General features: G+C 35.1%; 1 protein-coding gene and 1 pseudogene across 4 annotated transcripts; both read left to right on the top strand.

Annotated features, from left to right (window-relative positions):
* The first annotated feature begins 27,530 nt into the window (after window positions 1–27,530).
* Window positions 27,531–29,162, top strand: LOC141562062 (putative E3 ubiquitin-protein ligase TRIML1 pseudogene; annotated as a pseudogene).
* Window positions 29,163–42,030: 12,868 nt separating this feature from the next.
* KPNA1 (karyopherin subunit alpha 1) lies at window positions 42,031–117,310 on the top strand. 4 transcript variants are annotated; one of them, XM_074301379.1, is made up of 14 exons: window positions 42,031–42,241; window positions 68,566–68,699; window positions 82,445–82,552; window positions 92,428–92,527; window positions 93,950–94,044; window positions 102,776–102,907; window positions 105,076–105,164; window positions 105,690–105,789; window positions 106,425–106,588; window positions 109,408–109,486; window positions 111,070–111,195; window positions 113,431–113,558; window positions 115,766–115,944; window positions 117,005–117,310. In XM_074301379.1, the coding sequence occupies exons 2-14, from the start codon at window positions 68,571–68,573 to the stop codon at window positions 117,190–117,192; spliced, it is 1,617 nt and encodes a 538-aa protein (XP_074157480.1). In that variant the 5' UTR covers window positions 42,031–42,241; window positions 68,566–68,570; the 3' UTR covers window positions 117,193–117,310. The 4 variants fall into 4 exon arrangements, with proteins under 4 accessions (XP_074157480.1, XP_074157482.1, XP_074157483.1 ...); XM_074301381.1 differs by having other exon boundaries at window positions 42,069–42,241; window positions 68,525–68,699; XM_074301382.1 differs by lacking the exon at window positions 42,031–42,241 and adding an exon at window positions 42,473–42,614.
* The last annotated feature ends 26,869 nt before the right edge of the window (window positions 117,311–144,179 follow it).

Raw genomic sequence — 144,179 nt, 5'->3', positions numbered from 1 at the left:
AGGAGAAAGAACAGAATGGACAATGAAGGAGACAACTCTTCAATGGGACAGGTGTTGACTCAATGTCCTATGTCAATAGCTAAGGCTTTAATCACAGTTATGCTGAGGAAAATGGTAAACAGAGTCAGAAAATATCTTTCAAATTATTGTTGTTGTTTATCTTTCATTCTCTGGAAGGGCCATGGCATCAGCGAGTGATGCCCTGACATTTAAGTGACTTGGATTTACATGTGGGTGGGTTAATCTTACAGGTAGGTAGCATAATGAATACTTGTATTTGGAATCAGAAGAAATGTTTGAATTTTGCCTCTATCATTTATTTGTTGTCTCACCAGTGCAAATCACTAAGTCTTTCAGCCTTTCAGTCATCTATATAAAAGTTTAAAAAAAAAAGACCTTTGCAAAAGTGCAAAAAAAGCACTTTGCAAACTTTAAAGCTATATAAGCTATAATACAGTTTGTGGTGATTGTTTACTTTAAATAGAGATTAGGTAAAATGTACTTCTCCCATCATAACAATTTAAGAACCAAGTTAAGAACGATTTAAGAACCATGATTTTAAATCTTCCTAAGAGATTTATACCTATTACATTTATTCCCAAATCATATGTTTGACTTAATTTTTGATCTGCATTTTCTAAATGTCCAGCAAAGCAACATTATTCCAAATTGAATAGGCAGTTCCATAAAATCTTCTTTATCCATCAGAGTACAAATACTTATTGTAACTGCAATCTATGGCTAGTCAAGCCTCTACATTCTATAATTGGACAAGCATCAAACTGAATTGTTTGTGGGTTGTCTGAGTGATTACAATGTCATCTGAAGCAGTTAGATTGCACAGTGTATAAGATTCAGAAAGAGCTGAATTCAGCTATGATCTCTAACTATGTAATCCTAGGCAATTCATTTAATTTCTGTCTCTCTCAGGTTCTTCAGTTTCAAAATGTAGATTAAGCCCATTGTACCTCCCAGGGTTATTATTGGATAAAAAAAAATGATAAAGCAATTAGCACAGTACCTGGCATATAATTGGTGCTTAACAAAAGCCCTTCCCTGTTCACAAATAACATTCATCAGCACACATGTCTTAGATAAGCACTGTTAATTGACAATGTACTAAGCCCAAAACTGAAGAGAAGGAGGATGAGTGGGTTGGGAATTGCATTTGAGAAATAGTACAATACTCCTAATGATCTCCAGCTGTTTCATGAGAAAGAAATTCTTTTTTTACCTCAAAATTCTTCTAGTAATTCTCGATGGCTATAAATCCCAAACACCTTCATCTACAAAAAGCTGGGAAATGCCAAAATCTCCAAAGACACATAGTAGACATAAATAAGGTGCTCCTAACAATAAAAATACCATTAAAAAGATACCCTGGCAGAACTTCCTGACCAGGTCAAAGAATGAGAGTAAAACACAATATGTTTGAAAGACCTAGATAAAAACCTCAAATATGTTGGGTATACAAAGGGATATAAAACTGCATACTTTTTGATCTAACAGGGCCCCTACTTGGATCTCTATCCCATAGAAAACATAAAAGAGGAAAAATCTTTGTAGCAGCTTTTTGTGGTGTCAAGGAATTGAAAAATGAGCAGATGCCTATCAATTGGGGAATAACTAAATAAGTTATGATATGTGAATTAATGGAATATTATTGCTCTATAAGAAATGATGAACAGGTTGATTTTAGAAAGGCCTGGAAAAATTTACATGAACTGATGCTGAGTGAAGCATGCAGATCCAGATAAACAGCAACAGCAGGATTGTGTGATGATTAGCTATGATAGATAGAGTTGGCTCTTCCCTGCAGTTCAGTGATCCAAGGCAATCCCAATAAACCTTGGATGGAAAATGTCATCTGTATCCAGAGAGAAAACTATGAAGACTGAATACGAATCAACACATACTATTTTCACCTTTTGTTTTGATTTTTCTCTCCCAACATGATTCACATGGAAATATATTAAAAAAAATGAATGTACATGTAAAACAAAAAATGTTTTTACATGTCACTGGGAAAAATAAAAACAACAAAGAAAAAAGAAAAAATATCTAGGTATATCTCTCATGAAATATTTATGGTTCATCAAGAATAGATTACCTCATCAAGAATAGAAAATGATGAGAAGGTTTAGATGTGTTGGGGAAAGTACATTAGAAGGAATTCTGACCTCAGTGGATCCACTAAAGTGTGGATGACTACTAAGCTCTAGCCAATGGCCTAAACTACACAGTTCTACTCTAAAGGGGGCAAAATTTTGGTACAAGCTTGCATGACATTTTTGTCTCCTTTTTTCTTCCCTGAGCATAAATTATAATTTTCTCTAGCAAATATATAAGTAGCCATTTCTAAAACTGAATTTTAAAATTTAAATTTATTGGTAATTCTTAGGATTTTTACAAGATACTTATGTACTTAGTTCACACCTTTAAAGGAGTTCATATTTAAAGGAGTTCGCTCATTGGTCCACTCATTAGACTTCATATCTTTAGAGAGCATATAAAAGGACAATGCCACTCTCTGGAAGGAGATTCAGAGTCAGGATTTAGTCAAGGAGAGAACTTCAGGAGAGAGCCAAGGAGAAGCTCCAGGAGATTCAGAGTGAAAATTCATTCCCATTCCCACGTCTATCTTTATGCTGGCTGGAGAGATTTGGACAAGAGCTCTCAGGGAACCAAGGAGAGAGACAGGCCTCTATTAAAGCTAACTGGGCCCTTCAGGATTTTGAAGGGCACAATAAAGAATCTGGACTTTAACTCCTGGCTGCATTTTGGGATTATTGAACTGAAACTAAAACTAAGGCTGCCTCCAGAAGCTCCCCAAGAAACCTACTCCCAGAGAATGATTTTACAATTTAGAGAAACAGAACATGACAGGTAATTTTCTTTTAATACAATAGACACTTGCCAACACATACTAGAATACATTTTCTGAAGAACAAATTTTCAGTTATTAACAGAAATGTGAGTTCTATTCTTTAACCTTGGCAATATGATGCCACCTTTGACCATTGTGTTTGACCAGAGTTTTATGCCTTTCAGTGCCAATTTTATTTGTTGTAATTACTGTGTACAATAAGTTTGGGATTTGTTGTTTATTTTGACTCTGCCTTTTTTGCTTGACAGCAGTAAAGTGATTTTTAGAGAAGTTGTAAAGAGACATTTACAAATGTCTCCAAATCCAATTCAACAGACATTTATTTTAAAGGCAGACCCAATATAGCAGAATAATAGGAAAAAATGCAGTGAACAAAACACATACACACACACACACACACACACACACACACACACACACACACACTTCCTTTAAACAAAACAAGAAAATGCACTAGACCAAATCCTGTCGGAAAAATGCAAGCAAAAGTCACACTGAGTCCTTTTTCAAGCCCAGGTTAGCATAAGGAGACAGAGGGGTCAGCCGACAGTAAGACCACTGGAGCACTGCAGCATTCAGGGAAAGACTGTGCATCAGAAAAAGAAGAGATCCCAGACAACATCTGGGCACCCCCAGACCCACACTGTTGGGTGGTAACCTCCTGTAGATGAAAGAATAGAAGCTGACTCATAGCTTTGTCATTCATTACTAAGTTGTAGGTCACAGATGGGGGGATGACTAAAGAAGGGTAAGAAGCAGTTGCAGATTCTAGCCTTGTATTAGAAAGGGAAAAGTTCAGAAGCTCTACTCAGACCCCAGGAACAGAGCTGGGTTTCATTTCCTGCTTTGAGTCCAGAAAAATAACCAAAGAAGGAACCTCAGACTGAAGGGGAACCTGTAGTTCTGTTCATCTGAATCAATAGAGTTTCCTGGCTAGATGATAAGAGCTGAAAACAGCAGTAGTCTGCTGTTGCTCAAACACAAATCCAGGTCAGGAACTCAGACAGGAGTGAATTTTTCAACCACTTTAGGAATACTGAAAGCTTGCAGGTGCACAGCCTATGATATCACTGCAATTCTGGACTAACACAGCACTCAATAATCCAAGAAAGCAGCAATGGGACTAGCCTAGATCTTCCAAAGTCCCAGAATCCAACTCTAACATTGAGTTTGAAGTTTGGAAGTAAGCTGGAAGAATGAAGAAACAGAAACAGAAACCAACCACAAAGAACTATTGTGTTATCAAGGACCCTAAAGACACAAATTTGGAAGAAAATAGTGACTCTAAAAACATATAAAAGCAAAGCCTCAGATAAAAAACAATTTAGACCCAAACTCAACCAAAATTTTGGAAGATATGAAAGAAGATATTTTGTTTTTTTTCAGTTTAAAAATGTTTCTAATCAATGAAATGAGTTCTAAAGGAAAAAAAATCAGAAAAGACATGAGAAATGAAAGAAAGAATTGGAAAGGGAATTAACAGCTTGGCACAAGTAACAAACTTCATGAAAATTAGAATGGAACAAATAGAAGCTAAAGAGTTCATGAGCAACAACAAATATTAAAACAAAGTGAAAGATAGATTTTTTAAAAAAGCAATTGGCTTAGAAAACAGAGTGAGAAAAAATATTAAAGAATAGTTGGACTATCTGAACACTATGACAAAAAAGCCTAGAAATAGAAAAATCAAAATGGTTGTTGACCTTCATTTTCAAAGAGGATTGAAATGACCTTGTTATGTTGGAATCAAAGTACAGTGTGTCTGACTGTGGTTGATCAGATCAATATGAACTCAGAATGCTTTTTCACAGTTCAAACATAAGTAGTACATAAGGACATTTTAGGTGGAGATGTCTGTAAATTTTCACATCTGATTTTTCTTTTGAGCTAAAAATTCTTCAGAAAGACTTCAAGAACAAATTTATATCCTCTTTTCTGGCCATTATGTATCTCCTTTCTTGAGTCTTATGATGCACAAGTTATTTCATTCAACTCTTAGCTCATGATGGAATTCTACTACAACATCTTGGACCTCCAACCTCTATGGAGAAACTCATTATTTCCATAACACAGTCTACTCTATTTTGGGACAGTTCCTATTATTAGAAGTTCTACCTATTATATTATTTAGCCTAATTCTGCCCCCTTGTGACCTCACATACACTCATTTGTGCTAATCTGAACTTTGGAATTACTCAGAATAAATCTATTGCCTCTTCCATATGGCAGCATTTCAAACATGAAGACAACTAATTGTTTCCCCCACTTTCCTGGCTTATGAGAGTTGGCCTTCAGGACAGTTACAAAGGGTACATTTTCACAAAAGATTAAAAAAAATCAAGGGAATTAATGGGGAAAAAAATGTAAAGATGGCCTACGTATATAAAATAAAAGCAGCAATCATTAAAGCTTTTTGGTACTGGCTAAGAAATAGAATGATAGATTAAGTATACAAGACATAGCAGTAAATGATGATACAATATACTATTTGATAAACCCGAAGACACCAGCTTTTGGAACACAAACTTACTATTTGATAAAAACTGCTGGGAAAACTGGAAAATAGTATTGTCAGAAACTAAGCATAGTCCAACTTCTCATATCCTATACCAAAATAATTGGTCAAAATGGGTACATGATTTAGACATAAAAAGGGAAACATTTCTAAAATATATGAAGAACTGAGTCAAATTTATAAGAATACAAGTCATTCCCCAATTGATGATATTGATATGAAAAATGTTCTAAATCATTATTGATTAGAGAAATGCAAAGTAAAAAAACTCTCAAGTACCACTTAATACTTATCAGATTGGTTAAAGTAACAGGCAAAAATAATGATAAATGTTGATAAGGATGTGGGAAAATTGGGCTATTAATGCATTGTTGATGGATTTGTGAATTGATCTAACCACTCTAGAGAATAGATCAGAACTGTGATCAAAGGTCTATAAAAGTGTGCATACTCTTCAATCTATTAATGCCACTACTACATTTGTTTCTCAAAGAGTTCATTAAAGAGGGAAAAGACCTACATGTACAAAAATATTTGTAGCAGCTCTTTTTGTGGTAGCAAAGAATTTGAAATTGAAGGAATGATCATTAATTGGGGAAAAACTGAACAAGTTATGGTATAGGATAACATACTATAATAGCATAATAATATTATACTATAATACTATAATAGTATAATAAAATACTATTGTGCTCTAAGAAATGATAAGCAATTGGATTTTAGGGAAAACCTGGATTTACATGAACTGAAGTTGAGTGAAGTGAGCAGAACCAGGAGAGCATTGTATACAGTAACAGCAACAGTATGTGATGATTAAATATGATGGACTTAGCTCTTCTCAGCAATAAAATGATCTGAGACAATTCTGAAACACTCAAGGTAGAAAATGCTACCCACATCCAAAGAAGCAGACTGAGCATGCTATTTTTACTTGGGTGGAGGATGTTGCTTTTTGTTTTTACTTCTAATATATTGTACACATTTGATGGAGGGTTGATTCCTTATACAGACAGAAATGAGGGAAAAGTAGGTATGGGTATTGTCTCACCAACCAACATTCTCATCTCTTGCAACAACCACCTGCTAAAATCCAGGAGGCAGAGGAGAGAGGAATAGTGGGTGTTCACTTGTTTGTGCAATGGATGAACCACTCAATCTTATCTGCTGTTCTTCCTCTTTCCTGTGTGATCCAGGATGCATAAATTTCTCTTCCCAAAAGCCTCCAAAAACCAAATTCAACAAGTTAATACCAAAAAAATTACAATCTGGGGCAGAATTTATTTTCCATTTCTGGAATCTGAAATCTCCATAACAATGTTCTCTAGGTAGATCAGGGTCACATTTACAAATATTCATACAAATTTCATATGACTTGGATAGTGAATCTTGATAAGATAAAATTGTGTGGAAGATATTTTAACTACTTCTTTTCTTATTCTAGCTTCAATTATAATCTTCATGTAATATTTCCTTTAGAATCGACTGCTACAGATGGTGGAGACCAGACATGACTCTCTGTAACCTCCTCTAACCTCTCAAATCAACAGCAGATCAAGCTTCTAAACTGCTTTTGAAGTCAACTAATTCACAAATATTCACAACACATTTCTAGAAGAAGATACCTTGGAAGAACTTCAGAACAGGTCTGTTTCAAACGGGCAGGTTGATTATTGGGTTATGCAGCATAGGAAGCCACAAGAAACTGGGGCTAGGAGTGAGAGCATTGTAGCTTCCCCATACCTGGTAATCTTCTGTGAGCTTCTTAGGCCATACTGTCCTTGTTACAAGCAGGTGGTTTGGCAGATTTGCCTTTTGTAAGAGACAATTTAAACCACTGAGCCCAGGAAGAATGCTGGACCTGGCTGCCATTACCCAGCCCTGGAAATCAATCAGCAAAATTGCCCCAGGGCAAATTAAAGCAGCAGTCACTCCTTTGCATTGAACAGACTTCAAGCATTAAAAAGTTTAATAAACAGCCAACAAAGAACTCTCACCATAGACAGCTTTTATGGAGATAGAGAAAAACAAATCTCAAATCCTGAGATTCCTAAAGTCAAAGGAATTCCAGAAGAAGCCTCAGAGAGAGACATGAGCTAGTACTCTTTTCACAAGGCTTTCTTCAAAGATTGCATAAAGGATCTTAAAAGAGAATTAGAAGAAAAATTGGGAAATGAAATGAGATCATTGCAAGAAGGAATGGAAAAAATGGAAAAAGAATGCAATGAACAAAAAACTTTAATTGGCCAATTGCAAAAGAAACTAAAAAAGGTAACTGAAGAAATAATACACTAAAAAATAGAATTGAACAAATGGAAGTGAAAGTCAATAAGCTGAAGTTAAAGTCCGTAAGACTTCAAGAATCAATCAAACAAAAAAAAGAAAAGAAAAATAGAAGAAAATATGAAATATCTCCTAGGAAAAACAACTAACCTGGAAAATAGATCTAGGAGAGACAATCTAAGGATTATTGGGCTTCCTGAAAGCCATGATGAAAAAAAGAATTTAGAAATTATCTTACAGGAAATTATAAAAGAAAACTACTCTGCTATTTTTGAATCAGAAGGTAAAATAGCCATTGAAAGAATCCATTGATCACCTCCTGAAAGAGACTCCAAAATTAAATCCCCAAGGAATATTGTGGCTAAATTTCAGAACTATAGAATCAACTGCTACTATATTTTACACCCACTGGAGAAGATGCAGGGGAAGCTCCAGTTCTGTGGTTGATAAACCACTCTCCCTTCAGAGGAGAGGTATAACTCTCATTCTTCCCTTTAGCAATGCTCCTTAATTATAAAAGGTTGTAAATGTGAGAATCTGCTTTCTTTTCTAAACTCTCTTCTTATGACTAACTTTTCTTCTATGAAGTTATTTATAGAGCTTAACATATCTTTATTTTTAATGTTTATGGTTACCTTTTGTTTTGGAATCACCTTCATTACAAATATATCCTTCCCCTTTTCTTCTCCCCCACACAGTAAACTACACTTTGTGGCAAAAGATAAAAAAATAAAGGAAGAATGAAGTATAATAACTCTAACCACATAAACTGAACAGACAGTATAATCAATGAAGATCATAATTGCTAATAAGTTGTTCAAGCATAAATGATAATAAACCACAGGAAGAATGGCGAAAATGACCGTGGGAGGCTACAGTGCAACTTAGCTTTTTCCTGAAATAATTCTAGCAGAGACAGAAGGGGACTAGACCAAGATGACCAGGAAAACCAAGCAGAAATTAAATGGGCCATCTTTCTAGTTTCATAAAAGAAGAGCTAAAGATTTGTGAATAGTAGGGAGATTATCCAAACAGAAAAGCTTCCAAAATAAGTTTCTAGCTTGGAATGTGGTCAAGGCCCACTGCTAGATGACCTATCAAGGAACCAGATCATGGATCCAACAGGCATTAGGCCTGAAGCAGTATTCCATTTGGGAGAGCAAGTACAAAGGTGATGGAAGTTTTATTTTTCTGATAATACTGTAGATCTAGCACAGGCCAAAACTGAGATTTGCAGAGGTAAGGAACAGAGTCAGAATCTGAGTATAGATATCAGGCAGGGAAGTAGAAATAGGAATAGGAGTAGAATTCTCAGTATGACCACAGAGCAAAGTAGTAGTTTACATTCAACCAACAAATTCAGGCTGATGTCAGCAGTTGAATGACCAGAGCTGGGAACTTGGACCAAGTACAATCTTGAAGTTCTGTTGCTGAACTCACAAGCCAACAGGAGTCAGGGTCAGCATCTTTCATGTGTAAACCCACAATTATGTCACACATTCCTAAAATATGGGCTAAAAATCTAAAAAACTCAGAACAAGAGGACAGCAATAAGACTTCACCCTAGATCAACTTTTTAGAGCACACTGAAAGCTTTAAGCTTCTTCACCTAACTGTTCCTAACATAATTAAAATACAAAGCAACCAAAACCCAAGCAAAAAATAAGCAAAACACTATGGAATTTTGATCAGGAGAAAACAAAGCTCTAATATTCTCTTCAGAAGTGAACAGAACTAACATCAACACAAAAGTCCCAATTCAGGAGATAAAGCTGGAAGAATGAGAAAACAAGCCAACAAACAAGACACTTTAAAAATGTTATTATGGAGCCAGGGAAATGTAAACATAAATATGGAAGAGATTAACTACAATGTCTGTAAGTCAAAGCCTCAGAAAAAAGCACAAATGGGCACAAGTTCAGCTAGAAGAGATGAAACAATTGTTTTTAAAATTGTATTACAGAGAAGGCAGAGCCAAAATGGCAGAGGAAATGCAGTACCATATGTCCTCCTTAAGACCTGTATAACACCAGACCCAATTCTGGTCAGGCAATTCAAGGAAAAAAAAAATCACAGAGTCATTTTTCTAGCCCAGGTCAATGTAGAGAGATAGAGAGCTGTAACCAGTAAGGATAGGCACCAGTCATGAAAAGAGAAAATTTTGTTTAAATCAGAAAGTAAGTCAAAAGTAAATAAAATTTAAATTGGAAGAATATTTTGTGTTACCACTGTATTTTTTCCTGTGGAAGATATCACAGAATTTAAGGTGTTTGAAAAGGAAAATTTGATGGACTGAAGATTAATACAAAATCTGGGATATGATCAGAAAATCAAGATTAGAGAAATCAGGCACACAGGAAAAAAGTGAGAGAAGTAAGAGAATATGGAAAGAAAAAAGAAAAGGGCAATTTTGGAAGGAGGGAAGGGAAGAAGGGAGGAAGGAAGGAAGGGAGGGAGGGAGAGAGGAAGGAAGGAAGGAAGGAAGGAAGGAAGGAAGGAAGGAAGGAAGGAAGGAAGGAAGGAAGGAAGGAAGGAAGGAAGGAAGGAAGGAAGAAAGGAAGGATGAGTGTAATGCATACAGAGAAACATGCGAAGATATGCATGAAATGATGCAGAGTGATATTGCAGTTGTTGTTCAGTGATTTCAGTTGTATTTGACTCTCAGTGATCCTATGTGAGATTTTCTTTAAAAAGAAAAAAGATACTGTGGTGGTTTGTCATTTTCTTCTCCAGTTCATTTTATAATGGAGAAAGGATTTAGCCCAGACTCATTCAGGCAATAAGTATCTAAGGCCAAATTTCAGTTTTGGTCTTCTTGATTCCAGGCCTGGCTTTGTGCACTATCTCTTCACTTATTTGATCCTCCCCTCCCCCCCAAAAAAAAAGAAAAAAAAAAGAAAAAACAATGGCTACAGCATAATGGCCTCAACAATGCAAAAGAAAGGAAGAGCACATATAAACATATTAAAAATGGATGTCACAAAATGAGAAAGCTCTAAAATAACTACAGAGTAAAGAAAAAAAAGAAGATATTCCTACTTTGAAGAAGTGGGAGGTCTATAGATACTGCATATTACACATGTACTGAGATTTTTTAGAGTATTTTTCTGGTTTTTTTCTTTGGAAAATATTATTTGTTGAATCACATGGTTCTCTGAAAGGATGAGAGGCAAACTGTGAGGAAATTGTGGTGATATAAAAAAGGTTTTAATTTTTAAAAAAGTGGATCCTCACATTTATATAATACTTTACTATTTTTAAAAATATCCCTCATAAAATTTTTGCAAATTAAGTGGTGTAAGTATTAGGAGCTCCATTTTACAGATGAGGGATCATCTCAAGTCAAAAAGTTTAAGTAACTTAGCATTAGCCACAAAGCTAGTCAGTGCCAGACTTGGATTCACACATAGATCTCCTGACTTTTTGACCTGTATTATTTCTTTTCAGTGCCTTCTGCTGTCTACAAATATAATCTAGCAACCTTTAGGCTAAGGATCCCCTGCTAAGCACTTAATTTGTTCTTGAGAACCAAATATTTTTCAAGTAAATATTTCAGTGTTGTTATCAATTAGTTCCCAATGTTGTTGTAACAAACTGCCTCTAGTTTGGCAATGAACATATTTGGAAGGAAATTATAAGTTCAAGTGACAGAAAAAATGTAAAGTTACTGACAATTAACTTTGATATATAGCTAAAGTTGGGTTTTCCCCATCTCGGGGGCTGTGGAGTACTGACTTAGTTTCATATTTTTTTCTTTCTATAGTTTTGAGAGTCAGTTCTGGGGATCTACAAGTTTTCAGTGTTTTCAAGGTGTTATAATCTGGAAAGAAGTGTGATTACTCCTCTATTTGTCTGAGCGCTAATTGAACTCAGGAAAAGTCTCTGATCCCCTGCAGCCATAAGTAGTGCTTCTCTTTGCTTTTGTATTGATCCTGCTTCACTGATTGTGTCCATTCAAGCACTCTCCACTCTCCAATTTCAACCCAGAACTGCATGTAGGCAATAGAGTTGTCCATCAGTTCCAGCTACTCTCCATGACAGCAAAGGATCCACTGTAATCTCTTTCTGACTAGTCAACTTCTTAATGACTCACTCTAACATTTTCTTGACTTTGCCACTTCAAAACTTGATTAAAGGTATTATTTATAAAGTTGTTTGGAGAAGAATGTTGGGAAAGTTAAGCAGAAAGGCTTCTCCTAATTTGCCAATATGGCTTTGCTTCCTCTATCTAATAATATTGACTCATTTTCAAAGTCAGGCTACTGTGGATTTTTAAAGTTCCTTCCCTTTTTAGTACCATTGTCATATACAGTGTTTAAGTAAATATGGAAAGAAAAAGTTATATTATAAACTGAAAATCTTTGCAGTTTCAGATGTTCTTCTAGCTCTGTTGTTTATAGGATCAAAATCATAAGATTTGAGCTGGTTTTCACCATATGAATTCATTATTGGAAAATAAAATTTAGGAGATTTCTCTAAAATATATTGTTACTGGAAAATTTTAGCAGATTTATCTAACAATCTATGCGAGTGACTTGGAAAAAGAAAAGGAGATCTATTAAGTGGATTCCCCTTAAGAGATGTCCTGAGAATGAGACCTAATAGTCAAAGGAATCCAGGGCACCTATAGGCCTCAATGAAATATGATGGTTAAATGCACATTGGGTCTGGTTACTAGGTTACAAATAGACAATTATTTAATATTGATGATCATAATTGCATTGCTCCACTTCATTCTATACACTACTACCAAGTGCAGATCTGGTCACATGACTCCCCTACTCAAACAACTTTAATGGCTTTCTATTACCTCTAGAATAAAATACAAATTCCTATGTTTATCTTTTTAAATTATATACAATCTGGCCCCAACCTATCTTTCATTAGATATTATTCCTCTTTCTACACTCTACAATCCATCCAAAGTATTCTATTCTTAGTCTTTTACTCATAACACTCTACTTTCATTTCTTTGCCTTTGTGCTAGACAACCCCAAGTCTGTAATGCACTCCCTTCTTCTTACTCTGCCTTCCAGATTCCCTCTCTTCCTTTTAAGATGCAACTGAGGCACCATCTTCTGTATGAAACCTTTCCTAATTCTCAACTGCTACTGCCCTCCCTCCCAAGCTATCTTACATTTAGCATCTTTGTAAACAATTGTGCTTATTACATTTATATTCATGATGTATATTTTTATATGTATTTATTTCTGTATATTACAAAAGCTTAGAGAAAACAAGTATCAGAGAGGGAGAGGATTGTAAAGGGCTGAAACTTTGAGTTGATTTACTGGAATCAGACAACTAAGCACTTAAGGCTAATTACTTATTGGACAATACTCTATTAGCATATGCTTGGAAAATTGGCCCTTCTCACTATTCTGTGCTGCCTGGATCTTTTGGTGTATACAGAGAATTGTAGTAGGGATTAGGGGATGGAGTAAGACAAGCTAGAGTCACTTTGGTGGTAGACGAGGAGAAGGGAGGTCGTGGAGAGCTTGTGTCCATTCCCTTCACTTCTACCCCTAAAGACCAGGAATAAAGGCCAAGGACTTTCACTTATCCTGACTCTGGCCAATTCTAAGGTATCCAGGGAGCTAACTTAGTCTTCACATTTGGTGCCCAACGTGGGGACCAAGGACCCTAATTTCACTGAAGAAGTCCCCGGTGACTAGGAAATAGGGTGAGTATTTTATAGACAAACAGGGAACTTACTTTGTTAAGGGCTAAACTAGGAACCTTTTCCAGCTGAAATGGGTATTAGGAAAAGATTCTCTCCCGTTCCCGCCACCACCCCAAAGGGTCCCTACAGAAAGCATGCTTAAGCTGATCAAGGGACAAGGCTTAATTGTAACTTGGGAGCAGATCAGTGAACTCTTGGATACATTAGAACACATGTCCCCTTGATTCTTAAAGGAAGAAGATATAAGGATAGATAATTGGAAACTTGTAGGAGATCAACTATGTGAATACTACAATGACAAAGGTCCTCATTCAATTTCTAAGGAAACATTCTATATATACAGCATAATACAATTGGCTTTAAAGAATCCTGCAAGTTATAGAAAAAGAAAAGTTTAAAGAACAGCCAGATGAGGAAGTGTGAGGAAAAAGAGGAGGCCAAAGAAAAGATTAATAGCGATATCACCAGAGGACATGAGGAGTTAAGTAAGGTTCAAGGGCATGGTGATTCTCACTTCCACAAGGCAGTTTCAACCCCGACTATAGAGCAGGTCATTGACACGCCCCCATCAACTTCACCCTCCAGGATGGAGGGAGGAGGAGTAGTGGGAGGGGCAGTGATACCACCAGCACCTCCCCCCCAGCAATCACCCTCTCCTATGAGTAGATTGCAAAAGGCACTACTAAAAGCCACAAAAGAAGGGCAGGATTTAGCTGATCTGAAAATCAATATGTATCCTGTGATTCAACAGTTTCACTCTTCAGGTCAAGAAAGTAGAAGATACAGTCCTTTTGATCTAGAAATCCTCAAAGACTTGAAAAAGGCTTGCTCTCTTTATGGGGCCAAATCAGCTTATGTCAAGATGTTATTATAGAATCTGGCTTATGAAGTTTTAGCCCCTAGTGACTGGTAATCTATAGCAAGGGTATGCTTGGAATCTGGACAAAACTTGTTATGGCTTTCTTAATATAGTGAGCTCTGTAGGATACAAGCCCAACAAAATAGTCAAAGTGGAGTTAATCCTCCAATCACCTGTGACCAACTAACTGGTGTAGGTTTGTATGCAGAAATTTCAGTACAGATTAATTACCCCTTAGCAGCATATGAGTAAATTGCTGCTGCTGCTATCAGAGCATGGGTTTTTCTCCCCAGTAAAAATGACAAGGGAGAGGCAAAAAAATTAACACAAGGGCCAAATGAACTCTTTACTGATTTTGTGGGACGTTTGTAGACAGCTATCATATGGTCTAATGGTGAAAATGCAGTAACAGACATTATGATAAGGCAACTTGCTAAAGAAAATGCTAATGAGGTTTGTAGAAGACTACACAACGACTCCTTTAGCAGGCACAAATACCTTTTATAGCCAGGCTGTGATGCAGAACATAGGAATTCAGGGTCTCTTTTGGCAAGGGACTTCCAGAGAGACTTGTCAATGCTTTCATTGTGGTAAAGTAGAGCATTTGAAAGCTCTATGTTGGCAGAGAGACAGAGTGAGAAAACAGGATGGGAGAACAAGACCCAATATCCCATGTCCAAAATGCAACAGAGGGTTCCATTGGGCATCAGAATGTAGACTGATTCAGGGAAATGGGATGAGGGGCCCAGCCCCAGGGCCCAAGGCAAAAAGTACTTGGGACATGATGGCAGCTGATGCCACACCCAGAGAGTGCCTAGAAGTCCAGTACATGACCAATGACATAACCAATCAGCCAGGAAGCAACCTGATGGGAGAAAGGGATTACAATTGGGAAGAATAGAGTTGTATGCAGCTGGGACTACTGAGATAACCCCTGGAGAGGAGAAATCTGTTCCTCTCCAGCCTATGGATCCCTTGCCTCCAGGGATAGTAGGCTTGACCATTTCACCTCCTGAGAGTACTTACAAAACAGTGTTCATCTAAACACTGATGTGGGAAACTGGGGAATGTGTAGATAATATCCTAGTCACTAATACAGGTAGACAATGTGTGACTTATCAACCATGAGAAGTAGTAGCATCAGGTTTATTGATATTGATTCCTAATAGGCAATCTGATGATAGTCACCCAGATTCTGACTCCAAGCAACAAAATCCAGGAATATACTGACCAACCTATGCTCACTATCTATATATTTGGCATACCATTAGAGGGATTGGTAGACACAGGTGCAGATCATATAGTCATTACAGGTGCCAACTGGCCCAGTCACTGGCCAAAAATTAAGGCAGACACCTACATGTCTGCGGTAGGAGGATCAATAGCAGCTGGAGTTAGTGCTACCCTTTGAGATGGATATTTGAAGGTGAAACAGGAGTTTTTACTCCTTTTATAGTTGAAAAAAATCCCCATCAATCTGTGGCAAAGAGACATTTACAACAATTAGGATTACAAATGAGTACTTCGGTTTTTTAGGCAGGGCTGCTGTTGAAGGCCGGCCACCACTTTCACCTGATCCTATCCAATGGAAAATTGATACACCAGTGTGGATAGAACAGTGGTCCTTAGGTAGCGATAAAATTCAGGCCTTATTAGATATAGTATAGGAGCAACTTGACTAAGGACACTTACAACCTTCTCTAAGTCCTTAGCATTCCTCAGGACTTGTTGTAAGAAAGAAATCTAGAAAATGGAGGATGTTGATTGATTTAAGAGAGGTAAATGAACAGATGTGGGAACTCTTCAAACTGGACTTCCATCTCCTACTCAATTGCCTAGAGAATGGCCTCTTTGGGTTATAGACATTAAGGATTGCTTCTATTCTATCCCTCTAGCTAAGGAGGATATGAAAAGATCTGCCTTTTCAGTGCCCAGTATTAACTTAGCCAAGCCTTATAAAAAGTATGAATGGACAGTTTTGCCACAGTGAATGAAAAATAGCCCTACTATGTGTCAAATATGTGTTGCTGTTATTCTTACTCCAGTAAGAAAAGCATTTCCAAAAGTAATGTTATTACATTACATGGATGACATATAGGGATGTGCACCTGAGGAATAAATGTTAGAAGCATGTCTACAAAAGACCATAGAAACACTAAGGAACTACAAATTGCACATAGCTCCAGAAAAAAATTCAAAGTCATGCTCCTTTTCAATATTTAGGATATGAGATATACCCTAGGATGCTTAGAGTACAAAAACTTTCCTTAAGAACAGAGAAGCTAAACACCTTAAATGACTTCCAGAAATTGATAGAATATCCAATGGATATATCCAGTGTTAGGCTTGACTACCTATCAATTGCAACCATTATATGACATTTTAAGAGGAGACTGCTTTAAACTCACCACACCAGCTTACAAAAGAAGTTCAAGAGGCTTTGAGAGAAGTTGAACTGGCTTTATCCAATGTGGTTGAAAAGGTCACTCAAAAACTCTTGGAAATATCAGTTTTTGCTACACAAGAGGCAACCACAGCAGTCCTTCATCAAGAAGACAGTGTGATAGAGTGGGTGAACCTCCCAACACAACCAGAACAAAGCCTTACTCCTTTCCCAGGAGTGCTTGTGGCTAGAATTTTATTAAAGGACATTAAGCAAGCAGTACAATTATCTGGGATAAGACCTGACAAGACATACACCTTTTATACTAACACACAAACTAATGTATGCTGTGAAACTATTCCAGAGTGGCAAATTTTATTGGGCACAGCTCCAAATTTTACATACAGGTCTCCATTAAAGACAACCAGACTATTACATAATTGGTGATGGATTCTTGAAGAAAAAGTTTCCAAAGTTCCTCTTAAAGGACCAACTATCTTTGCAGATGCATCAAAACATAATATTTGTGCTGCATACTCTCGTGACTTAACTATAAAGAGAGTAGTCAGAACTCCTTTTCAGTCTACTCAGCAGAATGAATTATATGCAATCATGCTAGCTCTTACTTATTATCCAGAAGATATAAATATAATATCTAATTCAGCCTATTCAGTAGGTGTAGTACAAAGAATTGCCACAGCCAAGATAAAATTTGTAGCCTCTAATATATAAGGAACTTCAAGAGCAAGAGAGAAAGCATCCAGGTAAGATTTATATCTTGCATGTCCACTCTCATAATGGATTTCCAGGTCCTATTTTTGGTGATAATTCAAAGGTAGATAGCCTTCTAACCATGTTGGCCAATACTCCTTTATTTCAGGAAGCCCAAGAATCTCATTTTAAATATCATCAGGCTGCTTGAGCTTTACATTTACAATTTGGAATAATGAGAGGAAGCTAGGAGCATAGTAAAAGCCTGCCTTCCTTACCACGCTCCTCCACTCCCTCCAGGGAAGAACCCTCATGGTTTCAGATCTAATGAAATTTGGCAAATGCATGTGACCCATTATAAATCTTTTGGTCATCTTTCTTTTATTCATGTTATGGAAGACACTTTTTTCAGGATTCACTTTTGCAATACCAGCAGCAAAAGAGACAGCCTGAGTGGTCACTGAATTCCTTATACAAGCATTTGCAATTATGGGTTGCCACAAGCAATAAAAACAGACAATGGGTCTGCATATACTTCTAAATATTTTGCATACTTTGGTGCACAGTATCAGATTTTACATACCGCTGGCATACCCTTTAATCCTCAAGGGCAGGCAATAGTAGAGAGGAGAAACAGAGATATTAAGATGCTCCTCCAAAAAGAAAAGAAAGGGGGAGCTACAGGTAACCCTAGAGAACTTCTAAATCTAGCCCTTTATACTATTAACTTCTTGATTTTTGACAAAGATGCACTGGCTTCGGCAGACAGTTTTATAACCTACAGGAAGGACAGTGTCCAGTGTGAGCAGCTCAACTCTCTTTAGACAATTGCCAGGTGATGTGGAAAGACCCAGAAAGTGGTCAATGGAAGGGTCCAGATAGGTTAACTTCTGGGGGGAGAGGGTTTGCCAGATGGAGAAGGAATCAGATGGGTGCCAACGAGCCATATTCACCTTGTCCATCAGAAAGCGATGGAGCAGACCTTGAAACAAAGGAGAAGACCCAAGAAACATTGGGTAGTTCCATTGCTGACTGTGCCCACCACTGAAAGAGCATAGCAATTATGGCATTTGACTCATGGACATCAAAAATTGTTGTACTTGTAAACCCTCAGGAATCACTGGATTCTCTGAGACATAAGATTGTTGTAGGATTTGAAAACCCTCAGGAATCATTGGATTCTCTGAGATATAAGATTATTGTAGGACTTGAAAACCCTCAGGAATCATTGGATTTTCTAAGACATGATAAGACTGTTGCAGGACTTCAAAAACTTGCGGGGATCATTGGATTCCCTGACATGTGAAGCAATGGACAATAGATTGGTTTTGGATTATCTCTCGGCTGCTGAAGAAAGCATATGTGTGACTGTTATTTACATACTCTCTTTCTAGGATTTCTGGAAATCTTTTACAACACCATGGTAATTAAAATTATTTGTTATATCACTACTTGCATGTACAATTCATGTTTGTTACACCACATTGAGCCTGCATCGTCTGTGAGGAGAGTCATCACTAATAGGCTGTGCATTATTGCTATGTGCTTGTGTAATACCTCCCATGCTGATGGGTTTGTGTGTACCTGTTTCTAGTAAGACCTTTCAGCCCAGAAACCCACCAGCAATCCCCACTTCCCTTTAGTGCTTTTCACCTCCCTTCCTGAGAAGTCAGGGTGGAGCGTGATCACCTCCTTTTTTGGTGTTTTCACCTCCCTGAGAAGTCAGGGATGGTGTGACCACCTGTGTTCTAAAATAAAAGAAAGCGGGAGATGTAAAGAGCTGAAACTCTGAGTTGATGCACTGGAATCAGACAACTGAGAACTTAAGGCTAATTACCAATTGGGCAATACTCTATTAGCATATGCTTGGAAAATAGCCCTTCCCACTATTCTGTGCTGGCCCAATCGTTTGTTGTATACAGAGAATTGTGGGAGGGACTAGGAGGTGGAGTAAGACAAGCCAGGGTCACTTTGATGGTAGATGAGAAGAAAGAAGGTTGTGGAGATCCTGTCCATCCCCTTTACTTTTACCCCTAAAGACCAAGGACTTTTGCTTATCCTGATTCTGGCTGGTTCCAAGGCATCCAGGGTGCTAACTCCGTCTTCACAGAGTGTGACCAAATGTCAAAGACTCCAGGGAGGTCAAGAAAGATAGGAATTGATAAAAGTCCATTGGATTTGGGGAATTATAAGAACATCAATAACTTTGTAGAGAACTATTTCAGTAGAATGATGAGATCAGAAGGAAAATTGTGGAGGGTTAAAAAGAAAACGAGAGTACAGAAAATGAAGACACGGCTTCTTACAGATGCTTAAAATTAGCTATGTGTATGTTTTTAAAATAAAAAAAACTTTAATAAGAATTCTATGGATGTGTTCTGCCCATCTCTCCTGGATCATGTTCTTATCACTGATCAGTGTGGCTCCCTCAACACTGAATAGTTGAGATGCTCCAGAGGTCTTTGACCCATAACCTTCAGGGCATCATAGAAGTGCTTTGGATTGTTGCTGTCAGCATAAAACTGAATGTCATTTGCTTTTTTTACTGAGCCAAGAACCCTGAAATCTCTAACCTTACTTTTAAAATGGAACTAAGCACTTCCCTGCATGGAGACTGTGAACCCTGTGGAGTTCTAGGGGAGTTTTTGTTTGTTTCTTTAGCAGCTTCTGAATTTCCCCATCATTTTTGTCAAGCCAATCCTGATATTTTCAAATCAGCAAATGCAATACTATACACAAAGTCTCTGAAAGCTACCCATTCTTTTTCTGCTCTACTATTGCTGTGGCTAATTCAGCTTTTCCTCTAGGTCATAAATAAAACGTTCACACTGGGAGAAGCACTCTAATCTGTTTAAACAAATCTCATTATAGTCATTTTGCTTTGGGGGCACTACTTTTTTAAATGTAAATGTTTAGCTAAAGAAGATAAGTCTTTGATTAGCCTGGTACTCTGGGCCACACATCACCTTGGTCACTCTCACATCCTGCCAGTCTCTTGTCCTTGCAATGATGTAGTTCATTAAATGTCAGAACTTGCTGCAAGAGTGCATCCACAAATTTTTGTGGCATTTCAGTGAGTGGAAGATGGTACTAGTGATGAGAAGGCCTTAAACCCATATGTTTTCATTGGTAAGTGATAATTCAAAATTACTAGCTTATCATCTTTTTGACACATTGATGATGAGGGTCTTCAGGTCTTAATAAAATTTTTCTTTGACCTCATCAGAGTTCATCATGGTGGGAGCATATATGCTGATGATGTTGGTGTGGTATTTTCCTTCAAGTGGCAATTGCATCATCATGAACCTTTCATCCAGTCCTTTTGGAAACTAGGTTAGCTCTGATTTTGATTATACCAGCTTCACAGGGCTCTATCACAGTGGCCACTTCAGAAAACCGTGTATCCGACTCTGACTTCAGTAAACTGATCTTTATTTGCCAGCCTTGTTTCATTCAGGACTGCTTTTTGAATGAAATACTTCTGAGTTCCTTGACAACAAGAGCTGCTTGTCTTTCAGGTCTGGATTTCTTGTTGTCTATGACCATATTCCACATACCAATCATGAGTGGAACTTCAACATTTTTTACTTTTTTTTTTTTTTTTTTTGGTATTTCAACAGGGTAGGATTCCTACTTGCCATCGTAAACAGACTAGGATTGGATGAAGCTGACAATTTTAGGGCATCTTTTCTAGCCCTTTCCTCACACCAGGAGGAAAGTAGTGTGGTCCCTTAAAAAAAGCTGTTCAGCAGCTCTTTTTGCAGTGGCAGAGAATTGGAAAACAAGTAGATGCCTATCATTGGGGGATGACCAAATAAGTTATGGTATATGAAAGCAATTGAATATTATTGTTCTATAAAAATCATGAACAAACCTAGAAAGTCCTAGAAAAATTTATATGATTTCATGTTAACCAAAACAAGCAGAACCAGGAAAACACTATATCCAGCAACAGCAAGATTTTGCAATGATCAACTATAACAGATTTGATTCTTCTCCGTGTTTCAGTCCCAACAAAATTTGGATGGAAAATGTCATCTGCATCCAAAGAGAGAACTATGGAAACTGAATATACATCAACACATGCTATGTTCATTTTTTTCCTTTTTCTTCAGTTTTTTCTTTTTGTTCTGATTTTTCTCTCCCAACATGATTCATAAGGAAATATGTTTTTTTAAAAAAAGAATGTATACCTATAATTAAAATTAAAATGTTGGGTTTTTTACATGTAATTGGAAAAAAATTAAAAAGAAAAAAAAAAGAGCAAAAAAAAAAAAAAAAAAAAAAAAAAAAAAAAAAAAAAAGCTCAGACATTCAGGAGGCTGCTTAATCTCACTGCTACTTTGGCCCAGCTAGAAGATGATTCTATGCTGTGGGCCACTATTGCAAGATTGTGACTTCAATTCTCAGTGTATCTGCACATGCTACTTCATCACTCATTTTTTGCCAAAGGACTTCAACATAGGTTAAAAAAAAAAGTAAAGTAATAAAGTAGTGAGTGATAGGTAATGTCTTGACTTGCACATGATTTCGATTTAAGTGAGAATTTGGCAAAGTCATTAGCTTTACTCTCTCTTCCAGAGACATCAAAGTCCATTATTGAGAAAAACATCAAGATGACTGGTAATGACATGGGATGTAATGTCTTTGATATCTGACCAAGTTCTGAGTACTCCACAAAGTTTATTTTAATCATCTTTATAGCCCATTGGAAATAATTGCTCTTATCTCCCCACTCTGCCAGAAGAAGTGTTCATATACTTGTGTTAAACATCCTCCTAATTCACCAATGGATTGGAGGTTCATCACATACCCTCAACCTGGTTTAGCCCATCTGCCAAGATGATTTTACTCTGGTGTGGTCAGTACACATGCTACAGCTTCTTGCAGTCACAGGTGAAAGTTGGATGATAGGTAAAATGAAGTAAATGACTATTGATCAGAAAAATGAAAATTAAGACAACTTTGAGGTACTACTATATACCTCTCAAATTGCCTAAAGATGATGACAAATGTTGGAGGGGATGTGGGAAAACTGGGATACTAATACATTGTTGGTGGAGTTATGAATGCATCCAACCATTCTGGAGAGCAATTTGGAACTATGCCCAAAGGGCTATTAAACTGTGCATACCCTTTAATCCATCAGTGTCTCTATTGGACTTGTATCCCAAAGAGATCATAAAAAAGGGAAAAGGACCCACATGAGCAAAAATGTTTGTGGCAGCCCTTTTTGTAGTGGCAAGAAACTGAGTGGATGCCCATCAATTGGAGAATGGCTGAATAAGTTGGTATATAAATGTTATGGAATATTATTGTTCTGTAAGAAACAATAAGTAGGATGATTTTAGAGAGGCTTGGAGAGACTTATATGAACTGATACTAAGTTAAGTCAGTAGAATCAAAACATTGTACCCAGCAACAGCAAGATTATATGATGATCAATTCTGATGGACATGGCTCTTTTCTAAAGTGTGGTGATTTAGGCCAGTTTCCAATGAGCTTGTGATGGAGAGAGCCATCTGCACTCAGACAGAGGAATTGGAGACTGTGGATTACAACATAGTATTTTTATTCTAGTTGTTATTTACTTACATTTTGCTTTCTTTTTCATTTTTCTCCTTTTTTGATCTAATTTTTCTTGTGCACCATGATAATTGTGGAAACATATATAGAAGTATTGCACATGTTTAACATATATTGGATTACCTGCCCTCTAGGGGAGGAGGGAGAGGAAGGGAGGAAAAAAAATTTCCCTCAAAACACAAAGGTTTCAAAAACACAAGGTTTGGCAAGGATGTATGTTGAAAATTATCTCTGCATATGTTTTGAAAATAAAAATCTTTACCATTCTCCAAATGATAACTGCTCAAAGGATATGAACAGACAATTCTCAGATGATGAAATTGAAATTATATCCACTCATATGAAAGAGTGTTCCAAATTACTATTGATCAGAGAAACACAAATTAAGACAACTCTGAGATACCACTACACACTTGTCAGATTGGCTAAGATGACAGGAACAAATAATGATGAATGTTGGAGGGGATGTGGAAAAACTGGGACACTGATACATTGTTGGTGGACTTGTGACTGAATCCAACCATTCTGGAGAGCAGTTTGGAACTATGCTCAAAAAGTTATCAAACCATGCATACCCTTTGATCCAGCAGTGTTATTACTGGGCTTATATCCCTTTTTTTTTTTTTTTTTTTTTTTGAGGCTGGGGTTAAGTGACTTGCCCAGGGTCACACAGCTGGGAAGTGTTAAGTGTCTGAGACTAGATTTGAACTCGGGTCCTCCTGAATTCAAGGCTGGTGCTCTATCCACTGCGCCACCTAGCTGCCCCCTGGGCTTATATCCCAAAGAAATATTAAAGGAGGGAAAGGGACCTATATGTGCAAAAATGTTTGTGGCAGCCTTCTTTGTGTGGCAAGAAACTGGAAACTAAGTGGATGCCCATCAACTGGAAAATGGCTGAATAAGTTATAGTATATGAATGTTATGGAGTATTATTATTCTGTAAGAAATGATCAGCAGGATGATTTCAGAAAGGCCTAGAGAGACTTACATGAATTGATGCTGAATGAAATGTACAGAACCAGGACCTCATTATACACGGCAACAAGAAGACTATATGATGATCAATTCTGATGGACATGGCTCTCTTCAATAATGAGATGATTCAAATCAGTTCCAATTGTTCAGTAATGAAGAGAGCCATCTACATCCAGAGAGAGGACTATGGGAACTGAGTGCCTTTTCACTCTTTCTGTTATTTGCTTGTATTTTTGTTTTCCTTCTTAGGTTTTTTCTTTCTAGATTGGATTTTTTTTTGTACAGCAAGATAATTATAAATATGTATACATATATTGGATTTAAGATATACTTTAACTTATTTAACATATATTGGACTACCTGCCATCTAGGGGAGAGGGTAGGGGGAAAGGGGGCAAAATTTGGAACAGAAGATTTTGCAAGAGTCAATATTGGAAAAATTAACCATGCATATGTTTTGTAAATAAAAAGCTATAATAAAATAAATTTTAAAAAAAGAAAATAAAAAGCTTTAATAAAAATTAGGTAAGATAGGATGACAGTAAAGGTAGGCGAGCAGTCTTGCAAAAGATTCAGCAAACCGTCATGTGAGAGATGCTCATATATCTCCTAGAGGGTAAAGTTGGGGAACAGAAGAATTCAAAAAGCCTAGATGAGAACTGAAGGGTTGAGAGACCTGTTGTGTTTGCCAGTCTGATCCTTTCTTCCTGAGGAGATCAGAGTGACAAGCATAATAGGAGATAGAAGTTGCCCTATAGTGGTGGAAATGGAAATTGTACCATACCCCTTGTTGTTTTCCATAAACTGCAAATGATGGAAGCCTCAGTCATTTAGAAGGTTTCTTCTCTCCTTGAAGGTGATGACCAGGATCTGGGTTCAAATTCCTTTTCAACCAAATATGTTCATGGACAAGTCATTTAACTTCATATGTAAAACGGGATGATAAATCCTAAGGTATTGATCAGTCTTAATAGCATTTTTGTGTGGCTCAGATAAGTAAATGCACATAAAGTTATAGACACATCATCATCAACAACAACAATGGACATTTAACAAGTAATTGCTATTGATGAGAATTAGGTAAGGGGTACCTAAATGAAATTAGGATTAATTGAGGTCTGGCAGGTTCGGGGTACAGGAAGTCAAATACAGCTCTCTTGCACCCCCTTTGGATTCGGCGCAAGGATACAGAGTTAAATGAGGTCTAGTAATGGCGCAAGAGTCCTCTGTAAAGGAATTTACAGACTCGAAAACCTAGATTAATAAAACAGGTTTATTATGGGGTTTGGAAGTAAGATTGGAAGGTAGACGACACCAGGGCCAGGGCTGGCACTGGTGGGCAGTAAGCCTTGACATAGCCAGCGTAAGGATGCCATGTTTGGGGCTCCTGCAAAGAGTGGGCTCCAGAGTTCTCCTTTTTATAATGAGGGCTTTGGTAATCTTGAAGATGGGTTAGAATTTGAATATAGAATAATAGAATAGAATTCAATGGGTTTTTAGATAAGGAACTGTTTGTGCTGGGGGTGGGAGGTTGGGGAAACTTGAGCAGATCATTAGAATGGGGGCTGGGACAGCCCAAGTTAGCTCAGATCCGATGGAGGCTGGGAGAGTCTGGATATCTCCCATTGGGATTCATGGGAGCTGGGAATTAGAAAGGAATCTTAACCCACATCATTTTCCCCTCTCAAACAGTTAAAACTTAAATTCATTTTAAAAAGATTTGGGGCAGTGTCCTCATTTGAGGCAGGATTGAAGATTTTCTCCAAGGATCTTCAGAGTAGTGAGGTCCCCTCTTCACTATGAGCCTAGTACTGTGCTAAAAGGCTAGAGATTACATATTATGAATAATCCACAAGGAGAGAAAATCCCACTAAAGATGAAAACCAGGTTTGGCAAAATAAAGAAATTAGCTAGAGAAAATAGAAAGAAAATGGAGTTCTGAGACTGAACTTTAGCATCACCCCCAGTTCCAATGCTGAGAAACAATACCCTCCACTCTATCTGGAGGCTCTTCTGGTCCCTAAGCAAAGAAGCTCACTGTTCCCTAGAGCAAAAGCAAATTCAACCTGATTTCTCTCAAATCCTGGTGTTTGGAAGAACAGAGTGGTTAATTTAGAACGGTTTTAAATGATCCCTAGTGGGGGTGGAGGAGGAACATTTTGGAGGTGGAAGTCATTTGGAATTGAGTACAAGAGCTTTGAATATATGATCCAACTCTATTTGCCTGGGTTTTCTGTTTCTCTAAATGTCTTTGCTTTGAAATCATAATCATCTGGTTTAGTCTTGTAAAATAAGCATAGATGGAAACTGATGAGCTATGTATTTCAATGGATCTGAATGTAAAGGAAAAGTTGGCCACATTGAGGTGCACAGAGTGTTACATATCTATTGAAAAATAGAATCATGATTTTTATCAGATGAATTCCTCTTTGAATAACTTGCAGGGCAAATAAGGATGTGGATATAAGGGATCCAGCTGATATAGTCTATTTAGATTTTGGGAAAGTTCTGAGGTTTTATTTTGAATCTATTGAAACTTAAATAAATGTTTACATAGTACCTACGAATTCATAGTACTATATAAGGTCCCTATCTTTTTTTGGGAAGAGTAGGGAGTGCTGATTTCTTCTGGGTACATCTACCAGTGTAAACTGATAACTGTTGTGGCATTCATAGTATTAGAGAACTGGCTGAGTACACCGATAGGTTAAATTACTTGCTTCAGGTCTCAGATAGCCAAAAAGCATTAGGCTAAGATTTTAATCTAGTTCTTTCTTACTCCAAGCCTAGAACTCTCTTCACTATATTACATTGCTTCTAAGTCTTTAATATTTTTATTAAAATGCTTAATTAATATAATATGTTACATTGTTGAGTTTGAGATCATTGATTTTTGATTTTTTACAAGTACTGCAATTAAAAGAAAAAAATCACAAAAAAAAAGAAAGAAAAAAGAAATGAGCAACTGGGTAACTCTTAATTGGTTCTTTGGTCCCTCTGATGAAGATTGGAGGAAGAATCAATAGGAATCTTCTGTTTCTGTAGGCTATAAGAAGAAAAAGGCTTCAAGTCTGTCTTTGAGATATTTAAGACTCTGCCAACTTTCCCTTAGACATAAGTAAAGGAGGAAAATAAATCCTCTCCTTTCTCCTACTCCTACCAATCATGGCAATATGAATAGGTTCAGATAACCAGCATAATTGACAGTATTTAATGGTGTCTGAAATCCTATGGACAGTCAGCAATGGCCTGGGGTTTTCCTTTGGTTAAAGTGCCAAACTGGAGAAAACAGTTCTGTGCTGCATGGCCTAGGGGTGAGCACCATGGTGAGTCCCCAGCCCCAGGAATACAATGAAATCCAGAAGTGAAAACTCACCCAGGTGAGAACTCTCACTAGGGAGAAACTAGGGTCTTTATCAGGCCAGAGGTTGACACCTTGGTGATAGATGAGGGGAGGGGCTAAGAGGGAAGGCCTATAAAAGAGCCCACTAGATGGACTCCTGTCATTTTCCTGGCTGCCAGAGCTCAGGGGAAGAACTAGTTGCACATCCTGGGTTGACTCTCTCTGAAAACAGAAGAGCTCAGGGAAAGAACTAGTTCCCTAGCCTTAGTGGATTATCTCTGGAAAAAAGGACTAGAAAACCTAGGAACATGGAAGCCAAAATCTGCTTTGAAAGCCTCAGAGTGGGGGCCTCCTGTCCCCTGTGCTTGGGCCACTTCATGGACCCAGTGACTCTCGAGTGTGGCCACACCTTCTGCACAGAGTGTCTTGCCAGCTCCTGGAAGGAGATCTGCCCTCCAACAGCCTGCCCGGTGTGCAGCACAGCCACTGCCTTGGAAGACACGGTCCCCGACAGGGGGCTGCAGGATCTGGCTAACCCTGGCAAGATGCAGAGAGCTCCCCTACTGCAGAGCCTCGGGGACCTGCCCACCTGTGACAAGCACGGCCTACAGCACACCTTGTTCTGTGAGGAGGAGCAGAGACCCTTGTGCGGACCCTGCTTTTTAAGCCCAGAGCACCAGAAGCACAGAGTTCTGCTCCTGGATGCGGCCGTCACTCAGTGCATGGAGAAGCTCGAGGCCACAGGCAAGAGTTTAAGGACCCAGAAGAAGAGATTTCAGATGGAATTGGGATTTGAGGAAATCCGAGAGGCGCAGTGGGAGAAGGACGGCCGCCTTCTCAAAGCCTTGCTTGTGTCTGAATATGAGAAAATGCACCAGTTCTTGGGGGAGGAAGAAGAGATTCAACTGCAGACATTAGACCAGGAAGCAAGAGACAATTTGGAGAACAAGAAAAGCCCCTTCCGAAAGAACCTTGGACTGCTAATGAAGCCAAAGAAGCAGCCCCTGCAGGGGCTCGAGGCTCACAAGCAGGCTGTGAAGTCTGAATGGGAGCAAAAGCTCCACTTCTTGTCAGAGGAAAAGAAGCGACACCTGCAGATGCTGGACCAAGAAGTCACAGACAACCTGGCAAAGTTTGAGGAGAGCAAGACCAGAATGAAGCAAGAGATCCACAAGCTGGACATGCTGATAGCAGACATAGAGAAGAATTCTGTTCAGCTTCCTCTTGAAATGCTCCAGGAGGCAAAAGGCACATTGGGAAGGAGTGAGGAGCTACTTCTTCAGAAGCCAGTGGTGGCTTCCCCGACATGGACCATGCGCCCCGTCTCCGGAATGGCAGAAACGCTGCTGACTTTCCACAGGCGTCTGTGTCTGGACCCTCAAACAGCCAATCCCCATCTGGCCCTGTCTGAAGATCTGCAGAGGGTGGAATACCGTGCTGTCCCACGGGATGTCCCCGACAACCCAGAGAGATTCGATTCTGCCCTCTGGGTCTTGGCTAAGCAGAAGTTCACTTCAGGGAGACACTACTGGGAAGTGGTGGTGGGGGAGCAGAGGGAGTGGGAGGTGGGCGTCTGTGAGGAATGGATCAGAAGGAAGGGGGATGATGGCCAGAAGGTTCTGGGAGACAGGCTGACCCTGGCGGCCTTCACCTTTGGCAGGGACTTTCACTTGTGGCATTCAAAGCAAATTGTTCCTTCCTGCAAACCAGTTCAGAAGGTGGGCGTTTTCCTTGATTATGAAAGAGGGCACGTAGCTTTTTACAATGCTGCAGAGGGAACTCTAATCTACAGTCCCCCAAATAAGGCTTTTCAAGGTCCCCTTCTCCCTTGTTTCTCTCCTTGCTTTCCAAAGGGGAAAAACACCTCTGGATGTCTGCATATCTGTCCCAGGAGGGACAATGCTCAAGAAGATGATCGTTCCCAAAATGAGATTTTCTAATCCAAGCAACCAAATCAACCTCTGCAATGACTCCATTCATGAGAACCCTTGTTGAATATGTCAATAAAGTTATATTAAAATTATGTTATAGAGTTTATTATGTATTAATATGTTAATATTAATTATTATTTATTGTCAAAAGCCAAAAAGAAAAAAATCTTTCAAATAAAAAGTTCATCCTCTAAAAATTACTTTTTGCACCAAGGTGTTGTAATTAAGAAGTTGTCTTATTTTTATAGAAAATAGTCCTTACCTTTACTCTGAATTTACATTCAACTTAATTGTCAATCACTATATTTTTTCTGAAACTTATTTTCTTCCAAATATGTTCATTGCCAAACTAGAGGCAGTTTGTTACTACAGCATTGGGAACTAATTCATAATAACAGTGAACTATCTACTTTAAAAATATTGGGTTCTCAAGAACTAAGTGCTTAGCAGGGGATCCCTAGCCAAAAGGTTGCTAGAATATATTGGCAGACAGCAGAAGGCACTGCAGAGAAATAAAAGGTCATAAAGTCCGGAGATCTGGTTGTGAATCCAAGTCTGGCACTGACTAGCAGTGTGGCTTTTGGTAAGTCACTTATCTTTTTTGATTTGAGATGGTCCCTCATTTGCAAAATGGAGCTTCTAATAATTGTACCACTTACTTTTCCACATTTTTATGAGGGCCATTTTTCAAAATGGCAAAGTATTACATAAATATGAGGATCTACATTTTTTATTAAAATCTTTTGGTTTTTTCACATCATCACAGTTTCTCACAGTTTTCCTCTCATCCTTTCAGAGAATCATGTAATCCAACAAATAGTAATTTTCAAAGGAAAAAAAAACAGAAAAATACTCTAAAAAATCTCAATGCATGTGTAATATGCAATATCTATTGACCTCCCACTTCTTCAAAGGGATGGAGTAGGTGTATCTTCTTGTTTTTCTCTATTATGTAATCATTTTAGAGCTTTCTAATTTTGTGACATTCATTTTTGGTATTTTTGTATGAGCTCTTCTTTTCATTCGCATTGTTGAGGTCATTATGTTGTAGCCACTGTTTTGAGGAGGAGAAGGGCAAAATAGGTGGAGAGAAATGCACAAAGCCAGGCCTGGAATCAAGAAGACCAAAACTGAAATTTGGCCTTAGATACTTATTGCCTGAATGAGTCTGGGCTGAAACCATTTGCCTTTGTAAAATGAACTGGAGAAGGGTCATGAGGAGTCAAATACAACTGAAATCACTGAATAACAACTGCAACAACTTCATTCTGCATCATTTCATGTATATCTTCCCATATTTCTCAACACACTCATCTTTCCTTTCTTCCTCCCTTTCTCCTTTCCTTCCCCCCTTTTTCTTTCCTCCCTCCCTCTTTCTTTCTTCTTTCCTTTCTTCCTTTCTTCCTTCTTTCCTTTCTTCCTTTCTTTCTTCCTTCCTTCCTTCCTTCCTTCCTTCCTTCCTTCCTTCCTTCCTTCCTTCCTTCCTTCCTTCCTTCCTTCCTTCCTTCCTTCCTTCCTTCCTTCCTTCCTTCCTTCCTTCCTTCCTTCCTTCCTTCCTTCCTTCCTTCTTTCATTTTTTAGTTTCCTTTTGCCCAGGGTCACACCCTAAGCAAATATTTGAGGCCATATTTGAATTCAGGTTTTCTTATTCCTGGGCCAGTGTTCTATTGACTGTCACCTAACAACTTTATAATCATTACTTCTTAAAACATTTTTCTTAAAGTATAGTTATATCCTCCTACATTAATAGTCCATAGTTTGTTTACACATTCCACAATCTATAAGCTTCTATTTTAATTCTAATTCTTTATAATAAGAAAAAAGATCACTGTAAATATTTTGTTCTTTATGGGAACTTTACTTTTATTTTTTCTTCCTTTATAAGCCCTATAATGGAGTCTCTGGTTCAAAGGATATTGAAAATTTAGTCACTTAACTTGGATAATTCCAAATTGCTTTCCCAAATGGTTGTAGCATTTCACAGTTCCACCAACAATAAAATTAGTATCATCCCACAACTCCTCCACCATTAACTATTGACATTTTTTGGTCCTCTTAAAAAATTTTTATTTTTGAAATGAAACATAAAGTTTTTTTTTTCTTTTCTCCTATGACTAGTTATTTGATTAGGAATATTCTTCAGGGGGCAGCTAGGTGGTGCAGTAGATACAGAACCAGCCCTGAATTCAGGAGGACCTGAGTTCAAATCTAGTCTCAGACACTTAACACTTCCTAGCTGTGTGACCCTGAGCAAGTCACTTAACCCCAGCCACAGGGGAAAAAAAAGAAAAAGGAAAAGCTTTAATAAAGAAAAAAATTTTAAAATACTTTTTAAAAATTGTTTTTACAAACAAAAAATATAATTTATTATATATTTATATTTATGTTAATATATAGTTTTATTGTTGTATTTATATTTATATATAAAATATATATAATATTTAATATATTAATATATGTTTTATATAAATATATAATATAATATAATATAATACATATAATATATACACTATATATTATATAATAATATATTGATATATATTATATATCATATAATAATATTAATATATTATATATTAATAATTTAAATATAAATATTTATTTAAAAAATAAACTTTTAACTTTTCTGAACTCAATATATAGTATTTACTTTATAAGCTTTCTTAAAATGGCAATTTATTGTGCCATATTTTGAATCTCCCCTTATGTTTGGCTGGGCACATGATAAAATATTTTTCTTTTTTCTATTTCTATTTTTTATGTTTTTTCCATTTTTTAATTGTTATTTTCCCCAGTTACATGTTTCAAAAAAAACATTTTTTGGAATTCAGTTTTTACATATTTCCATTTGAATCATATTGGGAGACAAAAATCAGAACTAAAGGGAAAAACCACAAGAAAAAAAAAACAGAAGGGAAAAAATGAGCATAGCATGAGTTAATTTAGTCTCCATTGTACTCTTTCTGGATGCAGATGGAGTTTTTCATGACTGCCCGGATCACTGAACCACTGAGAAGAACCAAGTCTATCATAATTGATCTTCACACAATCTTGCTTTTGCTCATCTATCTAAAACCAGCAGCAGGCATTATTTGTAATGAGGAAGCTAGACACATTCCCATTAAGATCAGGGGTGAAACAAGAATGCCCATTATCACCACTATTATTCAATATTGTACTAGAAATGTTGGGTTTAGCAATAAGAAAAGAAAAAGAAATTATAGCAATTACAGTAGGCAACGAGGAAATAAAATTATCATTCTTTGAAGATGATATGATGGTATATATAGAGAGAATCTGAGAGAATCATCCAAAAATCTACTTGAAACAATTAACAATTTTATCAAAGTTCCAGGATATAAAATAAACCACACAAATCATCACCATTTCTATATGTTACTAACAATGCCTAGCAGCAAGAGACAGAAAGAGGCATTCCATTAAAAATAAACTATAAACAAAATAAAATATTTGGGTATCTATCTGCCAAGAGAAACCCAGTAAGTATCTAAACCCAATTACAAAACACTTTTCATACAAATAAAGTCAGGTTTAAACAATTAGAACAATATCTTTTGTATTTAAATTTTAAATAAATATATTTTTAAAAATGAGAATGGAAAAGTAGGAACTAGTGACTTAATGAAACAAAAAGAAATATTAAAACAAAATCAAAAGATTGAAAAAGTGAAACCAAATGGAAGTTTTCTCATAACAAAAACAACTAACTTGTGTTAAGAGACAGATCAAATCTCCAAGAGCCTCCACAACTGTGATGCATAACATCTGAAGGAGGCAGCCTTTGGTGACACAGGTGTTTCGGACTGGGAATGAGATAAATTGGAGGCAGAGGGAAAGAGGAGAGATGTCAGACAATGCAACAACCTCTTAGTCAAAGAGGTCAGAGAACAGCAACTGCCTCTCAGTCTCCTTGTAACATCCTCTCACAAGAGAAAATTCATTCTGGGTTGGATTTCCAGCAGCCACTGTCAGGTGGCTCCTGTGTATTTCAATAGCTCTCCCTTGTATTCCAGTAAACTTGGAAAATAGATCAAGGAGACAAAATTTAAGAATCATTGTATTATTTGAAATCTGTGATCAAAAATAAAAGAACCTAGACAACATAGTTCAATTTTGTTAAAAGGGAGGAAATGATCCATGATCTTTATTTTTAATAATATTTTATTTTTCCATATTTATATAGAGCAATTTTTAATATTCATTTAAATTTTTTTTGAATTCTAAATTTTCTTTCTCTTTTTTCCTCACTAGCTTCCTCTCCTTGATATAGTAAGCGGTTTGATATAGGCTATATGTGTTCAATCATGAAAACATATTATATTAGTTATGTTGTGAGAGAAGACATAGACTCAAAGGAAAAGAAAAACACACCAAAAAAAAAAAAGAAGAGTGAAAAGTGAAAAAGAGTATCTTCAATCTGTCTTCATGAGTTCTTTTCCTGGAGGTGGCTAGTACTTTTTTGGAATTGCTAGACAACATATTTTAAGAAACTACAAAGTAAACTATCCAGATCTCTTAAGAATCGGAGTTACTACACACCTCTCAGATTGGCTAAGATGTTAGGAAAAGATAATGATGACTGTTGGAGGAGATGTGGGAAAACTGGGACACTGATACATTGTTGGTGGAATTGTGAATGCATACAACCATTCTGGAGAGCAACTTGGAACTATGCTATCAATTTTGAACTATGTTATCAAACTATGCATATCCTTTGATCCAGCAGTGTTACTATTGGGCTTATATCCCAAAGAGATCTTAAAGAAGGGAAAGGGACCTGTATGTGCAAGAATGTTTGTGGCAGCCCTTTTTGTACTGGCTAGAAACTGGAAATTCAATGGATGCCCATCAATTGGAGAATGGTTGGGTAAATTGTGGTATATGAATGTTATTGAATATTATTGTTCTGTAAGAAATGGCCAGCAGGATGATTTCCAGAAAGGCCTGGAGTAACTTACATGAACTGATGCTGAGTGAAATGAGCAGGACCAGGAGATCATTATATACTTCAACAACAATACTATTTGATGCTCAATTCTGATAGATGTGGCCCTCTTCAACAATGAGATGATCCAAATCCAAATGAAGAGAACCAGCTCCACCCAGTGAAAGAATTATGGGAAATGAGTGTGGACCACAACATAGCATTTCCACTCCTTCTATTATTTTCCGCTTGAATTTTTGTTTTCCTTCTGAGGTTATTTTTACCTTATTTCTAAATCCAATTTTTTCTTCTGCATCAAGATAACTGTATAAATATGTATACATATATTGTATTTAACATATATTTTAACATATTAACATGTATTGGACTACTTGCCATCTAGGAGAGAGGGTGGGGGAAGGAGGGGAAAAGTTGGAACAGAAGGTTTTAGAAGGGTCAATGCTGAAAAATTATCCATGCATATGTCTTGTAAATAAAAAGCTATAATAAAAATAAAAAATAAAAACCCTAAACAACCATGCCATAAATAGATCAATTGTATGTTAGATCAGATTACTGATCTGAGCTCTTTTAAAATATTCTTTATTTATTTTAATAATAAAAAATATTTTCCAATTCTCAAAAAAAAAAAAAAAAAAAAAGGTACCTATTGGAATAGCTAGATGACATAGTGGATAGAGCATTAAACTTTAAGTCAGGTGGACCTGAGTTCAAATTTGGCCTCAGACATTTAACACTTACTGTGTGACCCTAGGCAAGTCACTTAACCTCAACTGCCTCACCAAAAAAAAAAAAAAAAAAAGAATAGTAGTTGTTAAATCTTTTGTTACCCTGACAGTGGCTCCATCATATTTGAATTCTTTCTTTCTGGATGCTCACAGTATTTTTTCCTTGACCTAGGAGTTCTAGATTTTAGCTATAAGATTTGTTAGTGTTTTCATTTTGAGGATTTCTTTCAGGAAGTAACCTGAAGATTCTTTCAATGTCTATTTTGCCCCCTAGTTCTAAGATTTCTGGACAATTTTCCTTTATAATTTCTTAAAATATAATGCATTTCAAGTCATCCAATGATTCTTAAATTAACTCTCTTAAATCTATTTCCCAGGTCAGATTTTATATTTCATATTTACCCCCTATTTTTTCAACCCTTTGACTTTGTTTTATTATTTCTTAATGTCTGTCATTAGCTCCCAAGTGGCCAATTAAAATTTTTAAGGAGTTATTTTCTTCAGTGAGGTTTTGTACCTTATTTACCATTAGGCCAGGGTGTTTTTTTAAGGTTTTATTTTTTGTTTTTGTTTTTTTCATTTTTGTATCTATTTTAAAAGCTGTTAATTCTCTTTTCATAATTTTCTTTCATACACTTAATTTCTTTCCCCAATTTATCCTCTACCACTCTTGTTTGATTTTGAAAACCTTTCTTGCTATTTTTCAAAAATCTCTTTATTCTAAGGAATTTTGTTGGCCTTGTTTCTAATTTTCATTTTTATTTAAGGCTTTGTTCATAGATATTTCAAGTAAATATCTTCTGTTTTTGTGTCTTGAGCTTCGGATATCACAGTAGCTCTTTATGATTGAATTGTTTTGTGTTGTTATTGTTTTTCATGTTTCCAAACTTTTTGACTTTAGACTTTGTTAGTGTTAGGCTCTTCTCACTTGTAGGAGTATGCCTGGTCTGAATTTCTTTTATGTCTCCCTGCACTGATGTTGTTCAATCTGGCAGCTTGTAAGTTTTTAGTGCTTCCAAAGTGTTCTATTCCAGGGAGACATTTGTTCATTGCCTTCCTGGTCTGCAACTTTCTGATCTGGTTTGGATCTGTTCACTTGTGTGTGGTTGAGTTTCCATGATCTGCCACTGGACTCTAACACTTTAGTGTGCTGGGAGGTTCTACCGTTTTTAGAGTGGCTGAATTTCTAGTTCCCCCTTTTGATTTCCTTCTCTGCTTTAGTCTATGTCAGGCTTAGGTAAAGGCATAAAGATTAGAACTGAATCCTCATTCTGTTCTTAAGACTCAAGAGACACTGCAACTTGTTTCTCCCTTCTTAACCAGATAAGATCTTTGCTCCCTCTTGACAGAGACTGCTCATCTCTGGATTAGTTGTGTCCCTATAACTGTTATACAAAAACTAAGTAAAGGGCAACATTGCAGCCTGCAAGCATAGAAATCCTCTAGGATTTCCTTTTGATCAGGCTCAGTCCCTTTACCATCTCTGGGTTCTAGGTTACTCCTCACCAGTATTGTCATTACCTAAACCTCTGCTGTTTCAGCCATTCCCTTCATTGCTGCTGCTACTGTACTTTACTCCTGCCTAGACCCCATTACCTCAGTCTTTTCTTTTTCTTTTTAAGCTGCCCTGACCTAGAAAAATGACTATGATTTTTTCTTGTTTTTTTCCAATGAGAATGGCACTCTCTGATGGCTTTGTAGTAAGTCAAAGCTGGTGCCTTTCTACCATCTTGACTCTGCATCCCTGGGAAGACTTATATGAATGATTCAGAGTGAAGTGAACAGAACTAGGACAATTTTTTAACACTGACAATAATATTATAAAGACAAAACAGTTACAAGAGCCTTAGCATAATAAGAGCTTTTAGCTTTTAGCATAATAAATAACTATGATTTCAGAGTACTAATGATGAAATATAAAATCACTACTTATAAAGGTATAAATTCAAAGTGCAGACTAAGGCCTAATGGACATGGCCAATGCAGAAATTTGTTCTGCTTCACTATACATATTTGTAGTTTGGGTTTTGTTTTTCTTTCTTATTTACAGCAGGGGTGGGATAAGGGGGGGGGGAGTGCATTTTTGCTGATTGCAAAAAATAAAAATACATTGTTTAGGAGATCCTTGACTTAGAGGTAATGGAACACCTCTAATATTTAGTAGACTAGAAGGAATATGGGAACAAGTAAACCAATGCATAATAACAAATTGATAGTTTTCTAACATTCTATTAAGTTACAGTCCTCATTTTGGAGAAAGTAATGAAGTCTGAGCTCAAGATATGACTGGCATATAATTTACTCAGGAGTGAGCATGGTAAATCCAGTCCTGAGTCATGCTATCTCAGCTAAGCAGAGTTAGGGATATAAGCAACTGCAATAAAACATACACACATATACCTTAGCTTTGGAGAATTGAGTCAGTCAAAGCATTGGTACATCCAATATGTCCTCTTTGTCTTATTTCTGAATTCAGTATCTGTCTCTTAGGCTCAATTTCATCTCAGTTCCTTTAATTATAGAGACCTTGATATCAGCTCAGCTGCATTTTCCCTTTTGTGGATTCCATTTTGGCTCTTTCTCTTCTTCCAAAGATTAAATGTCCCTTTCCTTGCCCTAGGATTTGTCTGTTTTCTGGCACCTTGACAAGTTTTCCTCAGGAAGGATGTCAATGGTGTTAAGGATGTAGCTGTTGTTGACCTTGTGAGGAAGAATCATTATCACTCAAACCTTCAAGTCGGCCTCAATCTCAGGCAATTTATAGCATGGCCCAATGTGTAAAACTTCCTCAGAATACATATTACGAAGGAAATATTTAGTAGGCATACAGGGAAAGAACCAAACTCCCCAGAGCCACCTGCTCTGCTACAAAGTTTCACCTGACTTTCTTGTTTCAGCCTTAACACCAGTCCACTGGTTTGGCTTTTTATGCCTTCAATCAACTGCCTTAGAATAGACTAGTGCTTCCTGCCTTGTTTGTCGTAATGCAACCATCCTGAAAAATCTTAGCCTTAATAATAATAACCTCAACACCAATAACCTCAACATCAATAACCTCAACACCATCCCCTGTCCCTCAAAGTGCAAGACAGAGCCAGAACTGCTTAAAACCTCCATTTAGGAGAGAGCTTAGCTCAGAATATTCATTTTCATCTGCCTACTACTTGGGACTTAAGGATTTTTCCATCATGTCCTGGGTCAAGTATCTTCCTCATTGCTGTCCCTACCCTCCTTTTCTCAAGCTCCGTTTACCTTTTCTATGTTGTCTTTCTCCATTAGATTTTAAATTCCTTGAAGGCAGGGACCCTTTTCCTTACTGGCGCATGTTACTGACAAAGGATACAGGTATTTCTCCCATTTTATAGATGAAAAAATTGAGTATCTTGAGTTGGCCACACAGCAAATAATGAAGTTCAGACTAGATACCAACCATATGAGTTGGTTGGATATTAGTGTCATTTTCTTTTTAGAGCAGTTGTATCAAACTCAAATAAAAACCTGTATGAGTGTCTTTGTTTTTGTATGTGGAATAAAGCATTTTCGTAGTATTTTTTCTTAGTACATGTAAAGATAACGTTTAACATTTTTAGAATAAAATTTTGAGCTCCAAATTTCCCCCTTTCTTCTCTTCTTCCAACATCCTCCCTAAAATAGCAAGCAACTTGATATAGGTTTCATGTGTGCAATCATGTAAAACCTATTTCCATATTAGTCATGTTGTGAAAAAAGAAACAGTTTGAAAAAAAATAGGAGTTTGCAAGTGGAAAAACTATTAAAAAAAAAAGTAAAGGAAGCAAAAAGTATGCTTTGATCCACATTTAGACTCTGATTCTTTGGGTGTAGATGGTATTTTACATCATGAGTCTTTTGGAATTGTCTTGGATCATTGAGAAGAATTAAATCTATCATTCATAGCATAATTTTGCTATCACTATGTACAATGTTCTCTTGGTTCTGCTAACTTCACTTTGCATCAATTTATATAAATCTTTCTAGGTTTTTTTTTTCTGGAGTCTACCTGCTCCTCATTTTTTATATTCCATTATATTCATATATTGCAACTTGTTCAGCCATTCCCCAACTAATGGATTTCTCCACAGTTTCAATTCTTTGCCACCACAAAAAGAGCTGCTGTATTTTTGTACATGTAAGTCCTTTTGCCTTTTTTATGATCTTTTTGGGATAAAGAGATAGTAATGGTCTTACTGGATCAAAAGCTATGCCATTGATTCATAGTTCCAAATTGTTCTCCAGAATAGTTGGATCAATTCACAACTCTACTAATAGTTCGTTAATGTTCCAATTTTCCCACATCCTCTATAACATTTATCATTTTCATTTTCTGTTATATTAGCCAATCTGATAAATGTGAGTAGTACCTCAGAGCTGTTTTAATTTGCATTTCTCTAATATTTAGGCATTTTTTTCCTATAACTATAGATAGTTTTGGTTTCTTCTGGATGAATGTCTTAACACCTTGGCCTTAAGAGAGCTCTTTCCCTGCCCAGGCTACCAGTATTAGGGGAATCAGTGTTGAAAGGAAAAGACCTTGTTGCAGACATTACTATAAAACAGAGTCCAACTTAATTTCTGTGTGAGAATGTGTTGCCACTAAATAATGGTACAATTAAGTCTGCAAAAGAACACTATTTCAAAGCACCTTTACATTTATTATCATATCTTATCCTCATTCAGCAAGAAAAATTATTTTGGTCTTATTTTGCAGAATACAAAAAAAATGGGAAATTGTGCGCTAAATGATTTTTTCCCAGTAAATCAGATTTAGGGCTCAAACCTGATTCTTTGGGTTTCCAGCCCCAGGATCTTTCCTATATGGCACTTCCCTTGGCGGTCCAAGGATCAATTTTCAACTTGACTGAACAAAAGAGAAAGGTATGGGCCAAAGTCTTTTTAACCTCCATCATCCTAGGCTTATGACATATTTCTTATTCAATTACTATTTGTTTTCTGCATATTTGTAGTAGGTGATATTGTGGGAGAAAAGTATAAAACAAATGCAAATTATTGTCATTGAAAATGTCTTCCTCTGAGCTGAAATCTTTCCTGGACAGTGGACTTGAGATTACTGGAAGCTGCTGGGCCTACATGTGTCCTCATCTACTGCTCTGAACCGAAGGGGGGAAGTAGTTCAGGTGGCAGGAGCCATCTCAGTGACAGTGAAGGGCCAATGAAGCATCCGAGGCCCTCCGATGCTGGACCTAGATTCATTGGGTTTGAATTCTGCCTTTTATCTTAGAGATGGGTAATTGTGGCCAGAGGATGACGTATTATTATTACTTATTCTCTCAGCCACAGTTTTCTTATCTGTAAAGTAGGAATAATCACATTCTCTCCAGTGGTTGTGAGGAATGTGCTTTACAAACCATAAGACATTACATTAAAATAAAAGAGGGTTTTAGATTAAACCTTTAGTGTGGTCTTTCCTACTCTCTAAGAGATGAAGTCCTGATGCTCATTTCCGGATGCTCAGGTTCTTATTTAAACAGGCATTTTATCCCCCAGATTTGTAGAACAGAGATTATTACCTTTATTTGGCTTGGCCTTAGAGAGCAGAAGTAAGAGGGAGTGGGAGTTCCAGAGGCAGACCATGCCTTGACAGTCAGTGAAAACTTTTTAGTGAATAGAACAATCCAAAAATGAGATGGAGGTAGTGAGCTCCTTCAAGTAGAGTTCTTCAGAAAGATGTTGGACGACTACTCGTTTTAATAGTTTTTATTTACCAGATATATGCATGGGTAATTTTACAGCATTGACAATTGCCTTTTTGTTCTAATTTTTCCCCTCCCCCCCATGATGGCAGGTTGACCAATACATGTTAAATATGTTAGAGTATATTAAATACAATATAGACTACTTGTTTTAAATGTCATGGGGGGGAATAGGTTATTTTTTCAGTTACAACAATTTTCAAAAAATGCCAGGTGTCAGGCTGAGAATGGGCTGGATGAAATGAATTCCTGCTTAATATCAGAAGTCGCTCCTCTGAAGCCCTACTTCTCAGATTCGGTGATTCTAAGAGTCCTTGAGACGGTACATGAGAGAAAGGCCGGTAGTAGAGAGAAATCAAGGTGACTGCTCAGAACAGGCCTCCTAGGTTGGCTCTAATTCGGAGAGATGGGCATTGGATCCCCACTTTGCAAGGTGAGGAAATCACAAATTCATTCCCAGGGTGCTCATCTCTGGGGATTTATTCATTTATATTAATAAAACTCATAAGCAGCTAACTGATTAACCAGAGACTACACTTATTCATTTACATAACTGCCAAACTGCATAGGAATGATCTCGGCCGATCTGCCAGCTGCTGGAGTGGCTGCGGAGCTGGCCTCCAGAAGGTTTGGATTCCAGGGCCAAACCAGGATTTAAGCTCCCTCCGCGCCTCAGGCAGCCATAGATTACAAACTAACGTACAGATCTGAAGAGGTAACGGGAGTTGCTTCTAGTACCAAAAAGAAACAAAAGGGCAAAGTCCGCTCTGGAAAACAAAAATGGACTGCAGGTCCACAAATGTTTATCAAGATCCGGCGGTGTGCAGAATATTTGGCTGTGGAAGAGGATATTCCTGTCCTCGTGAGCATCATGGGATTGCACAGGTAGCAGTCATGCAAAAAGAAATGTTGATTAGTACAGTCAGCGCAAAAGGTGTCTGTCGCATGATCTTAAAGAGACAGTCGCCAAGCCATAATTCAAAATGCACACTTTTCCACAGTAGGGAAATGTCTGTTACGAGAGGTAAAACGCCCTCGTAGGCTGATCTCAGCGCCCCTCCCCTCTTCCCTGGAGTGACAGGGCCCAGGCTTCCGAACGTCTCCGGTTGCAATTGCGGGGCCTGCTCCTTTCTCTTCCTTAGTACTCCAACACTAGTTGCTCCTTCCTCCTTTTCACTCTTCCTAATCCCCAGACCCTTCAACCCCCACATAAATCAACGATTGCTGACTTCATCCCCAACCCATCCCTTTTTTTAAGCTAGCCTGACTCTGGCTTTTCTTCTTTCTAACAGAAGTAGATGGGGGAGGGTCTGTTGATCAGAGGCCAATTACGGTAGCTGGAACTACAACTCCCAGCAACCACTCCTGGACCCTGGGCACAGAAAGGGAACGCGCAGGCGTAGAAATCGACTTTCTCCTTCCCTCTTGTCCCTCCCTCCCACCTCCCCACCTTCGACGTCTGTGGGTGTTATCACGCAGGCGCGCTCCGAACGCCGGCTTCTCTGGTCTCGCTGCTCGCTCGATACGCGGCGGCGGCGGAGAGCGAGCGAGGCCTTGTGAACGCCGCTGAAGCCGCAAGCCTGTTGTGCGATCGAGAGAACCGGTGATCGCTTGACGTCCCCACTTAACCCATCTTGCGCTCGAGATCGGCTGCCACGGAACCAGGTGTGTGCGCGGGTGTCGGCTGTTGGGAAGGAGAAGGCGTCCGCAGGGATCCTCCCTCTTTTTCTTTCTCCCTCCCCCTCTGCTCTTTCTCTAACCCCCCCTTCCCCCCCATTCCGGACTATCCTCCCGCGGGGAATAGAGAGGCCCCGGGCGGGGGCGGGGGCGGGGGCTGGGAGGACGCGAGCTCGGATCCCTGGGCCCTGTCAGCTCGCGCCTTCTCCTCTCGTAGCCGCGCAGCTAACGGCAGCGCTGCGGAGGCCCGGCCGGCCTGGGGCTGGGCCCTGAAGTGCTCGTCACAGTCAGGAACGCCGGCTGCGGCGGATCAGCTGCGGCGGCGACGAGAGGAGGAGAAGGGGGAGGAAAGGAGGAGGAGGTGTGTGGGGGGAGGGGAGCTAGAACTGGGCACCCGCTGGGGCGTCGGCATCGGGGAGGGCGAGGACGGACGCGGTGTCTGCGTGGTAGATTGGGGGACGGGAGGGGGGGACGCCAGAGGAGGCTGTCATAGGCAGGAGACCAAGGGCGGTGTGTGAGTGTGGTGTGTGTGTGTGTGTGTGTGTGTGTGTGTGTGTGTGTGTGTGTGTGTGTGTGTGTGTGTGTGTGTGTGTGTGTGTGTGTGTGTGTGTGTGTGTGTGTGTGTGTGTGTGTGTGCGTGTGTGTGCGTGCGCGCGCGAGATCCTGTTAATCTGGACAGGAAGGGACAGTCTGAGTGGGAATTCACAAGTTCGAGCGCCCCCACCCACCCCCCTCCCAGAACTGGGGCGAATGGATCTTTTTTGGGGTGGCTGGCCGAAGGAGGGAGCTGCGCCATGGGGGTGGGGCGCGGCCACGGCGACAGATGTCATAACAACCCCGGCCTGGAAAGGCTGATGGGGGTGTGGTAATTATAGGCATGACAGAAGCACTTGTGACTAGAGAGCGGATAAATGGCGATTCGCGTGCCGGCATGGCTGTGAACGTCAAGGTTGGGAGGTGTGACGTGCGAAGGGAACTGGAGGATGGAAGCCCGGTGGAGGGGAGGAGGTAGAGCTCGGTGGGAGGGGCTGGGGCGTGGGGATCCGAGGAAAGTCCTGATTGCAGCTTCCACGTTAAAGCTGGAGAATTTCAGAAAACATTAATCCTTTAAAAATTATCTTTAAGCTACTTAGGATACTTAATGGCAAAATACCTCCTTCTCCATACTGTCTTTAGAGTAGGATTTACTGAGGATCCTTATATACCTAGACGCTTTCTTGTGACTTAATTATATAAAACAGGGCAAATCTAGATTTTGATTTTTTTTTGTTTTGTTTTTGCTCTCGTCTTATTTACCACCCCCTCCCTTATTTTTTCTTGTTTTTGCTGTTTTTATTTTTGAAAATGATCAAGAGATTGTTTTCTAGATCCTTTTGAGTAGTGATTAAAGCATTTTCTCTGGCAGAAATCAAATTGCCTCACGTGCTTATTGAATTAAATTGTTATGTTTGAAGCACATGGAGAGGAGGAATGTTTTGGGATAAGAACGGGTGAAGAAGTAGAAGTAGTAGAGTAGTTGGGCAGGCTGAAGGAAACGCTTAAGACTTGAGACAGCTCAGAAGAATTTGGGGCAGAAGCTGATTATCTTCTTAGTTTAATTTCAAGAAAGCATTCTGGAAGCGTCGGTGTTTGGTGTAAGAAGACTACATTTGGATATATTCCTTAAAGGGTACAGATCACAACCCATCCTAACCTTGGAAGTATGTGCGACTCCTACCCCATGAACTACCCTAAATACGACACACAGAACCTTGTGAAATGTTAAGGACTTTTCCTTCCTTTCCCTTGTTATAATGAGGATACCAAAAGAGCGTGTGGGATGTCAAATCACCTATATCTCACTTCTGCCCAACTTATCTTTTTCTTTAGTATATTTCTCCTCAAATTCCATATTCCTTTTGCAACATGTCAAAAATAGTCCAAATTCTCTTGTCCATTTGATGTATATGAACAAGATTTATGCTAATAAACTATATAGATTTTTATTCAGTTATATGTCATTGTGAGGGCAATAGACTTTTCCACCTGTTTTTTATGCAGGTGGTTTGTCCAGATTTTTGAGTAATTATATTTGGCTCCAAAATGATCTGTGCTGTACCAAGCTAAAATCCAGTTTTACCTCACATATCTTTCCAAAGAATTATGGGTTTGGATGCTGTTTGTCTTTCCCTTTTATACTTGTTGCCAGTACTGTTCCTTTTAAATAGTACAGGGGCCAAGATAACCTTAATATTTGACCTGAAATATTACTTTAAAATAATATGTGTTTGTGGGAAACACAGTAATTGTTAAGTAATCTAGTGCAGTATTTTTATCAATTACATATTTGAGAACCAATTTTATGAAGAACACTTATACTAAATATTCTAGGAGTACTTAGGAAAGGATAAAATATGATCCTTGAGATTACCATCTAGAGAGGAGACAAAAATATACAGGCCTCAAAACACATAGATCAAAGTTCGAATAAATATCCATTAAAACTTGTATTATTTATTCTGATGGAGTAGACCAACTTGCTTAAGGTTACTAAGCCCTTGAATTAAACTCACCTGATCATTCGTTATTAAAATCTCAAGCTTCCTTGAAGAAATCAACTTAGGTGCCGGTTTCTGCTAGAACCTTTCTTGATCACCAAAGTTGTTAGTGTTTATTGAAAAAAGAAATTATGTTGTATTTACTTATCATAAACTTTAATGTTTTATTTCTCCTCTAGAATGTAATTTGGAGGGCAGGAACATTTTTGTATTTCTAGTACCTTGCTCATTAAGTACTTAGTAGGTGCTTAATAAATTCCTGTTTGAATTGAAAATATGTATTTTCAATGACGAATTCAGCCAGGATAGTGGAAGTGAATGCTTTTAGGCAGAATTGAAGGAAATACTCTTCATTAATCCAATTTCAGTGGTTAATCAGTAGAAAGCAGGGAGGTGGCCTTGATCCAGTTGGAGGCAGATTGTAAATAGGAGAAAAATTTGCAGTCCCTCCAAAGGATAATTGGAGCTGCCCTAGTGGTGGTGGTGGTGGAAAGCTGATTACAAATGCAACTAACAGAAAAGGTAACTGAAATGAAAAAGTTTATCTGAAGTAGCTGAATGACAAATGGTTAGGTGCTAGCTTCTCAGGGCTTTAAACCTTACGGAATGTGGTTACTATACCTAAAGATAATCTCTATTTCAAACAAGTATAATGATGCTATCCTTTGAATAGAAATATAAAGTTATTGACTTACCACGAGTTGTTTTCCAACAGTAATGATTAGGAATCCACTTATGACTTAAAAGGGATAGGAAAAACCAACTTGAAGTTTTCTTTGAGGTTGTTTCTCAGTAATTATTAAACTACGAAAGGACTTGAAATAAGGGCAGTTTATGTTTTGGCTTGTACATAATTGTGTATAAATTATTTGTTACTAGCAGGTATTTTGGTATGATTTCATTTTGGGAGGCAGTATTTTGAAATTGTTAGGCCTGAAAGCCCGAAAAACCTATATTCAAATCATTTAACCTCTCATTACACAAGTATTTTAAGTGGAGAGGGTGATAATTTGAATTAATAAAGGAGGTATCCTCATCTTAGGGTTCACTATAACAAAATTACAATTCTAATCATTATTCCAGGCTTTGATCTTGTGACAGCAAAGGTCATTTATATGTGCTTCTGCAGACATTGTGATGGCTCAGAATGCCTTAACCTTGACCAGATAAAACTAGATTTAGTTGATTTTTTGCCCATTTTCACCTTTAATTCTGTCACTTGATTTGGTAGCATGCATAAATGTTGCTCTCTTTGTGTTTTCTCTAGTTATTAAGAATGAACATTGTTCTAAGGAAACAATGCAAAAGTTGTAGCTTTTAAAGAGCACACTTTGATAATATTAGAGATATTGTAGTGACTTCTTGGCCTGGAGATCAAGTCAGTTCCCATAAGGATCAGTCAGACTGAAATGGAAAGAAAAATGTGGTACAAAATACAAAAAACAATGTCAGGAATTGATATTTAGCTGCAAAACATTCTAATATCAAGAAAGCAAAGACCTTCAAAAAGACCTGGTAACCAAAGAACTTGCTATAGATGTTTCCGTTGTGTGAAATTGGAAGAAGAGAGATATCACCTGTTTAAAAAATAAAAATTTCTGACTTGCTCTGAAAGAAAAAATGCCTAAAACAGGCAAGACTATACAAAGACTTAAGTGCTGGAAATTTGAAAAAGGCTATTTTTACTGATGAGATTCATTTTTTAATTCAAATCTATGCCAAAATTGTTATTTTAGAAATCTTAATAACAGCTGTAACAATTATAAAAAACAACTTCATCAAATTGTAAAACACACACAAAAATCACACCAGATTTTTTTTTTCATTCTGTGAGCCTATAATTCTTATTCCCCACTGAAAGAATAATGAACAATTGATCAATGATCTAGAGCATAATTGCTCAAGAATTATGGAAATTCCAATATAGAAATAGAATACCTTAACATAAACTTAACACCTTGCCACATGTCAATTGAGGATTAAGAAATTAATCTTTGAATGGCCTGGGAACTTGCTTGATTTAAAATCTTGAAGAAAAAAAAAACTGTACTTTTTAAAGGCTGGACTTTGAAAAATGAACTGTTTGTCAGTCTTAACATTCAGTGTCATGATGAAGAATTAAAAAACTTTGTCAAAGTCTTCTGAATTCATTACCAAGTGATTTTTGACAAATGGAAGACTTATTATATAATAAATTGTTTTTAATGTGTTTAACTTAATAAATTAGTTTACTTTGTTCCAGTCAATTACCATACCTCTGTAACAAAATTTGCTCATTCATGTCATCTTCTGAACTTTTCATTTTCTTCTGTATAGTTTTAAAATAGTTTATTGATGCTCTTTTTTGGCAACTATCTTTTCCCTTTTTTGTGTATTTTTGTCACAATTAATCTTCCCCTCCCCAAATCAAACCATCTTCCCTTGTAATGGGTATAGTTAAGAGAAAGAAATTTGTACATACATCATTTCAGAAAATTTCTGTCTTGTCCTGCCATTCAATTTTTTCCAATAAACATTTTAAATAAGAGACTATTGTGTGATCCAGCTCATTCTTAGGTGTTGAAACAAAATAATCAGAAAATAAAACCAAATTATCAAATTTGGGAAAGAAGATATGAGACACTGGAAACCTTGAATAATGAATGCAGAAAAAACTAAATGCTAAGCCAGTATATTCCCAGCACTGCTACTACCTGAGGCAGCTAGTAGCTCAGTGGAAAAAGCACTAACTTAGAGCTAGGAAGACTTGATTTCCAGGCTGACCTTATAGGCTTTATTAACCATGTGTGATTGGGAAGTTACTTATTCTCAGTCAGCCTCAAGTATAAAATAGGGAAATAATAGCATCATCCTCACAGGGTTGTTGTGAGAATCAGATTTGATATTAGTGATTTAAAAACCCATAGTGCCTGGCATGTAGTAGATTCTATATAAATGCTTGTTCCCTTTCCCCTAATTACTAACTGTATGACATTGATCTCTGTGCCTCAGTTTCCTCATGTCCAAAATGAAGTTCTTACCCAATTGTAAATTTATGATTCTGGGAACAAGAGAATAATTCTAAGGGTATTTCCAAGCTTTGAGAAAATTAATAGTTGCATTTGTGAAGGAAAGTAGGCCTTTAACTGTGCTTTTAAGATAGATTAACTTCTGTTGTAATAACATTACTGTTTGATTTATATAGTCCTTAATGGTTATTGCTTTCATATAATTTCATTTGATCTTCACAAAACAGAAGTGGTAGTAAAGTTATAGATAAGGAAATAGGTTATTTGCTTAAAGTTGCAGTGTATAGTTTGGTAAGGGCTTAGTAAGTATTTGTTGAATTTTTTCATTTGACATTTTACGGAATTCAAAGCATTTAGAGACCTTTTTTACACTTCTACTGATACCTTGATGTTTTTCTCTGCATTCCTTTGGCCATCTCCATTATTTTTCTCTGCCTCTCAATAAATATTGTCATTCTGGTACCTTTTTTCCTTCACTTTTTGGTCAACCTCTAAAATTTTTCATTTTCCCTTGGCCAACTCTTACCTCCTATTTCCATACTTCTCTTAATTAATCTCAGTAATTCACTTAACCTGTTTAACTGCTCTAATATCCTCCCCAACTTCTTTTTCCATGTACTGAGGTTTGAATTACATGTTTAGATATTCTAATAAGTCAGCAGTGAGAAAAATTAAGAGATGGAGGAGAGTAATTTTTTTAGAAATACTATAGGGCTTTCAGTCCTTCATATCACCACCATTGAGGTGAACATTCCACCTATGATAGTTTCTTAATGTTTAATAATTAATTGCCAAAATCATAAATTATTTGGGTAAGGATATAAAAAAAGTTTGATAGAAATTAGCCCAACATCTTACATATTACATTAAGCTCAAAATAGAGATGCAGTGTTCTTATAAGCAATCACATAAAAAATATTAGGAGATAATCAGATCAATTACTTTTTCAAATTATGACTAGGGGAACAATTCTCAACCAAATAAAAGAGGTGGTCACAAAAAATAAAATAGTTTCAACTACATGAAACTGAAAAGCTTTTGCAAGAACAAAATTATTGTATTTAGGATAAGGACAAACATGGAGAGTAGGGTGGGGTAGGGAATCTGTCAAAAATGTCTGAAAAGGAATTGGTATCCAAGATATAGAGATAGTTAATTAATAAAGATATATAAGACCAAGACTATGTTTAGTCAACAAGCATTTGAGCAGGAAAGGGAACAAGTATTGAGTTCCTATCATCCACTAGATATACTTTCAAGCAGTAGATATAAAAAGAGAAGTGAAGCTGTTCCTGTCTTTGAGCTAACAGTATATAACAAGAGAAGATAACATGCCTATAGGTATATCTATGCCTACACAGCTATATCCCTGTATCCCTGTGATATAATATACACATACACATATAAAAGGTTGGTGATAAAAGCTTAGTGAAAAATTCAAGGGGAAAACATACCATTCCAGGTTTTTTGTGTGTTTATCTTCCAGAAAAAAAGAGAAATGAACATGTGAAAGGTTAAAGAAAAATAGTCATTCAAAATGGCCATTGTCTTGAGAAACTAGTGAGATAGTACTTGGGGCTTTCAAATGAAGGAAGCTAGAGAACTTACCAGTTTAGTTAGTTTTCAGTTGTGTCCAAATGTGACTCCTTTTGAGGTTTTCTTTGGCATTCCCAGTTTCCTTCTCTAGTTCATTTTATAGAGGGAGGAAATTGAGACAGAGTTAAATGACTTGCCCAGAGTCATGAAGTGTCTGAGGCCACTTTTGGATTTAGTTCTTCCTGATTCCAAAACCTGACCCTGTGTGCATTGTGCCTCTAGCCACCCTCCGTAACCTTTTATTTTTTCTCAGGTAATGACTAGCCAGGACAAGGGTGAGACTGTGGGCTTCTGGGATCATAAACACAATGCATATTGTCTCTGCATATTCTGACAGTAATAATAGCCTGAGTTAAATTACTTTTTATAGTTACAAAATAACTTTCACATACATTATTTGATCTTCACAAAAGTGCTATAAAGTAGGCAGTAAACTATATTACCCTACCCATTTTATAGCCAGGACTAAGACTTAAGAGTTTAACTGATGGATCCAAGGTCATGTAGCTAGTTAAGTAGCAGAATAAGGGCCCAAATCCCACTTCTGATTCTTAAGTCCAAAGCGGGATGGTTTTGCTGCCTTTGCCAGCAAAGAAGTCCTAGTATCAACCTTTTTGTTTCTGTTTCTTGAAATAAAGGAAAGGAGGATCTAATATAGATATAATTATTTTTTTAGATAAAAATATTATACTAATTGTTAAAAATAGCTCATGAGTACATATGTTTTGTTGCTGTTGTTTGTACTTCGGTTTTTTTTTTCTTTTTCGTTTTTTTTTATTATAGCTTTTATTGACAAAGCATATGCATGGGGAATTTTTCAACATTGACCCTTGCAAAAACTTCTGTTCGAATTTTTCCCCTCCTTCCCTCCACTCCCTCCCCTAGATAAGTAGTCCCATACATGTTAAAGCATATGTGAAATATAATATATGTATACTTATTTATACAGTTATCTTGCTACACAAAGAAAGTTGGATTTAGAAAGGAGGTAAAAATAACCTGGGAAGAAAAATAAAAATGCAAGCAAACAACAGAAAGAGTGTAAATGCTATGTTGTGGTCCACACTCATTTCCTAGTGTTCTTTTGCTACTTGTAGCTGGTTCTGTTCATTACTGGTCAATTGGAACTGATTTGGATCCTCTCATCGTTGAAAATAGCCACTTCCATCAGAATTGGGTCCTTATGTAGTATTGTTGAAATATATAATGATCTCCTGGTTCTGCTCATTTCAGTTGGCATCAGCTCATGTAAGTCTCTCCAAGCCTCTCTGTATTCATCCTGTTGGTCATTTCTTACAGAACAATAATATTCCATAACATTCATATTTCATAATTTACTCAGCCATTTTCCAAATGATGGGCATCCATTTAGTTTCTAGCTACTACAAAAAGGGCTGGCACAAACATTTTTGCACATAGGCGTGCCTTTCCCTTCTCTAATGAGATAATTTATTTTAAAATCTTTACTATGCATGGCTATTATTGTAGAGAGGTGAGAGCTGATCAGAAGCCTTTCTAATCAGTTCCAGCTAAGGAATTGGATGGTGAGGACATATATTCTACATCTTAGTATATGATTAGTACTTACTGATAGACCACAGAGTAATTGTTGACTTCTTGTTTCAGGTCATATTAGGGATCAGTCCACTTTTTCAAATTATACTCATAAATTATACTTTTAAAAGTGACAGTCCATTTTTATTTCATAACCCTTAAAACCTTCATTCCTAACTACATTATTTTTTGTATAGTTGCTTAATAAATATTTGTTGATTAATCTACTGGCTCACATCTTGTTTGTTTATATAAAGACTATAGTGGAATTTTATTTTCTCTGGACTTTTAAATCAATTATATAATGATGTATCCTGATGATCAGAGTATCGTTTCCAAGTCTGTTGTTTCTCTTTCCATATTTTTATCAAGTATATTCTATATATGTAAGTTTCTCTTAAATTTTGTAGTGATTGAAAGTAGCCATGTGAGTCAATAGTTGATAACTTTTACATATCTTGTTTTTAGTAGTAAAAAAAGTACTTTTTTTTTTTTTTTTTACCAACCATGTGTTAATCTTCAAGAAACATCATGGCCTAGTAGTTAGAAGACTGTCCTTGAAATGGTTCAGCATCTGACATATAATAGATGTGTGATCATGAACAAATCACTTTATCTTTTTGTGTTCCTAGTCATTTCTCTTACAAACTTTGACTAAATTATAGAGAGTTTACATATCTGCATTAGTGAAAGGAACTCATTTGGATATCTCTGTTGAGAGGGCAGGCTGGCTTTAGGTATTTGTAAGAGTTCATGTAGGATCTCTTCTCTCTACTTTTAGTAGTTTCCAGCCTCAGCATAGTTTATTCTTTTTTATCTTAATTGAACTTTATTCTCTTGACCTCAGTGGCTTCCACTTTTCTTGAGTTGATGTAGGCTATTCCAATTTGTTAACTCTACTACTTCCACCATATTCTGACTATCCTCATTCTTTGCATAAAATGCTAATGATTGAGGTATATTTATCTTCTTGGTAGCCTTTTTTGTAATGATAGATCTAAAAGTGGAGGCCCTTAATGTGAGGAAAGTCTAGGTTAACTGACTTGTCCCAAGACAATAATCAGAGGTACATTAAACTTAATTCTTCTTAGCTCTTCTGACTAGTGTTTATTCCACTGTACCATATTAAGCATCTCATGTTATATTCCTTTTTGCTTTTTAGGACCCATGAAAACCCTAATTATGTCATGGTAACACTAATCATCTCCAAAACAACCTCTGAGTCTCTTGTTACTATATCACTCCCCTTCATACTCGTAGTGGTCTTTCCAAACCTACCTTCTCTTCCTCATGTTACACTTCATTATCTCCTCTCCATGCCGTGGGTTGAGTGTTCCCCATGCCAAGAATGTACTCCCACCCCTTAGAATAGCTCGGTTCTTTGCTCAAGTACCATCTTTTATATATCAACTTCAAATTTACTTTGTATTTTTTGTATAAATTTTACATATACTTATGTATACTGTTGTTTTCCCTGATTGAATATAAACTCCTTGGAAATAGGGACTGTTTTATTCTTGTCTTTATGTGTTCATGGCATGATGCCAAACAGTATGTGCTTAATAAAATTTTGTTAATTAAATTTTTTTATTTCAACTTAACTATATTTTTTGGCTTCATTTATAGCAAGAATGTCACTATTGAGATAATTCAATTCTCAACACATCAACTGGTTATTAGCAGATATTAGCACACTGATATTTAGAATTACCAGTGCTTTAAGTTGTTATTGAAAGCTTAAAAAGTTGAGAATTTTAGCAACTTTTTTTCTAAAAGCCTAAATAGCTTTTATACTGTCATTTCAGAATAAGAAGAGGGTTATTAATATAGCACAGTGAAGATCAGTTTGTATTTTTTTTTGTTTCTGTATAATGTGTTTCTTAATCAGGCATTGCCTTATTATTGTTTTCAACATTAAGTAATTTATAATTGACTTTTCATCCTCTTTTGTCTTTTTCATACAATTAAACTATTTTCAAGGTGTAGGGACTATTTTATATTATTTTGTGTTTTGTATACCGTCATAGTGTTAATTCAGCAAAGATATGCTAGAACTAGTAGTATGGAAGCAAAATAACAAAACGTTCCTGCCTTTAATGTTCTTTAAATTCTTTTGGAGAGGAGAGAAAGTATGACAAATAGAACATGAACAACTTGGGAAATTAGGGGAAGATGTTAAGGAGAAAGTGGTACCTGTGCTGAATCCTAAGGAAGCTGAGGATTCTGTCAAGATTGTGAAGGATGTGAATTCTAGGCATGAGGAAGGGTGGCACGTGAAGTACACAGAGAAAGGTAGAATATCAGTGAAATATAGAATGCATAAAATGAAAACCTATCAGATTGGCAAAAATGTTGCAGGGGATGTGGGAAAACTGGGACACTATTGCATTTTTGGTGGAGTTGTGAAATAATACAACCATTCTGGAGAGCAATTTAGAACTATTCCTAAAGGACTATAAAACTGTGCATACACCCTTTGAACTAGCAGTGTCACTATTGGATCTATATTCCAAAGAGATCATAAAAGAGTAAAAGGACCCACATGTGCAAGTGTTTATAGCAGCTTTTTTTGTGTGGTGGCAAGGAATTAGAAATTTAGTAGATGCCCATCAATTGCGGTGTAGTTAAATTATGGTATATGAATGTGATGGAATATTACTTTTCTATAAGAAATGATGAGCAAGTTTATTTCAGAAAAGCCTAGAAAGACTTACTGAACTGATACTGATTGAAATGAGCAAAACCCTGGAGAACATTGTACATAGTAATAGCAAGACTGTGTGATGATCACCTATGATAGACTTACCTGTTCTCAGCAGTTCAGTGATCCAAGACAATTCCAAAAGACCTGGGATGGAAAATGCTATCTGCATCTAGGGAGAGAATTATGGAGACTGAATGCAGATCAAAGCATAGTATTTTCACCTTTTTGGTTGGTTGCTTGCTTTTTCTTTCTTGTGGCTTTTCCCTTTTCTGATTTTTCTTTCATAACATAACTAATACGAAAATTTACTGTGATTGTACATGTATAATCTATATCAGATTGCTTGCTGTCTTGGGAGGGAAAGTAAGGGAGGGAGGGAGAAAAAAATTTGGAACTCAACATTTTAAAAAAATAAATGTTTACCTTGTAATCGGACAAATAAAATACTGTTGAGAAAAAAAAAATTTTTTTAAACCTGAACTATAAAATGTATGAAGGGGAATAATAAATTTGCAGTGGTAGACTGGGAGCCAGATTATAAGGATTTTAAGCACCAGGCTGGGGAATTTGCATTTATGCTACTGACAGGAGGCATCTTGAGTGGCATAGTCAGATATATACTTTAGTGACTATTTTGGCAACTATGAGGAGTGGATTATAGAGAAGAGGGATTGGAGGCAAGCAGATGGATTAGGAAACTATTGAAATAATCCATAAAAGGTGGTGAGGGTTTGACACTTTAATGCAGAGAAAGGGACAGATTGTGAAATCTTTTTTAACTGAAGAAGTAATAGGAATTGGCAATTATTTGAAGAAATAATAAGGGAAAGTAAAGTCAAGAGTAACTTCACAGTTAACACATTTGAGTAACTGGGGAAATGATGCTACCCTCATCAGAAATAGGGAAGTTTGGAGAAGCAGTATTAGGAGGAAATTATTTTTAAGCCATGCATGCCTAATTTGTGATTCCAGTGGATATCCAGGTAAAGAAGTACAGCAGTTAGTTGATGATGGAGGATTGAAATTAGGGGAAAAAATGAGATCTGAATGTATAGATTTGGGAATCACCTGCATTAACATGATATCAAATTCATGAAAACAGGTAAATCAAGGACAACAATACTTAAGAAATGTGAACTGGCTAATAATCTGGCAAAGGAACATTGGAACAGATAGAGGAGAACTTGGAGAGATCACTATTATAGAATCTCTTAAGAAAAGAAAGGATACAGGAAAAAAGAGATGATCAATAATTACATAGGCTACAGAAAATTTAAAAAGATGAATTCCAAGAAAAGTCCATTAGAATTAGTAGTTAAGATAGTTGGTAACTTTATAAAGAAAAGTTGCAGTTGAAGGCAAGATTATATAATGATCAATTCTAATGGATGTGACTCTTCTCAACAATGAGACGATTCAGGCTATATCCAATGATTTTATGATGATGAGAGCCATCTACACCCAGAGAGAGGACAGTGCGAATTGATTGTAGATCACAACATAGCGTTTTCTCTTTTTATTGTTGTTTGCTTGAATTTCATTTTCTTTCTCCTTTTCTTTTCTTTTTGATCTGATTCTTCTTGTGCAGCAAGATAATTGTTTGAATACATATGCCAATATTGGATTTACATATATTTTTATCATGTTTAACATATATTGGATCACTTGCCATCTAGGAGAGTGAGTGGGGCGAAAGGGGGAAATTGGAACATAAGGTTTTGCAAAGGTCAGTAGTGAAAAATTATCCTTGTTTATGTTTTGAAAATAAAAAGCTTCAATAAAAAATGTTTAAGAAAAAGAAAAATTACTTGGGGGAAAAAAAAGAGAGGGAGAAGAGTTGTAGTTGAATGGAATGGGAAGCCAGATTGGTAGGGTTTTGAGAAGTGAGTCAGTGGGAAGGAATGGAGTGGGGATGAAGAGGTAGTAGAAAAATGTTCTTAGAGATGAAACATTGGGTGATAGTTTAAAAGTGGATTTTGTGTGTGTGTGTGTATTTGTTTTTTAAGGCAGGGGATATTTATAGGCAGAAAGGGAGCCAATAGATAGGAAGAGACTGAAAAAATGGGGGGGTAACTACTTGGAGATAGAATGAGATAATTTTAGGGGTCTTGAAGAATAGAGAAGCTTGAGAATAGAGCTGTAGGGAAATACTGATAGGAAATCAATCAGTGAAGAGTTTAAAGGATTTCTCCTGAGTGAGTAATCAATTGAACTTATTATTAAGAGTTTGCAAAATAATGCAAAATAATTGAGTTATCATGATTGCCTTTAGCTGTAGTAGAGGCAAAAAGAATATTTATGATGGAATTAACTCAAAATAAAGGATCATTAGAGCATGAATGATGGAAACACAAGGAAACAAGAGATTAAAAGATGGAGGAAAGTGATCAGATGTTCAGTCATTTACTCTCCTTGTGTTCTGTGATTTCCCCCTGCTGTTGGTGCTGCCATTGCCAACTTCAAGGCAAACAGTCAATGATGCTTCAGCTGAGCTCTTAGCTCAGTTTTATTTCTCAACTCCAAAATTAACGTTAGAGACCGAAGGGAGAAAAATGAAGCCAGATCAGTGATGATTTGGAGAACAAAGGTCTGTGTGGACAGGATATTTAACAAGATGCTTGGATGTTGGAGAAGTAAACTTAAGAATATGTGACAGTTGATTGTACATTAGGAATGAAAGGGAGTAACAAGTCAAGGATACTCACTAAGGTGGTGAAACCTGAAGGATTAAAACACAGACAAATTCTATTTTAAATGTTTGGAGTTTGAAATGCTTATGAGACATCTAAATAGAGAAGTCTAGAAGGTAGTTGGAAATTTTGATGGGAAGTTTAGAAAAAGATAAGATAATTGAATACATGTGAGTAGTTAAGGTTATTGAGAGTATAGAGATAGAGGAGAGGACACAGAACATGAGAAATAATTTAGCAAAGGAAGACAGAAGTATAAATCAGATAAGAAGAGAACAAAGAGAGAACAGTGTCATAAAAATTCAGATTATTCTGAAAGAGGAAGAGGGAATAGTCAATAGTATCAAATACTCCAGCTTGGTCAAGAAAGATGAGAAATGAAAAAAGATAATTGAATTCAGCAATTAAAAGATCATTGATCACCTTCAAAAGGGAAATTTGAGTGAAGTAATATGGTTAGAAATTAGACTGTCAAGAATTGCAAAGTGATTAGGAAGTGGAGGCATTGTTATAATAAGTTTAGACTATTTTTCCCTAGATATTTTTATTGTGCCCAGAAGGAGCAAAAAATTTGATAGCTTGAGATGAGTGAATTTTTTTGTTTTTTTTTAAGATTAGGGAAAGATCATGTGTTTATTGCCAGGAACATATTAATGGATAAGAACTTGCAAATGATAGAGAAAAGACAAAAGTTTAAAGGGGTTGGAACCAGCAGAAAGAAGGGCTACTTAATCTTCATTCTTTAAAACATAGGTAGGAAAAAGGGGGCGGGGGGAGGTTGATCACTGCGATTTTAAGTGTGGAATTAGGAAGGAGAGGGAGCTTAGGATGGAGATCTTAATTTTTTTCAATGTTTTATATATAATGTGAACTCTTTGCTGAGGGAAAAGCATTGGCTATTTAACAGGAGAAAAAGATCTCAAGGGAACATCATCTTCAGGGATGAATAAGCTGTGTGCAGCAATGAGGACCCAATTGAGATGAAGGGAAAAGAGGAGGTAAAGAGAAAGTCAAGATGGTGAGAGGAAAGATCACTGTTACCAAACTTCCTCAGAACTTTTCCTACAAAGTGCCTGAATAGAATTAAAATTATAAAAGCGAACAAAAAGTCAGAATAAGTCATTGTTGCAGCCCGGTTCAATTTAGCAGTTAAAGTCTGTAGATATGGGATAGGAGCTAGCTAAGAGCTCAGCTGAAGCAACATTGACTGTTTGCCTTGAAGTTGGCAATGGCAGCACCAAGAGCAGGGGGAATCACAGAACACAAGAATAATAAAATGACTGAACAATTGATAAGAGAAAGATTCCAGGAGACAAACCACTGGGTTAGTATTGTATTATCCAATGTCATTGCATTTCCAAGGAGGAGAGGAGCAATTGTAGTCCCAAGGGACTAGGGACCCTACCAAGGTGAGGATTACAATGTAGAACAGGAGGGGCAGGGATCAGACCTTGTCTCAGATTACACCACCTCTGAAGCACTAAAAGTCTACAGGGCCCCATAACAAGCCACGGAAACTCAGGCTGGCCATCCCCTACCAGAGGTGAGCACAGCTTAATTCTAACAAAATCCAAAGTTTAAAAAAATAGGCTGGAAAAAACAACAAAGAACCTGATCATAAAAAGTTCTCAGGTGATAGAGAAACTCAAAGACAAACTCAGAAGGAAACAACTTGAAACTATAGAAGCAAAGCGACAGAGGAAAATGTAGATTGTACACAGTTCTAACAAGAATTCCTAGAAGAGTCAAAGAAATTTGTTTATAATAATGTCAAAAAAATTTTTTTAATCAAGTAATAAAGGTAAAGGAAAAATTAGGAAAAGAAATGAGTGCATCACAGATTAGCTCCTGAAAGAGATCCCAAAATGAAAACTCTCCTAATTCTGGGAGCATCCAGGCCAAAGAAAACATATAAGTATACACAAATACCATGAAACCACCAGATTTAGTAACTGCCACTATAATTGAGCAGAGGATGTGGAAATATTTCCAGAAGGCAAAAGGAGCTAAAAATTAGCAACCTGACAAAAGTGAATATAATCCTAGGGAAGAAATAAAGGATATTTAATGAAATAAAGGACTTGCAAGCATTCCTCATGAAAGGACCAAAGCTAAATAGAAAATTGACATTCATATAAGACCCCAGAGAAGGATTAAAAAGGTCAACGTTAATAAGAAATCATAGATGATTTAAGATTAATCTATTTCATCCCTATGTGGGATGTGGATATATCACTTTGTGGGGGCAGAAGGAATACTTGGAGTTAAGTGACTTCCCAGAGTCAAAGCTAATAAATGTCTGAGAGCTGAATTTGAACTCCTCATCTTAAGTCCAGGGCTGGTGTCACCTAGCTTCCCTCTTGTAACTATTAATAATTTTATCATCAAGGCAATTGGGTGCAATTGGGTATCTATTTAGAAGATAGGTATGAGTATTGAGTTATAATGATCCTTTTTTAAAAAATTGAAGGTTGAGAAAGAATGGGGGAATTTTATCTTCTACAAGAGAGTTAACATAAGGAAGAGTTTTTGCAGTAGAGGAGAAAACAAGGGGTACAGGTAATACTTGAACCTTCTCTTCTGCACTAGTTCAAAAAAGTGGCAATATGTACACATATAGAATTGGGAATAGGAATTTTTATCCAGCAAGGAAGTAGGAAGGCAGTGGGTTAAAAGAAAAGGGGTAGAGTGATAAGAGGATAGATTAAAGGAAGCAGTGATCAAAGACTACAAGGGGCAGAATCAAAAAAAGGGGGGGGAGATAAACAAAGAGAATGGGTTGAGGGAAATACATAATATTCATAATTGTGAGTGTAAGTGGATCACTTATAAAGTGGAGCCAAGATAAGTTTAGAAATTGTCGGTCTCTAGGAGTTAGAAAATATTATAGGATTCTGACACAACCTTAGGAAGAGCTTTTGTAAGACTGGCTAGGAATCCAGAAAACAAGGTAGGACCGGGCACAGAATCATTCAACCATTAGCAAACAAGCATCTACTCTGTGCAATCTCTGGGGGTTAAAAAAGGTGGTAAAAGATGGTACCTGTCCTCAAGGAGCTTACAACCAAATGAGGAAGACAATATACAAATATACACACACACACACACACACACACACATACACACACACACACACACAAAGAAACTATATATAGAGGTAAGTAGAAATTAACAAATAAGCACTAGAATTAAGAGGGATTGAAAAAGGTTTTCTCTAAAAGATGGGATTTTAGTTAGGACTTAGCAGTCAGTAGTTGGAGTGGAAAAGGGAAAGCATTCCAGGCATGATGGACAGCCAGTGAAAATAACTGGAGCTGAGAAAGTATCTTGTTTGTGGAGTAGCCAGGAATCCATATATATACATAGTGGGGAGAGTACAGTATAAGAAGACTGAAAAAGTAGAAAGGGATTTGGATATGAAGGACTTTAAAAGGCAGAGTGTTTTGTATTTACTTCTGGAGACTATAAGGAGCCACTGGATTTAATTTTAAAATATATTGGAAAATTTTCCATTCCCTGCGCCCAGAGAATAATCATGCATCTAATAACTTTGAGGATAAAAAGTCAAGATCGTTAATCAATACATCAAAAAAACCATTATTTGAAATATTCCATATATCTGGGACACGTCTGCAAAGGTGTATGAAGAGTTTTGGGGTGTTTTTTTTCCATATCTCTTCTTTAGGGCCAGCTTTGTTCATTGGACTTTTGCATCATTCATTTGAAATTTTGTGATTGAAACTGTTAAAGCCCTTTACAGCCTTATACTAGCTTATCTTTTCATTTTCACTGAATATTACTATTACTCCTATGTTCTTCTTGCCCAGCCAACTAGCTTTTTCACCGTTACACATAAATAACATAATAAAACTGTATTTACTTTCTCTTGGGGCCCTTGTACTGGTCACTCCTCACCTCTTTTGTAAAACATGTATTCTTCATCTTAGTAAATAATTTGTTAGTTGATTGATCAGATTGTTTTGATGCTAAGCCAGAGTTTTATTTTCTCAGAATCACAATGGAAAGTCATTATGGGGCCCGCAGAAAGTAGTTAGCAGATAGAGTTAACTGCTCAAAAGTAAAGAGTATGGAGCATAAGAGTAAAATAGACTTGGCTGAAATAAGATAATATTTGTAAAAAGTGTTTTTAGTATAGTGCTGGAACATAGTAGGGGCTATATACTTAACCCATTCTCCTTTTCTCCCCTACTTCCACATAGTTTTCTGTCATGATTCAAATTTGTTGTTTCTTATTTTGGTATTCTCTCAGTCAGGACTCATATCCTGAATTTTAGTCTTGGACATTACCTTCTAGATATTGTCCCAGATCTACTACTTTGTTTAATCCCCAACTTTTTCTTGATTTTCCTCGTCATGCCTTTTTTCCTGCCTCTGAACTTTAGAGACCTCGTGTTGACATTGTAATTTACTTTTGTGGTGTACATGAACTTAGCTTACGGTATTAGAAGCAAAAATAATTACAACCCAATATAATTTTATAGAAGAGAAGGTATGTGATTTCATCAGTGTGTGGAATTTTTCCCACTAGATCACATTTGTGACTTAGTAGCTTACACTTAGGAAGTTGTCTAAATCACATGGAGGAAAATTGCTAATGGTCAGTCATCAAATTGTATTTGCCTCAGACAGATTGTCCTGTCTCTGCATGTTTTTTAAACTATATTGAATTGAAAAGTCATTCAATTCCATCAAATTTCAGAGTAAAAGTAAAACTTCAGGATTTCAGAGATAGAAATTGGCAATTATATTTGGTCATTTTAGTAAAGTTGCGTCCAAGGTCAAATATTTGCAAAACTGGAATCTAAGGTCCCTTTTCCTAACATATATTCAACAAATAATGTCACAAAGAGATGAGCATGACTGAAAAAATGACTGAACAAAAAAATATAACGTGACAGAATGAGAATGAAAAAGGACAAATAATCTCTTAGATTTATTATAAAAAATAGTTTGGGCTTCAAAACTCTCCGAAAGGAACTTGGAGAACTATTCCCCAAGACCACACTTTGAGAGCAATTACTCTTACTTTCTTGATATAGAGAAATTTGGAAGAGAGGGGTGGTTTTGAGCAGAAAGATGAATTGTTTAAGTTATATTGAGTATGAAATTCTTGTGAGTATTCATGGATATGAATAAACAGGCAGTTGATGATGTGGTTCTGGAGCTTAGGAGAATGGTGTAGAGCAGCACCTATAGATCTTTGAGTCATCTTAAAAGTTGATAATTAAACCTCCTGGATGGTTTTTAGTTCACTTTTTGCAGAGAATAGAAAAGATGGCCTAGGACCTCAAAGCACCTCATGGGATACTCATATAATTAAGGCTTGTAATACCAATAATGATACCTATGTGAACTCATTGTCATCATTGTAGCAGTTAGTATTTTCATAGCACCCACTATATGCCAAGCGTTGTGCTAAGTGCTTTACAAATATTATCTCATTTAATCTTTACAACTATGCTGGGAGGTAGGTGCTATTTATTAAGCCCATTTTGTAGTTGAGGAAATTGAAGAAAACTGAGATTAATTCATTTACCTAATATGATGTAACCAGGAAATGTCTGAGTTGAATTCCTTTATTCCATGGCCCTTCAAAGTATAGAAATGCTCTTACTTCCCAAACATTTAAGAGGTTTATTATAAATCTATTATAAAAAGAGCATTGACATGGTTATGATATACAACCTATATATCAGCTATCTTCTAGGAACCTGACTTGTCTGTGGGATTTAGGAGAGTGAGCCTAATGAGAAAACCCTACATGTACAAGAAAATTCAAAAAGAGTCCCTTAAAAATTTATTATTCAGCAATTAGGTTTATATAAACATGTATTCAAAATCAATTTGTAAAGGAACAATGTGCAAGAAAATTGTGAAATATAAGACTTAATAACCATTTTGTACATGTTATATGTTTTTATGTAATGATTGAATAATTCCTTTTTATGGTTATGCATATGCATATGGAATCACACTTTTTTAAAGAGTGCAGTTCTTTTTAAAATCACTCTTCATACACAGAACCAGTTCTCTTTTTCATTATTCTGTTTTTCCTGTTCTACATATTAACCTATGATATTCTCATGATCTCCAAGTTTAGTAACTATCAAAAAAAACTCTTCATTTATCTTGGACTTCAACTACCTATTAGATATTTTTACTCTACCCTTTGAAGTCTAAAGAAAAACAAATCATCATGTTAAAAGAGTTCCACCTACTCTCCATTTTTGGTTATCATTCCCTTCTCTTCAGCAATTTCCTATTCCTTCTGAAGTACCTCCCAGTGGTTTTATCCTCCTTAGCTCACATTCTTATTTATGAGTTGGTTTCCTTATGTGGGAAGGCTGCTATCAAGGTTCAAGATGCTTTGTAGGTCCCCACTTCTTTTAAACTCTATAGTTCAAGTGTTTCCATCAATATACACTTAACTTTAATAGCCCTAGACCCAATTATCTTAAAAAAGGAAACACTAAGATAGCATAGTAAGAACAGTAGATACATACCATCTCTCCGCCCCCCCCTCCACCAAACCTTGGACACACTGTCCCACCAATATACTTAGCATTAATGGAAAAGTAACTATGTCTACAACTCATACACTGCTTGTACAGAGCCCTTTGTTCTTTTTCCTTGGGTCTTCATGCTTCTTCCTTCTGGGCATATTATCTCTGATGGGTTGATTCCCCAATAGAACTCTCTAGACCTACTCCTTCTTAGAATTCAACTGCCAGAAATAGTTCTCTCTTGAATTCAATTTGTTCACTTCTGTCACCAGGGTCCACATTCCTCAAAGCTATTTTCATTTACTTTGTTACCTTTGTTGACTCAGGGTATAATACACTTTACAAGGAGTTCTTTAGCAGGATGTCATTGTCAATGCCAGGGGAAAGAAGAGTTTTTAACCCTTTTTCTTTTATCCCCAAGAAGGGGAAAGGAAGGGAAAAACAAAACAAAACAAAGCTGCCTCCTCAGAAACTGTTTATTCTATAAGTGGCTTTCTTCTAGCTTTCTAAGGATCATATTCTGTTTCGTGCCCCAATTTTGTCCCTAGAACTGGCAAGCTAACTTTTAAAGGCCACACATTGGATTTGGTAGGCTACCCTTCTAATTCAATTAAGTTTTAGTGAATACTTCATACTTTTTCACATCTAATAAAAGGGTAATAGTATAAACCTTTTAATTTTTTAAAAGTGTAACTCATTTTCTTGTTATCTCCTATATTTCTTTGATTATATGAAGAGAGTTGGGATGTTGGGGGGTGGTTATTAGTAAATGATCTGCCCTGCCCTTTTTTTTTTTTTTTTTTTTTTTTTTCTTTTTGGTGGTTTTTTTTTTTTTATGCAGAAATGCTTCAAATACATCTTTTTTTTTTTTTTTTTTCATTGATTAGATTCAGATTTTTACACCTTGAATAGCTTTGCTTCAAATATATTATTTCATTGCTTTTGGTGGTTTCTGATTATATAATATAATCAATATATGGTAGCTTTGTATCTTTATATCTGAAGGTTTTCTAATCCCTTGCATAATATATTATTTATCATTGGAATCATTAAATTTATGTATCTTGGAGTTTTGAAATAAGTTTGTGTTTTTGTTTTTCTTTCCTGGATGTGATTTGTAATTCTTTTGATTAGTGTTTTGTTTTCTTTACTCAAGAGATTCTGGTTCAGAAGTTTTTTTCTATTTATTGCATTTTAGTGTTGAAGTTTTTGACTTGTCATGGTTGGCCTATGATCCTTTCTAGACATTCTAGGTTTCTAGGCATCATCCTATCTTAGAGATTAATGTATTTTGCTTTTGTATAGAAATCATATGTTCTTTTTAATTTACCGAATTTTAAAGAGATCTACTGTAGTAGTTTTGAGTTTTTTCTCTTATACTAATTATTTCTGTTACCCAGGCCATAAACCTATCATTTATTCCTGGGTTTTTTTTTTTGTTTGTTTGTTTTTTCCCCTCTTAAGATTCTGATTTTCTCTCTTGAATCATTCTGGAAAATCCTGTAACATTTTTTTCTTTTGACTAGTAGATACTCTATACATTCTGGTTGTTCTTGTTAGAATTTTTTTTTTTTTTTCCCCATCAGTGGGATAATTAAAATCATTACAATCTTAAGAGATTCCATCCCTCCTGGACTGGCTTACGGGGCTATGGTAATTAGGGGTCCTATCTGAGCTCTTCAGAATCTTTTTTTCTCAAATCTAGGATATGTATCAGATTATGCTCACTTTTCCTTCCTAATTTCAGTACTTTGATACTAAATGTTGCCAAGCAAAAAAAAATATAAACCTGACGCCAATCTAATGGTAATCCCCTTTGAATTTTAGCAAACCTTATTCTTAACGATAAACATAAAATTTGTCATCATTAATTTCCTTTCTGGTTAGTATAGAATGTATTAGAACTTAAGCTCTGATGACACAGGTTTTAAGAAATCTGTCATTTCTGTGCCATGATGAGCTGTCATAATGATTCTTGGTTGTTGGATTTTTGTTTTCTTATATATTTTGTTTGGGCTAGGACCTAAAGCCTTTTTTTCTAGTTGAGATCATTTAATAACTTGCTGATATTAAGTTCTAGCATTGAGACTGTGTTTTGCAGTTGACTAACTTAGCTTAATTTTAATTGCATATACTAATGAATATTTTAATATCAGATAACCAAAGTTGAATTAAATATAAAAGTTGGAATTAGCTATTATTACCTACTTCTACATTTTATTAGAAAGGATTTAAAGAAAACTTTTTTAAGTGATTCAGAAAAAGATGATAGGGAACCTAAGGAAATGACATTTGCATGCAACTTAACTTCTTCCAAGCTCTGTTCAGTAGGGAATCACCTTGTTATTTGGTACAGCCTCTTAAAATTTCCTGTTAAGATTCCTATAATTTGTCTTTCAACCATTAATTTTTTCTTTTTTTTTTTAAATTTAATTTATGGGCTAAACATTTCCTTAACACAGTATCATTTAAAAACATAATTGTACAAGAAACTATACATCTTATGTATAACTTGCTCTTCCTTTTAAATATATAATAAAGTTATAGCTTATAAATTTCTTTTTTTCCTTTTTTTTCTCCTCCTCTCTCTCTCTCCCCCGAGATGGCCAACCATCAGTTTCTTATAGTCAGAATGAATTCCAAAATATCAGCTTTTCTTCAGTGGAATGGGTTAGGTTCACAGGACAAAATAGTCAATGACTATAGTAATCTAGTGTTTAATAAACCCAAAGAGAAGAGTCCAGTTTCTGGGGTTAGAATTTGACAAAAATTTATGGGCAAATTGGAAAATAGTGTGGCAGAAACTAGTCATTGATGCACATCTGACACCCACCCTATACTACGAGTAGGTTAAAATGGGTTCGTGATTTAGACATAGAGTGATATTATAAGCAAATTAGAAGAACAAAGGATAGTTTATATCTCAGATCTATGAAGAAGGAAGGATTTGTGGCCAAAGAAGAAATAGAGTACATTATTGAACACAAATTGGATAATTTGATTATTTATATTAAGTTTAAAATTTTTTTGTACAAACAAAATCAATGCAGACAAGATTAGAAGGGAAGCAATAAACTGGGAAACCATTTTTTAAAATTCAAGGGTTCTGATAAAGGCCTCATTTCTAAAATATATAGAAAATTGACTCAAATTTATAGGAATTCAAGCCATTCTTCAGTTGATAAATGGTCGAAGGATATGAACAGACAATTTTCAGATGAAGACATTAAATCATTTCTACTTCTACGAAAAGGTGCTTTAGATCACTATTGATCAGAGAAATGCAAATTAAGACAACTCTGATTTACCACTACACACCTTAGATTGGATAAGATGAAAGGAAAAATAATGATGAATGTTGGAGGGATGGGGGGAAAAAATTGGGACACTAATACATTGTTGGTAGAATTGTGACCCGATTCAGCCATTCTGGAGAGCAATCTGGAACTATGCCTAAAGGGCTATCAAACTGTTTATGTCCATTGATCTAGCAGTGTTTCTGCTGGGCCTGTATCCCAAAGAGATCATAAACATGTGCAAAAATGTTTATAGCAGCTCTTTTTGTAATGACAAGGAACTGGAAACTTGAGTATGTGCCCTTCAGTTGGAGGACAGCTGAAAAGGTTATGGTATATGAATAGAAGAATTGCACGTGTTTAATATAGGTTGGATGACTTACCATCTAGGGGAGGGATGGGGGGAAGGAAGGGAAAATTTTTGGAACACAAGGTATTAAAAGGATGTATGCTGAAAATTATCCATGCATATGGTTTGAAAATGAGAAGCTTTAATTAAAAAAAAAAGTGTAAAAAACTTAACAAGCAATAACAACTTTCCATATTACCATCTTCTTCTCTTCTTACACTTTAGGAAACTGAGTCTCACAATTAAGACTCTCACAAATAGATTAAACAACTTGACCAAAGTTACATTTATGATAAGAATCATTAAGACAAGTGAAGAATTTATCATGTTCTCTACTTTTGAAAGAAAAAAAAGATCTAGCCAATGTCTAGATTGTTTGAGTACCCTATCTCTACATGCATATATGTATATACACAAACACATATGCATATGTGTATGTGCTGTGTTTGTAAAAAATTTGAAAAAAATATCGAAGTTTTTCCTTTTGACTGTGTTTTAGTGGATTCTAGCCACAATATCTTTTCTCTTTTCTACCACATTTCTGCTCTGTTTTATGAATTTCCTCTTGTGAATATATTTTATACTTTGTACAAATCTGTTGCTGTTTGAACTTATGTAATTGTTAATACTGATTTAGATTTGCCACTTTGAAATGCCTCAGACCCTAATGTTGCCCACATCAGGAAATCCCAATAATGTAATTAATATAACATCTTAACTTGATTTATTTTGAATGTCTTACTCTATCATGGTATTCATAATCTTTATCAGATATAGGTTTACTCATGAAGTCATGAAGAAAGCTGCCTTTTTATTTCCTGCCAGATCCTCTCCAGATAGGTACATCATTAATTTGGTTAACCTATTAGAAAATGATTTTTATCTGAATGTAATAATTCTGGAGAACAGACACTGAGTCACTAGAAAATAAATCTTGGAAAATTAACTGATTTAATTCTAAGGCTTAGGGTTTGTTTTGTGTTTTTTTTTTGTTTTGTTTTTGTTTTTTTCCTTTAAATGCTTGATGATTTAACAGTGAAAGAGTTCCTGTATTTATAGCTGTTAGAGTGTTGGTGTGTCTTTATCTTCTATATTCTTAAAAGTGTTAATAGCAAGGTAATGTTAGCCAATTTTCTTCAATCAAAATTGTGGGTGTAGGAGTTATATAAAGGTACCTGGAACATCGAGATAGGAAATTACAAGTGCAAAGAAGCAAATGCAGAAGTGTGCTTAAACAGTGTGTACCTTGTACAGATCTTTTTTTTTTTTTTCTCCTTTCCCAAGAAGTAGTTTTTTGTTTTTTTTTTTTCTCCTAGTTTGCAACACTACTATCCCAGTAAACCCCCTAGTTGAAAGAGCCTTCTGGTTTCTTTTGATCCCCAGTTCTTGTGAGTTCATACTTTTTTTTACTTTGGGCTCCCTTCACTTTTGTTTCATGCTCTAATTATCTAATTTTTAGTGTCTTCTGCCTCATTCCCAAGAGTATATTTTCTTTTTCTTTTTAAAAAGCCTTTTGTTAGGTCTAGAACCTAAACAGACCTAAAAGCATTTTCTTTCCTAATGATAATTACTTACTAATCTATTGATAATCAGTTCTAGTATTAAAATATCTATACTTGCTTACATTAGCTTAAGTAGACTAAATAAATATATGTTGATATCAGATAAAGGTGAATAACATTTAAAAATTGGAGGTTACCTGCTTCTACCTTTACTGGAAATGGTTGAGGAAAACTGCTCTAAGGGGTTCAGAAAAAAAGTAGGGCATTTGGGAAAAATAATACAATTATTTCTGCCATGTATACTCATTTTAGAAATCTCAGAATCCCTTGAAACTGATTTCCAAGAAATCTTGGAAACTTAGTTTGCCTGTCCTTTTGTTGGAAATAACACCTTTAAGGATAAAATAAACCTTAGTTTTAGACTCAGTTTTTGGCACAGAGCCATTACAGTACAGTATAGAAAACAGATTTCAAAGCAGTTTTTTTTTTTTTTTTTTTTTTTTCCCCCAAGGAAACTTCTGTGCTGAACTCACTCTCAATGTAATATTGCAGAAATCATGACCACCTCAGGAAAAGAGAACTTCCGCCTGAAGAGTTACAAGAACAAGTCCCTGAATCCTGATGAGATGCGCCGTAGGAGGGAAGAAGAAGGACTTCAGTTACGTAAGCAAAAAAGAGAAGAACAGGTAAATATTTTGTCTTTATTAATTTGTTATAGTTTACAATACCAGGATAAGGCTAAAAGAAAGCAAAGTCATTTTGTGGCTTTGTTCATGGTTTTACATACTTGATTTATGTACTCTTAGGCCAGCTGTTTGTGAAGGCATTTTTCATACTGTGAGCTCCCAAAATCACTGAATTATAGATCCATCTTACTCCCTTTATGACCTAAAATACCTATTAGAAAAAAAATGCTACTCTGTTTTTTTTTGTTTGTTTGTTTGTTTTTCCTATCAAAACTTCTAGAAGTTTCTTTTTAGAATAGTTGGTTCTTTTTAGAGCAGCTGGAACTTTTGGGACAGAATTCTAAGGTTCACAAGCCTATGAGAGAGAAGGAATGAAGGCTAAAAAGAGACAGATTGATTTTACTTTATGCCAATTGTGGGCAGATCTAAAAAGGTTCTAAGCAGGATAGTGGCATCTGAGACTTGGCTTATGACATAACATGTGGTATAACATACTTTTTTTTTTTTTAATATAATAGTTTTATTTTCCCAATAATATATAAAGATAACTTTTAATATTCATTTTTGTAAGATTTTGAGTTTTGAATTCTTTTCTTTATTCTTCACTTAACTTGCCCCTTCTCTAAGACAGCAAAGTCTTATATAAGTTATACTTATACAGTCATTTTCCATATCAATCATGCTTTCAAAAAAAGGTATTTTATTTCATTAAGTATTTCTCAATTGCATGTAGAAAATAATTTTGATGATCAATTTTTTTTTTTTTTTTTTATGCTTTTTTTTTTTTTTTTTTTTTTTAATTTTTTTTATTATATATATATATATTTTATAATATTATCCCTTGTATTCATTTTTCCAAATTACCCCCCCTCCCTTATTCCCTCCCCCCGACGACAGGCAATACCATACATTTTACATGTGTTACAATATAGTCTAAGTACAATACATGTGTGTGAATATCATTTTCTTGTTGCACAATAAACATTAGAATCCGAAGGTACATGCAACCTGGGCAGACAGATATTAGTGCTAACAATTTACATTCCCCTCCCAGTGTTTCTTCTCTGGGTGTATCTACCTCTGTCCATCATTGATCAACTGGAAGTGAGTTGGATCTTCTTTATGTTGAAGATTTCCACTTCCATCAGAATACATCCCCATACAGTATCGTTGTTGAAGTATACAGTGATCTTCTGGTTCTGCTCATTTCACTCAGCATCAGTTGATTTAAGTCTCTCCAACCCTCTCTGTATTCCTCCTGCTGGTCATTTCTTACTGAGCAATAATATTCCATAACTTTCATATACCACAATTTACCCAACCATTCTCCAACTGATGGACATCCATTCATCTTCCAGTTTCTAGCTACAACAAAAAGAGCTGCCACAAACATTTTGGCACATATATGTCTCTTTCTGCTCTTTAGTATTTCTTTGGGATATAATCCCAGTAGTAGCGCTGCTGGGTCAAAGGGTATGCACAGTTTGATAACTTTTTGAAGATTGTGAGTTATAAATTTTCTCAGTCCCCTTCCAGAGAAGACAAGCTGTTATTATTTGTCCTTTATTCTCAAAGACCATGACATCAGACAGGACTATGCAAAGTCAATAGAGCCATCTAAAGCCAATGGCAAGATATAGATTAGGATGACTGGAGATGGTGCTGGATGTGATGACAAGCAATTTGATAGGGATTATATGTGTGAAGTCATGTAAAATGTATTTCCATATTATCCATGTTGCCAAAGAAAACGTGCAAAAAAAAAAGAAGGTTTTTGTTTTGTTTTGTTTTGTTTTTTATTTGTATGCTTAAGTATTCATCCAGAGTTCATCAGTTCTCTCTCTGGATTTAGATCCTGTTTTTCTTCATGCATCCTTTGGAATTGTCTTGGATCACAGTCTTCATTAGATTAGTGAAATCTTTCACAGTTGGTTATTTTTACAATGTTGCTGTTGCAGTATACAATATAACCAGCTTTTTTTTTTTTTTTTTTTTTTTTTAATCTACATGTGTCAGCCATACTTAGTAGATTCTTTGTAGAGAAGCTTTTTTTTTTTTTTTACCAAGTTTATATTCATTAATATTAAATTGCAATTTGTAAACAAAATGCAAAGTTGGCTACTGTGTGCCAAAAAAAATTTTTTTATGTGCTTGGTTGCCCATTTATTTGATTTCTTTCATAATAATGGATAATAATAATCATATGTATTTACCTTGACTTTCTAGGAAACAGCATTTTCCTATTAATTATTACTTTCATGAGAATAATTACCTTTCTCTTCACCGTTTTTTTTTTTTTTTTATTGTTGCTCTCTTAGCCATCTCACATCTTCATAAAAATCACCTTCAGATTACTTTATATGATTGTTATTGGATGTATACACATTTAGACAAGGAGTCTTATCATGATAATCCTTTTGACATCTAGTCCTCAGTGCATAAATCTTTATAGATATTGACTGGAATTCATTGTACCTGTATCATGCAAATTTAGGACTAATTTCAAGTGAATGGCACACAACTCTTAATATGTGTTAGAATGGTTTTTTAATAGAGATTTTTTTAGACAAAAGTCTTGCTGTGATGGCAGTCATGTTGCTAGTGGGCCAAGCAGAATGAACCAGTAGCAAAAGGAGAGAGAGTTTCTAATACAGAAGCCCTACTTAGGACGAGGAAGATAAAATAACTTTGCTACATCCACAAGATTGCTAGAGAGTTTCAACAGTCAGCTCTAATTGTGCGGTTTGAACCTTAAGTGTATCAGAATTGTGTAATAGGAGATAGTCCTAGGAAAGTAGAACTTTAGATTCCTCTAGCTATTCACTTGGTCACTGCTAGTTTCATGTGGTGCTATATTAATAATTAGGGGTGTAATTTTGATGCTACAAATTCAACGTTTGGTATGTAGAATGGAGTAGCATGTTTTGCATGCTTTATATTAGAAAACTGCCAAAAACAATTCTTTTTTGAATGGGTAACACCATTGATTTGTGAGAAATGACTTGACTGTTAAAACTACTAATAGTATGGTGTACCCTTATTAAGGCTAGAATTCTATTTCAAATTTTAACTTATTTTGTTTGCATTATCTTTACAGACACAGCTTATTCAATTGTCTAGGTCTTCTAATATGTCTGCAATAGAGTAGCATATGATTTTTTTTCCAGTCTCATAACAAAAGTGGTGAACATCATAGCATAATATAAGTTCATTTTGGAACTTAGCTTAGTCAATGATATTTTCAGACAGATGATATGAAGTAACTGGAAGGATCATGGAATTAAGTTCCAAAATAAACTTATCTCATCCTTTTTTTTTCCTTCCTTGTTGAGAGTCTTATGAAAGATGATGTTTCAGAGTTGGCAGAGGTTGTTTCAGTGATCAGCCATTTGGCTGAATATCACTGGAAAGGAAAACTTCTCAGACCAAAGTAAAATTTTGGTAAATGATTCTGACGTGCATTGTATTGTTTATTATTCAAAATATACAATATTATAATATAGAAGATGGAATAATCACTGTCTTTTTGTAAATAGGCTGATATTTAAATGAGTCTTTGAAAGTAATGTAGTATTGTTGAAAAGTAGATAATAAGCCATTATACAAAATTATAGGCTTGTTTGATTCACAGTAATTCTTTCTTGCAGTCAGTAAATATTTACAGATACCTGTTTCCCTTTCCTATCAGTTGTTTTGATCAGTTCAATTTTTGACATAAATCCTTATCTAGTGCTTTATTATGGAATAGAAGTGACATTGATTGAATTCTAGAAAGCTTTGCCAATGAAACACAAACTCTAGTGAGTTGTGTTTTTTTTTTTAAATAGTGAGTTCTATTAAGCTGAAACAGTTTTAAAGGCAGTCTTCCTTGTAGCCTGCATCAGCTTATTCAAGAGTTATATTAGTTAGACTAGACTAAATATAGAGAATGATTTATTATTTCTAGGGTTGTCAAAGCTTAACAGAAATATAAAGAAGCCGTCAGTTGTATTTTTACCTTTGAACATCGACAGTGACAGAAAATATTCAGAATCACAATTTTTAAACAATTTATTTAATTAATTTAATTTATAATGTTATTTAACTAATGAAACTCTAAATGTGAAGTCCTCGTGTGATCTTACATGATGTTTCTAAGTAGTATATGATATAAAGAAGATCCAACTCACTTCCAGTGGATCAATGATGGACAGAAACAACTATACCCAGAGAAGGAACAGTGGGAATTGAATGTAAACTGTTAGCACTACTGTCTATCTACCCAGGTTACTTATACCTTCGGAATCCAATACTTAACCTGCAACAAGAAAATTGGATTTACACACATATATTGTATCTAGGTTATACTGTAACACATGTTAAATGTATGGGATTGCCTGTCATCTAAGAGAGGGAGTAGAGGGAGGGAGGAGAAAATTTGGATATTATCAAGGGATGATGTTATTTAAAAAAAATTACTCATGCATATATACTGTCAAAAAAATTATAATTATAAAATTAATTTTTAAAAAGTAGTATATGATAGATTACTGGACTTGGGAAGACATAAATTGAAATCTACTTTCAGACAGTTCTGAGTTTTATGACTCTGGACAAGTCACTTAATCTTTCTTAGTCACAGAATTTTTTATTTGTAAAATAGAGATATTAAATAGCACCTACTTTTCAGGTTATTGTGAAGATAAATTGTGTGTATGGGGGAAATATATATAAATACACAATGCATATATATTATATTTATATAATCTTAAATATCATATACTGATTGTGTTGAGGAAAGTCTGAAAGAAGATATGTGTATACATACATGCATGTCTTTCTCCTTTCCCCCTTCCCCACCATCTAGTCTCTGTCTCAGATACTTAATAGTTTTATAACTCTACACAAGTCACTTAACTTTTCTTAGTACCTACTTCTCAGTATTTTTGTGAAAATTGAGATTTCCTTGTATACTTGTTAATGTACACATTTAGATTTTATTTATATGTGATTAATAGATAAATACATATTAATAGTATTATAAAATATGCTTTTATACTATATAATATAATACTACATAAGATAGAAAAGTATTTATATAATTTTTATTTACATATAATTTTATGTATAGCTATAAATAAATTATATACATGTATATACACACATACACATAAATAAAAATTTCATTTGATCTTCACAGTAATCCTGTAAAGAGGGTGTTTGAGGGGGGAAAAAAAAAAACTGTGACTGAGAAAGTTTGATTTATCCAGGGTCAAAAACTATTAAGTATCAAATTTTGGTGTTCCTGACTCCACACATGCATGCATACCCTTTTGAAAACCTTGAAATGTGTTAATTATTATGTGAACAAATGGATTCCTGGAGAAATTGAACATACCAAAATTGACATTGTTGAGAATCATAAAATTTCAGAGTTAGAAGGAATCTCAGTGGCCAACTAGTCTCATTCTTGAAAAAGAATTCCTATTCCAATTTAACCTGACAATGAGATCTAACATTTGCTACTAAGACTTTTATTGTGTGAGAATTCACTACTTCCCATTAATTCATTCTACTTTTGAATATCTCTAATTCTTAATATAAACAAAACCAGGAGGAACAAAAACATTCTAGTTAAGTGAAAGGATGTCTCATAGACTGACCTTGTAAATAAAAAAAAGAGTTCTTTTTGATCAACTAGTATTAAAGACATCATTATATATCATACTTGCTCCACCATGAAGGTGATGACAGTTTAAGGCCAATGGTCCCCAAACTTTTTAAATAGGGGGCTAGTTCATTGTTCCTCAGACTGTTGGAGCGCCTCACACTCTTCTCTGCCTCCTCAGCCAAATGCTGGAAGTGTGCGTTGCTAACACGAGTTTAGGTCGAACTTCTGGTCTGATTTTGCTATAACCTGGCGGGCCGAATAAACGTCCTCAGTGGGCCTCATCTGGCCTGCAGGCTGTAGTTTGAGGACTCCTGGTTTAAGCAATGAAATCTGTTGCTGAGGTTGACGTAGAGAAGTTTTGAAGATTCTTTATACTAAGTCAATCGTGTGCTTTAATAATCAGTGCCTTTGGTGTAAAGATTTAAAATAGAGGAAAAATGGTGATGAAAAATGTTTGAAAATTTGGTTTATAGTTAAGAAAAAAGTGCCTCATACCTATATGTCAAGAATACTTCTTGCCAGAAGAAAGTTCAAAGAATAATTTATAGAAGGTTTCTTAAGGACACCAGCTAGCTTAAAACACCCATTTCCAGATGAGGAAACTGATGTTCTGAGAGTTTGTCACATACAGTAATAAATATCAGTATTGAATTTAAACCCAGATCCTTTTGACTTCAGAATCAATGATTTGTTTCCACTGTGCCATACTGCTTCTTAAGACAGCAAAATAAAAAAGACTATATTTAACTACCTTGCCCAGTGTGAAATATAGTAGTTATTCACAGTCATGATCTCACTACTGAGTGGGAATACTGACCTCTTTCATTTCTTACACAGGCTAATTTATTCTTAGACAACCTAATCTCCTGTTCCCAGGGTTTACCATAGTGGCATCAACATTGCTTCTTGGAGCTCAGAACCCCTCCAGCCTCTGGCCCCCTAAGTAGCCAGGACTGTGTAATGATGTAAATGCCATCCTGCAGGTTGGAAGGTACTATACATGTCATTCATTCAGGCATTTAAATACTTGCTATACCAGTCATAGTGAAAAGCACCAGGGATATTATAGAAAGATAAAAATGTTGCCCTTTATGAGCTCAAATTTTACTAAGGGGAGTTATACAAACTAACTATGGACATGGGAAGACCCTCGTGTGGGGTCAGAATGGAGTTGGAAAGGCATCTTGAAGAAGGAAGTCAAAAGGCAGATATGAAGAAAGAAATATTCCAAATATAGGTCACAAGTCAGTGCCATGGAAGGGAGATGGAAGTGTTCTGCATAGAGAACAACAGCATGTCCAGTGTTCCTGAATCATACAATATGAGAAGGGAAATAAATCAGGTTCTGAAGGACTTTAAAAGTTAAATAGGTTTTTATATTTGATTTTGAAGATAAGAATTCTCTGGAGTAAATGGGAGAGAAGGTAACACGGGCACAACTGCTTCACAAAGATTACTTTGGCACCTCAATGGGGCATGTAGAGAGGTATGAAGGTAGAAATGATGAGACTTGGCAACAGGTGGATATTTGGAATATGTGTAAGGAATCAAGAATGACACTGAAGGTGTCTGGCAGGATGGTTTTCTAGTAGGTTAGTGCTTCTTGACAGTAATAGGACATTTAGAAGATAGAAAGATTTTGGGGAAAAGATAATAAATTCTCCATTGGATGTGTTGAGTTTGATACTTGTAGTATATCCATTTTGAAATGTCAAGGAGGCAATTGGTAATAATCTTTGGTGAGTAGGTGAGTGTGTGTATGTGTGTGTATATGTATGTATTAGCTACAATGAGATGATAATGGGACCTGATGAGATCACCAAATGAGATAATATAGAGTGAAAAGAGAAATGGACCAGGCACAAAACTTTAGGGAATACCTGCTATTAATGGACAAGCAAAGGAGACTAAAAAGGAACACTCAACCAGGTAGGAGGGGAAAACCAAGAGAGAGTAGTATCCTGAAAACTTCAAGTGAAGAAAGTATCCCAAAGAGAGGGAGATAGTGTCTAAGACTGCAAAGAGTTTAAGGAGACTGAGCATTGAGGAAATGTGACAATTAAGAGATCATTATCCGGTTCAATTGAAAGATGAATTTTATAAGTCATACTGTAGACAGTGAGAGGAAAAAGGGGAGACCCCCAGTAGTAAGATAGACTTCTTAAGTACTTTAGTTTTTAAAAAAAAAAAAAAAAAAAAAAAAAGGAAAGGAAAGTGATAGAATGGTAATGATCAAGTGAAAGTTTTTTGAAGATACTAGAGAATTAGGCATTAGAGAAGCAGTCAGTAAAGTGGAAAAGAATAAAGGTTAATTAGAAAATAGGGATGATAAGGGATGTTGGAGAAGATGGGATGAAAAGAACAATTAAAACTGAATCGGAATTGAGACATATTGTTTTCATCTCCCTTTCTCTCTCTCTCTTTTTTTTCTTTCCCACAGTTTTTCCCTTTTGTTTTGGTTTTTCTTTTACAACTTGACAACATGGAAATATGTTTAAAATGATTGTACATATATAACCTGTATCAGATTACTTGCTGTTTTGGGGAAAGAGCAAAAACAAATTTAGAACTCGAAATCTTACATGTTGAAAAATTATCTTTAAATGTAATTGGAAAAAATAAAATATTTTTGAATGAAGAGGGGAAAAAATGTGATAGAATGGGATGACATGTGTGAAGAAGAGTTTTCCTTGGTAAGGAAAAGCATTGCTTTAACATTCTTTGCTCACCGTTCCACTATTACTACACACTCATGGACTCCACTGTCTGAAAATAAATGGTATGGTTCTTGGGTGACATGAAATCTTGTTCTAAATTTTCTTGAAGTTTTTAGAGATCGTGATGCTGTGTTTCAGTTGAATACATTACCTAGCTTTTGGGATCACAGGATATATTCCTGCTATAAGAAAAGTAAACTTGTTAATAAATACGTCATTCAGAACTAATAGTGTATGTCTATTATTTTAAAATTATTTTATTTAAGCTTTTTGAAGTTGTGATTATTACTTAGCTAACTCTTAAAATTTTTCTTCATCTCTTTTCACTGTGTTCCAACAGTAGTGTTAGAATTATCTTATTCAGGAGGAACTTTTAATGTTTTATACTTGGCATTTTTTAAATGTTAAAATTGTCTTTTTATACCCACACTTTTAGCATTTTGAAACAATTGTCATCTTACTGTCATAAACGAATCATAAGACCAAATCAGTGCTTTATAGTAATTTGTGGTAATTAAATATCACAAAGATCAAGCTGCTGCTTTTCTGATATTGTTATAATTATAAAGTCAAGCTGTCCATCCATATAATGGAAGTGGTGTGCTGTTTAATTTTTCATTACTGTACATGAGATAACAAGTTAAGCCAAATAATTTTACAAATACTAGTCACCAAAAATGAAAACCTTTAGTGTATGCCATATCATTTTCTTTTTCACTTGGGGAATGTCTTTCCTTTGTTTAGTTGTTGAAATCTTAGTTTTTAAATTGCCAATTTTGGAGAGATATATCTTTTTAAAAAATCACTTTTATTACCAACCATATCTCTACAGCCTGTCTCCCCCAAATTAAAAATGAACAAGAAAAAATTATGGCAATTTTTTAAAAAGAAAATTAGAAGAAAAATGAAAAGAACTCTGAAGTTTTACTTCTTTCATCAGATTAGCTTTTTTTTTTTTTTTTTTTTTTTTTTTTTTTTTTTTTTTAAGGAAAATTACATGTTTTAAGGAACAGTAGGAAAAAATAAACACATTAATCCACTGTTGATTGAGTTCTGAATTGATCAAGTCATTCTGGAAAGCAGTTTGGAATTATGACCAAAAAGTTAATAAATTATACATATTCTTTGTCTTAGACCCTCTTGTACCTGAAAGAGACCAACAAAATATTAAAAGACATGTATGTTCAAAAATATTTGTGAGAGCTCTTTTTAGAGTGACAAAAAATTGGAAACTAGGGGAAAGTGCCCATCTATTGGGAAATGACAAAAACAAATTATGGGATGTGAATATAATGGAATATAATTATATTATTAGAAATAACCTATATACTGTAACACATTTAATATGTATGGGATTACCTGTCATCTAGGGGAGGGAGTAGAGGGAGGGAGAGGAAAATTTGGAAAATTGAATACAAGGGATAATGTTGTAAAAAAAAAAAAAATTACCCATGCACATGTACTGTCAAAAGAATTATAATTATAAAATTAATTTTTAAAAAATGTTTAAAAAAATAACCTATTGGACTATTTCAGAGAAACCTTGAGAATACTTATATGAAATGATGAAATGGTGAAATGGTGAAGTGAGTAAAGCAAGAACAGTTTATACAATTGACAACAATATGAAGAAAAATAATTTTGCAAGACTTGAGAGCCCTCATTAATGCAATGACAAGCTATAGTTCAGAGGATTACAGGATTAAATGTTATTTGTCTCTTGACAGAGAGATGATAGATTCAACATGCAGAATGAGGCATGCATTTTTGGTTTTACCATTGTAGGAATATATTTTTCCTAACTAAAGTTCAGTAAAATTAACCAACATATCAAATGAGTCTAACAATAAGTGTTCTTTTCTTTTTTGGGGGAAATTTTTTTAATTTTTATTTTCAGTTCCAAATTTTCTTCTTTTCTATACCCCTTTCCATATTCATTGAGAAGACAAGAAATTTAATACTCATTTTATTTATATATTGCATATACACATACACATGTGAAGCTATACAAACCATATTTCCATATTAGCCACGTTGTGAGGAAAAAAGCAAGAAAAATCCAATCTTTTTCCATTGAAAGTAGGGAAACACATTTTTTTTTAATCCCTTCTTTGAGGCCAGGTTTGGTGTGATTATAATTAGTTTTTAGTTGTTTTTTTTTCATTCATTAGTTTATTTGCATTTTCATTGTAGTCATTGTGCTTGTTTTCTGTTTATTTCATTTTGTATCATTTCATAAGACTTCTCAAGCTCCTCTGTATTTTTGACATTCACCATTTCTTTTAATACAATAATTATATATTATTATATTCACATACCACAATTAAGCCATTTCTCTAATCACTGGGCATAATCTTTACTACTACAAATTGTGATGTTCATGCACTGATTCTCTTTTCCCTCCTGCACACATTCCCACCCCTACCATTTTGTCATTTACTTCCTTAGGATATATCTTTAGTAATGGAATCCTTGGGTCAAAAGGATATGGTCACTTTAGTAACTTTTAAAATCAATCCCAAATTGCTTTCTGGAATGATTAGACTTAAGTCAGCTATAATATTCTTGGGAGTTTTCATCTTGCAATTTCAAGAGATGATCAGTGGATTCTTTCAGTTTCTACTCTACCCTTTGGTTCTATATCAGGACAGTTTTCCTTGATAATTTCTTGAAAGATATTGTCCAGGCTCTTTTTTTGATCATGATTTTCTGATAGACTGATAATTTTAAAATTATCTCTTCTGGATCCATTTTCCAATGTTTTTTCAATGAGAAGTTTCACTTTTTTTCTTTTTTTCATTGTGCTTATTGGATCTTGATTTCTTATAAAGCCATTTGCTTCCATATGCTCAATTCTAATTTTTAAGGAATTCTTTTCCTCATTGAGTTTTTGTTTTCCTTTCCCAATTGGCTAATTTTGCCTCAATAGCTTTTTGGGTTTCTTTTGCATCACTGTCAATTATTTTCCTAATTTTTTCTCTGTGTCTCACTTGATTTTCAAAATCCCTTTTGAGCTCTTCCATAGCCTGAGACCAATTCTTAACTTTCTTGGAGACTTTGAAAGTAGGAGCATTGACTTTGTTATCTTCTTAAGAGTATGTGTTTTGTCACCATAGTAATTTTCTATGGTCAGAAACCTTTTCTGTTGTTTCCTCATTTTCCTCGCCTATTACTTGGCTTTTAACTCTTTGCTAAAGTATGGCTCTGTTTCCAGGGTGGAGGATGCACTGTCCTAAGCTTCAGGAGTGTCGTGCAACTGTTTTCAAAGATCCTTCTAGGGTCCTGACCACAAGCCCTGTTTTCTGCCCTGGAACAGTTAGGAGTGACTTCACCCCCCTGAAGCTATAAGATCTAGTGTGCTAAAGCAACAGAGCCTTGCTTTGCTAGCACTGGGGCGAGGGCTGGGAATGTGTGTTGGATTCTTACCCTGTTGCCACAGACCTTTATTGCTCACCTTCCAAGCTCTCTGGGCTGAGAGGTCTGGAAGCCACCAGTACTGCTGCTGATTGAGAGGTCCCTAGATCTATTCCTGTTTTATTGGAATGGGGCCAGAATTGGGACTGGTGTTGGGGCCCAAGCTTCACTAGTATGGCCTACACTGGAACTGGATAGTGGACGTCCATCTTTTGGTTGACCTTTTAAGTTGCATTCAGCCAGAAAATGCCCTAGTTTGTCTACCCTGATGTGCTAAAATTTGTTTAGAGTCATTATTTTAAGGAATTTGGAATGGTTTTGAGGTTGTTCTTGGTTCTGCCTCCCATGGTTAGACCTATTCAAAACTTCGCCAAAGTCTGTTAGAGTTCTTATCTTTGTATATCTCTAACATAGACCAATTATTTCCATCATTTATAATCTACCTTTTGTGATTAGTTCTATCATTTTTTTTGGCTAAGAATTCACCCTAGTTCTAGCTCAAAAAAGGTATCTGATCTTGTTCTTTGTTATTATTATTATTTTTTAATGCTGTGGTCTTTAATGTGAGGGTAACATAGCTTTTAAGTATATATTGCTATATAGGGTAAGATGTTGATCTAAACCTAATTTCTACCGAACTTTTTTTCAGTGTTTTCAGCAATGTCAAATAAGGAGCTCCTCTAGAATGCCATTTAAAAAACAAAAACTGATCTTTTTAAAAATAATAGTAGCTGATATTCACACACATGTATTGTACCTAGACTATATTGTAACACATGTAAAATGTATGGTATTGCCTGTCGTCGGGGGGAGGGAATAGAGGGGGGGGGGGGGTAATTTGGAAATAATGAATACAAGAGATAATATTATAAAATATATATATATATATATATAATAAAAAAAAATAATAGTAGCTTTTTATTTTTCAAAATAGATGCAAAGGTAGTTTTTAATATTCACCTTAAAAAACTTTGTGTTCGAAATTTTTCTCCTTCCTTACCTAACTCCTTGCTCCCCTAGACTGCAAGCAATCCAATATAGATTAAACATGTGCACTTCTTGTAAACATTTTCTTGTTGCAAAAGGTAAATCAGATCAAAAGGGCAAAAAAATGAGGGGAAAAAACAACAACCACCAAGCAAGTAACAAAAAGGAGAAAATGCAATGTTGTGATTCACATTCAGTCCTCAGAATCCTTTCTCTAGATGGATGTAGATGGCTCTCTCCATCCCAAGTCTCTTGGAATTGACCTGAATTACCTCATTTTTGAACAGAGCCAAGTCCATTACAGTTGATTATCACATAATCTTGTTGTGTATGTGTTCTCTTGGTTCTGTTCATTTCACTTAGCATTAGTTCATGTGAGTCTCTCCAGGCCTTTCTGAAACCATCCTGCTGATCATTTCTTATAGAATAATAATATTCCATTACATTCATATACTACAACTTATTCAGACATTCCCCAACTAATAGGCATCCATTCAATTTCCAGTTCCAGTTTCAGTAGAGACATTGCTGGATCAAAGGATATGCAGTTTTATGGCCTTTGGACATAATTCAAATTGCTCTCCAGAATAGTTGGATAAATTTACAACCCTACTAACAATGTATTGGTGTCCCTCCAATATTTATCATTGTCTTTTCCTGTTATCCTAACTGGTCAGAGTGAAGTGATACCTCAGAGTTGTCTTAAGAGTTTCTCTAATCAATAATGATTTAAAGCATTTTTTTTATATGTCTAGAAATGGCTTTAATTTCTTAGAAAATTGTCTGTTTTTGTTCTTGTATCAGTTGGGGATATATTAACAATATATCTATATATAGTTATATAACTATTAACCTATATAAACTGCCCTAATTCTTTGGGGCATATGTCTAACTTTGGGATCTTTCCGTTAAAGTTTATCAATATTTTATACATTCAGTACATGGAATACTGTTCTTAAGAGACTTTTCTTTTTCAGTTGTTCAAGCGAAGAAATGTTGCCACAGCAGAAGAAGAAGCAGAAGAAGAAGTAATGTCAGATGGAGGTTTCCATGAGGCCCAAATCAATAATATGGAGATGGCATCAGTAAGTGACATGTGAAGGACAAACTTTTTTAATCATAAAAAACTCATGTATCAGCTTTCTTTTAATCTTAAGTAAACTTGTTATGTAACTTAGAATAGTATATTTTGTAGCTAGGTTGCATATTATCATCCCCTGTTGACAGTTTCTCACTCTACATCAAGGAAGCATATTTGATAGTTCTAGACTGAAGTTTAGAATATTTGAGTTTGAAGACTCTCTTGCCTAATTAATAGCTGTATGAGCTATTAACTTAAACAATCTCTCATTTTCAGTTGCTCATATCTAAACTGAAGAAGGACAATTCCTTAACTGCTGTAGTTTCACAAACATAACACATAAGAAGGTCAGCTCACTTTGCACTAAATGTTTCTTTACCAAGCAACCTTTTGTTCTGTTATTTAGTATAGTTTAATAGAAGAAAAAGGATGACAATCACTATATTGGTAAATTTTGCAGCAATTTTAAGTGATAAATTTATATTTTATTAGTAAATTGGAATTCTGTTTTGTAGGAAGAGCCACAAACCTGGGAATTAAACTGTATTCTAGTCACCACTCTGTTGCTAACAAGTTGTGTAACTGTAGATAGGTCACTTGTCTATAGGCCTTGGTTTCTTTGATGTTAAACTGAGAAGGGTGAGATAAGATGATTTTTGGTGTTCTTTATAGTCTATGATCTTTATAAGGTAATACTAGTTCATATAAGCAGCATGACAGAGTGGATAGTCACTCTTAGAACCTGAAAGACATGGGTTCAAGTCCAGCCTTTGACACATGACTGTTTCACCCTAAGTAGTTTCAGTTATAGAACAACCATATTCTATTACATTCATATGCCATATCTTACTCAGCCATTCCCCAACTGATGAACATCCACTCGATTTCCAATTCCATTTTCAGTTGAGACATAAGAGTTCAAGTTTGGGAGGAAGTGACAGCCTGGATTGATCAAGATTTTTCCTTATTTGGAAATTCTTTGTAAAAAGTAAGTCATAGATCCAAGCTCTTTCCTTATATAAATTCCTTAGGGCCCTTTGAAAATTGTCTGTTCATGTTCTTTTATCAGTTGGGGATATATTAACTATATATCTTTGATAACCCATTGGTTAACTGATAAAACCAAGTTTCTGAATCCACAAATTTGTACATCAAACCTTCAGCTATGACAGCTGCAAGTATATTGACAAAGTACCTATGGCCCAGCAGAAAGCATTTAAATTCTGTTTACCTTCATATATAGGTGATTATGCTAGCAGTAATGGGTTTTGAGTTAAGGAAAGTTAAAACCTCTTAGCTTATTCTTTCACATTCTTAATTACTTTGGCAAAGTACATGAAGTACATTGGAAATAGATCATAGAAAACCTTGAAGTATAATATGTTGTGATTTTTATCAGTGAGTAGGTCTTTGATAGGTTATTTATAAACAGTGTTTTCATTATTTTCCAAACATCAGAATTTCTAAGTCCGTGGAATCCTAGTTTGCTACAATTTTATTATGAAGAAATGTGCCTAGACTATCTGCTTAACATACATAATCAAAAATAGCATAGGGCAGAAATCTTTATTAAAGGTAGTAAGTCCTTTTCACAAGGTGAGATAATTGAAGCTGACATCAAAAACATTTTAACAACTTCTTTTTAAAAAATATTGTTTAGGGAATTTCAAAGAAGACTTAGAAATAACCTATTACATTTAAGCATGCCAGCACCTTGTGCTAGAGAAGAGAAAAATCTAGCTAAAAATTGTACCTGGTAGTGCTTTAAAGCTTCACCTAAACTAATCTGATTATTCTTATATGGAAGATAACTGCTTTTAAAAATAACTAGCAGCATTTTCAGGTTTGCTATTGTTGAATAAATTTGGTATAATATAAGGCCATCCTGTAGAGGTTATTATTTCTTCTTAAGCAGTATGCTTGCAATTTCATTAGCTTATACAGGTAAATAATAATAGTTCTTTTTTTGAATTTATATGTTCAGTGGATGGATAGCTTTCCTCAGTTATAGAAAGAGTGATTAAAATAGTATAACATAATTTCAGAAAATATTTATTCTTTTTTTGTTAGTTTTGTTTTTGATTTTTTGCAAGGCAATTGGTGTTAATTAAGGCTCTTGCTCAAAGTCACACAGCTAGTGTTATGTATCTGAGGCCATATTTGAACTCAGGTCCTCCTAACTTCAGAGCTGGTGCTCTATCCACTGTGTCATCTAGCTTCTCCAACTTTTATTCTTTTAGCAACTTAAATTTTTTGTGTATGACTTGGAGTCAGGCATGCCTTAATTGGAATCCTATCTGAGACACTAGCTATGTGATCCAGACAGATAACTTAACCTCACTCAGCCTTAGGTTTCCTCATCTATAAAATGAGAATACTAATAATAGTTATTCTGAGGATCAAAGTCCTTAAAGCATTATATAAACTCTAGTTAGCTTAAATTAGCAACAGTTTTATAAACTACTAAATACTGGTATCTAACATTTCTGAAGAAATACTTCTCATCTGTTAAGGAGAGATTGCCTTATGGAGGGATTTTTAAACAATAAAACATCCCGGTATAGATTAGAACTTCCCTGATTTACTTTTAGCGATTACTAGTTATGGCTTAACTATTGTTATCCCCACCAGTTTATTTTTCTTCTACTTTTTAAGAATTATAAAATCTGAATGTTAGCATGTAAGAGATCCTTTATCATTTGTTCTATGGTATTCCTGCTAGATTATTATTCGATCACTTATAAAATAATTCCTATATTGGGAAACTTTGCTTAATGAGCCCAATTCCATTTTTACATACTAGAGTTGTTAGTTCTTTATAAAGATTCAGATTTTGCCCCACAGTCACTTCCACATATTTGTCAAAGTTGATTCCTTCTGGAATAAGATAGAAATGAACTTTTCTAGTGAATTACACGTTCTTATTTATTTGAAAACAGCTTAGTCTTTTGTCCTATAACTATATAGCCTCAGTTTCTTCAGTTACTTTTCATATGATCTGTTTTTAGACTATACACCATACTGGTTTCTCTGAAAACATTTTTATTTGGAATTGTCTTTATTATAATATGGTGTCCAGATTTGGAATTTGCCTTTGTATAATAAATTTGAGGATTTTAAGCAACAAAGACAAAGCCTCACACTAGTTCATCTAGCTGTAAGTTTTATTGACAGTACATAAACCACTAGTGGAATCCTAATATAATATGGATATAAGGATTTGCTGTCTGACTTGTTGCTTAAGGCTTCTTGAAAGTGAAACTTCTTATGCATGCATAGAAGCCTAGGAAAATAGTTCTGTCCACTTAAATCACTGGTTCTGGATGACTTCGTGATTTAGTGGGCGGTATAAGTTTATCTTGATGTGAACAGTGCAATACTAAGATACTACATCATTTACAAATTTTTGGTTTTGGTTTTAGTTTGAATAAATTGGGTTAAAGTGACTTGCCCAGGATCACAGAGCTACTAAATGTCTGAGGCTGGATTTGAGCTTGGGACCTTTTGACTCCACAGCCAGTGCCCTTTCCACTGTGCCACCTAACTGCCCCACTTAGAAATTGTTTATTTCAGTATTACACTTTTTAGATAATGAATTAAGGCTTTGAGAGTTTGATTTACATTAGTAAACAGGCAGTATTGCAGATTTGCTCTGAATGGGGCAGATTATAGTTTAATGGTTAAAGTGACTTCCCTGATTGAGAAATGCCTGAGAAAGACTGAGCCTCAAACTGAGAGGGATTGTGGTAGAATAAAATAACTGTTACTTTTGTGACTTTATAGACAAGTTATATCTTTCTGCCATGAACTAGTTGGATTAGATTGGTTCTCGGGTTCCTTCCAGCTTAAAGGTTACAAAACTATGATCCTCTGACTCAGTGATCCTCAAACTTTTTAAATAGGGGGCCAGTTCACTGTCCCTCAGACTGTGGGAGGGCCGGATTATAGTAAAAACAAAACTCTGTTTCTGCCCCTCAGCCCATTTGCCATAACCTGGTGGGCTGCATAAATGTCCTCAGCAGGCCGTAGTTTGAGAGCCCTTGCTCTCTAACTATTGCAGAGTTTGACAAAATCCAGTAACTTTTTCCATAGCTTTCTCTCATAGGCTCTTTGTCCAAGGAACAATCTGGCTAAAAATTCTGAAAGGACAAGGCAAGGGCCTAAAGTAATAATTACTTTTATCAAAATCTTAAATCCTAATATACTCCTTCTAGAATATTCTTACAGCAAAAGGAAGAATTTGTTATTCTCATGTTTCTCAGGGCTTCATATTTCAAAGAAGTTTGAAGATTTCATATGTGAGAGAAGATACATTTGAGTTGATGTGTTAACTCTCATTTCCTATATAGCCTTGGGAAAAAAAAAAATTGCTTCTAGAGATGTGGTTGCCTTTTCTGTAATGTTTGGTCTAGACTTTGAATTTGCTTTTCCTATTCCATGCAGAATATGGCCTTTTATCAAACCTGTACTGATTTCCCTCCCTCCCTCCCTCCCTCCCTCCCTCCTTTCCTCCCTTCCTTCCTTCCTTCCTTCCTTCCTTCCTTCCTTCCTTCCTTCCTTCCTTCCTTCCTTCCTTCCTTCCTTCCTTCCTTCCTTCCTTCCTTCCTTCCTTCCTTCCTTCCTTCCTTCCTTCCTTCCTTCCTTCCTTCCTTCCTTCCTTCCTTCCTTCCTTCCTTCCTTCCTTCCTTCCTTCCTTCCTTCCTTCCTTCCTTCCTTCCTTCCTTCCTTCCTTCCTTCCTTCCTTCCCTCCCTCCCTCCCTCCTTCCCTCCCTCCTTCCCTCCTTCCCTCCTTCCCTCCCTTCCCTCCTTCCCTCCTTCCCTCCCTTCCCTCCTTCCCTCCTTCCCTCCCTTCCCTCCCTTCCTCCCTCCCTCCCTCCCCTCCCCTCCCCTCCCTCCCTCCCTATTTTTTTCTTTCTTTCTAGAGGTGGACATTCTATCAAAAAGGAAACTTAAAACATTCCAAGGGGGGAAAAAACAGATCTGAAGAGATTATTTGTTTCTTAAGCAACCCAGAAGCCAGAAATACCAGAAGAGTAAACAAATATAGCAACCAAAGACAACAACAAAATAACAGACCATTACGGGATTTCTTTCCAAACATTCACATAGAAAATTACAAAAGAAAAATCTAGATAAAAGTGATGTTAGGGAAGTATATCTGGAACCTCATGGACTGAATTTCACAATAACTTGCCTACAGGTGTTTTTGTGGGTTTAACATTGAGATGAGTATTCCTGTCTTTAGGACTGGCATTCTATTGACTGTGTCACTTATCTGTTCAATAACAGAATAAAAGAGGATTAATAAGTTTAGAGATCAGGAAGCAAAGAAAATATTTCAAATAGTCAGGGAACACAAATAATGAAAAGAATGTGAGAAAGTTTAGAAAAAGATATAATGAAATTTTTAAAACTAAAAACAAGGTGAGAGGAAGATTCTTTACTATTTAACTAAGAGAGAAGAAAAAGAGGAAAATAAAAGCAAGAAAAAAGAACTTGAAAAGGGCTAATAAATAAGAGGCACAAGTTTAGGGGGACTCCAAGGTGAGGGGGAGAGAGCCAGTGGAATTGGGCTATCTTAAACTTAGATTAAGCTCAGATAACCAAAGAAAGAGACTGTTTCAGCAAAAGATGGGGGGAGCATCCTAATTTGGCAGGGAGAGAGACATGGTGAAAAATATAAACCCAACTGTCATGATTTTAATTGTGAATAGATTAAATGGCCCAATAGAATGAAAAAGAGTGACAGATTGGAACCCTACAAATATGTTAATTACAAAAAGTACATGTTTAAAACTAAGTTATAAAATAACAAGGGGCTAGAAAAAAATTATGTTATCAAGTGAAACCAAAAAAAGCAGGAATTGCAGTTAGTGCTAATTTTACAGAGCAATAAAACAAACATTCAAAACAGGGTTAAATAAGGCAAATATATTATGTTGAAAGAAAGCATGGACAACAAATCAGTATCAACTTAGAATGCCTTTGCATCTAAATTCATAAAGGAAACATTAAGTAAATTATAAGGAGATATAAATGGTAATACATTAGTACTGCTTTACATTCTAGAGTTTGGACAGAGATTATAGGATCATTTGGAGATAATGGACAGCGGGATGGCACTGGAGAATGGACTGGGTAGGAAAACTTGAAATAGGGTGACCAACAATAGGGTAGTGTGATAGTCGGGGTGGAAGGTGATGAGGGCCTCTGTGCCAGGAAAGAGAAGGGAGCATATGTCAGAAATTTTAAGTAGATAAAATCTCTTAAGACCTGTGGATTGATTAGAAATGGAGAGTGAGGATAACATCTAGGTCATAAGGGCAGCTGGATGGTACAATGGATAGTACAGAGTACTAGCTCTGAAGTCAAGAGGACCAGAGTTCAAATCTGGTCTCAGGCACTTAACACTTCCTTGGTGTGGTGACCCTGGGCAAGTCACTTAACCCCAATTGTCTAGCTAAAAATAATTATAATAAAAATAATAAAAAATGAGACTTCAGTGTTCCTCTCAGTTTTAGCTAAGACTAAAAGAAAGGTAAATTGTTGTAGAAATTGTTTGCATTTTGAGTATAATAATATAAATGAGCATTATCATTTCATTAAAACAGCGTGAAACAAACATTAGAAGTAAAGCCAGATTTGTAAGAAATTTGGTCAGGGAACCAGACAAGCCAGATGATCTTGAGACCTTTCAAGGATGAAAGTGAAAGACTTGGCAAAGTGGGAAAAGATCTATCAATATTAAAACAAATTACTTTCCTTATTGACATTGGAATATTACCAAAAAAAATAAAGCAATCAAGAACAGCAATAACTACTGACCTATATTCCTGTTTACATCTTAACAAAATCTTTTTTAGAATAATTAATATGTGTAGAAATAACATTCTTAATCATAGTATGGAAAGGGAACAGATAATCTTTTGTAAACTATTTTTGACAGCAGACCCCACATCTTTCTGGTTATGCAATTGATTACATATTCTTCAGGTGAGAACTAATTATCATTGTAGAAAGCATTGATTACTTGGAACTTAACCTTGCCTTAAAGCTTTGTAGTATATAAGGGTCTCGAAATAAAAAAGCAACCAATCTAAACACAAAAAGGAAATGTTAATATTTTTTTCAATAAGGTAGAAGGATTTTAGTGGAGCCCCAAATCCAGGACATGCATAAATTTAAGTCATAAGTAAAAAATTTCTTCCAAGGGGGTCCTTGCAAATAATAAGTACATTCAGAGGGCAAAATTTCATCCCAGATACGATGTATATTTATTGTTCTCTGGCTTCTTCAGAGCAATGCCGACTGTATCTCCTGCTGAGAGTTCTAGGATACCCTGGTATTATTGAAGGGGGTATGAGTATGTTTTTCTCTTAATATATTTGGTTCAAACCTCCATTTTTGGTGTATCCTCTTTTCCGTATTTTTAAGTGATTAACATTTCATTTACATTTAATCAGTTAACATAAATTAACTTTTACAAGGTACATTTAATTTACAGAGACATCAACATCAGCAATGTATATATTTTCACTCCATACCTGGGGAAGGATGCTGTCCTCTGTATGTTCTACTGTGAGTCCTGGGGAAAGTGGTTTCTATCTTAATCTCTTCATAGCATTTGGACATACCAAGTTCAATTCCATATGGTATATATAGCCTCTGGATTGGTCTTGTATATTAGCTCTCTCTGGGCTTGTCATGAATATTATTCCTTGGAGGTTCGATGATGGAATGATTTTCTGATAAACACAGTGATGGACTTTACTTTTGGACCTCCAGGTAGCTTTGGCCTTTGATATTTTGAAGATATCTTGCTCATAGAGCAAGAGGCCCTTGTTCTGGTGTTTCCTGGCTTCAAATGGGAAGCACCCCAAAGCTCTCCATAGCATTATTTTTCACCATAGTACCAGTCATGAAAGAGTCAAACCAAATATAACCACAGTTCTTTGAATGCATCCAAATTATGACTTTGCAAACAGTCAAAAAGATTCCTCTTTATCACATACCATAACCAGTACAAAATGTCTGGGCGAGTTCTAGGACTTTCTAAGGCATTTTCATTTCATGTCATCATGCTTCTATGGAAGCAAGCTCTTTAGTCTCTGCCATATGGGGGATTAAGTCAGCCAAGCATGTTGATGCCTGTTCATTAACCTTCTATTTTCTACTGTTTAAAAAAATAACTAATATTTTAGCGCCCCCCCCATATTACATGTAAAAACAATTTTTAACATTAGTTTTAATTTTTTTTTTAAGTTTCAATTTTTCTCCCTTCTTCCCTCTTCTCTCCCATTGAGAAGGCAGACAATTTGATATAGCTTATACATGTGCAATCATGCAAAACATATTCATATTAGTTACGTTGTGAAAGAAAACATACCAAAAAAACAAGAAAAGCAAAGTAAAAAGAACCATGTTTTCATCATATTCAGATTCCATCAGTTCTTTTTTTTTTTGGAAGTGTATAGCATTTTTTCATTTTTAAGTCCTTCAGAATTGTCTTAAATCATTGTGGTTTTGTTGTTGTTGTCTACTGTTTTTTTTTTTTTAATATATTGATTAAGAACAAGATGTAATTTTGAAAGCTGTCCTACAAAAAATTGTCTCTTGTATTGTACCTCCAAAAAGATGATTTTGAGTCACCTTCAGCATTTTTAGTGATTTTAGATCTACTCATTGTGCCACCACACAGAAAAGATCACCATCTATAGGTGACTTGATTGAACTACAGGTAGATATGTTGTATATAAATCATAAAAAAAGTATTCAGTGGGCATATGATTGACTCTTACTGTATATAATCAATTATTGTATATGTCATAGTTCATTAGAAATCCTAAAGCCTTGACAACCACCATATCAACCTGATAAATACTCAAATTAAAATTTGAGGGACAGTTAGTTGGTACAGTGGATAGAGCACCAGTCTGAAGTCAGGAAGTTAACACTTCCTATCAGTGTAACCCTGGCAAGTTACTTAATCCCCAATTGCCCCAGGAAAAAAAAAATTGACAAATGTTTCACATCAATTCCTCAAAAAAAACTTTCAAATGACTATATGTTAAGCATTTATCAAGCTTATTCTAAGTTCATGGTATTGGGTTTAGTGTTACTGGGTAGAAACATGAATAACATTTGTACTCATTGTCTTCAAGGACCTCACAACCTAATTAGGGAGAATAGGACACATCCTTGTGTTATAACCTGTTAAGGTATTAAGTAGAGAGGGGTCTGACACATCTTTCCTTTTTTTATAATAGAACTTAATTGGAAAAATAGGGTCATTTTACTGTAATTATTAAAGTGAAGGAAACCTCCCTGAATGTTCTGATCTAACTTCATACTTGTTTGCTTTTTATCGGTTTTTTTTTTTTTTTGTTTTGTTTTGTTTTGTTTTGTTTTGTTTTGTTTTGTTTTTGATGGCTACAATTTATGGTATTCTTGGCATATCACTTCCTAAGGTGTATCTTTCATTAAGGTTCCTTGACCTCCTAAATGATAGGATAGGAATAAAGATAATATCTATGATTTCATTCATAAAAGAAACTGTTGAATAAAGAAACTTTTTAACAGAAGATCAGCAGCTTCTTAACAGTTTATAGAATTAAGTATATCTAGAACATTGAGAGATTAAATTATTTGCCTAGGGTTATATGCCCTATCTATATTAGAAGCAGGATTTGAATTCATTTGTCGTGTGTGTATGTATGTGTGTGTGTGTGTGTGTGTAGTTTTAATTTAAAACATAAGCTAAACTTATTTCCATGTGCCTTGCCCATTGTTGCATTGTCTATGCTTTTAAATTTTTTCTTATTTTTGTGAACCTATACTAGTATATTCATTTGATTATATGTGAATTTTGTGTTATTCCAGGGTGGTGTCATTACCTCTGATATGATTGAAATGATATTCTCCAATAGCCCAGAACAGCAACTTTCAGCAACCCAGAAGTTTAGAAAATTACTTTCAAAAGGTGAGTTATGAATCTATTACAAGTATATGTTTTTTAGAGATTTCCATAATAAAACTTCCACAAAGCACATTCCTTACTATATAGATCAGCAAATCTTTAGTTGTCTTTTTATCAGAAGAAAAAGTTCATATAATTTATGTAATGTAATCTATTCATAAGCATAGACTATAAATTCTAATTTTTCCCACTTTAATTAGATTGGATATGACCAAAATGTTTCATTTCTAATATATTGCATAAAAGACCACTTACTGATTGGAGTAGTATTTAATAAACTCAAATTTTAACTCTCCTTTTAGCCTTATTCCTTATTTTTCATTTAAGATAAACAGAGAGCAGGACCATGTGAAAGGAGAATGAAGTAGCTAGTTTAAAAAAAGTGCTGATTTAGTCAGTTTGTCAAAGGTTTTGGTTATCTTGAATTTGTGGTGTTGGTCAGTTTCACATGATCAACTATATCCCTGACTCAAATAAATCTTAGAATGTTAAAGTTGAATGGAACAATAAAGATCATAGTGCAGAATAAGGAAGAAAATAAATGCTTTCTCAAGGAAACAATAGCAATGCTAGAAGAAAATCTTCACTAGTGGGGAATGCTAAGATTTTTACACCTTTTATGAGAAGATATCATTAAGCATAAAACAGGTGAAATTTAGGGAAGATCTGGGAGATCTCTGATATTTGCCCTTCACCCTTTCAAGGATGAGCAGAGTGGGGCAATTTTAGTGGCAAAGAGTACTAAATGAGGAGTTGGAGGTTCAGGTTGGTGTGATCTTGCAAGATAATGAATTTCTAGGGCTTTAAAATCTGTCTGTGATTTAATTTGCCTTGGATCTTGGACCTCAGTTTCTTCATGTCATAAAGGAAGGGATTAGATTAGATTGCCTCCTTCCAACTCTAGATCTGTAATCCTGATAAAAGTAATGACCACCATATATGAGTTCAAGGGTTTAGAATTAGATTATTGGGGGCAGCAAGGTGGCACAGTGGATAGAGCACCAGCCCTGAATTCAGGAGGACCCGAGTTCAAATCTGATCTCAGACACTTAACACTTCTTAGCTGTAAGGAAGTTACTGGGTGGGCAAGTCACATAACCCCAGCCTGGGTGGGAGGGGAGTAGAATTAGATTCTTCTAAGTTTTGTTCAGGTGTTAAGATTTTATATTTCATCTATAATTATGATTTTTGAATTTAGATTTCTGTTGATAAAAATTGAATAGAATTTATTTAATAAAACTGCATTTACTAGTATAAAATGTGTCTATTTCACTTGGTAGCAAACTTTTTTCATAAAGGGAAGAATAAAGGAATGAGGGATACATTATGGAGTACTTTGGAACAACTAATAAATATGTATGTTAAAATTAAAAGTTAAACTTTTTTCTTGTTTTGTTTTGTTTTTTTTGTTTGTGGGGAAAACAGAACCTAATCCGCCAATTGATGAAGTCATCAGCACACCAGGAGTGGTGGCCAGGTTTGTGGAGTTCCTCAAACGAAAAGAGAATTGTACATTACAGGTATGGAATTTTCTTCACTTTTTTGAGTATTATTATGGAGTGAAAGAACACTGTTGACACACTGAAAACTATTTCATGGCTTTGCTAATAACATTAGTTTCAGTCACTGAGTTAATTTCTTTTTGAGTTGATAAGTCTATCAGTTTGTACAGTGATTTACTAAAACAGACTAAATCCTTAAGAAACATTGGTAATAGAAGAAACTGTTATCATATGGAACACATTTTTGTAGTGCCTTATGTGTGATTCATAGTTTTCACAGACATAAAAAGGAGTCCAAAATTATTTTTATTGAGTTCTTAGTGGCTACTTAGCATTCTTGATTTGACCATGTTAGAGCAACATCGGGAAACTCTGGCTATATCTAACTCTGGTTAGATTATTTCCCTATTGAAAGAGTATTTTATAGAAGCTTTCTTTTAATAATCCAATCCATGCATGATACAAGAGCAATGACAAATATTTATTGAGCATCTGCTATGTATTATATACTAGGAAAAGATGTAAATTTTAAATCATATGCAACTCCTGAGTCTGAGCATATTGCCTCATAAGGAACTAAGACACCAGCACAGATGAATATCACATGAAAAAAAAATTTTTTTTAATAGTACTTGAAGTCTGAAAGAGGTGATTGTTGCTATTAGATGGAAATTGTCTTTCTGGAAGAGATTTTATTTGAGTTGGATTTAAAGAAGTGCCATATGATAAGTCATAGGGGCATTCTAGGAATAGACAGTTTAATAATGGGAAAACTTCTGGAAACATGAAAGTATAGCACAAATTTAGGGAACAGAAAGTCCAATTGCACAGAAACCAAAGAAAAGAGAATTATTTGAGATTTGGGATAGAAAAATAGGATGATGGCAGATTTTGGAAGTAGAAAAATTTGAACTTAATAGGCAATGGGGAACCACTGAAAACTTTTAGTTATTGAACAGATCTTGACATAAGAAAGATTATTCTGGTCCTGATGTGAAAAATGGATTAGAAGGAGGAAAATGTAAAGGTGGTAGGATCTGTAAATAAGATAATAAAGTAAATCAGGCAACTAGTATAAGAACCTATATACTAGGATGGTGGCAATGGAACCCAAGATGGATATAAGAACTGGCTATGAGATGTACAGATCCCTTGTAACTGATAGGTCATAATATATGAGAGAAGTAAATGGTAATCTAGGTGAATGATAGTAGTAAAATGAAAATTAATTATAAGGAAGAGCCAACTTAGGAAAGAAGAATACCAGTTTTCATTTGAGAACACATGCATGCACACAAACATACACCTCTATCTCTGGGGAGTTAATTATCTACTGATATGATAAACTAGAAGATCAACTAATATTGAATTTATTTTGGATTGACAAATTTAATTTATTAAATGTATTCCCAGTTGTATCATAATTTGATATGAGATCACAATGCCACAACTCCCAGTAGCCTTTGGAGTTACTTTTGATCATTTGGTATAGGTCTTCAAACCAAATTTTGGAATTTTTTGTGATCACCTTAAAAAATTAACAAAGTGTCAAATCATCAGGTTTTTTTTATGTTGAATTATATTGATCTGCGTTTACTAAGAACATAGTAAACATGTTTCTAAAAGAGCAAAAAATGGTATTCATAATAGTTTTCACTTATTTTACTGTCTGTTTTGTACATTGGGCTATTTTTTAAAATTAAGCACGTTGACTGATAAATTCTATTATTTGACAATTCAGTCCATGATCTCAGGATTCTGCATTGATCTAAGACTTAGACCTCATGGGGAGTGAAACAAGCTGGTAAATTGCAGTCATTTATGTAAGTTTCACGTGCTACTGGTCTCCATATTTCTCACTGTTCAGAGCATTGTATAAATACATAGAAGTATGATTTTGAAATTTGTAATGCATGTTCAAGATATCTCTTCTTTTTAATCTCTTCCCATCCCCGCTTTCTGTCTTCTCATCTACTCTGTTTCAGTGATGAATTACTTCAAGAAGGGAAAACAAGAAATCAAGAGAAGGTAGAGTACTTCAACCTTCCATCAAGTTTCCCGTTCCAGTTTGAGATTCACCCAATTCCCATTTGGATTAGGACTGTTTTATTAGACGATTCTTGTATTATATTTTGGTCCTTGGCAAAGACCAGGATGGTCATTGGCCATCTGTATATTAAAAATACCTATAGAGCAAGGAAAAGGCATATATCAGAAGAGTAAATCCAGACAACCAATACTGCAGAGAACAGAGCCTGAGCTTCAAACAACCTTCTGGGAAAGAAACCAAAGGAACCAAAAAAGGAACTTTACTGAAGTCTGTTGCATGATATTTTTAATTGGATGAGGGAGGTAGGGAAAGTGGAAAAACTGAGTTGATTTGTCCATGATTATAATATGAAAAAACATCTCTTCTTCCATATTAGGAATTAAGAATGCCAGGGCAGTGCCGAATTTCTTCATTCAGTTGGCTTTTATGAGTGACTTAGGTTCAGAATTCAGAGCACAAAGATTTTATAGCCCTAAATTTGAAAAGTGAATCAGACAATCCCAGAGTGAGACAATTCAACTTCTGTTTAGACTCTGGTAATAACAAAAGAGCACAGCATAATTCTATTATCAGCTATTTTCCCTCTAGATCACATAATCCTATAACATCTCATCATCAACTGCTCAGATTTTTCTGGATATTTGAGCTCCAGAAAAATTTCCTTTAGAAATTTAACCCAATTTCTTTGTTATTCTTCTAAGCAAGCACCCAGATTCCTTCCTTAATTTAGATATATTAGACAAATGTATGAATGACTAAGTCTAAGAATGGGAAAATTTTTTTATGCTGAGGAGTGTTCATAGGCAATAGTTGCAATAGCATTTTCATTCCCGCATCAGCCTTTAATTCATGAGGTATTCCATTAATTTGAGGACCAAAAGGAAATCCTTATTAGGTAAACTGTAACCCGTGTAGTTCTGTCACCCTAAAAGAGCATTTCCAGTGTAACTTGGCTGCCAAAGAATGCTAATTATCATTGGAGTGAAAAAGAGGCAGAGAGGGCCCTTGTTATTTATACTGCAGTTGAGCTTTACCCACTTTTCCTTTTTGTGTCCAGAGCACAAATTTTTTCTCTCCAAAATGTTACATATGGCTTTAAGCAAAACCATTCTTAGAATGGAAAAAAAGTTCTGGAGGAGGAGTGAGGATACTTCAACCCATGCCTTGCCATTTATTCAAGTGGGAAGAAGCTCTAAAAGGGAGGTGGGGATGGCTTGGGTATAAAGTTTTGGAGAATAGAATACCAACTGGCTTGATGAGTTCCTGGCTGTTTGAAAAAATCTTAGATTGCAACTTGTCCTTGAGTCTTCCTACCTTTTGGCTAAGGAGCCACATTGCACTCTGACCAAATTCAGAAGGAAATTTGGTTTCTACTTTACCTTTGGGACTGTCTCTAAAACCTATCCCCATAAGCAGAGAGGAGAACAAGAAATAGGAATGCAATATTGATAGAGAGCTGTTCCTCACTGCCCACTTGGCTCTAACTAGGAGGAATCACTCAGTGAAATGTTCAGAACCTAAGGGAAAAGCAGTTAATTACAAAAGACAAATACATTTATTCTGGACATTGTAGTTCTGTGTTCTTTTCCAATTTATTACTTGAGAGAGACCAGTCTGTAGCTTCTCTTCCATATTAGACCATTGATGTGGTACAGAATCTGGAGGGTTGGCAACATCATTGTTTGTATGAAGAGTATTTTTTAGTTCAATGGCACTAAGAGCTCAAATATTTGAGGACATCAGCTTTTTAAAAGGAGGAGGCTAGCAATGCCAGGTCAGAGTACTAAAATTTAGCTTCCCCCATTTAGGAAATGCAGATAGTACTGGAATGTATAGTGTTCTCTTGGGGATGCCCTGGGCTGTCTCTTCCTAGGTTTCCTTAGTTCATCTCTTTAATGACTGTCAATTGGACCTGTCATCTCTTAAGATCTCTTTGACTCAGTGAGGTGCTTTAATACCCTTATGCCTACTTTATAAAAGGCAGCTAAAAACAAAAGTAAATTATCTGATAGCCCCAAACATTGGACAGAGGTACTGCATCTTAAAATTATGAATTTAATAAGATTGACTTGTTTTTCCCTTTGACTCTCCCTCTTCCTGACTTAATGCAATAAATTGCAGTAAGTCCTTTCTCACCCTTCCTGTTGGTCCTTCTGCTTTTGTTGGAAGGTTGCTCAGGGCTCAGGCACTGTTCTCTGCAGGGTTTGATGTCTAGGTTTACTTTTCTGATATGAGACTCTCTTTTCACTTGCTCTCTAGGTGAGCCTGATGTAAAATGGGCGACCAGTGATCCTAGCATTTGCTAGAAAACAGTGAGACCTGCAAGGTGGCCAGCAAGAGTCCTGATCCAAATGGAGAAGGGGGACCAGGCGTACTTCAGCATGGAGTTGGGAAACTTGATGGGAGGTCAGAAGTACTCCACCTTCTTTGGATTTCTCATTTTCCCTCTCTTAAAAGAATCCATCACTAGGAGGTAGAGATTGAGAAGGGGAAAGAGAAAGCATCAATTCTTAAGAATGTCCCACAAATCCTCCAGTTGTAGCTGGTTTTAGTAACCTCCTCATGATGAGAGATGGAGCCAGGGCAAATAAAACCTACAGAAAATATCTACTGCTTGATGGCTTGTTTAGTTCTCCTCCACATGGTACCAGACTTAGAACATTGCAAAAGCTTGAGACTGGACCCTAGAGAACTAAAGAGATAAAATAATCAAAATAAGAATAGTAAAAGTTACTCCAGCTGCTACTATTTTTCTGCAGGTGACTATTTGTTTAAAATAGAAGTTCTTAAAGGAAATTGTTCATTAGGAGATTTATCATTCATCACACTTAAATGCTTTTAAACTTTAGAAGTATTTGATTTAATTGTTTTGCCTAGCACTGTAAAAAAAAAAAAAGTGAATTTTGGAATTACTTTCAGATATTACTCAAATTTTGTTCCCATTTTAAAAATTAATAGCATACATAATTTAAAAGTTATGATGTGCAAGACACAGAAAGAGAAAAATACAACATTATTCCTAGCTTAAGGAATTTGTGGACTAGTAGGAAGATGTGTCCACAAATAATATAATGCTATAAGTGCTTAAGAATTAAGAAGTAGAGTACAGAGGACTTAGAAATTAATTTTAGCTAGAAGAATCAGAAATTCTAGAGAATAGAGGATCTGAACTGAGCTTTTAGTGATAGGTAAAATTTCAGCTGATAGAGAAAAATACATTTCTCTTTTTAAAGGGGTGACATGAGTAAAGACAAATCGAAGTGGAAGTTTGGAATCAATTTAGGGAATAAGATGTGTTGGCTATAGCACAGTATGGTATAACATAAATTTGCAAAAATAGATTGGACCTAGCTAGACTATGGAGTTTGTCTTTTGTGGAGGAGGTAATGAAAAATTGTAAGTCTTTTTGACTTCCCAGTCAAAAAGTAACATTTGGATATGGATATGGGAAAAATTAATCACAAGGTATGGTAACTTATTAGGAAGTTATTGTGGTAATCTACCAGATGATACCTGAAACTAGAGGATAATGACAATGGGAATAGAAAATTATAGTTCCTTATGCTACCATAAAGAACAAATTGATAAATCTTAGAGACTGATCTATATATAGCAAGCATGCAGGATAGGAAGAAGCAAGAATAAGACCAAACTCTTAAATGATTGGCAGTAACTGGCCAATTGAGTGACAAAGAGAATGGTGTTAGTTTACTAACTATGGGAACATGGACATTTCACTGTCCTGACCCATAAAATGTTGTTTAGGGGCAGGTCTTCGTAAATTCTAAAATACTATTTTAAAAAATATATATGGTATTTCTATTAACAGAAACAGGAAGGTAGAAGAAAGAGGTTTGGGGAAAAGCATGAGGACTTGGTTCTAAATCTGCTGTTTTTGAATGCCAGTAGAATATCCAGGCAAAGTGATCCACTAGGTGGTCAGAAATGTTGGTCCTGGAGCTCAGGAGAAAAGTTAAGGCCAGAGGTAAAGATTAGAAAGCATCTTTATTAAAGTCACTTTGTGGGGATGGTTAAGAGTCTGGGTAAAGAGGGAAAAAAAGGAGAAAACAAGAAAATGGGCCAAAAACAAGAACTTGGGGGAAATCAACTGAGAAGAAACAAGAACCATGAGAATCCAGTAATCCCTTAAGTCAAGGGAAGAGGTACTATTAATGGTATTGTTAGCTTTGCTAGCTGCTGAAGAAGTATTGAAAAGTTTAAAAGATCGAGGGTTAAGAAAGCAAAATTATTCAAGGTTGGGTTGAAGGTTGAAATGAAAGCCATATATTGTACAAAGATTTAAAATACTGTATAAGTGATAAAGTAGAAGCAACGAAAATTCTCACACATGAACAAATGTGATAATGAATTGGTTGGATGCTGATAGGAGTAATCTACCACCCTCAGTGAAAACAAGCTCAAATACAAATACAATAAATGATTGAGTAACAGCACATTTCCTCATAAGTGGAATGAACTGTATCCTATATTAAAAGGCAGTAACATATACCAGTTAATACTCATGTTCTCTGCTCCACTTTCAGGAAACAAAAAGTGTTTACCATTTTCTGTTATGTTTACTAGATTACGTCAAGATCATAGTAGGCTCATAGATTTAGAACTAAAAGTGATCTTAGAGATCATGTAGGTCAGAGGTATCAAACTTGAAAGTTGCTCATAATCCCATTGGAGGAACGAGTTGTAATTGGGAATGTAATTGAGAAATGCTTAGCAAAGTGAATAAAAATATAATTCAACATAATGTTAATTTGAGATTTTCTAAGTCATTGTGCGGCCAGCAAGAATCCAGTTTTATTTTTGCTTGATGTAATTAATCTAGGCCATCCCCACTTTTTTTTTTTTTTTTTTTTTTTTTTTTTTGGATGCTATTGGGGTTAAGTGACTTGCCCAGGGTCACATAGCTAGGAAGTGTTAAGTATCTGAGACCAGATTTGAACTCAGGTCCTCCTGACTTCAGGCCTGGTGCTCTATCTACTATACCACCTAGCTGCCCCTTCATTTTTTTATATAGGAGAAGAAACCCAATAACTTAGATAAAGTCATACAGGTATTAAGCAGTGGCAAAATCAGATTCTTTGGTTCCATATCCAATACTAATTGTTTCACACTGAATATATGGGCCTCCTTTTTTACTTGATTACTGTTTCACAGATAGTAAGTGGCAGAACATAAATTCAATTCCAGATCCTCTGATTCCAAATTCATCCTTAGGAATATCCATAACACCATGTTTTAGCTGTTATCCTTTCCACCTCTCCACTACTTTATTTTGTAATCTGCAACTTTACTGAAGCTATTGTCTTAGTGTCTCTGCTGATCCCTTAGTACTTTCTGTGCCCAGGGTCAAACAGCTAGTAAGTGTTAAGTGTCTGAGACTGAATTTGAACTCAGGTCCTCCTGACTTCAGGCAGGTGTTCCAGCCACTTGCACCATCTAGGTGCCTCTCGATATTTTCAGCAGAAATAGTTTGTTATCAATGTATTTTTAAAACTTAGTTTTATGTCTAAACATTGTAAAGTACCTGCCACAAAATGGGCACTTAATATATATTTAATGATTGATTGAGTTCTGGGGTTTTTAGTGTAAATATTTGTTGAACTTTGTCATCGGTTTTTTCTGTATATCTTGATAATCATATGGTTTGGGGTGGTTTTGTTTTTAATGTGATTAATTATGTTAATTGTTTTCCTAATGTTGAACTATCCTTGTATCCTTGGTATAAATCCAGTTTAATTAAAATAAGTACTTTTTTGGGTAAGAAACTAATCTTTTTGTGAAGATTGTATTTAAAAATTTTGAATCTTGTGTTATTTTTTGTGGTTTTACCTTTCCTTGGTTTAGATAGTAGGACTATATTTGTCTCATGAACAGGATTTTGGTACAATGTGACTGAATTTTGGGGGAAAAATTTGTGAATATAGCTATTGTTCTTTAAAGTTTGAAAAAATTCTTCAAATCCATCTAGACTAGGAGGTTCCTATAATAACTTATCTAATGTTATTGTCTTAACTTATTAATTCTTATACCTTATGTTTCAGAACCTTCTCATTACTGGAAGGCCATCATTTTCTTCCTCTGTCTTCTCTATTATTTTTATCTTTGTCCTAGTTATCATTTTATACATTTTTTTCCTTGCCTTTGCTTTAAACTTTTACACTTATACCCCCTCCCAAAAGTCCTTTTATTTGTTTTTGATTTATCTTTAACTCCTTCTTGCCCTAAAGTTAGTCATTCTGTATGTTGCATGAATAAAAAGGCATTTATTAAGCACTAACTATGCCAAGGACTTTGCTAAGTGTGGGGAATATGAAAAAGAACAGTCCTTTCTATCATGGAGCTAACATTCTAATTGGAGGAGACGACACATATAGGAAGGGTCAACATCAGGGTGAGTAGAAAATCCTGGTGGGCCAAATGGCATAGTGGCAAATCAAATGGTATAGCCCAGAAATATTATAGTTAATGTTTCACTTGAAGTGGCATGACTACATAAAATGTTCTTTAGTTTGTGATACTCAGTTTAGAATTTTAGTTTATCTATTAAAAGACCCTTAACCTATTGAAAACCACCATTAATGTTACCTTATTCTCATTTTCTTTAGTCAAACTCTTGAGTATTCTTCATGTTGTATAAATTGTGAACTATACCAATAAAAAAAATATTTTTTATTTTCATAGTTTGAATCAGCTTGGGTGCTGACAAATATTGCTTCAGGAAATTCTCTTCAGACTCGAATTGTGATTCAAGCGGGAGCTGTACCAATCTTCATAGAGCTGTTGAGCTCAGAATTTGAAGATGTGCAGGAGCAGGTAAAGAAACAGATATAAAAAAAAAAGAAAATTAAAATTGCTGAGTAAAAAACCATCAGGCTTTCAGTACTAGAATAAGTTTTCCCTTCAACTTTATTTAAAAATCAATCCATGTTTCTCAGAGACATTTCATAAACCCAATATTAGCTGAAATGAAAACTTAGACTTTAGAATCCAAGACTGGAATGTAGTTACTATGAATTATTTTGAATGAAAAATTTTATGAAATAAAACACTGATCATTTATTAATTGATTGTTAATTCAGCAAAAATGTGGTCATTTTCATTGTTTTTATGTATATAAACTATATGATGTAGAATTGAGTATCTATAGCAGAGATAAAACATATAAAGAATTATATAGAGAAGTATATATAGAGTACTTCTACAGAATTATATAGGACAATATGTATTGAGAACCTTTATAGAATTAAGTAGTTTTGGGGGAAAAAAGATTTTAAAAAAAGAATTAGAAGGCTCAAGAGCATTAATTGCTATTAAAATATTATAATTTTACTTTGAAATAAAAATTTTCATCCTATTTTCTTATGTATGAAAAAAATGAACTACATTAATTGACATAATAGCTTGGGTCCTTTGAAGTATTCTTAAATTCCATTCCTTTTAGCTAAGAATGTCTGGCACAGTTCAGCATGGATACAAAAAAAGGTAAAATAAACAATCCCTACTCTCAAGTAGCTCTCAGCATAATAGAGGAGACAACAACTATGTCCAAGAAAGGTTGAATTGTGAATAGTCTCAAAGGAAAAGCACTATGATTAAGGACAGTTGGGAAAGACTTCTTGTAGATCTTTATTTGAGTCTTGAAGAAACCCAGGAGGAAGAAAGGAGAAAAAAGATTTCCAGGCACATTGAAGTCAGCCAGTAAAGATGGCTATAAGTTGGACAATGAAGTGTCCTTCAATTGAGCTCTCCCTCCTTTTTAACAGAAAAACAATCAAAAACTAACCAACAATTCATATGTGACGTATACTTAAAACATCCTTCCTCTTTAGTGAGATAATTTCATCATTTATTCTACAGGACCATAACATTGATCATTGTATTAGGCTTTTTAGCTAAAGTTACAATTTCTCTTTGAGCTCTGGTTATGCTTTCATTATTCATAATTTCCTGCAAAGTGTAGACTATTTTTTCCCAAGAAAAAATATGCGTTGAGTCAAAGGAACAAGAATGCTGGGATATTATGTATGCTTATAATAAAACTGTCACTAGGGAGAAAATGAATGCTGAATCAAGTTTCTGAAGGGGAGGTAGGGAAAGGATAGGATCAAAGATAAAAGGATGTGGAATTAATCTTAAATGTTGGGAAATTTTTTTCCTCTGATAACAAAAGGGAAGGAAGAGAGACTAGGTAAGTGGTATCTCGGCTTGAATCTGATAAGACATTAAAAGTGTACTTTCTTTAAAAAAAAAAAAAAAAAAAAGATTGATCTAAATTTTAGGCCATATGGCAAATATGGTTGATTTAAGTAATAACAATAGTTAAATACTATTAATTTTAGCATTCTTAATCCATATTTTAAAATATTTTTTCAAATTTTAAATATTTTTATTTTGAAAAAAAAGTCTTAATAACAACCTGAATCCCATCACAAAGTGTGTTTTATGGAAAAGCTTATTATTAACAAAAACAAGGATTATGATACCCTTTGACAATATGGTACTAATATCTACTAATACACACTTGTCAGATAATTATTATTGTTCCCTCCATCTCCCATTCCTGCTTTTCATTTTCCTTTTGTGTGTAAATTCCTTGAATCGGGAACTGTCTTTTGCTTGTATCTGTATCCCCAGTGCTTGGTACAATGCCTGGCACATAGAAAGTGCTCAATCTATTCTTGTTTGTTTCCTTCCTTCTTCTTTCCCCCTAGAAATGTGAATCTTTGTCATCAGATCCACTTTGTTGTTGTTGTTGTTCAGTCGTGTCCGACTCTTCGTGACCCCATGGACCATAGCACGCCAGGCCCTTCTGTCCTCCACTTGCTAGTCATGAAATGAATGTCATCATGTATTTTTAGATATAATGTAATAGGTGGCTAACATAGGAGCGATACATTAATAGGTAATGGTAGCATCTACCTCTTATTAAGATGGAATTAATCTACTGTGAAACTCTTTACTAACCAATCATTCTTTCACAGGCAGTCTGGGCTCTTGGTAATATCGCTGGAGACAGCACCATGTGTAGGGACTATGTGTTAGACTGCAACATTCTCCCCCCTCTATTGCAGTGAGTATCTGTTGTTTGAGTTCAAAGTTTTGGTGAAAGGAAAACATTTCTATATGCCCCCAGTTCACTATAGCTTTAGAAGTAATTTTAGATTACCTATTTTCTAGTTGAGGCTTAATGAGATAGTGGAAAGAGTAGTTTTTGGAGGCAGAAGAGGCCTAGATTCATGTCTGACTTTCTTTGACCAGGGATAGGTCACATCTTCAAGCCTTAGTTTTTTCATCTGTATAAATGGGAAAATGGGAAAATTCACAGGGTTATGAATCAAATGAGAATATATATATAAAGTGTTTTTGTAAAATGCTATTTGATAGTCATAATAGTTGTAGTAAATGTTATTATGGTAATGATGATATTATTACTCTGACCTTGAATTAGGGTTTGAAATTCTGAATTCATATAGTCCAAATTAATGAGGTTTTACTATTACAGAGAAGCAAATCTTAGTTATTTCTCAATAGCATCAAAAGTTTCCCTGCTGCCACTTAACCAAGAATTATATTTTAATTTTTTGTGTTCCTATAGGCTACTTTCAAAGCAGAACCGTTTGACCATGACTCGGAATGCAGTGTGGGCCTTATCTAATCTCTGCAGAGGAAAGAATCCATCTCCAGATTTTGCAAAGGTATGTATTTGTGAAAAATTGAGAATTACAGGAGGGAAAAAACATAAAGACAGAGGCCAATTTCAAATGTTAAAGAGGGGGGAAAAAGAGATTGTGTGTGTGTCCCAATGTTTAAAAATTTTAAAATATTTTGTACTGTTACTTCTTGAGCTTCCCCTTTGCTTTTTCTTTTCTTTTTTTTTTTTTTTTTGTACTAGACTAATTTTTTGTTAAATGAATTTAACTTATAAATCAGGATTCTAAATTTGAAACCTTAGAAAGGATTGTGTTTTCCTCTTTTGTAAGGACAGTAACCAAAATGTAAGTTTTCTTGTCTTGTTTCCTCACTGAAACATTTTCAGAAATTTGAGTCTATAAAATAGTTTGGCTTTTCTAGAAACATCCCTAACGTTACTACTACATGGTGTTTTTTTGCTTCTATAACATAATAAAGAAAACTAAACATGCCAGGATATAGCATGTTCAAGGCAAAAAAGGCCATAGCTCCTGCTTCTTGTAAGTCTAAGACTACACAGGTACAGTTTTTTCAATAGATAATCATATATTTGCCTGTTTGCTTTCTTGGGTATTTTCCTATTTCTGGTTTAAACTTCAGTATGACTGAATTTTCACAATTCATATCAATCTTTTTGCAGGTTTCCCCCTGTCTGAATGTACTTTCTTGGTTGCTGTTTGTTAATGACACTGATGTGCTAGCCGATGCATGCTGGGCACTATCATATCTGTCAGATGGACCCAATGATAAAATCCAAGCAGTAATTGATGCAGGAGTATGTAGGAGACTAGTGGAGCTACTGATGTAAGAATTTATGATCTGTCATTTTGTTTCCGTCTATCATATTTGTAATTAGTATTCAAATTTTTTTATTTGACTGCAAGTACTGGTGTACTATTACTTGACAGAGGGAGGGGGGGGTGTTTTTTGTTTGCCTTGTTTATATATATGCTCCATCCCCGGGTTGTTCATGGTTACAACCTTTAAGCCCTTATCTTTTGCCTTTAGTAGGATGTAGGGTCAAAAAGAGGACGGCTACCTGCTTCTGTGCCCTAGGGCAATATTTTATGGACCCAGGCTAATTATTCAGTGAGGCAGGGGTATGCCATCCCCCAAAAGAACACAGAGGGAGGAATGTACTCTAGCCACCACCAGTGATCTTATAGCTCTGACATGCTGTTTCCCTTCCTGAAGATTTCAAAGATCAGTAGAAGGTAGGAGAGAATTATAAGCTGATATCAGAGGATACCCTATTCTTCCAACAACTGTCACCTTAAAATAACCAACACCATTAATGTAGTTTTGTTAGGGAATTTTTTTTGTTTTTAATTATATGGCTTTCTGAAAGATTTTAACTTTCAGGGAAAGTAGGAAAGTCAAGGTGATTACTATTTTCTGGCTCTCTGTTTACTCTAAAGATTATTTCTTCTATAGCTGATACTTAATCTTTGTCTCCTAACAATGATATAAGACTAGATTTAGGTGATGGTTGTTTTTCAAAAGTGATAGTTATATGTTGACTCAACCACCTATATAGGAAAAAAATATTTTCCCAGTTTTCATCATGTTAAGAATTCAGAAATAACTAGTTTTTTCTATAATGATTTTGTTACAAGACTATCATTTCAGGTATTTATTCTAAATTTTCATAGCCATACTTAATGATCCCATGTAAACCTAGGCTCCTATTTCTGACACACATAGGATATGCCAAAAGTCTTTCTCCATTTTTAAACTTAATAAAACTTAAAACTGTCCTAAGACTTTTGGATAACTATTTATATGTGACTGTGCCTGGGAAAGTCATTTAATCTCTGTGTTTCAGACAACTCTATAGTAGAAAGCACTTTTCATTCCTATTCCCCATAGTTATATATTCCTGATTGGGTAATGAACTGTGGTTGAATTAAAAAGGTTTTAAGCAAAAGCAACCCCCCACATTTGCTTTTACATGAGAAAAGAATATATAAACTTCAGGTGTACTACCTATATAACCCAGCCACCTCAATGCTATTTATTTTGTGAAAAAAGTTAAATAAAAGAATAGTTAATTATTCTTGCTTTGTCAAGATTTCAGGCTATATATAGTATTAGAAAATAGCAGCCTCTGAGTGGTTGAGTATCCTACGCACTAGACAAAATTACCCACTAAAAAGTGAACATTCACTTTCTTTATCTCACAGTTGGTGCTTAATCCCTTATGTATGCACAGATGCCTTGATGTTAATTATGATTTATAATTAATACTGCATCTTATTTTTCTGTATTCTGTGTTTTATGATGTTTTTAATAATCTGTGAGACATAAGGAATATAATGAAGTCACTTCTATTTACTGTTTTTTATTGATCACCTGAATTTGAAAATGTACTTTTTGAATTTATAGATGACCTAGTTCAGGTGAGGCTGCTAATACTCTTGACTTAAACCTAATTAAGGAATATCTCTACAGGGTAATATAAAATTCAGTAGGAATAAGGGCAAATTGAGAACAAAGACAACAATACTATTATAGAAAGGAGGAAAATATTAGAAAAGAAAAATCTGTCATAGCTGACCATAAGCTTCGTGTGAGACAATACAGTGTATTGTTTGTATGTACACATAAACACATGTATTGTGTGCATGTGCACACAGATTATAATGCTCAAAGGATAGGAACTAGCCTGTCATTTCTATTCTAGAATAGAGAATTCAAACAATATAATCTTTAAAAAAAAAAAAAAACAACTTTTAAAAGGGTTATAATTATGATCAAATGAAAATAAATAACAAAAGATTGATGGAATCAGTGTTCTCTGAAGAAGAGAGGGTTGAGGCAATTCAATTATTGTCTTCAAATAAAGAAGTTTTAAGAGCAAAATGTTCATTGTATCTCTGGACTAAACAAGAGAAAAGATTTAAATGAAATTGTGAAGATTTTTAAAGATAGAGAAACTGAAGCCTCTGTGGTATAAATGTTCATTTCTCTAGAAATCACCTACTGACCTTAAGCTCTAATCCCTTTTATTTCTAATCCCTATCTGGTGAATATGTTTTAGTTTATTAAGCTCCTCAAAAAACAACAAAGGGGTCAACTCATAACTTTTCAAAAAAATGTTTTGGCACTTGCTTCCAAGTCCTCTGTACCTTGGTGTTTTCGTAAGGAACCAGGGCCAAACAAAGTTTGGTGTCCAGCCTTCTGGTGACGAGCTTCTCTCCACTTTGCTAGTACTAAAAACAAGTTTACTACATTTTCTCCTATCTGTGCAATTGTATTTTGAAATACAATTACAAGTAGGTTCTATAATTTTTCTTTGAAATGAAAATTGTTTTCTTTGCTATATTGATTTAAAAAAAATGTAGTGTGTCAATTGATGCAACTTGATCCTTCAAGATATTCTTAAATTCCAGTCCTTTTTAATGCTAGAGTAGTCCTCAGACAGGCCCAGGAAGATGTATATGAGACACACATCTTTGGGTCTGTAATTGAAGCTTTTCCAGGATTATAAGGGATACCAGAACCTGTCCTACTCTGATATAGTTTTCAAAAGCAAAGGGTCACCTTAATTCCATGGTGATGTTGCATAATGTGGATCACATTAAATAAATTGTTGTGAAAAAGAAATCTTTTTATAATTGCAGGCATAATGACTACAAGGTGGTTTCTCCTGCTTTACGAGCTGTAGGAAACATTGTTACAGGTGATGATGTTCAGACACAGGTATGATTGAGTAGTTATAGTACACTTAGCCACATAAACTTCCAATTTTAATGAGAATTATATACCTCCCATTTATTTGAAGCATTGTTCTAAGATGTGGAAAAGAAAAGGCAAAAAGTGAGCATCCTTTCTCTCAAGGATCTTAACATTCTACTAGAGGGAAAGGAGTAAAGATTAATTTTTTTGTAAAGATTTATACAGATGTAATGTATGATGGATACTGTGCTATCATAAGTAAGTGGTGTCTAGCACTTTTCCTTCAATATTTATATTGTTATTCAGTATGTTGAAGTTTTACTGCAGTTAGCTGCTTTTTAAACCTTCCATCATATCCAGTGGTTCCTGTATAAGCATGTAGCCAAATTTGTTTTTTAAGCTAAAAGTACTCATGATGTACCTCAGCTGATTATGACAGCTTCATTTCCTTTTGCTTCATTATCTTCATCTTTCCCTCTCTTTAGATTGGCTGTCATAGCATTCCATGATTTGGTGTCATTCAGTAGAAAGACAATACTCTTCCAGTATTCTCTTGTGATAACTTTCTTTGGAAGTCAAGCCAATTTGATTAGTGTATTCTGAAAACAGTACAGTGGCCAAATCTCTTTTCCTTTGTTCAATCTTTCGCTCCTATAAAATCTTAATTAATATTCAAAGCCTAAACACAATAAAGTGTAATGGAAAAAACCACTAAATTAGGAATTAGGAAGCCTAAATGTGAACCTACTTTGTGCTTTATGACATATTGAGCAAGTTACTTTACCTTTTGGGTGCCTAGACTTCATCTATAAAATCAGGGGATTAGACTAATCTCTGAGGTATTTTTTCCAATTCTACTTAAAAATATTACCTTTTCTGCTTTCTCCGACAGCTGTTCAGAATGTTTACTGCTATAGTAATACCTTTTGTAATATTGTTTAATTTTTTGTAAATTCTTGGAGAAGAGACTTTTATATAGCTTTGTCCCATTCCTAGTCTCCCCATATCCTCTCAACATTAATTTAGTATAATGCACTGCATATGCCAGATATTCATTGAATGATTGGCTCAATTTTAAGTTAATTTTCCTTCATCAAATGATAACTGACCATTTTTTTTTTAATGGTCTAACTTTTCTGACCACTCAAGTTATCCATCCATCTGTATTATTTTGAATATACCAAGGGCAGGTAGATGACTCAATCCCAATGTTAGTTTTCATATATTAGTTATAAATATCATTTGCTGGCATGCTTAAGGGCATTCCTATTGCACATATATAAAATCCATGTTTGTGTATCTTGGATATAGTGAAGATTGATTCATGGCATATTTTATGTTTAAAAACAAATTGATTTAGAAGATAATCTATTAGTCCCTTTTTATATGTTTAAGTGTAACTTAACTGTTAGAATGAAATGATTTAATATTCAAAGTTAATACTGTTGTAATATTTGGAGAAAACATTTGGGTTTAAAAGTATTATCTGAAAGTTTAAATGAAGAGAACTTAACTTACTAAGTCATAACTTTACCCAGGTTAGTGCTAAAAATTAAGGGGTTATTTTGTAATATTGTAATAAAAAATACTCCGAACTTTTTTTTAAGGTAATTTTGAATTGCTCAGCTCTGCAGAGTTTATTGCATTTACTCAGTAGCCCAAAGGAATCTATCAAAAAAGAAGCCTGTTGGACAATATCTAATATCACAGCTGGAAACAGGGCTCAGATCCAGGTAATAATAAAGTCATAGTTAAAACTTTTCATGTTTCAGTCAGATTCATATGATTATTTTTTTTTGTAGTACTAACAATAAAAATAACATGTTTGTGTTCATTCTTATACTAAAGACTCCAAATTTTGTAGTATTATTTCATTTTCTTGTTCTTATTTAGTCATACATATTAGATCTTCTTAAATTATGTTCTACCTTTTCTCCCTTCTGGCCATTTTTTTATTGGCGTATGTCTTTCAGATGTTGTGTGATACTTTAAAGGTTGCTTTTATTTTTGCTGAATGAAGTGGTTTTTCTTTAGTGGATCTATTTGAAATTATTTTATTCTGAGATTATTGAGGGTCATTTTCCTATAAATTATTTTCTTCTTACATTTGCCTCCTTTATACAAGTAGTACTTAAGCATTATACCAGGTCAGAAAGGAAGGGAAGGAAGAATCCAGAGAGAAGGAGTGATAATAGCCAACAATTATATATAAGAGCAGATCTCTATAGATAAGCTGTTGTTCCTTAAATCAAAGGTGATATATTTTGTGGCATTCAGTTAGTTCTGATCACTTAAGTCCTAAGGAAGGATTTAAAATAACCAAAGTTTACCTTTTACCCATTCTCATCTACTTTTCTTTGTCCCTTTCCCCATCTTCTGGAGTTATAAAGGGGATTAAAGAAATAACTTGTCAATACAGAGTAATTTTTAGTCGTTAGAAAGATATGTGTTTATATTGGGAGGATACAAGTATTATCTTTGAATGGAACCTTTTCAGTGCTCCTTAAGAAACCTTTCTTCTCACTTTCCAAAAGAAGAGTCCAGCAACTTTTAAAAATACTAAATGTTGATCAAGATTTTTATAGTTCTTCTCTGAAACTAGATCTACATTCACTTGCTAATGAAGGCTTCTAATGTTTAAGAAAGACTCTAGCTCAAGGGTTCTCAAACTATGGCCCGCGGGGCAGACGCGGCTGGCTGAGGATGTTTATGTGGCTTGCCGGGATACGGCAAATGGTCTTGAGGGGTGGAGACAGTGTGAGTTTTTTTTTTTACTATAGTCTGGGCCTCCAACAGTTTGAGGACCACTGCATCTAGCTTCTTAAAATTTTAGTCTTCTTGAGGGCTCACTGAAGGTCAAAAGTTTTTAAGTTTTCCATTTTGACTTTCCTTGGGGGGCCAGTATTGTGTACCCTTGGAATCCATGATTCTCTGGTTGTAGAAGATCTATATTGATAGGGTTGAATAATTTTAAAATGGAACCTGTTGATAGAAAACCTTAAATATTAGGCTTAAATCTTTAAACTTTATGATATTTTTAAGTTCTTAACTAGAAGAGTGATATGATTAGAAAAAGTATCATTTTAGGAATATTACTGCAGTGGTAGTTTATAAGATGAATTGGAGATAGGGAGACAGATTATTGGAGAAAATCTAGGTGCAAAGTGAGAGCTTGACTTGGTAGATTATAGAAAGGAATATGGTAGTAAAGTCAGGGTGCATTGTAGAAGCAATTATCTTTGCTAAGAAAATCTCATGGACAATATTGCCTGTCCATGGGGTATCATACAAGTTAAACAAAGGATTGAACCTTGTTGCCCATTTGAATTGGAAAATATTAGGTATTGATAGTGTAGTGGATAAAGCATTAGACCTGAAGTCAGGAAGATGAGACTTGAAATTGAATCTCTTTCAGAAATGCACTGGGAATGTGACCATAGTCAAATCATTTTATCTCTGCTTCTGTTTCTTCATCTATAAAAATAAGAACAGTATTACTAGCACTTACCTCCCATGATGATTGAGAATCAAATGAGATAATATTTATAAAAAGTGCTAAGTTAGTACAGAACAGGCACTGTATAAATGCTATTTCCTTCCTTCTCTTCCCTAATTTAGAGATAGGAAGAGCAAGGAATTAATAAATGAAAAGGAAGCATAAGAAAGGTAGAAAGGAAACCAGAAGAGAAAAATGTTATGCCAGTATAATTCAGTAAATGTTGACTAAGTAACCCACTACACATGAGGCACTATGCTATAGATAGACCCTGAAAATACTAAAAAAAAAATTACTGTTTCAGTGTTATGTTAACAGATTGGCTTGAAGATTAAAACTTTTAAAAAAAAATCACACTTTTTGGTTAAAAGGAACTAGTTGATGAAGTTGGCATTAAAAGTTAGATCTATAGTTAAAGACTAATTTCCCTCACACTGATCCTTTATCATTGCAATTTTAATTTTTCTTGTAGACTGTGATAGATGCCAACATTTTTCCAGCTCTCATTAACATATTACAAACTGCTGAGTTTCGGACAAGGAAAGAAGCTGCTTGGGCTATTACAAATGCCACTTCTGGGGGTTCAGCTGAACAGATAAAGTAAGTACTCATATAGGAATGTATTTTATATATTTTTTTAAAATTACTCTTTCCATATATTGTTTCTATCTTCTGTGCCTTTGAGAGTGAATGAGTTGGCTCATTTAGTAGCGGGTAAGGGAAAAGTAGATAGAAATGAAAAATAGCTTTCTGGGGCATTGTGACTTCAGTTATATTTAATTATACATTTCAACTGTATCCTAGCTACATTTAGGCAAATACTATTGCCAGAATTGATCCAAACCCATTACTAAGCTGCAAACTTTGGGTAACAAATTCAAGAATATAAATATTCCTAAGAGGAGAGGGAATTAGTAGTTTAGTAGTACATAGTTTGGGATTAGTATAGGGGATTGCCCAGCGTTTTCTGGAGGCTTGAGGGAAAAGCTTGAGAAAGGTTTGAATAAGTCTAGAAGACAATGGAAAGACAAAAGTTCTCTTTGAAAAGCCCTTTAAGGCCTGTCTCACTTTATTTATAGTCCCTTAAGTCTTAGTAATAAAGTTATTTTAATCTTGGCTTGACTTTGTTGTTTCAAATTCTGTAGATTGAAAATAAGTCCATAGTCTAGGATCTATAGCCTACAGCCGAAGTAGCAGTGATCTGAAGTCAGTTATATTCTGTATTTATAATATAGTTTGTTCATCCAGTGAGTTCAGAACAAATCTTCCTCAGCTTTGAATTGTAATATTATATCTTAGTTGAACATTCTGCTATCCAAAAAAGGTGAATTTCTTTACTTAAAGAGAACTATGCTTTCCTGTTTTCCTGGTCCAGTAAATTGATTTCCAAAGATGTTAATTGCAGTTTTGCTGTATAACACTATTAAATCCTTTCCTTTATTATTTTTTTTTAAATGGATTCTCTGTCAATGCCAAATTAAATTCAATCAAAAGTTTTATTAAGAATCTTCGAGGTGCAGTGCATTATAGGCGCTACTTTGTTCTGAAGTAGCTTGAAATAAATTACAATAAATATGAACTGATGAAAGATAAAATGCAAAAAATAAAAATGTAGATGTTATAAAAATTGTTTTATTTAATTTAATGAGTGATTTATTAAGTAGAGTAAGTTCAGGGGAGGGATAGATTACAATACTAGAGTAGTCCCCAAAAAAAGGTTTTTGAGAGGCATTAGTTACTACATTGAAAAGAAAAGAGGAATCATCTTGATTGCATATGGTGAAGAAGCCTTTTCTTAATAGTATTTTTCCAGTTATAGAAAAACAAAATTTAACATTTTTTTTAAATTTTGAATTCTAAATTTTCTCCCTCTCTTCTTCACCTACTTCCCTAAGACAGTAAACAATTTAATATAGGTTATATATGTGCAATCATGCAAAACATAGTAAAGAAATCTTGAAGTATGAGTGAGTATAATGTACAGTAAGAGATGATTATGCTCATAGTGGAAAATTTTTTAGTTAAGTGAATATTAAATACTTTTGCTAAGTGTCTACATGGTGTCACTTTTTTTTTTTTTTTTTTTTTTTTTTTGCTTTTTTAAGCACAGAAAGAATCAGATGGCATAATTATCTAAATCACTTGTAATAATTAAAATTCACCTCCAGTACCATCTCTGCATGAAAGCTTTTCTAATTCTCTCCAAGTCCTAGTGCCCTCTCTCCACTACCTTGTATGTGTTTTTAAATAGGCTCTCTCTCTCTCTGTAGGTAGATAGGAGGCTGGAGGAAGAGGGGAAGAAGAAGAGAGAGAGGAGAGAAAAATGTGCTTTTGACAGTTCTATAGCTATATTCCACCACTTTCCCCAAGTTTGTTTCACCAACTTGCTCCTTCCACCATTCATTCTTTGAATTACTTTACCCTAATTCTTCCACTTATTCTTTTCTCTTTTCACAACAATATGTTTTCCTTCTTTGAGTCTTCCTCTTTACTAATCCAAGCCCTCCAAATCACCTACACAATTTTGTTCTCCTTATTCAACTCTTCTCCCACAAAAGTATCATTCCAGTCACATCTTGGAATAAAGAAATATAATTCTGAGTGATGACAGGGGGGAAAAAAATGTGTTTCATTATCTTTTTTTTTTTTTTTTTTCTTCTGCTAAGATCCAGATAAAGCCTTCTCATGATAAGTGGCAAACATGATTGATTGAAGCTGTCTCTGTTAAACAAGATCACTTCAATATCACATGATCTAGAGAAACTGAGCTCTTAGTTTGAGTAAAGTACTTTTACTTTGTTTTTTAGGTACCTAGTGGAACTTGGTTGTATCAAACCCCTTTGTGATCTCCTCACAGTCATGGACTCTAAGATTGTACAAGTTGCCCTCAATGGATTAGAAAACATCCTGAGGCTTGGGGAACAAGAAGCCAAGAGGAATGGCAATGGCATTAACCCTTACTGTGCATTGATCGAGGAAGCATATGGTAAGGCATGGTTTTGTAGTAGATGTGTTTGAAATTGCTTTTGTTAGTATCATCTTTTCTGGGTCTCCTTTCTGCATTTGTGATCTAATTTGTGACACAGGCTGTAAATATTTTCATTCATATTTTCCTATCTGGCTACTTTTATTTCTACTTTGCTTTCTAACCAAATGTGAATGTTTGGATAGCCTATACTTGCCTTCCAGTATTGGCTTGCATTGTTCTACTAGAAGGGAAGATTTTAAAGTCAGTAGAATCTGCCAACTCATGAGATGAGTATTGACAATTTGAACCCACTCCCATAATTAATCTATCCTGGCCACTCTAGATTTTTAACTATAGTTTCTTGCTCACACTTCAAAAAATGGTTCTAGGATCAGTAGAAACATAGGTCCAGTTCCTATCCTTGAAATCTTTTAGTTTTATGGGTAGTTCATCCTGCTCTTTGCTTTCTGCCTTAGTTTTTGACCACTTGTGGTCTCTCTCTGATAGAGAGACCTGCCAGTATGATACTCCCTTAAACTATGGAAATTGAGTCACTGAGAAGGCAGAGAGCCCTAGTCTCTCTCTCTTTCTTTCCCTTCCTTCCTTCCCTCTGTCTCGCCTCTCCCTCCTTTTTCTTTCTCTCTCCCTCCTTCCTTTTTCCTTCTCTGCTCCCCCTCTCTCCTTTTCTCAATTGAAGACAAATGTCTTGGCCAGGATCACACAGCTTATAAGTGTTAATGTCTGATGTCGCATTTGAACTCAGGTTCCTGACTCCTGGGCCAGTGATTTCTCCACTGTACCATTTAGCTGCCTTGATATAAAAAATGAGAAAATAGTTGTAAAATACTTAGCACAGTGCCTGTTACACAATATGCACTTAATGAAAACTTATTTCCTTTTCTACTGCCTAGTTCACAAGATTGCTGTAAAAATCAGATAAAGTAATGTATGAAAAGCATTTTTAATATGAAGTGCTATATAAACATCATATATAAATATCATTATGTAAGTATACTTTTTTTGGAGGCTGTATATTGTCATAGAATCTATACTCATTGTGTTTACTTTATGCTTGCAGGTCTGGATAAAATTGAATTTCTGCAGAGTCATGAAAATCAGGAAATCTACCAGAAGGCTTTTGATCTCATTGAGCATTACTTTGGGACGGAGGATGAGGACAGCAGCATCGCACCTTCAGTTGATCTTGACCAGCAGCAATACATTTTCCAGCAATGTGAGGCTCCCATGGAAGGTTTCCAGCTTTGAAGAAAAGTTCTTTTATGTTCCTGTGTCAGATCAGGCTACTTGATCAAGTCCTCTTGTGGAGCCCACAGCCCTCATGGAGCTAATTTCTCAATGTTTTCCATAATACTGTTTGCGCTCATTTGCTTGCCTTGCGCACCTGCTCTCTTACACACATCTGGAAAACCTGGCTCTTTGTGGTGGAATACCCCCTTAACAAAGGGGTAACCAGAATGGCCCACCCTCTTATGGAAAACCAATAGGCTTTGGATATCGGCATTTATATTTTACAAGAGTTGTGTGGGAACATTTATATTAATACGGATCCCTGCCTTTGTTGGAAAAAAAAAATTATTGCCCCTTTGTTCCCCTTTAAATGGAAAAAAAAAAATATTATACTGACAAAAGATAATACTAACATTTTATCTTTTATTCCACACAACTTGCTTATAAGTCAAAGGAGAGGTAGACATATTGTGTGTACTTCAGAGTTCTTTTCTCGTGCTCTTCCACAGTAACCCCTTGGATTAGTTGGTGATTAACTCCAGCCAAATTGGCATTATCCTCAGTGAGATTGATGAACTCCTTACCCTTTATCCCTCCCCCATCCATACAACTCTTCAGATATTAAAGTAAGCCATCAGCGCCCCCTTATCTTCAGTCTGTGGTGAATGTGCTTTTTGGTTGTCAAAAGTGATGAAGAATTAATTGACATTTTTATTCTATAAAGTCTAAGTACCATGATCTGGGTTGCAGGGCCCCTTAGAAGAAAAGAGATAAAGGGGCATATATGGCTGTTGCTCCCCTTTGGTCATGAACATTTTAGGATTTGGAAGTGGTTCAGTTTTAATGCTGTTATGAGGACTCTCAGAATTAAAACCTACATGACATCTCCCCAGACCTGAACATGATGTGACCAGAAGCAATGTCTCTGCATTAATGAAGAAATGTTTCAGGCTTTGTGGTCCTGACCAAGGTCCTTAAGGTATTGAAGTTCTCCCTAGGTGCTTTCACTCTCTGTGGCTGTCAGAAAACATCCATTTAAAGATTGCTTGAGGATTGTTTTTTTTTGTTGTTGTTGTTGTTGTTGTTCTTAGGCAGCTTGATCTTAACACATTCATGCTGTAAACACAACTCTTTTAGCCTAGACCATCTTGAATCTGTTTTAATATTAACACCAGGAATAATAATAATAAGGAAATAACCAGGAAAACTGGATAGTGTTATGGTTCTTCCAGCTATGAAATATAGTTCTGACCACAGCTCCCTATCTTATGTTCCCTTCCCCTCCCCACAAAAAAATACCCACCTTTTCATTATAGCACTATTTTAATTGAAAAGAGGGCATGGATTTTCTTTTAATTTCACTAATGATTCCATCCCCTTACTAGTACTACAATCCTTGAATTAGTGCTGTGTTGGTGGCTGTGTTGGTGAGGTGCTGTGTGCATGATGACCCTCATCTGTACCGACAAACAGTACCTCATCTAGTCCACAGCATGTTTGGACCGGATCTTGGATGAAAGACTTAAGAAACGACAGTTGAATATGGTTTCTTCTCAGTGCTAGTTGGCCATCGAGATACAACGTTGGGACACCATCAGAGAAGACTTGCTGTTGCCCTTCTGTGCCAATGGGTTCTAAAGGAAAGCTGCTCACTTCTGTTCTGAACATGCCCTTTCATGCAGCTTTGGATTTTTTTCTTGTTTTCTAGGATTCACAGTCACCCCCAAAGTAAACCATTTGAAAAGTTACCATTGATGAGCCTTCCCTACATTCATGGGGAGCCCTGCTGGGTCTTTGGGATGTGCAGAGCTTTCATACCTCATCATGATGCTATTCACCATTGGCAACTGGCAACAGCAGCCTGCTTGACATGACCTGACTTAAAAATTGTTTTTAAAAAGTCATCCAATACAGAAAGATACAAAGACAGTGGACATTGTCATCTCCAAGTGTGACACATGCTTCCTTCACATCCAATCTGTATTTGTGTCTGTGATCTTGGATGAATAACGTCTGATATATGTATGTTAATCTTGGAGCAGCCCCTGAAAAACTAGTCCACTCCATCTACAACTGTTACTTCTTCTAGTGCTGCTTTGTGCTGAAAGAACATCTAGTTTACTGCACTTGACCTGTAAAGGGACTTTGATTCTTTGTAATTTTAGGGATAAATTAGGTGGTTAATTTAAAGAAAAATCTTCAATGTTGCCTTTACATCACATTAAAAATAACCTCTTTCAGAAGGGTGATAGAAGCACTGATTCGTAGCAAAATCTTGTTTTTAGCTTTGACTTTTTTTTTTTTTTGTGGCTGGATTTTTTTAAATTGTAAATTACTGATAACATGTCATTTCTATAGGATCTGTTTTAAATCATGTACCTTTTATTGGACAGTACAAAAATACAGCATATTTTGTAAACCAATTTGAATGAAAAAAATATATAAAGCACAGCAGAAAGTTGTTTCCCCTAAGTTAGTAAGAATAGTGTATGTTGGGAATTTTTGCTAGTAATGGCAGGTGCCTAAATGAGTGAATTAAAACAAAGAGTCCATTTAAAATGTGTTCCGTCTTTCTGTCCAAAACAAGGGATCTTTTCTTTTCCCTGATAGGGAGCAGGTTTGTGAATTATGACATGGGCTACCTCAAGTTCTTCACAACAAAATTACCACTGCATACATTTTAAGATTATTTTACTGCAGAAATTCTCCCTCTCTTCCCTACATCCCCAAGGTTGGAGAGGACTATTTAGATTGTGGGAGGAGATCTCTTAATAGGTGTCCTATGAGGAGTTCTATTTTTCTCACTGTTGTTGGCTTGTAGTTTAAAGTTGGCGCTATGGAATTCAGTGGTTTGGAGCAAAATAATAGTCAAGAGAGGGAGGGAAGTAGTTCATATGAAGCAATAGAATTTACAACAAATTGAGGGACTACCCTAAAAGGAAGGGGGGGGGAGGGTGTGTGGAGGAAGGGCAGGAAATAATGGGCAACTGAGAGTGATTCATTCATACATAGCAACTGCTTACTCTCAGCTATGGAAATTCTAGCTTCCTGTGTTTGCAATGTTCAATTTTCCTACTTCCCCCAAGTTCCTTGTATTTGCTGTGTTGCTTTGTTTCTGTGTGGCAGAAAACTTTTATTTACTTTTAATTGATTTCTCCAAAAAAAAAAAAATTCATTTTAAACAATAATTTTATGTAATTTTTTTCAGTGTATATCCTTTCCCTTTCAAAAAGAATTTTATAAAGGTGGCCTGTATTTGGACCAATATATAATTTAAGTGTTGGTATGAATGAAGTAATTACAACTAATTTTGTTTTCTAAAGTTCCTAGTTTGATCGTTTAATTATTTCATTTATTTTGAGCCAGCCACAAAGTGCCTGTCACAAGAAGTGTTAATTTTGTTTTCTGATGTATTAATTATTGAATGAACCAGATATGTTCACTTTAACTATGTGTTAAAAACACTCCAATTTCACATTATATCCCCCTGGGCACAAGTTATCCCTTTTCTTTGTTGTTTATTTTTTCAAAACTTTCAGGTCTGAATAACTCCAGTTAGATTTTATTGTGAGGAGCAGGGTGGAAAGAAATCAATAATCATCTGGAGAGACTAGGGTAAGATTGTTGTGGTAGGGAACAGGGAAGATATGGTGCATGTAGACAGGAAAAGAAAGATAAGCCTAGAACACAAATTTCTCTATAGAGCCTTTAAATTCTCTCATTCTTGTTTTCATTTACTCTTAGTTGCTTGCCGTGGAAAACTCGCCCTTTGGGTGATAATTACTAAGTATTTTCTTCACAAACCAGTTGATCTAAACCTGAACCAACTATAAATCTTTCATAGGCATAATTTTGAGTTATTAGTAACTCGTGGTAATGTTCATTTGCCTAAACAATCCATATGCCAAAATCAGAGCTCCTTCAAACTTTATGTTGTTTTAAAGCCTTCTATTGTCATTTTAGGCAAGTTTGCTCACCTAGAGCAAAATTATTGCCAAAATTTAAACACTGTTTGGGGTATTGTTAACGGCTTTGTAAGGTCAGTGTATACCATGTTCTTTTTCTTCTTTGGATGCAGTGGAGAAGATAAATTTTGTCCATCTTGAGCTGAGCCTTGGGTAGTATAAAATACTTTTTCTGCAGAGTGGTTTCAACATGAAAAATATTTTTCATGTAGTATGGTAAGTAATAATTTTATGTGCATTCACTCATATGGATCTGACTAATCTGGGGCTTTTAAAGTAATTGTAACATTGCCAGAGCAGTGTGATTCAGTAAAGAACATTGTCTAGACTTTGCAAGGAGCCTTGTTACTATTTCATGTTTATAGATCATAGTTTATTTCTAAAAGTGACCAAATAGGTCTTGCTTAAATTTGTAGAACTATTCAGAGCTTGCCTCAGTTTATACATCAGTAAAATAGTGGATTGAAATAGATGACTTGAAAAGGTCACACAGAGTAAGGGAATTTGAGAGTTGGAAGGGACTTCAATCCAAGTATCTAATCCAGCTAATCAAAGAAATCACCATTATGGTATACCTGATAAATGGTCATCATCTAGTTTTGCTTAAAAGCTGCCAAGGAGGGAAGTATCTTTCTCCCCTTTGGAATCAGGCCACTTTTGGACAGCTTTAATCATTGGAGATTTCTTCAGTCTCTTTGCTTTTTGCTCTTTGCTCCTGATTCTGCCCTGTGGGACCAGATCCCTATGACAACTCTTCAAACATTGGAGAACAGCTGTTGTATCTCTTCTCAACAGCCCCGTTTCTTTGTGTCTGCTTCAAGCTAAACATCCTTCATCTGATACTGATATAGCATGTTCCTTCCAACTCTAAAATCCTATGATGTTATTAAAAACATTTTGCTTTATTATGAGTTATCCAAAATAAATAAGTCCCTATCCAAATAGAAATGAGATTTCTTCTTTTTGTTTTTGAGTCATTAGATCAAAATTCAGATTCTTAATGTTGAGTGTTAAAACCTCTGTAAATGAAATGCATCTGTTCTAGTGAGAAAATTCTTAATAGATGTAAAAGCAACAAGAGACAGATAAGTTTCTAAGATGTCTGAAAAAGGGTAAATTATTGCAAATATAAAATGTTAACATCAAATATATTCACAAAATATGTGATATGATTTTTTTGAGCAAAAATATGGGTTATGGTTACATGGGGATTGAGACAAGAACACCAGAGGGTAGGGAGATCTAGAAGAAGCCAGTAGAGATGTGCCAGCAATTCAAGACAGTAGGCCATGACCAAACCCCTCTGGATTGATCAGCCTTAGAATTTGGAGGCCAAATCACCCCAAATTGCTTAAAGGGAATTGCTATGGGTTCTCTTATGAAACCAAAGGCAGGACTTAAACAACTATTACCTACAGAGTTTTCAGTTAAAAAGCTTTTAATGTATTTGTGCAATATTTTTGAAGAGACATTCAGTATACTAAATGTTATTTAACAGTGGCCTATAATATCTGTCCTATGTGTAGTGCTTTTAAGTTTTACATAATATTTCCTTTAACTTAACAATTTTGATAAATGAGTACTATAACGATCTTCATTTTACAGAAAGAAAATGAGGTTCAGGTTAGATGATTTGCCCAATAATATCAACTACTCCTTAGAATATATGATAGAAATGTTCTAGAGTTATATAATTAAATGAACAAGTCACTTGTTGAATGTGCATTGAATACTATTAATAGAACAAAACCTTTTTCAACAGTTAATAAAGCCTGGCACTTGTATAGCTTTAAGGTTTGCTTCATATGGGATTTAATTTGAATCTTAACATAATTCTGTAGATACGTATTACAGGCACTCATCCCCATCTTACAGATGGAGTAACTAGTCTCAGAGAAGTGAAGTAATTTGCCCTGATAATATAATTTAACAAGTTTTGGGGGCATGTTTTGAACCCAGAATCCTATTGGTTATAGCACACTGCTGCAACAAAATGCAACTTTTTAGCTCTCAGTCATGATGTTTCATGAAGCATTAATAAGTTAATGTGTTTGTCCTTTTGCTACAATTTAAGATCAGCCAGAAAAATAGTTTCTTGATATGTAGCTGCAGTACTCTTGTTGCTTTCCTTCTTCTTAAAAGAATTTAGCATTAACAATATGACACAAAGCTAGAAGCAACAGGTGATTGTCAAAAATTAAAGATCACCAGTAAATTTTGAAGCATCAGTTGTGGTTTTCATAAATTATGAAAGCCAGTGGGAGGCTTTAACTGCCTGATAGAAAGGTAAAAAGTATAGCATAGGGGAGGGGGGAGAAAGATAGGGAGATGGTAGTGGGACAGAAAAAGTGCTGTATTTCACGTTTATATGGAATTTAGGAAACTAGTGAAATGGTGAAAGGGGGGGGGAGGGGGAGCCACAAGCAGAGGGAAGGAAATATGCATTTGTCAAGCCTTTACTAACACTTGCCATTCTCTATGCTAAGTGCTTAACAAATAATCTCATTTGCTATTTTAACCATGGGAAGCTTAACGCTATTGTGCTCTCCGTTTTATAGTTGAAACTGAGGCAAACAAGTTAAGTGATTTGCCCTCTCAAGAACACTATCAAAATCTGAAGCTGGATTTGACTCCAGACCCGTTGCTTTTTTTTTCTATGCCACCTAGCTCTTAATGAAGGACCATTTAGGGGAGGAACAGATAATACCTGCTTATTAAAGAAACCCCCTTGGAAGTTAGAAGAAAATGGAGATGGGGAAGAAATTTCTCAGGATCTTTTATATGATTAGGTAGGGGAGTGGACTCATAGTAACTGGTTTATTTGAAATTAGAAATTGGATTTTAGAAGGCATCTAATTATAGCCAGGGACTACAACATAAGCAACTGCTTCCCAAAGTGAAGAAATTTATGTTAATGGGAAAAACTGATGCTCCCTAAGAAAGGTCATAGTACTAATAATAGCAATGCAATAAATCCTTCCAAGAGTAGATTTTTCCCTGTGAGGCCATATAAATTGAGAGAGTCTTTAGTTATAGTTTTGGTATCCAACAACAATACCGACCTTTTAACTGTCCTCCTTCAGCCTGGAAGTTTTCTAGAATCATTGGTAAATTGCAGACCTGGATGGTGATGGTTTGCCTTTTCTGTTGGATGCTATACAAAGATCCTCTGGGATGGGTGGCAAGTGAGTGATTATTTATCCCCTTATGAATTGTTAGCCTCACAGTAGCAAGAGTAAGCCCTTAACATTTTTCCCATTTCCCTTTTATTCAGTAAATTTTGGTAGAGAAATGAGTCATTTTCTATTGTTTCAAACATCTCTACCCAGGTCAATGCATTAGATTGCATTTCCTCTCATTTGTAGATGTGTACTTGATTCTCATGCCAAGTTTTACTCACAGTAGTCTTCATCAACTAAGTTTGAATTGTTTCTGAGCCTATGTAGTCTGTGATGTGTTGTGCTTGATCTAAGGTCTGCAAACTACATTGTAGAAATAAGAGATTGTTAGATATGACAGGCATAATCAGAGAATACATGAAATACTTATTAAATGTTAAATTTAATACATCTAGGAATAAATGGGCCACAACAATGCTCTTTATTGCAGCCAGTATAGAGGTATCATATTTGCAATATTTAAACACATATTGAAGGACTATCAGGACAACTTTTCAACTGGAGGCAGGGGAATGAATCTGAAAGTCTCATTAGGGCCAAGGGCCTCTAGTTTTGCCTTTATAGGAAAGTACATATAGGGGGGAAAGTTGATTATTTCCAATCCAGCATATTGCATATTTATTCTAAATAGATAATTCTAGTTGTTAGAACAAATTAGGAGCATTTTCTAGATTCAATTTTGGGAATTCCCCAGTTCAATTCAACACTGTTGAATGTCTTATCTTCTCTGACCCCCCCCCCCCCCATGTTTGGATATACCAGTAATGAGAATGCCAGTACAGATTTATCAGAAAACTATGGAACTCCAATAGAACTGCTAACGGTCATTTATTGGAGGCAGCATGGTGGAAGGGATGGAAGGCTGACTTTGGGAATCAGATGCCATTTCTAGTCATAACAATACAGACTACATTGTGACCATGAGTAAATTACGTGTCAGTGCCCTAGGATGTAGGCCACTCTGATTAAACCATAGATTTCTGATAAAGCAATCCCAGAAAGTCATAACTGAAAGCATTAGTATTCAGTTATTTTTATTTTCTTGGAATATTAAATATTCTAAAAAGTTTTATAAAGTTATGTTAAACTATCATTCCTATAGCATCTATGTGACTTCCCAAAAAACTTCATCTAGGGTGGTTTTCCAGTGATTAACAACTTAAAATGTAAAATTGAAAATTTTGTTAGAGGACTTTTGGAAATGATAAAATGGGGGTAGTGGAATGGAAAAAGGACTTTTTTCATGAAGAGGAACAGTAATTTACTCAGTTGCAAAGTCGTCGTCATAGACCAGGGTAGCCATGGAATAATGTTGGCCTCAGTGACATATTCTCTTCAGCAATGGAAAGAGAATGGGGACAGGGAAGATAAGTTTTGGGTACAGCTTTCTGCTACTGATAGATATAACATGGAGCAATGGAAAGAAAACAGGATTTGAAATCTGAAGATATATATTTAAATGCTGACAAACTTTGTAGGCTGTAGTTTCTTCATCTGTAGAGGGACAGAGTTGGATTAGTTAACTTCTGAGATCATTCCACTCTCAATGTGTGTGCCACAGCATGCCATGTTCTTCCATGGTCACCCACAGCCCACTGACAACCCAGCTTGTCATGTTTGATCAATGGGACCAAGGCCTGTAATTAGCGGATTGAAATGGAAAGAAGCAGTATTCAAATAAAATGGGGCAAACAGGAAAGGTCCTCTAAAAAGATCCCTTTTCTGACATGCCATTCACTTCCATAATTTAAGTAATCAAGGAAAGAATTTTTGGTAGAATATGCCTCTTAACATGCCTACCTTTACCCATGTTCCTCCAAAGTTTCTCTCCCTACTGTGTGTGTCCACTATAAAATGTTAAATGTGTATAACCAATGTTTACTAATGCATGAGGAAGTCTTAAGACAATATACAGATGAAGTAAATATAAGCCACGTATGCAGCTTGGCATACATACCTTCCTCCTAAAGGTTCCCTGCTACTTTATTTTTCTGCAGAAAGCCCCAACTCTAGCTTGAATGTCTAGCTCACTGCCCTTTTTAGTTCACCCTCTTTCCATTCCTAGGTTAGGCTGAGTTGTCTTATCATTTCCCTACATTCTTAAAGTAGAAGCCTCAAGTCTGGGTTTCATTTAGATCTGCCTCCTTCAGCATCAGTTTGGGACTCCTTACAACCACATGATGTTCACTTGATCATGTTGCCTGGGGATTGTCCAAAATCTATAAATAGACTTCTCTTGGTTCTGGCCACTAGGTTTTCCACCTCTTTCTGCACATCTGCACATTAGTTTTTCCTGCCATTTTAATGCTCTTCTAGTGTACTCATGTGGGCTAATTGCTCAGCACCTCCATTCAATTAGGCCTCTCTTCCCTTCTCTAAACCTCTAATGCATAGATATTGCTAACATAAATTGGACAAGAATCACTATTATTTTTTCTTTTGCAATGATACCATTAGCACATTGTAAGATAAGTCTCACCTAGAAGCTGGGGATCCTGCCAGAATCTTGTTGTTCCTTGATAAACAATATCATTAAAATACAAGTATAAAATCCATTTATTGTCATGTGTAGTTGTAGCCTTGGATAACTAGCCAGTCATATTTAATGGAGGACCTGTGATTTCCTCAGCAATGACATTATTAACTTATTCATAGGTTAGTACTTAAGTCTTAGGGAATTGCCTGAGGTACTAATTAGGTTCAGTGATTTATCCATAGTGACACATTTAGTTATTTAGAGGCAGAGGAACCTTTAGAGACTTTTATAAATTCATGGTTTTTCACTGAACCTATCTCTGGACAAGAGTGCCAAGAAAATTAATTCAATACTTCAAGAATCTGGTATTTACTAGGATACGTGTATCCTGGACATAGCAGCAATCTTTAGGACTTAACTTGCAGGTAGATCACTACTTTTTGTTATAGTCACAAATAAGAGTCCAGTAGTCAAAATGAAGATTAACATGCCAAATAAACCATAAAATCTGAACTTTTTGCATTTTAATGAAAGAAAAGATAACTTCAAAAATTAATAGTAATTTCTTGACTATTTTCCCTTTAATCAACATCCATATATTAATTGCCTGTTCTGCACAAGGACACAAAGACAAAAACCAAAGTTCTGCTCTTGAGCTTAATCTACTAAGGGGAGACAACATATTTGTACATACATGTACATATTTAAATATGTGATAACTATAAGATGAGGGGGAAGGCATAATAGCTGATATCAAAAAGTTGTATTTATGTTGAACCTTGTAGCAAGCCAGAAATTCTCATAGTAGAGGCATGAGGGACAATCAGTGCAAAAACATGACACAGGAGATGGGGAGGTATATAATTAATAGCAAAGATGCTTTGGCAGTAGTGAACATGAAGTAGAATAATATGCACTGAGGCCAAAAAAAAGTTGAATACAAGCAAATGTCTAAGGGTTTTGAATCAACAGGAACCACTGGAATTTATTGGCTAGGGGAGAATGGCAAGGTCAATTATACATGTCCTCTAAGAAAATCAGCTTTGCAGCTTGTGAAGAATGGATTTAGAGGAGTAGGGAGAAACTTGACACAGGGGAACCCATTAGGAAGTATTTGCAATGATCCAAATGAGAAGTAATGACATTCTGGACTGGGGTGCTGGTTACATGACAAAAAACATAGATCCCAGAGATGTTAGGAAGAAAGAAAAAATTTTATAACTGATAAACATTAGGTGAGTAAAAAATAATCAAGGATGCAAATCTGAGTGACTGGAAGTATAGCAGAACCCTAGACAAAGAAGTTGGAATGATGATGATAGCTAATATTTATATAGTTCTTTAAGGTTTATAAAGCACTTTACAAATTATCTTATTTGATCCTCACCACAGGCCTGGAAAATAGATGATATTTCCATTTTACACTTGAGGAAACCAAGGTAGACAAAAGTGACTTGCCCAGACTCACACAGCTAGTAAGAAGCTACAACTGGGTTTGAACTCAAATCTTCTGACTCCAGGTCCAGCACTCTAGTTACTTTACCACCCTGCTATGTCAAGGAGAAATAACTGTTACCAACTTATTGAATTTGAGATGCCTGTGAGGTATGCAATTTGAAATATTCAAAAATCTGATATAAAGGGAAGAAACACTAGGACTGGAGATGGTAATTTAATCCATGGTTCTTGATGCATCACCAAAGAGCATCTGGAGGTAGAAAAGAGAGGTACATTCTCATTTGGGGCTGAATGTGGGACACATGCATGTATGAAATAGAATATAAATGGTGGGCCAGAAGAAGAGCCTGAGAAAGCAGACAGGGAGAGAAAACAAGAGAACAGTGTCTAAAAGGCTGGAGAGCATAGCGGAGGACAGAGTGCTTTAATGTCAAATGCAGAGAAGTAAAGGAAGAAGATTATTGAGAAATGAACGTAAATCACTGGTAATTTGCCAATTTTAGTTGAATGATATAATCAGAGGCCGGATTACAAAGAATTAAGGTTACAGGAAAGGAAGGAGACTCAAATCACTTTTGGTATGGTTCCACTATGCTAGGTACTAGAGTTACTATTTGTAGAAACCACAAATTTAAAAAGGAACTCCTTTTCCTAGGAGTTATTTTTCAAACAGGGTTGTCTTCAGATGGTAGAGACCTGGGCATAATTGCCAGCCTTAGAGAAAAGGGAAAAAATTAATAAGGGAGAAATGGGACATTTGTGTTCTGTGTATTCATAAAATTTGTAGTTGTCATTCTCTATGTCCTTTTGCTTTCATTCTGTTACTTTTATGTGTTATTCCATATTTTATAATTTTGTAGCTCAATAATGTTTCATTATAGATAATATAGATCTATTATTGAGGTTTATTCCCTACTCATAGGTTGTTTCCAGTTTTTTCACTATTACAAATAGCTAAAATATTTTGAATAGATTGACCCTTTATAATGATTTATTTATGCTGTAGACCTAGGAAAGGGATAATGAGATAAAAGTATAAGATTAATTTTTGTAATCTTCCACATTATTAAATTGTACTCCAAATAGATTGCACACATTTTATAGTTCTCCAAAAGGACATTTTGTTGTAATAGAAAGTTTAAAATTTGGAATAAGGAAGCCTGAGTTCAAGTTGAATGATCAATTTAAATGCCTAAAAAAAAAACCAACAGGGGCAGCTAGGTGGCGCAGTGGATAGAGCACCAGCCCTGAATTCAGGAGGACCCGAGTTCAAATGTGGTCTCAGACACTTAACACTCCCTAGCTGTGTGAACCCTGGGCAAGTCACTTAACCCCAGGCTCAAAAAAAAAAAAAAAAAAAAAAAAAAAAAAAAAAAAAACCAACAAACTACAAAATTATTCATAAAATGGAGTAATGTATTTATCCGAGTTCTGGAAGGTAGATGACTTTCTATTCAACAAATGGAAGGAATTATTGATTGAGAGAAATATTTGATTACATTAAAATAAGTTTATAAGAAAAATAATAGTTTTGGGAAAACAATAAATGACAAAAAGTGACATCTAAAATGTATGAAATACTGTTAAAATATATAAAGATAATCCCACATCCCAGTAAATATTCAAGGCATAGAAATAATTTTCAAAGGAAAAAAAAGTTAACCATTTGGGGAAAAGTCCAATATCATTAATAAACAGATTCAAATTAAAACAATTTTATACTACTAGTCATATCCATTTAATTGTAAAAAATGAATAAATCAATGCTTGTGAATTTCTTCAAATGCCTAGAATTCTGAAAAACAATATGGTAGTTAAAAAACCGAAAATAATCATACACTTTGGACCAATAATTGAGAATAGATTCTAAATGCATTATCAATATCAACAAAGTTCCTATTCAAAGATTTTCATAGAAATACTATTTGTAATTGTATAAAACTAGAAGCATTCTAAATATCCAATAAAAGAATGATTAAATAGTGGTTATCAATATAATAAAATACTAATGCAATTAGTATAAGGAATATAAATCTGGAAAAATCTTTTTGAAATAATGCAAAATGAAAAAAGCTGAGCCAGAAGAATAGAACTAATATAATATTGTGCTAATGACAAAAAGGAGAGGAAAGTAAATGAGAATGAATAAAGAATCTTGATAAAAGTCTTGGTGTGATACCAAATTACCAGATTTTATGGTTAGAAATTCATTTATCTAAATGTTAGTAGTAGCAAAGAAAATTTTACATTGTTCTATTTTGGGCTAGACCTTTGATTTCATTGTTGTAGGTAATACCTGTTTCCTATCAATCAATTTTTATAGTCACAGAGATCAGAAAACTATATCCTGAGGGGAAACTTCCATACTAAGTAAATTTAATAAATTCTATGGTGTACTTTAGCCACTAATTTTGGCATTGCCATTCTATTATAGTCTACAAGTTACTGGCCCTAAATAATGCTGTTTTCTAATATCATTATTCCCCATATTTATTCTTCTCATAACCATAAAAGGCAGAAAATTAATTTTGTTCCCTTTGAGAGAATTTAACTTTCTGAAAGGTTAATTGCCCATGCAATTGTAAAATAGTTAAGATGTAGAATGTTATAATGGATGAGTGCCAACCTCCAAGCCAAGAACTGGTTAAAATCCCACCTCTGACATTTTCTGCTTTTGTATGTCTTTGGACTTCCCCATCATGCATGACATCATACCACATGCTATCATGTACCAGAAACCTCATCAGTGGAAAAGCTCATCATCCTGCACATCTCATCATTATCCTCTGCCCTTCTGAGAGGATTCTCTCATGGAGTGAGGAACCATGGCTCCAAGCTTTCCTTGAAGGAGAGGACTCCCAGGACAGTCATCATCTCATTTTCCACAGACTTCATTGCTTTTTGGACGTCTGTCATGCTCTGAACCAAGTACCTTCTTTCCCTTTCCCTCATTTTTAGTTCTTTCTTGTGTTATCTTTCCCCATTTAGATTGTGAGCTTCTTAAGGACAGGGACAATTGATTAACACAATTGCCTTCCATAGAATAAATCTTTAATATGACTGGATAATTGACCAACTTACTCCTGATGAGAACATTTCCTTTACCAATGCAAGTCAATATTTGCTTTTCAATTAATCATCTTCGGAGTTACCTATCACACTGAAAAAAGTAAATGGCTTGAATTCAGATCTTTCTGATTCCTACCATCACTTTGCCTCTTTTAGTTATATTTGCTATGATTATTTTTTTGTAATTCATTTAATTAAAAGATAAAGACACATTCTAGCTCTACTACATATTACATTGCTGTGTGAGCTTAGCCAAATCAATTAGCCTCAAATCTTGAGGCCTTAGTTTCCCCATCTGTAAAATGAAGAGAGACTAAATGAACTCTAAGGTTCTAAATCCTATAGAATAACATTTCTTTCCCCATAGTAAATTTTTTCAGCTTTAGAGAATTTGAATAATATGTTTCTTCTGAAAATTGTTTCATGTCTTTGGATCAACTGGGAAATGGATATTACTTGTACAAATGTCAGAATTTTTTTGAATGTCAGATTTTTATCAAATGTTTTTTCCATCTAGTGTGTTTCTTTTTGGATATAATGTTCTTCAGTTTCCTAATTTTTCTTGATTTTTGTTAATGATATATAGAACTTGACCAAAGTCAATTTTTTCTTTGGTCCTTTTAGCAGCAACATAGAGCAGTTGACTTAGAATCAGGATGACATGAATTCAAAATCCCTCCTTAGCCACTTACTGTGTAATTCAGTCATTTAATCTCTGTGTGCTTCAGTTTTCTCCTCTGTAAAATGGGGATCATAATAACATTTACCTCCTTGGGTGGTTGTGAAGATTAAATGAGATATCATAAAGTGCTTTGCAAACCTTAAAGTGCTACATAAATTTTTTTTATCATTATCATCTAGATATGCAGTCGTGTCAACTGAAAGTAGACATGTTTTAGATTCATGGTTACTGTTTTCTTATTTTTTTTCATTTTTCATATCTTATTAGTCTTAATGTCTGAAAGTATATGTTAAATAGTAATGATAGCTATGAACAAAAATACTCTATGTCTCATACAGTGGAAATGAGTCTTTTTCTCCATTGCATTTAATCTTAGTTCTTAATTTCAAATACTTTTTGAATTACATTATCATATAATAATTACATAAAGGAAAATCTTTTTATTCTTCTATCACATTCTAATATAAATATATTCTCTCATGAAAAGCTTTTTCTGCATCCATCGATAAAATTTTAATGATTTTTGTTGAAATGCTTTATTATATTTGCAGCCATTCTTGCATTCCTGGTATAACTCCTACATCGCTATAATGAATTTATACATATACATATATATATATAATGCACATATATTGCTATATCCTATTTGTCAGTATAATTTAAAATATTTTTACATCAATTGTCATTAATGTGATTGGTCTGTACTTCTTTATCAAGCTTACCTTTAATTGATTGGGGAATCAAATTATATTTTCCAAATGGAAAGAATTGTGTAACATAGCATATTTCTCTCTATTTAGAAATAATTAATGTAATATAGGGATTATGTGTTCTCTGAAGGTTTAGAATAGTTTGCTTATAAAGCCAATTGATCGTGGTGCTTTTTTTTAAACAGGGCAGTTTATTAATGGCCTGTCTAATTTCCTCCTTCTGAAATTGATCTATTTAGGTTACTCATTTCCCATTTGAAATTTTGTATATTTTATGTTTCTAAAGATATTCAATCTTTAAATTTTTGAATGTATTAGCATTATGTTGTTCATAATAATATAATATTTCTAATTCTGTATTTTATATATTTTTTTCATTTTTGATTTTAAAAATTGTTTTCCTTTTTAAAAAGTTAAATTTGCCAATTATCAATTTTATTATTCTTTTAAAATATTTAGCTATGTGGTTTTACTTATTTCAAATGTCCTTTGTTTTTCCATTTTAATCATTTCTGCCTTGTCATAATTTCCTTTTTGTTTTTCATTTAATACATTTAAATTTCTTTTTAGATCCCTTAAATGCAAGCTTGCTTATTGTTTCTCTGTTTGCTTAGTTATAAGAATCTATTGCTATATATTTGCTTCAATAATTCATTGCCTGCAGCCCATACGTTTTTGTGATATAGTATTTTATTTGTGTTGTCATTAGTGAAGTAACTTATTACTGTTTTAAAATTCTTTGACCTATGTGTTGTTTAATAAATTATTTTTCTGATTCCCATGTAACCTTATAAATTTTGATGCTACTGTTGTTTTATTGTGCTGTGGGTCTATAAATGTAGTATTTAAAAACCTCTGTCTTCTAAATGTATTTAGGAGTGATCTAAGGGCATGATCAATTTTTGTGAACATTCCATGGGAAAAAAATTCATATTCCTTGCGTATTCCGTTAAGTTATTTCCATATATATAATACATATATATGTATATATATTAAATCCAGTTTGTTCAGCATCCTTTTCAAGTCTAAAACTTTTATTTATCCTCTTGTTCAAAATTTGTTATTGATAAATTGATAGTACCTTTAAAATAGTATAGTTTCTTTTTTTTCTATTAATACTTTCTAACGTGAATATCAAAACCACTTCCAATTTTCCTTAGTTAGCCATTATCTTGTAAATTTTAAATCATTTTTCACTAAATTTTTTATATATACATTTTTGTAGTAGACAGCTCTGATAGATTTTTTAGGCTATCATATGATTTTTCTTTTCATGGGATATACTAATAGACACTAAAGTGATACAGTGGATAACTCGTTGGAGTACATAACTCATTGCACCTGGAGTCAGGAAGATCTGAGTTCAGATCCTATCTCAAACACTAGTTGTATGACCCTGAGTATGTCACTAAATCTCTGTTTGCCTCAGTTTCCTTACCTACAAAATATGGTTAATGATAGTACCTACCTACCTACCAGTGTTATTGTAAGGATCAAATGAGATTTAAAAAATATAATTTGCTTTACAAATCCTTAAAATACAAGGTAAATGCTAGTTATCAGTTCTAATTTTTTTTTAATTTGGTTGGTCCTAAAGTAATAACATTTATTTTGTTTCTATTATTAAACAAGTTTGATGAAAGATCACTACATAGAATTCCAAAATTTATGCTATTAGCACTATAAATATCTTTAAGACTCAATTCTTCACCCTCTCTAATAGTAAAAGTTTTGCCCTGAAACCCTAATTTATTTGTCTTTTATTTTTTGTCATTCTTGCTTAATAATCTATTCTAATTTGAATATTTGTTGTTTATAGTCGTGGCCACCTCTTCATGATCCTATCTGAGGTTTTCTTGGCATACTGGAGTGGTTTGCCATTTCTTTCTCCAGTTCATTTTACAGATGAGGAAACTGAGGCAAACAGGATTAAGTGACTCACCCAGGGTTACAGTAAATGTCTGAAGCCAGATTTGAATTCAAGACATCTATTTGTTATCTTTTTCCCCAAGCCCATTTTAATCATTCAGTAATTTAATAAATTGCTATTTGTTAGACATATTTGAAATATAGATATCATTCTGAATCCCCAGATCTTTAGTTAGTTCTTCATTTTATTACCAAAGGTTCTTCTGAAATGTTTTATTTTTATCCACGTACTAAGGGTATTCCCTTAAACCAACAAATTTCAATACTTTACTTTGACATATAATGATTAGATTTGTTAGAAAACTAATTCTGGATTTTAGGGTCATATTTTGAAATTCAATATATATATATAACATGTTCCATGCTCCAATTTTCCCATGATTTACAAGTCCTATAGAAAAATCTCATGAATTATTATTTTTTTTTGATAAATGGCATCTTTCTTCTATTTGAAGAATTTTTTCCTTTTGTTAGTGGTGATTCAGCAAACATTTACTAAGCACAAACTGTGTGCAAGTGCCAGGGAAATACAAAAAACAAAAATTAATCATTCCTTGCTCTCAAGAAGCTTATATTCTATTGGAAGAACAGAAATTATACACAAATATTGTGGCAAGAGAAAGAACAAAATAGGAATGGGATGGTATAGATAAAGGAGAGCATTCATTGAGAATATAGCAAAATCTTAAGGAAAATAAAAGTACTAGAAAGAGGAGGAAATGAAAAGGGAATGAAAAATCTTAAATCAGAAATTGTGAGTGGAGAGAAGTAGGGTAGATACAAGACATTTTATGTAGATAAAATCAACAAGACTTAGCAATAGACTAGCTTATAGAAGTAGGAATGGAGAGATGAAAGAGAAGAAAAAGTCAAGTATAACTACCAAGTTACAAATTTTGGCCAATTGGAGGTTAGCAGTTGCCCCCAACAGAAACAGGTTATTTAGGGATTCTGTATTGCATATGCTGAGTTTGAGATACTAATGGAAGATCCAGGAAATATAACTCAGGTCTTTGACAAAAGACTTGGTAATCATCTATGGGTGCTAAAGAGATCGCCAAAGAAAGTAGAGAAGAGGATCCAGGATAAAGCTTTATAAAACACCCAAACTCATGGGATAGTAGAAGGGTAATGATATCCAGCAAAGCAAGTGGTAGATAATGTTTCAAATTCAAGTAGAAAATGGATCTCTGTTGATGACATACTAACATACTAATAGTAACATTGTTGTATTTTTATTCTGGATAGTATGGAACTCAAATGTGAAACACCTTTGCTGTAAAGTGTTTCAGGCAGAAGGGGTGACTGATGGCATCAAAAGCTGCAAAGAGGTAAATAAAAATAAATATGGAGAAAAGCCCATTATATTTAGCAGGAAAGAAATTGTTGGTAATCTATAATTTCAGTAGTGGAGTGGGGTCAGGTAAATGACCAGACTGCAGCTAGATGGTGTAGTGTTTAGAGTGCCAGACCTAGAGTCAGGAAAATTCTTCATGAGTTCAAATCCAACCTCAGAACTTCCTAGCTGTGTGAGCCTGGACAAGCCATTTAACGCTGTTGACTTCAGCTTCCTCTTCTGTAAAATGAGCTGGAGAAGGAAATGGCAAACCATGCCAGTATCTGCTAAGAAAACCCCAAATGGAGTCAAGAAGTGTTGGACATGACCGAAATAACTGAAGAACAAGCAAGGGATCTAGGGAAGCAGTGAATGAATTCTTTTTCCTTAGGGGTTAAGCTGTGAAAGGGGGAAAGATATAACAGCTTGAGGATATGATAAGTAATTTTTTTAGCCATGGAAAATAAGCAATTCAACTAAGATATTGAAGGAGGGAAAGAGAGAAAGGTAAGAAGGAAGGGGGAAGTAAAAGCGAGAAAGGGGAAAGAGTAAAGGGGAGGTCAATATTAAGATTATAGAACTAGGGAAAAATAATAAATGAAATTCATCTGGAGGGATAAAAAAGTAGAAGACCTAGTAGTATCAGATCTCAAACTATACTACATAGTAGTAGTCATCAAGACAAATTTAGTACTGGTTTAAAATTGGTCAATGAAAAAAATTACACAGCATACAGAAGCAAATGAGTGTAGTATAATGTTTGATAAACCCAAAGACTACTGAGGTTTGCTAGGAACATTGGAAAGCAATGTGACAGAAATTGAATCGTTTATCAAGCAAAGCTCTAATATATCTCTTAGCCATAAAGTCTGATAGAATGAAAAAAAAATAATGGAACAAGGAAGAAATTGCCTTTCAGATCTATAGCTGGAAAAGAATTCATGACAAAATAAATGATAGAGGATCACAAAAGATAAAATGTACAATTATATAAAAATTACAAATTTTTGCACAAAATAATATAGTTAAGATTAGAAGGGAAACAGTTAACTAAAGAAAAAATCTTTACTGTAAGTTTCTCTGATAAAACCTCATTTCCAAGATAAAGAAGGAACTGATCCAAATTTATACTCATCAGAGCCATTTTCCAATTGATATCAGTCAAAGGATATAAACAGGCAATTCTCAAGATAAAATATCCAACCCATCAAAAGTCAAATGAAAAAAAAAATATACCAGCTCTTTTTTTTTGTGATAGCAAAATACTGGAAACTAAAGGGGTAAAGAAATCAATTAAGGAATGATTGTTTAGTAAATGAATGTAATGAAAGAGTACTGTAGTATAAGAACTGAGAAGACTTGTATAAATTGTTGCAGATTAAAGTAAGCAGAACCAGAAAACTACTTATACAATAATAAAAACACTAAGAAGCAGTTTTGAAATTTTTGAGATCTCTGGTTAATTCAGCTATGATTCTAGACAACTAATAATGAAGAGAATTACCTATTTATTGACAGAGAGGTGATATACTCAATTTACAGACATACTTCTTTGGATATCAGCAAATATCCAATATACTTGATAATGCATATTTTTTACAAAGAAGGAGAGAGGTAGAAAGTAGGGGTAGAAAAATATTTATTAACTTAAAAAATTTAAAAGACATGACTAGTTAAGATGGGGGGGGGGGGTTTACAACTTTTTTTCAGAAGTGATTCTCACTTCTTAAAACTGATTCTCAAAGTGTGGTCCAGAGAATCCTATGGGTTTTCAGAGGTTCTTCAAATTTAAAATTAGTTTTTATTTCTATTTCTATTTCTAATTAGTTTTAAATATCTATAAATATAACCCACATAAAAAACTCTTTGAATAGATCTTTAATAATTGTTTTACTAGTATAAAGATATTGAGAACAAAAGTTTGAGAATAACTGCCATAAAAGATCAAAATGATTTATAGGCACTATGTGGCATGATAGATAGAGTGCTGGGTCTAGAGTTAGGAAGACTTGAATTCAAATCTGACTTCAGACACCGGCTATGTGATCCTTGGAACCCTCCTGGTAAGATTGTTGTGAAGTCCAACTAAGATAATATTTAAAAAGTGTTAACACAGCATCCGGCACAGAATTGGTGCCACAGAAATGTTGCTGCTTTTCCTGCTTCTCATTCTCCATCCCTTCAGAAAATCTGCAAAAAGGAAATAAACACAGGGAGGCATCTGGATATCTATTAGATTCAAACTTTTTCATCCTATCTAGATTTACCTTCTACCTCCTACCTCTCCCCATCTTTGTGAAAAAAACAAACAAAAAAAACAACAAACAAACAAACAAAAAAAAAAAAAACAAGCATTATCAAGTATATTCCCACATATGTCCAAAGATGTATGTCTGCAAATTGAGTATATCAACTCTCTGTCAATAGGTAGGTAACATTCTTCATTACCAGTTGTCTGGAATTATAGCTGAAGTGACTAGAGATCTCACATATTTAAGATCTAGCATAAAACAGACTGAAACAAGGGTTTAAATTTAAAAGTGAAGTAAGGGTTATTTATATTAAGCTAGCTATCATCTTCTGCGATTGGAGAATATATAATTTATGGAAAAGGGAGAGTGGTAGAATACTGAGGTGTGGCTTACTTGTATCAGTAAGATAAAATAAGGATTATTTTAGAATATTTAAACTAAACTTGCTTTTAAACAAGTAAGAATAAATGTTTTCATCATAAAGCATTAAAGACCCAGCTCTGAGATAAGATAACAGTTGTGAACTCACTTGGGAGGTAGTTGACTTCCTCTATCAGTGTCCAGAACAAGTAGAGAAGGTAGAGGTGATTCATTGTAGAGGACTAGAGGAGTGTAAATGATAGTAGGACTATCCCACTCTGGTAATAAAAAAAAATAAAAAAAAAGAAAGAAAGAATAAAATACTGAAAATATTTTAAAATAGGAAAATGGAGAAAATAGTTCGACTCTTCCCCCCCCCCCCCTCCCAAGCTGGGATTAAGTGACTTGCCCAGGTTCACACAGCTAGGAAGTGTTAAGTGTCTGAGACCAGATTTGAACTCCCGTCCTCCTGAATTCATGGCTGGTACGCTATCCACTGCACCACCTAGCTGCCCCGAAAATGGAGAAAATATTAATACCATACTCTGTTTCAACCACAAATCTGCCAGAAATAATTTTAATTTAACATTAATTATAAACAAAAATTTCTAGTCTAGAGAAATGTCCAAAATGGCATGGCCCTGCCCCTGCCGTATATTTTTCAACATGACTCTATTCCAGTTCAGTGGACTGGGAACCCCTAGGGTGAGGGCTTGCCAAGTCCTTTTCTGAGACTTTTGGTGACTACCTGGCATTTTAACTCTTCAGCTCCAAGCAGCTATATCATGCCCAGTAGCTACATCCTGGTAAACCAGGTGGGCAAAACCAAGTTGAGGATAACAAATGATCCTCAAATCATTTGAGGAACTAGAGGGGTGTCTTCCCCCAAGCAAATGAATACTTCCCCCAGTGGAATGGGCAGATGAGAACATTTTGTTCCAATGGCTATGAAGGCAGCTGAAGTGGGCTATGTGGAGCATTTAGAGCTTGGTCATCCCAGATGCAACCCTGGACACCACCAGACTTCTTGATTTTTGTCTTGCCACTGGATTTTGATGACTCTGGGAGAGCAAGGCTGATAACTATACAATTCTGCCTCTCAAATTTAATACACACGAGTCAAGATAGCACCCATGCTATCATTGATCCTCTTCAAAAACAAAGGACAAATAACATTCCAAGATGATGTAAGGAAACATATATGGGAAACTCAAACAAGGAAAAAGATAGTATGTTGAAACATAGTTTAGAGTTAACACTCTAAAGCATAATCATTACTTAATTTCTACACCATATGTCTTCTCTCTCACTTTCATTTTCATATCTTTTATTCACTTTTCAACTCTTTGGAACTCCTGATCTTTTTATTCAACTGATACTATTTTTCCCCAAGATACTACCAATAATTTCTTAATCACCAAGTTGGATGGTCTTTTCCCATTCCTTATGCTTATTGACTCCCTGCAGCATCTGACACTTGAGCATCCCTTTCTCTTAGACACCCTCTCCTTCCTGGATTTTATGACCTTTCTCCAGACTCTATTCCTATTTGGGTACACCATTCCTGGTCAGCCTGTACTTGCCTTACTCCTAATGTCTGAATGTGCCCCGAAGCTCTGTCCTGGTTCCTGCACTTTTTTGTGCCACATTGTGGCCAACATAAAAATCTAGTCTTTCTACTGATCAGTCTTGACTCTAGAGGATTGAGAAAATATATTTTTCTTCTCAATTAAATATGCTAGACTATGGAAGTATAAGGCTGCCTTTTGCCCATATCTAGTTTGTAACTTTTTCTTGGGGACAAGAGAGGATTCTATGGAAAAAACAACATAAGGTCAAAGAAATACTTGGCCCAAGTGAGCAGTTTTTCTCCTTGGAGAAGTGATTAAACATGGAATTTTATTATATATTATGTTGTTATATTATTACATATTATTATAAGCACTTTTATTATATTCTTATAGATTTACATATTATAAGTGAACATATAAATTTATATATTATTATAAATATTATATCTTTTATCCTCACAATGATTCTAGGCAGGTACTATCATTATTCCTATTTTAAGACATTTATAATGTATTTCTCATCTTCAAAAGCCCTCATTCCCCACTTAGGTTTAAATAGAGAGAGAACTATCCTTTACCTGGTATATGCTAATGAAATTGCAAGCATACTACCTAAGAAAAAATAATAACCTCTACAGGATGGCCTTATAATATACCAAATTTATTCAATGATAGCAAAACTGAAAATGCTGCTAGTTATTTTTAGAAGTGGTTACCTTCCATGTAAGAATAATCAGATTAGTTTAGGTGAAGATTTAAAGAACTACCAGGTATGATTTTTAGCTAGATTTTTCTCCTCTCTAGCATGAGATGCTGGCATGCTTAATGGTTATTTTTAATTCTTCCTACTCCATCACTGTCATAGAGATCCTAGCTCCTATGAAGAAAATCTCAAAAAGAGACATAACAGCTCAGCTCATTGTGAAATAGGCCCTTTTCTCTATTGTCTGTAGGTTGTACAACTGGAAGGGACCTTAAAGTTCACTTTAGAAAGAATTAGAAATTGTTTAAAAGAAAAACAGTTGAGAGAAAATAAGGTCCATAAAGGTTATCACTTGGTCAATTTCAGAGAGTAAGCAAAAGATAATAGCTAATATTTATACTGTATTTTAAGGTTGGCAAAGTGCTTTACTATGTTCTCATTTGATCATCACAGCAACTCTGAGGTAAGTTGTCTAGTAAGTTTGTGTCTGAATGTAGATTCAAATACAGATCCTTTTATTCCAAATCCAGAATTCTTTCCATACCACCAGGTGTAATCTGTCCCTTCCCTCATATACTTAGAAATTTATTAAGTGGGTAAATGGGCTGTTACCACAACTCTAATGGACAAGGGGCAGCCCTTAATACCTTGTGCTCTGCTAGCATATCAGCACATCCAGGCTTTTCTGGGTCCCAGGCTCCTGAACTATAACCTTAGGGTGCTGGTAACAGCCTCTAAGCCAATGTTTTTGTTTCATCTGTAGGAATAATATTTGCAATAGAATCAAGATTTCAAAGTTAGATCTAGTCCAGCCCCTACTCGATGTAAAAACCCTCTCAACCACATCCCCAAGTATTCTTGCTTCAGAAGTGGGGAATTAGTGTTTCAAGTCATTTGTTGTCTTTCTAGTTGTATCTGACTCTCTTCATGGCCTTATTTGAGCTTTTCTTAGCCAAGACACTGGAGTGATTTGCCATTTCCTTCTCCAGCTCATTTTATAAATGAGGAAAGAGACAAACATGGGTTAAGTGACTTGCTCAGGATCACATAGCAAGTAAGTGTCTGAGGCCAGATTTGAACTTGAAAGGATAAGTTTTCCTGATTCCAGACCTGCCACTCTATTGTACCACTAGCTACCCACCCCCAAGCCATTATTTTTACCCATCAGTCTTTGCTTGCCCTCAGGGTCCGAGTGAAGTCTAATCACTCTTCTGTATGACATTCTATCAAATATTTTAAAACATCTATGATGCTCTTCTTCCCATCCTCAAGTTAAAAACATTTCCAGTTCTTTCAACCCCAAAATGGCATGGTTTTTAAGTTCCTAGACATCCTGGTCAATCTCCTTTAGGCATATCTTAGCTTATTTTATGATAGAGTCCATTGGTGACATCACCAATGATATTCTAGCTATTTGTCACTCTCGATTTTAGTCCAATATTACATTGATATTTATAACATGCTGTTCTTGTTATAACATGTTGCTGACTCACAATGACTTTGCATCCACCAAGATATTCAATCTTTTTCATAAGTCTAGCCAATCACCCTTTTCTCCCATCCAATTCTCTACTTGAACAATTGAGACAATACATATGTAAAGCATTTTGCAAATCTCAAAGTGTCATATAAATATTAGCTATTTTAAATTTTTTAATCTTAAGCAGGATTTTAATTTTTCCCCTCAGATTTGACCCTTTTGTTCTGCCTAGATTTTTTTTTTAATATTTTAATGCTGTCTTTTAATGTGTTGGCTATCCCTTTTAGATATCATCCTCAAATAAGGCTGTTGAACAAAATTGGACCAAGTTAAAAAATTAAATCTCAAAAAATCAGAGAATAGCAATTTATATATTTATAATTACAGATGAGAAAAATTCAAGGCTAGACTAGAATCATACACAAAAAGACAATTATATAAAATCAAAAATATTTTGCACAAATAAAATCAATATAGCTAAAATCATATATATATATGCACCTAGACACATATACATACATATAAATGTAAGTGAAAACATGGCATTAAATGTCTAATAAAAATGGTGCAATTTATAGGGAATCCATACAAATATATATGACTTAGGAGAATGTAAGTCCTCTATATATGTGTGTATGTGTGTATACATACATATATAACTATACACATATCCCAAAGGATATATATATGTATATAAATTAACACATACATACATGTTTATATTTACATATCTCCTTATGAGTATATACACATATACACACACATAATTTCCAAAGACACAAATAATGATTTGGAAAAAATGTTCAAAATTACTATTAAGTAAATGAATGTAATTTAAAGCAAGTTTTACACTCATCAAGCTCATAAAGGTACTAAAATGTGAGAAAACTCACTGATGGAAGGACTATGGAAAGATGAATCTGTTCAGTCACTGATAATTCAGATGTGCATTGGCTAAGCTATTTTGGAAAGCAATTTGAAATTATGAAAGAAATATTACTAAATTTTTCCTCTTTGGCCAGATGTATCACTTTTAGAACTAGATCTCAATGTGGCAAGGAAAAAATCCCCGTGTACAAAAATATTCAAAAAGGTACTATTGTAATTAAAAAAAAAAAAAAATCTAATCCCACTAATTGGGATGTGGTCAAACAAATATTACCACATTATAAAGAATTGGAGGGGGGGGCAGCTAGGTGGCACAATGGAAAGAGTGCCAGGCCTAAAGTTAGGAAGTCATCTTGAGTTCAAATCTGTCCCATGGCACTTAACTAGCTGTAAGAACCTGGGCAAGTAATTTAACCCTATTTATCTCAGTTTCCTCTTCTGTTAAATGAGCCAGAGAAGGAAATGGCAAACCACTTCAGTATCTTTGCCAAGAAAACCCCAGGTAAGTCATGAAGAGTTGAACATGGAGGCCTCCTGTATCTTGTGTTTTCCCTAGTTTCATTAGCATGGCTTCCTAAAAATAGGCTGCATCTTTAAAACTAGCCAGATTAAGAAAGTCTCTCTTCCTGTGGCATCCAAAAGGTGAAGAGCACAGTTCATACACTATGCAGGACCTGCACTGGGAGGGGCTTTCCCCTCCTTATTTATCTAGGCTTCAAGAAACAGGCTGCACAATTATGAAGTGCTTCACAATGAAGAAAGAAAAGAATAGACCTCATTATAATAACACAAAGTCAGAATGGATGGGAATAAAACTTTGGTAAATGATGCAAAGGTCCATGTATAGTAATTGCTAATGATACATGACTATGTATTTCCCTTGAGATTCAAATCTCAGCCCTCTTTTCTCTCTAAACTATCTCACTTAGTGATCTCATTAGCTCCCA

The sequence above is a fragment of the Sminthopsis crassicaudata genome, chromosome 3 (assembly GCF_048593235.1).
Source record: "Sminthopsis crassicaudata isolate SCR6 chromosome 3, ASM4859323v1, whole genome shotgun sequence".
NCBI classification, from domain to species: domain Eukaryota; kingdom Metazoa; phylum Chordata; class Mammalia; order Dasyuromorphia; family Dasyuridae; genus Sminthopsis; species Sminthopsis crassicaudata.
This window is presented reverse-complemented; position numbering and strand designations above follow the sequence as displayed.

Bases quoted from the DNA above. Each gene is read 5' to 3' on its own strand.
- KPNA1 (XM_074301379.1), top strand. From the start codon at position 68,571: ATGACCACCTCAGGAAAAGAGAACTTCCGCCTGAAGAGTTACAAGAAC. The intron at 82,553-92,427 runs GTAAGTGACATG...GTGTTATTCCAG, and splicing joins ATAATATGGAGATGGCATCA to GGTGGTGTCATTACCTCTGA. The intron at 105,790-106,424 runs GTATGTATTTGT...ATCTTTTTGCAG, and splicing joins CATCTCCAGATTTTGCAAAG to GTTTCCCCCTGTCTGAATGT.